The sequence below is a fragment of the Nesoenas mayeri genome (assembly GCF_963082525.1).
Source record: "Nesoenas mayeri genome assembly, chromosome: 3".
Classification (NCBI taxonomy): Eukaryota; Metazoa; Chordata; class Aves; order Columbiformes; family Columbidae; genus Nesoenas; species Nesoenas mayeri.
Window position 1 is genome coordinate 70,395,446 of NC_137544.1, and position 143,431 is coordinate 70,538,876.

A 143,431-nucleotide genomic window follows, 5' to 3' on the forward strand; every position below is an offset into this window, starting at 1 on the left:
CATGTGAGGTATGATACATAACATCACTGCCTGCCAGATATTTATTCTTCTTTCTCGTCACCATGCACAGAATAAATTATGGGCTAAAACATGGTGATGTGAGGTAAGGACAAAAGCAATTGCTCAACCCACCATAGCTCAAGGCTTGCAGGAGACTCTGCCATCCACCACATCAGGGCACGCCAGTGGTGGCCACATGCCCCCAGCTCCCCTCTTCGCTCCCAAGTGCAGGGGGCTAAACTGGCAAGATCAGAGCCCTTCTAGGTGGAGTGGTACTGTGGGACAGCCCACAGGGATGCTGCACCTTGTCCTGCTGCTGGGGTGTCAGGAAGGACCATGAAATAATGAAACATTAAGACTAACACAAAGTTCTTGTGACACCTAGTTTGTACTGCTGTGCACAATTTTGGTCACCTCTACTCTGAAAAGAGTAAATGAAATTGGAGAAGCACTAAGTAAGGTTACCGAGGGGATCAAGTCACCGGAGACGTTATTCTACACAAGAAGAACAGAAAACCAAGTCTGAATGTGTGCAATTGCTCTCCAAAGTTGAACAATTAAGATGCAGCAGAAAAAAAAAAAATATTACCTCTGAACTACAGCTCTTATTTCACTGTAAGGTCATTGGCTTCCAACCCCACCCAAGGCAGCTGTGCTCGAGTTTTTCAAACCAAGCCTAAAACTTGTGACTTGGTTTTTGGCTGGAGGAGAGCACAGAAGACTGCTTGAAAGGAATGCTTGGAAGCAACAGTGAGACTGGGAGAAGAGAGCTGCAGATGCAGGGCTGGTCAGGGAGGATGCAAAGGGGCATCTCAGGGGTTGTATAATGAAGATCCAGCAATGGCTAGAAATACCTGAATATCAAAGGTAGCAGCAAAAGATCAAGCTCTAACTGTGCCTGACACAAACAGCATAGGCAGCCCTGAATATCATACCTCTTCAAAGGCTTTTTTTTTTTTGAGAGAGAGATAACCGAAATTTACAATTCATCTGGGATTTATTTTAATTTTATGTTATTTTGTAAGGAAGTGCTCCACATTTCATCTGATCATTTGCAAATGGAAGGAAAAGGTTGGATGTGTTTAGGAATCCCCCAATACATGTTTTACAAATAACCCTGCGACTCACCCTTGTGCCTCTGCTTCGGGTGAGTCACCAGCACACATAAAAGACAAGGAAGGAAGTACTGGGGTTAATGAAACACAGTCTGCTGCAGGCTTAATTCTAATGCTAACAATTCAAGAAAACAGAAGATAAAGTATTCCTTCCAAACAAAAAACTCAACATTTGTCCAGAGCATGCCAAAATCAAAACAGGAATAGTCTATTCCTCACAGCATTGCAAAGGAAGAAAAATACAGAATTTATAGAATAAGCACTGCGCATAGGAAAAGTTCTGGATTTTCTATAGTGTACAGTGGGAACTGTACACATTGATAATAGAAGCAATCCTGCGTATGGTTACTGTATCGATGCCTGTCCATACAAACAAGCCATGGCTTACCTGGTGGCCTTACAGATTCTCTCAACACCCAGCAGGAATTTACTGGTGAGAGCCCAGCAGAATGGACATTCCCTGGGTGCTGCTGCCGACGTTGCTGTTTGAGCTGCCTTCTCAGTTGAGTGGACTCCGTTTCAGGGATGTGTTTTTTCTAGTTTGCCTGGGTCTTCTCACGTGGTAATGGAGGCCAGGATGGGAAACACAGCAGCTGAAAAGAGGAGACCCTGCAGAGGCAAAGGCAGCAAAGCCTGACCACCTAACGAGCAGGTCCTGCCTTTTGTGACACATCCTCTAACTACAGTATGCAGCAATCATTACATGTACCCTTTACTCTGTACTTCTTCTCAGCCAACTTCTTTAGCCATAAGGTCTCAGATTATTCCAGCAGCATAAAGAATGCCCTTTCCAAACAGACCTCCCCTGGGAATGCATACAACTGTAAGGATGCCAAGTGCTGCTGATACAAATATGGAACCACTGATAAAACTGGTACACCATGAGTCCAAAGCTGCCACATCTGTGCAACAACCTTAGTGCTGTTTTGGATTTTGCCAGAAAATGGGTGAACTGCAGGCCTGGCCATCAACCACCTGATGCAACCTCCTCTCCACAAGTAATCAAAGACATCAGCTGTCAGTCATAAAGACCATGGCACAACCTCCAGGGGAGGCCTTGGTGAGCCCTCATCAGGGTGAAAACCCCCTCAGGGGTCTTCTGTCAGCACCGCAGACTGAGGTCACACTGGGCCCACCCTGGGGCAGAGGGCCAGGGGTGACCCCTGTAAGGACACAGCAGTACCAGCTACCTCACTATCGGCTCCATGTTGCACCACTACTGTGGGTGTAGCTATGGGCACTGCGTCATGACAGTGGTGGACAGCTTGTGCCAGCTGAATGGGGGTGAACAGGGGACTGTATGGAAACTTCCTTATATGCTCATGTGACTGGAGCTTATTTGGGATATACCAGAAAGCTGAAGAACAGAAAAACCTGAGATGTAGACCACTCAGGTGATGTATATACATTTTAAAAGGCTAACACTGGGTGGACGAGAATCCCACCCTTACCTGGTACATCAGACATTGGCCTGCAAAGTTACAAACAAGAGGTGGTGGAGCCAAATCTTGCTCTCAAAGACATTGCCACTGGGGCTGAGGGATTCTGGCTGGTCTCTCCCCAGACGCACAGCAAAGGAGCCACTCTGCTGGGACAGCTGGACCCTGCTCCTGGAATGGAGCACTGCGCTACCTAAAACTATTGTTACATGGTGTGTTCCTTCCTCAAAATCCCCAAACATGGTTGTGCTGGCAGAGCTCCTCTGTGCAAAAGAAGCCTGAGCTTAACATTCCCTACACAGTCAGAACAGGATTTTATGCAGCAGGAATAAGTTCAACAGTCTGGGGTATCTCTTTCAAAATAAATCTACAGATCTTATCTTCAAACAATATCTTGTGTGTATACAGATAGACAGTCAACCAATCAATCAAATCAATGTGCCTATCTATCTCAATCAGCATCCCCCATCCTTTACCCTCTGCTCAAATGATCAAGTATTCATTTGCAGTCAGGTCAATAAAGGGCAGTCTCTACTCTAAGTCTGCATTAGGCTCACATCTCCGGATCTGCCACCATAATTGTGCTGCTACCACTTCTGGCCAATTGTGATTTTTTTTTCACACATATTCTATCAGAAAGCATTGCTGCTACAGTCACCTAGGAATGAGGCTCTTGCAGCAGAAAGACAGAAATTCAGCTGCTTAAGGAGTCATGCACAAAGAAATTTCCTCAGAAAGCATATTTCTTAGCTCATATGTTGCATAACTGGAAAACCTGAAATTCATATAATCTTCAGAAATAAAGAAAAACATGCCCTTTCCTAAATGTTGAGTGACTTCAGAGCCAATTAGAAAACTAACTTTCTATAGTGCAAGTTGCTTCTTTTTCTAAACCCCTGAACCAAGGAGCTTTGCATCCAGTATCTGTTTCATCTGCTGGCCTGCCCAAAGGTCTTTATTGCCTGTTAAAGATCTGCAGCTTGTTGAAATTATACTGCATTCTCTTGGCATACAGTCAAATAGTAAAACTGTGCATAACAACCTTTTCCTTCTTAACGAGAAATCTTGTAAGCAATAGAAAAACAAATTAAATCTTTACAAGTACCACATAAATAAAGCTAAAAATCTGTACTTCCTGTAGCAAATGTTGTAAGCTGTTTACTCTGAAAAACAATTGATAGCATTCACTCTTCGAATATTTCACTAGGGTAATGTTATGGAAAAAGCTGCAGCAGTGGAAACTGTTTCAAGGCATTTCTGCAATGTGCATCAGTCTTGTTTAAGCGTTAACACACCCTACAGATGAACACAGCAAACCCAGCAGTGAATTTCTCTGCCCGTTCTGCTTTGGGCCTGCCTATAGGAAGGGTACTGGATAACACAGCAGCTTCTGTTCTGTGGACAAAATTTGTAGTGGGATGAAATCACTAAGCCTTTACACAACCATCAATTGCTGTGTTCGTTCACCCTTAACTATGATCAAGCCTCCACATCATGGTAGGTGATGTTATTTGGACCTGATGGTTGTACACTCATTACACCCCATTTCTCAGGAAATCTGAGGCTTGGAGCCAGCCTGAGCAAGCCTTCCCCTACAGAGGTGGCTGTAACACTGGTGGGGTGGGAGGTGTTTCATCCTGGTCTTCCTCTCTCACACCAGCTTCAGCTCAGATATGGTCAGGCTGTTTCCTGGCTTGAGGAAGGAGTGATGCCAGCTGTGGACGTGGGAATGGGAGCAAGGCCACCTGAGGAGGTCTGTACAGGTAGCAACATCACAGTTACAGAGAGGGAGACCAAGGGAGGATATGTTTATGAAGACTGAGGTTCACCAAGTAATTTTAATAATATGGAAACAGAATACATCTAGAAGAAACAACTGACCAGTTACTATCAGAGACATGGTACAGCTCACTGTCTAATGTCCTTCCAGGAAGATAGCATAGACTCTTCAAAGTTGATAGACCAGTATTGACTTATACCTGCTGAAAGACTGGCACTTTTGTTTCATCTCTGGAGCAGCTCGGATTCAGCCATCAAAAACTTTACAATACAAAGCCTGCATGTCCTTTTCCAGAGTGGTGTTGATATTTTTGGTATTTCACACTGATACAATGATATCTGATTGAAGGTTTCTCATCTAGTTCTATCAGTATTATAAATGTTCTGCAAGAGGACAAAGTTCATCATTTTTGCCTCAAAAATATAAAAGCAGATGTAAATACATAGCAAAGAAGGGATCCACCCTGAAGTCTGTTTCACTAACATGTGCTAAAAATATTTGGGTAGCTCTTGTTGCAGTCCTGTGGAGTTAAATCCGTATATGCTATTGACTTTGATGTAATAAATTTAGTATTATCCACCGTTATGTTTTATGATAGTTTCATACCCTGATTGACATAAACCACTATAAAACCTCATATCTGAACTCAGATGAAAAGAGCACTAGCTCGGACAAATGTCTTTTATTCAGCTCTTTCAGAAATGCCTGGAATTTCTACTGCAAGCCTTCCTGGGACTTTCTGCAGTTAGCCGGTCATCCACTGGGCAGCCTACAGATTTACCAAGGTTGCTGCAGACCTTATGAGAGCTGGAAGAAAACTCATTTTCCATAGCTCAGGCCACTTTTTTTTTCCTGCGGAACCCTACATTCCATGGGTTTTTCACTGTCTGAATTTGATATATGTGAAATCCAAGCTTTTAAGTGTGTTCCCCATGAGAGATTTATTTCTTTTGCTACCATAAATACCTTAAAGCGGGCATCATGGTAGGAAAAACACTGGAAGAGGATAAGTGTTAGAATAGATGGCAACAGTATCATAATTTCCCAAAGACTGAGACACTAAGAGAAGTCTACACAAATTAGTCATTTGTTTAGAAAGGAGTGTTTATGGGAACAAAGTGCTATTATTTTTTCTGGAAACTGAAAATCCCAAACCTTAGTTACAACCAGCTACCCCTGGCTTCAAGGCTCCATGATGTGTGACACTCCTCCTTACATCTGAAAAGCTCTCTGTGTAGGGAGAGCAGACATGGTATTTCTGACCATACTAATAATTTTGATGTTTTCTGACAACGTCAAGAGTCACAGGAGGAGTTTCCTGTGACAACAAGCAGCAAGTTCTCCATATCATAAGCCTAGCACACAGAGTCATTTAGATCACAACTGGATCTTGACCCCCCTCTCCTACATACCAGTAGGACTGGGGTTCAGCACTGGGATTCTGCAGTGACATTTTGTTTGACTAGTGCCTCACAATCTCTATGGTCATTTATAAAACCTACTACCTGCCTATCAGTGATGACTGCAAGTGTTGGTGAGATTCGGCAGCAAGAAACTGCTAAATGTAAAATGACAGTGCAAGGCAGTGTCTTGTTTCCTCTGCAACATCTACAACTAAGCTGATGCTGCCCTTCGGGACAGGGACCTCACTTGCCTTGCTGTGGCAATTTTGTGTGCAAAGCTCAGTGTGCGCATTTCTGCATGGTCCAAGAGCAGCAGCAGACCTTCCATCTCCCTCCTCCTCCAGCCCTTAGTCACCTTGGTCCCCTCCCCACCTTGGACAAAGGCAAACACACAATCTGGGAAAGATCTTCTTGCCAGACTAGTGCTACCCACCATGTCCACAAACACCCTTATCTCACTGACCACATCAGCAAAGCTGTGAGGGAAAGCCCAGCTATAGCAAGGTTTACCTGAACTTGGCAAATGCTACATGACTGCTACCTCAACTAGCCCTCAACACACTATGCCCTTTCCAAACACTGTACCCTGCCAGCTTACAGACAGAGGTGCGGGCATTCCAGGCTCTCCTGTGCCTGGCCCTGCCAGCATGGAGAGAAGAGCCATGTGCAGGGGGAACAAAGTGGCCCAGGGCTTGGACTTGGTCATGATCCAGCCCCTCTCTGCAGGCAGGCAAGGGCGCTGAAGCTGGAGAAGAGCAGTTCTGCCTAAAACACACTTATTTGCGGGCAGCAGTGACATGAAGAGCGGGCCAGACACATAATGTCATCCTTTTTATCATCCATAAATCTCCTGTTTTCCATGCTCCCAGCCAACTCTATGACACGGTGGATCAAACTTTGCTAGAGAAGGAATAGGAGCCTACTTGTTATTTCGTATTAAATAACCTGTGAGTCTGCCACAAGGGATATCAAACATTGTTTATCCAAATCTATAAATCTTGTGAGACTTAACACAGGGATTAGGATGTACCTTTGGTGCAGCTCCATTACATATGTTTTAAGAGAAAAAGGTTTGCCCTGAAGGGACAGCACTTGCAAGTTTTGAGAAAGCAGTGTCATGGAACATCTCCTTTCCTTCATATAAATAGGGTCACTAAAAACTTGAGCATTTAGTCTTGCTGAAATCGTCAGACAAGCAAATACCCATTGTGTCTAGATAAGAAAGATGGGGATTGATGTGCCAGCCTTGAATTTTAGGGCCAGTTTCATGTATATGTAGCAGTGTATAGCAGATCAAAATAAAATTATTCAGAAGATATGAAGGAGGGAAATGCTAAAATGTGTCCACATGCAAGCACCTTTGCCTGTCCCAGAGGAAAACATAGGGTGAAGGGAGCTCAGGCTGAGAAGTACAGTTGGAAGCACAGCTGTGTTTCCATCAGGAAGGACTGGCCAGGTTCTGTGCCTTCTGAAGGCTACAGCATTTTTGACATGAAAAAGCACAGAGGAATCAAGTACCTCATAATCCTGTATTGGAAAGAAATGGTGCTAAAAGGAGTTTGAAAGGACACCAGTGGGATGTGACAGTCAGGTCTATAGCCAGTAACTACCACTAGATTTCTGTGCATGGTAGAGCTCATAAAAGTATTAAATAAAGCAAACCACTAAATTTTTCTCCAAACTTGTAGGTGCTTACAATCACATCATCACTCAGATGCCGTGTACACCAGTGCACGCCATTATGTACTTCCAATACTGACAGTGTGGACTTCATATAATTGCCACATCTCTAATTTGGCAGAGAACTGTCAATAGAACAGTCTTGGGGCGCTCATTGTAAAGATGAGCTCAATGGTTAACGCATAAACATCATTCTATGTAAGAATCTCCCAGAGTCCTCAAATCACCACATATTTAAATATGGCCAGTTTGCTCAGCCAACAACAAAATCCCAAGAAACTTTATGGGCGTTGTGGGACCTGAAGAGATAATGAATTCCTGGGAAAGGAGGCACGGCTTTTTATTTTGTGATGTTGAATGTACACCTATACTTGGAGAAAATAAAAAGAAATACCAATTGCATTTAACTTAAGACAGGAGTTACTAGTAGGTCACAGTTTTGGCCCAGCAGGACACAGAGTGCAATATTTATGAGGATGGTTTGAAGGAAACATTCGTTCATATTAATATGAGAAGAAACCGTGCTTTAAACACCTTTTGAGACCTAGTCATTTCTGAGCCAGCAGAGTGTCTAAAAGAAAAATGACATAGTGCAATGCAGGACTTGCAACTGGAAAAAACCCACTGTGGGGACTCGCTGTCGGTGCTCGCAACCCCACCTCTTTTCCTGTGGTACCTTGTACTTGCGACTTTTGCACATTTACTGAGAGTTTGCTAAAAACTGTTGGGAAGTCCAGGAGGCAGTTGTGGGTGTGAGAGTGATGTGGCGTTGATGTACATCAAGTGTCCTGCAGCCCTTTCCAGACCTGATCCCTGCTGCTGGTCCTGTGGGACAGGGCCCACCCCACTACTTCCATGCCTGCACACCCCAGCTAAAGAAGAAGTTCAGTTTTATTGGTCTTATTCACAATGTACATGGACTCAGTCATGGAGGAAGGTGCCACACGAAGTACCTAAGCCTGAAAGCGCACTTTTATGTTTAAGAAGTGTTGAACAATTGCTCATACTTACAAAACTTATTTCATGGCAGTTCTGCCTCCTGAACACTGAAATTAGGCTTCTCTTTGAAAAATAACATAACATGGATGACTGAATCTACAATGGGAAATGTGTACCAGCCTTTCTTCCTCTGTAGCAAGGATGGAACAGGAGCCACCTGTGTTGCATGACAAGACAAACCCCATCTCCCCGCTACAGGGAAAACACAGAGGACCAAACCTGGGCATTCTGTGATCCACCAGCATCCTCACGCCTGATGTCTCCTGCCAGCACACAGTCCTCAATGGGTCCCTGCTCAGCTCCTCCTCAGAGACCCATGGGCCTTGCTACTGACAGGTAAAATTTGCTGTACATGCCTTACATCTTGCATTAGGTAATTCAACCCACCGATTTAGTCACCTACATCCCAGACTACCCAGTTCTAAGAAAAATCTGGAGTCTGCTGTGATCATGGCTACCAGCATGCATAGTTTTAAAGGAGGCTATTTTGTAGAGGAAGAGCTACACCACCGTGCCACCATGAGCGGGCAATTAATCCCTTCAGAACTCAGGAACCACAATTCAAAGACACTGTCTTTTCTGGAAATGGAGCAGGAGATGCCCATCCTTGTGTCTGACAGACACCACCATCTTAATCCAGAGGAAACACAGCATCAAAGCAAAGGATGCGCACAAGCATGTCATGTATGCAGAAGCCTGCACTGAGTAACTATTTAGACTGTTATTGTTGATATCTCTTAAACAGTGCATCTGGCCAATTCTCACAGCCTGCGAGGATTGGAGTTCTGTTGTTTCTTACTTAGGATATTTACATGAACAGCAAACTTACTGGCTTGTGGCCTTTTTCAGAAGTATAGATTATTAGTATTTGTTTATATCAAGGGAGTGCCTAGAAATTCTAGGCACAGACCAAAGCTCAGCTTGGTAAGGTGTTATCCAAACAAATAACAATTCTCCCCTCCTCTTCAAGACCAAGATCAAAGCAAAAGAAAAGAAATAACAGGTACATATGGAGCATAAGGAAACAACTTCAATGTATGACCAAAGTTGACTTTAAGAATTGCTGGGTTTGACTGATTAAAGACGGTGAATATAATTTCAAATGAAAAAAAACATCAGAGTTAAACATAAGAATTGTTGTGCTGGGTCAGAACAGGCTGCTGAGCTGCTCCTCAGTCCCCTCCTCACCAGCAGGTACAATCTCATTGCTTTTCAAGGTCTGGACATCTGTGTGGCAATGGCTGTTCATGCAAGAGTCACAACACATTCCCATCTATCTTTTCTGGCTACTGCTCCATGTTTAGAAAAAGTATGCTGTGACTTAGACACCATCCCCAGAGGCAGCTCCCAATCCCAGCACTTGGGAATTGCTCCCAGCCTGACTGGCTGCAACAGAGTGTGACCAGTGTATTTTATATAAGCTGCAATCACACTCAAGAGACCATGGCATACAACATGCTTGGAGGAATGTAGTCCTGCTACTTAATTACATAGCTGCTCTGCCAAAAAAATAGTTTGCCTTTTTTCCTTCCATCCTTCCTTCCTTACTGGCCAAGCTGTGCTCAGTGAAACATTTTGTACCCATCTTTTGGCTCATTCCCTTTAATCAGAGAATTTAAATATTGTAGAGAAAATGCAATTCCTATAACACTGCTTCACTTCCATGGAGATACTCATCCATAAGGGCTGCAGGTTTGTGATTCTGTCTGTGTTCACATCAGCTGCTCTTTCAGAGGAAGAATCCAACTTTTGTTCTTAGTTTTCCATTACTATTGCTTCCCCTCCCAATGGGTTTCAAAAGTTAATAGAGCTTCTTCAAAATGATGATATTGTTCCCTTTTCTTGAATACCAGGAAAATCTGATACTCACAGTAATAGTTTATTTGAAAAGTCTTTCCACTCACCTACAGCTATGACTAATACGTAAACATATTGTAATATCATCAGTCCGAGACATCTGAGGCTGAATTCTTCTTTCTGTGATATTTTGGAATGGAACTGCAGCTGATGAGGTTCAACAAAGACATTTATACAAAGTGAGGAGTGTCGGAAGTGAGGGTAACAGCACTTACAGGTGCAAAATGCTGCTTACCTGGGCACTCTCTCAGCAGATGCAGGTGGATGGCTCCAGGGATGCAGATGCTCACAAACAGAGATCTCTCACATCCTGCAAGTCTGAAAAAAAAAAAGGAGGGGTCCCTTGCCTTCCTCTCAGGTGTTTTGTCCGTAGCTGTTCATTTCCTTTCTTTCCTTGTAAGTGCCTGAAATGACACATTTAATCTGGAGTCAGAACGAATGTTTCTTGCCAGACTGAGTGGAATTAGTTAGATTCTGCTTCACTGGGTGAGAAATAAAACTGCTTCCTTTTTATACTACTTCAATCCAAAGCTGAATAATTTTTTCCCTTCATCTGGCTATTTAAACAAAAAGTCTTGACATAGCCTTATGAAGAACAAAAAACCCCACAACCAACAGCTCAAGTGCAAGAGGAGAGGAAGGAGATGGGCACAAACCTCTTGATTCTCCTGTCTTTGCAGAGGTGACAAGAGTGGACATAGTCTGTCCTTATCCCCATATCTATTGTGAGTGCTGTTGTTCCAATGCTGCTTGCCTCGGGCAAGACAGGCTTCTCATCTTTAATGACAAAACTTTGCATGGTATCTGTCACTTTATGGGTGGCTGGGATGAGACAATAACACGTAAGACTTTCTTCATGGAAAGGGCTGTCAGGCATTGAAACAGGCTGCCCAGGGAAGTGGTTGAGGCACCATCCTTGGAGGGGTTTAAAAGGTGCATAGTGATTCTTAGTGAGGTGGACTTAGCAGTGCTAGGTTAATAATTGGACTCAACGACCTTAAAGGTCTTTTCTAACCAAAACAATTCCATGATTCTTAGATAAAGTCTTTTCAGATGTGTCAGAGATCAAACCAGCCTACTGACTAAAATAAGGAGGATCTCAGTAGTAGTTTTTAAATTTCTTATGTCTCAGTAGCTGACCTGCATAATTTCCATACCTTAGAGTCTGGCATTTAACACCATCAATAGAGTTGGTTCCCCCTTACAGGCAAAAGTCAGCCATCTCAAACTAAAACGATGTTTGCCTGATGTAGTGGTGAGGGAGATACATCTCACACAAATACATAGCACCATTTTTTGCTGCTCATCAGGGATATGTGTCTCAGTTCCCTCATGAGCTCCTGTGCCTTCCTGCCTAAGACAAGTTTTCATCAAATAAGATAAATAAACAAGCTGCGCACACAAACACACTAAAGAAAAACCACCACATCAAGACAAAACCCTGGATGATGCAAGTTGGACTGTAGTCACTGGTGTAGCACCCAAAGGAAATTAAAAGAAAAAAGACAGTCCAAGAGAGAGTTTAAGCCACTGAAACTGGAAATACCATTACCTTTTCTGGACTGTTTTCAAGCAAATCTGGGCTAGGTGGAAGTATTTTTCAGTTGGCTACATCACAGTTGCTGCACTGGGACATGCAGGGATGTCAAGATAAATGACCTGTCTGCACTGTAGTAGCCTTCAGGGACTGTTTTGAGGCTCGTGTGTTTGGCTATTGGCCTCTGTACATTCCCCAGAACACTGTTGAGCCTCGGGAAAAAAAGGGTACTCATAAAAGAGAAGAGCAGCATGTGGGTGTGAGATCCCCAAAGAGTATCCTGTCCTGCTGGCCTGGACTTGCTGCCTGGTAGATCTGGGGTGTTGTTCAGGGCACTGGTTTAGATCTACCTAGTTTTGCACCAAGGCTGCTACAAAGACTTCCTGGGAAACGGCATCATCTTTGCAATCTGCAGAATTACTGGGGAGAAGTTTCCACATCTTGGTTTGTGGGTCTCCAGGCACAGAAGAATCCTATATTTTCTTTGAGGCATTTGGAAAGAGGCTGGCACTAGTGTATTAAGGTCAGTTCAGCATACACATTCATTTCTTGGTTCTGGGCTAGTTCCAGACTGCTTCCACTGAAAAACAGCTTTTCTAACAGCCAGTATCCCTGCAGGCTGCCTGTTTGAATGCCTGTAGATGCTGTCTTTTCATCCTTCTGACCCTAGTCTTGTCTCCTCTGGAGGCCACCATGTGCCGAGGATGTGAGCATTGGATACTACCATGAGGAAATGGCATTCCCTGAACTAAGAAGTTCTATATGAGCAGTGGTGCCTAGAGTTGTTTAACACTGGCAGTCATTGCTCTGTGGTTCAAGTCCTAGTGTCCCCTCCAGCTTTGCCTCCCAGCAGCCTTGAAGACTGCCTTAAATTTCTGGAAGGGATTTTGGATGTGACAATTCAATTAACACGCTACTGAGACAAATTTTGGTAGAAGGTGAAATCTCATGTTAAATTCTGTAAAGAACAAGAGTTTGCTAGCAGTGCCTTAAAATACCTGAACACGCTGTGTATCACAGGGCTGCTGTGAGCATCAGTTCCGAGTTTCTTTGAATTATGCACAAGGCACATCTTCAGCTCTAACACCTCCTGACAATTCTCTCTGCAAAATCCAGATTTTGTTTTGTCTAGTTTTCACCTCCTGAGTGGAATAGACAAGGTTCATGTCTGCAGGATGTGTCCATGGGCTGTCCAGCCACCTTGGTGTGAAAGTAGAATAACCTCCATCACCACAAGCAGGAGAAAACTCACCTGTCTCCTCATGGCAACTCTGTCCTCTGTTCCCATTGGGTTGTGGGTGCTCTGCCCTGGTCCAGATACCCTGGTAAGCTTTCCCCCGAGGGCAAAACAGCTGCTTCCTCTCCTGTGCTGCACATCTGGAAGCTCCACTACAACTGCCCCAGCCAGCAATATGACCTCTTCCAGGATGATCATGAACGACACAGACATACAGACGTCTCATAAAGGGCAACAGCAATTTCCACGGCAGTAACCAGTCTTCTCTCTCTACAGCAAATACCCCCCGAAAAGCTTGACCCAGGGTCTGAGTGCTTGGGTGTTTGGTAGGGGATGTGTAGTTGCTACTGAAGGGCAAGACGGGTAATGGCCTGGATGACTGTGGCTAGAGGGGCAAATGGGTTGACTGAGGTAATCCCCACTAATTATAGGGGTCTCTGTAATTAGGAGGTTAGTGCTCTCCCAGAAGCCCAGAAAAGGAGCTGGTTTCCTGCAGGGGTCAGCAAGGAATTTTCCCCACCATCACTCGCTGTGCGGCACTGGGGGGATGTCTTGGCAGACAGGCACCTACCCTCAGCCTTCAGCCTCCTGGCCTGGTGGCCAGCAGGAAAGCACAACAAATAATCAGTGCCAGGTTCCAGCCCTCAAGGAGAACATCACAAATTCGTGACCAGTGGGGAAGCAAGCCACTGGAAACCTTTGTCTTAGACCAAAAACCATGGCCGTGCCATTACAGAACATTATCTGGACTGTTCCAGCAGTAACTACCCCAGAATTCTGCTGTGGCTGCCCACACAGACCAGAATTGCTTGGCTTGTGGTACATCAGTACTTGAGTCCTCTTTGCAACCTCCTCTCCTTCTCTTCCCCTGGCCCTGCAGCAAGCAGCATTTGAGGAAAGTGCAGCTGAAGCAGGAGACAACATTTGCCCCACAGCTGCAGAAGCAAGTGACAGGCTCAGGCAACAAAGGAAGATGTCTGAAGTGAAAGGTCTTGTTCATGGCTCTTCACCTTATCCTAGTCCTTACCAAGACCTGGTTTTGGAGTGGGAGATGACAGTGAGCGGGATGGGATGAGTTGTCTTTTGGATTTACTAGCCAGGTATAGAGCTATAAGAATGGGCAGATACACTTGATTATTCAGAAATTATATAAGTAGATATAAATATATACATATGTCCTTAACTATATATATATGACTGTATATAGAAAAGATTTCTATACGTGGCAAACCCATCAGAGAGCAGTCCTTATTCTTAAAACATTTGCTGCCTCCCATGGGATACAGTTAAAGGACAAGCAGGCTAAGACCTTGGCTCAGATCACATTATCTATAAAGAAGATGAACATTATTTTTCCAGCCTGTAGGTTGAGGTGACTGGCTGGGTTTTCCTCCTTCAGTGGAAGAATACTGAAATATTCAGAGGTCCCACGTGAAGCATAAATATGCCAATTCCATTAACTTCCTTAATCATTACCACAGCACCAACCTGAAAACACATTTGTCCAGAGGTGATTTTTTCCCTGATGGGATAAACAGAAATATCTGTAAGAAGCATCGTGACTCTGCCTCCTCCTGCAGAAGAGCCGCTCAAGGGCCCAGCGAGGACAGGACTCTTACATGTCCTCAAAAGAGCCCAGGGACAATAGCAAAGTGCTCTCTGCAGTGGCCAAGAGCCTGAACCCAGCCAAAACCTGCCAGCTGTTCCAGTTTACTTTCAGTGAGCACAAACCTGCCAGAGGTAAAAATGGAGAAACATCTTGGGAGTTGTTGCTTAGAGTTCAGGTCTTCCCTTCCCCAGACCTTCAGTTCCTTCAGGTCACACCAACAGAGCTTTTGCCTTTTTCTGCAAGTGACCATCAGGCTATACAGATAGGAAATGACTGACAGCTTTCTGAATTAAAATGACAGACAAAGACTTTGAACTATGCCTCTAAACACCGTGGTTTCAGTGCAATGACCTCAGTTCTTCTTATTAAATTATCTGTCCACTGCAGCTAATCGACCAATAGCATTCACGTCATTTCGCGTTTTCTCTGTGAGAAAGGGAAGAGTTTTGTGTTGATAACAGTGAAACACAACAAACCCACATTCTGTCTTAAGTAATTCAAGATTATACAGCCCTGAGTGACAGTGAAATTTTTAAGCTGCTTGACATTATGGTCCAAATCTTCAACCACAACTCTGTTAAAAGGTGGGAACAGAACTCCTCTCAGAAAATATCATCAATGCACTATTTGCAGATACCAGATAGAAATATGAAAACACTGTGGGACTGATGCAGAAAAAAACAAGCTGAAATAAGTTGCTGATAATCAATGGACACACTGTGAGATATTATCGGAAAAGACCCGACAAAAGGGCTTAGCAAATGTTGCAATAAAGGTGGAGGGATGTAGAGAACACACTTCAGGACTAGCAGACACATGATAAAAGCGCATGTTGAATACAATTACATCGCAGAGTGGGCACTGGTTGAAGAGCCAGCACTTTAAAAAGTGAAACAGGCTCCAAGGGGAGACAAGTAGAACAGGTTAATAACAAGATTTCAGAATGTCCGTATCAGGATTTCTTTGTGTTCATGCTGATGTTTCTGAATTCCCATTTCATGACCAAAGACAGGCGTGAACTATAAGTCAGCAAATGCCGTAAGTCAAAAAATATGTCTCATTCCAACACTTTGGCAGTAACCTGCAAACAAGTTTGTTGTGTAAATCACATACATACATTCATGTACAAATATTTAATTTAAAGTTCATTTTTTACCCTCCAATAGGGATTACATGTAAGCACTTTTAAACTACTGTAATAAAATATTTTCCTAGAAACACCTTCATGAGTCCAATGCCTGACTGAACTTTTAGCCAGTCTTGAGCCAACCAAATCAAAATATTTATTGGCCAAACATTAATGACATGATGTTGTTAAAGGTCATTTCAGACAAAGTGGGCACTGTTCACTATATTGCAAAGAGAAAGCCTTGGAAGTCCAGTTGTTTGTGGGAGGGTTCATACCACTACATCACTCTGCCTCTGGAGAGGACATGGTCTGTTCAACAGTGCCACGTTTTCAGCACTAGAGCTGAGAAATGTCTTAGGCTTTTTTAAGACTCATGTTATGAAGGAACAGAAATAGATTTTTTTGGCAAGTGTTCTCTCCAAAATGTGCAGATAATTCCTATACAGTAAAAATGAATGATAAAACTGCACTATACCAAGAGGAAAACTTATAAAACAGACCTTGCTGAGAGGAGCCAAGGTAAACATGTCTAACACTCTTCAGAAACCTGCCCTGCTTCATCTCCTGTTGCCCAAACTGCAGGGTGGTGTTGGGCTTGGCAGAAGCCTGAATGCTTATGCTGACAACCTGGTGATCCCAAGAGGCTGCCCTCCTCCAGATGCACTTGGTAGCCAGCACCATTGCCCTTCTCTGACATGGCCAGATGCTGCCCCCATCACACAGCTTTGCCTGTACAGGACCATATTTATACACCTACAGGCTCATACTCTTTGTTTATTTCTATAATCTCTAGTGCAATTTCTCTGGCCAATTTTTTCCCTTGCCTATTGTCTTTCCAGGTCATCGTACCTCTTCAAACAAAAAAATTATCCTCAACCTCGTCCTCCTTCCAACACCTCCAGTGAGTCTCCATCTTCCCTCTGCTTCCTTCACAGACCTCACATCTGGTCTCTCTGTGACTGTATGAGCCCAAACATCTGCCCAGCTCTTAGATACTCTACTGAGACACTTCATTATGTATGATCCCAGGCTTTGTCCAGCCTCTGGCAAGCTTATATCTTCCTGTTCCTTCTACTGGATGGCACATGCCAAGGTGCATCTGCTTTCATGAAGCAGGTGAAACTGCAAGTTTCTCACCACTTTCTCCTGCAACCAGAACTAGTTTCTCTCACAATCCTTGTTTATCCTAAGGGTCCAAAGCAGAGCTTTTTGTGCAGTGTAACAAGTAAGACGAAGACTGTGAGGTCTGAAGTCCCATTGCCAGATGTTTCCACTGTTGTAAAGAGGATGGAGGACACAGGGCTTGTTGCACAGCTGCAGCTCTGCTGAGACCTGACCCACCTGCTGCTGCACTTTGTCTTTGCGGTCATTGCTGAGCTAATCTGAACCATCTGGCTGCTGCCATCTTCTAACAGCCACACATTTTCTGCATATTTTCTTGTCATTGCTAGTGCTTTGTTCTGGTGTCTTTTAGAAAACATCTGCCCTGAGGATTCCCCCCTTTATAACCTCTTTAAAATATGTCACCATCTGCTCACTCTTAAAATCTCTTCCTTGATCCCATTACTAGTGACTGGCCCCTCAATGACCTCCCATTTTGTAGCAAGGTGCTTGAGCAGGAACATTCATTCCTTTGCTTCACATCATACAGTACTCTGTTTCCTGTTTTGATCCAATTGTTTATTCAGTGTATAGCAGAGAAATGCCTCTGCTTTAGGAAACGCCTCTTCTCTTGGCTGTCAAAGGCTCTCTGCTTCTTGGCATTTGTACAGTGTCAGAAAGCAGCCCCCCGCCCCATATTTCCCTGCAGCAGCCCAGCTACAGGCATACGGTCTTTGGGTTCTGGCTAATAAATCATTTTCTCCACTACCCCAAAGCCCATCTGCATCAAAAACCCAGACACAGAATCTTTACTGCCTGTTTTTCCCCTTTGTCACCTTGTTTCTTTAACTCCTTCTCTGCTGGGTACATACCACACTCTTTTGCTGCTCGCCATGTGCTGCCTCCATTTGCTTTACCGCTTTTCAGCCTCATTTGGCTCTATCAGTCAAAGTCAAAAGTGTTTCTTTTCAGCACCAGCAGGATCCACAAGAAGTTCCTTTTCATCTTCCCCTATTGCCTTCTTCAGTCTGCACTTCCAGCTTTCCTCTGCTCTCTAAAACCCTCATGACACTCTTGCCTTGAGATTCCTTTCTCCTACTGCATGATACATCTCCAAATAAACCTCTATTTCTGCAGTGCCTCTGCAACTGATGACACAATATTTTTTACTGTCTTAGCTCTCCCTTTCTTCATGTCTTCCCATTCAGATGTTCCATGAATCAAAATGTCACGTCATGTTTCTTTACATATAGAAGAAACATAACAGCATTATAAGCTACTATTACAATAGTGGCCTTCATTTTTTAAAACTTCACCAGGTACTCCCCAGTTAACTTTATGGTCCTCATCTTTACTTGAACGCTACTATGCATTTCTCCCTTGCACCAGTTTGTCAGTGTTTTTCACATCTTTCTGCAAATAGTGTCTCATTTGGTCATGCTTCTTAGCTCCTCTCTCCCTTCTTGTTACCTTAATCTCATTATTGTGACTATTTTGCAGCTTTTTGGACTCAAAGACGGCTCCTCGAAGGGGTTGCACGCCCCCACCATGTTGCTCTGGACAGAGGTTGGCTCTGGCAGCTGCGGGCACACGGCCCCTTTGGCATCACCCAGCAGAGCCGGGGGCTGGTTTGCGGCAGAAAAGGTGTCTTTCTGTGCCTGGGAGCTCCACCCCAGCAAGCCAGCTGGCCCTGGTTTAGAAAAGCGTTGCACTGTGATAGAGACAAAGTTTAGCATCCTAGAGACCCAGAGAAAGTTACTTCTGTTACTGGATGTTAATTTTGTTTGTTGGAATGCAACATTACCTGTGGGACTGTGAGGATCTGAAATCAGAATCTTTGAGATGCAAAGAAGAAATTGTTTTCGGTTTTGTTTGGGTTTTTTTTTTTCTTTCCTGTTTTGTTTTGGTTTTTTCCGTTTGCTTTTAATTTATTAAAATACTTGCGAATCTTCCTGGAGATTCACCAGGAATAATTCCAGAGGGACTAATAATCATCATTTTTTCTGGATCAAATTAAATATAACATCCACTGCCCTCATCACTAACATATGTTAAACAGAGCTAAATATATCATCTTACTGTAAATTGCATATCATTTGGCTTCTTGTGTTTTTCTTCTGTGGGCACGGATATCTGTTTTCTGCTCTGAATTTGTCATCAATATACCAGAAGTCATCCAGAGAGAGCAATTAACTGCTTGTATAAAATAATCTATCAAAAAATGTTACCAAAGAATGTCAGCAGGTGGGTCCCATGGACATTACAGAGAGTTACAACCATTTCTAAAATGGGGAAAATGCTGCAATTCCTGCCACCGTTCACTGCACAACTTGGCTTCTGAAAATGCTGGCAAACAGAAATCTGGCATTGCCAAATTTTCAGTTGTATCAGGAGTTGCTGATACTGAACTTTTAAGTGAAGTCCCCACTCCTGAAAGCATCTGGATTAGATGAAAATCTCAACTTTCATTTCTTATAAAAACACTATCTTTCTAACCCACTTGTTTAGAAAAGCCTGGCAAAACATGGGTGTCATCTCATCTAGTTTTACCCTCTGTAACTTAGACACCTAGTACCAGTAGATTATCTGCTCTAATCTACAGATGATGAAAGAGGCTGGTACCTCCACAGATTAACCTGCTCCCTCTACCCAGTGCTGACTTGAGCTGAGTCTGTATGGAGCTCACGGAAGTAGAAAAGATGGGGCTGCTCTTCCTCCCTGGCACCTGCACTTGTCCTTCTTTGATCCCCCAGCAACGTGATTCAGCCCACAGTAACTTGATTTCAGCTGAAAACCAGCCGTGGAAACAAGAAGTTTTGGCCAACAAAGATCAGCCCAAAGAGTGTAAAGTGGAGTGGTCTCAGGTGCCAGCTCCTGGGGCATCTTAGCTGCAGCCCTGCTGTGACAGCCATTTACCTCAACACTGAGGAGAGTGACAAATCCAGGCGACTGTGTGGCCCCACCAGAACCCCAGCATTACCCTTCCAACAGCTGATCCCTGGCCAGGTCTTGGCCTGAACTCCAAGCTGATGCTGGATGCTGCCTAAGCCACAAAAAGCATCAGCTGCACAGGCAGAAAACTGTGAACAAAGAAAAAGTATGGAGCTATGAAGGCAGTAGAGCCAGACAGGTCTCACTGGTGCCAGATGATACCAAAGAGGGCAAGGACCACCGATTGTGACTTAGGAGATTTCATTCAATATCAGGAAAAAACTTTTCCTCGGGAGGCACTGTAGCACTGGAGCAGGTCCTAGGTATGGGATGTGCTTCCATGCCTTGGGCGTTTCCCCAGGACTCATCTGTCTGTCAAAAGTGTGGCTGAACCAGGTGACCTTCAGAAGCACCTTCCTACCTGAGTCTGGAGACTTTGTGATATCCTCACCCAAAGGGAAATGAATTTCCCTTGAGTGGTTATACCAGCCCTCACTAGAGAGGACTCATGGCACGCAAACTCTTAAGGTGCTACCAGAAGTCAGCAGAGAGCCTCTCTTCTGAGAGGCATGAATTGTGACCTATGTGCTCACACATTCTCCATTTTGGTTTTTAATACGCATCTTTTATCTTCACTTTCTTACAACAGTTGTGAAACAAGTGAAAATGCTTTAAAAGCCCCATTCAAAAAATGGTGGTGGCTTTTCTGTTTTCAAGAATCTGTAAAGTAAGTCCAACAACATCTCTCAGTCCATCTGTCTTTCCCTCTTTTCCATCCTTTTGTTAGTATCTCCACTGGTTTTGCACCCTCCTCCTCCCCTCCCCTCCCCTCCCCTCCTCTTAGATGAGTCCAATATCCAACATGTTCTCCCTTTGCATCACTGATGATGGTGCTTACACCTCCTCAAACAGGGAAATCCCTGTGCTCATGAACTGAATGTAGTTCTTCCACCAAAGCTGTAACTTTAGACTGGAGTCAGGCAGATTCAACACATCACCTAAATAGTAGCCATGTGTTTCTGCACCAGGAGGTGCTGGTCCATTATGATCCTAGTATGAATGGCACTCACACTCTATGAGGTACCATTTAAAATTCCATTTATTACAGTTAACAGTAGAAGAATATACTAGTATAGATAGCCTTATGTCCCTTTTAGATGCTGAGAGACTCAAGCAGTGCATCCTTGAACAGGACTCCATCTCACGTACTGCATGCCGTATGCAGTCCCCATCCACAGGAGAGACTCTCCACTTTCAGTAATTTGAGCTATTATAGACTTTTCTTACAAGGAAATAGCTCTGTAATGGTTTGTACAATGGTCTTCTGGCCAGGGTCACGCCACCATGTCAAGCAGAGTGCCATAAGCAAGTGAGAGAGAAGAAAAACATGAACTAGCAGTCTGGCTAAAATGAGTCCTCATGAGCACTAAAATGAGGCTCAAAAACTATAAGCCAAATGGCAACAACAGTTGCATAGATAGGATTAGAACTGTTCATATCACTGCCAAAAACTTTTATATGCCCAGAAGGCCTGTTAAAAATTGGGGAAGTTTGATGTTGGCTAGAAATATTGTGTTAATAGAGGGAAATGCAAGTTCTGGAAAAGAAAATTATTGCATGCTACACAAATGTAATAAAAAGCTGTTTGAAAGACATACAGTAGTGTATCACGGGTAGAGCAGAAGTGGCTTTGAAAGAAGCAATGGTTAAGAAAACCTAGCACTTGCTTTCAATTTCTAAGGCAGATTCAAAATTTAAAAACAGCAGAAAAGCTGGAAAACAAGCACGTCTTCCTATGTAAAAGGTAGCTAGACATGGAAGTTCCTGAAATATGTTACTTGAGGACTGGAAAATGCCATAGGAAGAAGAGGAAGAATGGAGTCATTTCACACTTCGAAGCCAAAAGTCTACCTACAAGGGGAAGGCTTCTCCAGATATCCAAAAATCTATCCCACCACCTATGCTGGTGTGCATTGTGGGGAACACTAGATTTCTGCTACACATAAACCCTAGGATGCTCAAAAAACTGTGTTTAAAGAAAAAATATGGAACAAAAGAAAATGTGCAGGATGTACTGGAACATACACTGTGTTTGCACCAGTGCAAACTTCAGCCTTAATAAACTAGATATTTTTCACAAACCTGAAACTAAGGTTGTAAATACTGAGCTCCAACACCCCTTCCTTAGCAGGAATAGCAGGGTCTTGATGGGACATCTTGACTTTGAAGGACAACTATGCTGCTGAGCAAGTTCTCCTGGCACCCAGCTGCTGGACCTTAACTTAAAATGTCTGGCACAATGTTCGGCCTCACTACCCTGCATGGCCAGGCTTTTCTTTGTGGAAGAAGGTTATGAATCAAAGTGACAAAAGGAGTTTTACTCTCCCAGGTCTGATCACAGCTCATAGCTATATTCTTTACAACAAGGCTAACCACATGCACTGAACGAAGTGGAGAATGGCACAGGGCAGATGCACCCCGAGGCAGCAGGGGCCAGGCAGTGCCCCCACATGGGGCTTTTGGTGGGGCATGAGGAAGAGGACAAGACACTGCTGGACAACAAGCAAAGTGAAGTATGCTTTGAAGGGTGTCTTTGTAATGTTTTTTACATTACTTTGCTGGCTGGACGGCAGCATGAAGCATCTGTTTTCAGCTACAGAACTGCTCATGGAAAAGAAAATACTCTGGCGGCTGCAGAGGCTCCCTTCCCCCGCCTTGAGGCCTCCCCCCAAACCGCACCAGCACTGGATTACAGGCTCCATTACTCAGGGCGTTTTGCCTATGATCCCTGGCAATAGATTTACATGTGGAGTCCAATTATGTCCTCAAATTTATGATTACAATGGAGTGATTTAGACTGCAAACAGAAGAGCTAATGGGTCACAAGACTTGTCTTTCTGTGTTTCAGTTTGTTTCTCTGGTGGTTTTTTTCTTCTTTCACTTTTGGGGAGTTGAGGTTTGGGTTTTTGTTGGGGTTTTTTTGGTTTGGTTTGGTTTTTGTCAGATATGCTACTTCCTCATAGCTTGACCGCACAAGGCAAGCAGGAAGAGGCAAGCCAATAGGAAGTAGTGACTCGCCTTGCCTTGTGCATTTAATTGTTTTTAATTTATGAGCTGTAGGCAGACAGTGGCTGCAGCACATTAAAGTTCATTTAGGAAATAACACAAAGGGTTTTCCCTCCACTGCCTGAAAATTTTGCATCCTCAATAAAAAGAGTGAGAGAGTGCAGCGCAGCATCAGCACTGGCATAGCACCTGCACACAACTGGCAAACCTGAGGCTCCATTGTTGCTCAGGGCTTTTGCTGCATGAAGGCAGCTCAGGGAAAGTACAAGAGCTCCAATGAAATCAGAAAAGCTGATGACAATGGATGTTTGCTCTGGAGATGTGCACTCCCTCTCACCCTGTGCAACACCATCTCTGTAGCCACTTATCTTCTCTGAACTAGTGAGAAACCTCAAAGGAAAAGAACAAAGTCAAAAGAAACAGGATCTTGGAAGAGAAGAGCTGCTGCTATGAATAAAGTACGCCAGATGGGAAAATCACTGCACAGAAATGCAGTGTGAATCACTGCAATGGGAATTATGGCTCTTCTGGTGTACCTGGACCTCAGCAGGCAGACATAGTTGCAGACACTGTGTGTCAGAAGCCTGGCATATATTGTTACTATTACTAAATATTTCATCTCTGCTCATTTGGAACATCTGGTTCTAAAAAATCTCAGGAAGAAGACTGAGTATCTCTCTGAACCACACTACTGATAATGGTGAAAAGGCAGATAAAACCTTTAATCCTGTTCATGACATGAGGAATTCACCACCAATATCTTTCCACCCCAAATATGCTTGGCATAGGATGCTGCAGGTGTAAAAGTCTACTTGTGTTCAAGGGACAACTTTGGAAGTTCATGAACCAGAAATAACATCAAGAGCTACTACATACAAAGGCACTCCCTTCTGGCTCGGACACAAGTCGCTGGAGGATGGGGAAGCATTGCTTTGCTGTTGCTGCAATCTCATATCATTGCCTGTCTTCAGGCCTTGCAATGGTAGGACACAGCTTCCTGAGTTGGGTGAACCTCTGTCCTGACCCACTTGGTTGCTCTTATGTTCCTGTAGGTGTATTTTATAGCAAGTCAATTATTGATAGATCATTCCCACACGTCCTCTATAATCTTCTTTCCATGAAAGAGCATCTCAGGCCTACTACACAGTAGTTTGTGCTGATGTAGCTATTAAATGTTTTAATGAGTCTGACTGGAGACAAAGATTCTGATTGGACAGTGAGATTGTATACACAGGCACCCAGTGCTGTAATACTGTAGTTTGGCTTTTCTTAAACCATTCTTTTTATTTTCAACAGAATAAAAGAAATCAGAATAAGCCACTCCTAACCCCCGGTAGCCTACACCTACACTGTCCTATCTAGCCACACCAGCTAAAATACACAGTATTAATTAATCCCTGGTATTTTGCATGTAAAACAGAACTTTCTTGTAGCTCATTGGGGATGCTTTGCTCAGCACTATGAAAATGCTGCTACTGTAGACAGAAATTACTTTCCGAGAGAATATGTAAAGGTGATGCAATGCTAGGGTCTAGCATGTCACCCTGCATGCCACCGGGGTGACAGCAAGACCTTTTCTGGTTGTGAAGGAAGTGAAATACCGCAGCATTGAAACTCAGCACTCGTGCCTCAGATTCAAGCCTTCGAGGAGGTGGAGAGACATCTTTTCCCTGGAAAGGCTGCTTGAAGTAATAAGATGCCTTCGAGGCATCCAGGCCCTGTGTGGGATGAGCACTTTGTTCCATTGCATTAAGAAGAGCAAACTTAAATTTGGACTGCTTTGGAATACAAGTATAAATAGGAATTACACACAACACATACTTCACACCTTGCAGTGACAGAATGTGCTCTAAGTTGTTCTTTCCATTTGTCTGTCCCTGCTTCCAACAAAATGATTCAACCTTGCACACCATTCAGAACTTTAACCTTACGGGGATTATTTTATATCCACATGCTTGCAGACCTGAGAAAGTCTTTTGGTCATAAGGCCATACTCAATGTTTAAAGCAAAATCATATGGAAAATACATTGGGAATCTTGAACTTTTGAAAAGACAATATTTAGAGCAGCTGGCTTCTGTTAAAGGAGAGTGTAGAAGCTGGTAAAGACTCATATTCCAAATGAAGCTCCAAACTGAAGACAACCCATTTTATAATCCCAGTTTGATGTTAACCAGCCTTCTAACACTACAAGCAATACATACCAAGGTCAAGGCAACCAGCTTTCCTGGGTCAATCCATTCAGTCCACCCTTGCACTCAAGAAAGGAGAGCATTAAAAGCCTCCTGGGCTGATCCCAAAGAGCAGGGCAGTGCCAGTCCACACCATTAAAAGAGAAAAACTGGAGCAGCAGCAGGGTTTTTGTTGGCACCGCTTTGTGTATCTCACTCCTCAGCATTTGCTGCTGTGGAGCAAGTGCACAGACACTGCGAGGGAGCTGCCATGCGAGCCCACACCAAACACCACCAAGGGCCGGAGCTTTCGCCCATCGGCAGCGTGCCTCCATCCGCGCCCCTGTCACCTGCAGCTGGGACAGCTGGCTTCCCCTTTCCAGGACCGCAGCTCCGGTTTGGCAGGGGCAGGAGCCAGCGGATGCTGAGCCCCATCCCAGCCCTGGGTGTAGGGATTGGGGAGCAGCGCCCTGGGGTCCCCTCTCTGCAGGCTGGGTGTCCGGGAGCTGCACAGTCCCCATCCAGCGGCTCCCGCCAGCACCGCTGTTTTCTCTCTGGGCTGCTCTTGGCTTCCTCCTGTGCAGCTGTGCTCTCCACATCAGAAGGGACTTTTCAGAGAAAAGTGAAATTAGCAAAAATTAAGATAATTGAATGCATTTTGTTTTACCAGAGAGACTGTTTGTGGTTAGCAAATAGATGTGAAATGTTATAAAATATTTTCTAACAGTACCCTATAGAGATGACTTGTCTGTAAAACATGATATAAAACTGGCAGGCAACCACCACATTGACTTCATAAAACATAACATTAACTGACACCAAAAAGCAACTTAGTTAAGAAGCAGAAAAGTTTACAGCCTCAGTTATTTGAAAAACACAGAGGTAGCCCAGCTATTACGATGAAAGGGATCATTAGGGTAATTTCCACTATTTGGTTCACTGCTATTAAATGTGATGCCATGAATACATTGGGTTGGAATTTCTTTGACTCCATGATTCTTCTGACTACTCCTGCTCAAAAAAACAGTAAAGAACTAACTGCCATTTTAAAACCATACAATGTTTTGCAACACTCATTTAGAAATATTTCCAGCTGAGCCAATCAGGGCTTCGGAGTTTATAGAGCATATATCTTGCCAGTGCATAATGGTATGTACATTCTTGACATACTCCTTGGCTCAAACTGGATAACTAGAGGTGCTGCCTGGGTCTAACCCAAGCCCTGGAAGCCTGTTAACCCTTTCTGTCTTTTAACTGCAATTTTGCAAGAACATCTGTGCACAGAAAAGGTGAAAACGACAGTAGGGTGCTAACCTAGAAGATAGTTATTCATTCACACTTGCATTTTTTTACTGATTTAGTCCACAGAACCCAGCTGGTACTACACAGGTGTGAGACAAATGCAGAGCCTGGGAATGGTCTCCACTGTGCTGAGCACCTGCATCAGATGAATGAAAAGAAAGGGAAAACAGCTGAAGATATTCTTAGCCATTTTTTAACTACTGTGGACTTCTGGACAATAGCTCTTAAGAGGCAGCCCTGAAGTATCTCTCAACATAAACAGCAAATACATTATTGTTTGCTCTAGTCCTGGCTTAACCCTTTGTGCCATGGGACCCAGCAAAGCATCACAGTCACTGCTGTTCTGTCTGTCATGAGCAGCTTTCTGGAAAATCACAAGGTGTTCAACTGGCTGGTGAGGTGGGATCAATGTGAAATCACAGAGAGCTGAACATCGCTGCTTGGGCTGCAAGCAAGCCCTCGTGATGCCACTGCTGTTATTATTTTACTTGCAATACCACAGTCCCAACTCTTTAGTCTTTGGGTTGGGAATTTAGAGTACCAGATTGTCTTGATACGACTGTCGGCAAAAGGCTCAGTGTAACCTTACCGGAGGTGGTGCATGATCCCAAAGCCTTGCTGAAAAGGCCTGTCCCATAACTGGATGGGTCCTGACCCTGTTCCTCTCTGTTCTCCTTGCTGTCTGAAGTGTCTCTCTTTCATCACATCTCCTCTAACAGCACAGTCATTTGTTCACTTTCAAATGCACAGCTCCCCCGGGGCAGTCAGCAGTTCCCCCTTTCTCTTTCTAAAATCAAGCACAGCACACGCTGGGGTGCCAGGGATGCTTCCAGCTGCCTCTTCATCGGACAGACACCAGACTTGAAAGGCACCTCATGTGCAACAACAACCACAGGTACCATAAACTTTTTTCCCAGAACCTAGACAGCCACAAAGAGAATTGTGGGTGGTTTTGTTGGTGGTGTGTGTTTTAAGAGCATCTAGTACCATGGATTACAGTAAATAATTAAGTCTCCTGAGTGGTAAAATAATACAAAGAAATTAATTAGGAAAACAAAGTACTTGTATGGGGTAAATGTATAAGAGCAACTGATTCAGCCATCCTCCTTAAATTCTGAAGTGATGTGCCATTGTTCTAAAAAGAGAAGATTCTGAATGCCAACAGGCAAAGATTTAATATGCTTTTCCCCTTAGGCTAAACTAAAGTAAAATTGGCTGCACTTTTCTGGAGTTAACAGCAAACAGGTCACATTTATCATCCTGCCACTTATGTTCGAGAACTAGGAATTTAACTGCTCCTAAATAAGCTGGTTTGGCCCTCCTGAAACTGGAGATGGGTGGTGGTTTATATGCAACCTTATCTGCTGGAAATGACTAATATTAGAATAACATGGGACTGCAATCTCGACGTTCTGGAAAGCTGGCGAGATCCTAGCCTCAAATTCTGCTTAGATGCTGCTGGTAATTTCAGCAGTGTTTGGTTTATTGCTATGATTTATGTATATAGGTCCCAGATAAGTTACCCAAGAAGGAAAAAGTAATTGACAAATTCTCCACTAGCCTTCTGAGTTGTTTTTTCCCCTCTCAGGATCAAAATTTCCTTAAAAAAAAGACTATTATTCTCTCCCCACAACTATAAATTCCTCAGCCAGCTCCTCTGTTACCATGCAGTCTGCTGGGCACATTCCAGAATTATTTCTGAAGTTTTCTCAGACTTCCATATAAGTCAAAAAATTCCACAGTCCTGCTCTGTGCCAGCATGACAGACGACCCTTACTGCTTGGCATCAACTTTTGAAACACCCAGTTCCGCTGATGCTGAGCGGTCAGTTACACTGACCGGTAAATTAAGGACACGAAATCTGCATAAGACTTTGGGCAAGAGCTGCCACGATAATCACACCCATGTCTGCAGGAGCTGCAGTAGCAAACCAGTCTGCCCCAGAAACCACGGGGACAGGGAGCATCCAGCCATGCCCACACTCTGTAGCATGGATCACCTCCAGAGAACATGATGTTGTGAAGTAGTTATAAAAAGTGGGGGCTGAACCCAAATATCTGTGCAAAAATGCATGAATGGTACAAAACAAAATAACATTCGTCCACTGAAAGCAAATAAATCACTCCCAGCTGTGAAATCAAGAGTGACTGAAAGTGCTACGTGAAAATAGATGCAGTGTCCTCAGCATGGTGGTGTTCATGACGAGGTCTTCCTGGTGTCCCAGCCATGGTGTGGATCCCAGCCCTGTTATGGGCTGGAGGTGCAAGGCAAATGTCTGCTCAGGGCTTGTGCATCCCTCTTCCCTGCTAAAAGAGAGAATTAGCCAACAATAACAGTGTTTGTTTTGTTGCCATCTCAGTAGACACTCTAATAGAGCTAATAGGAAAAAGAAACCTCACCAGAGAAGGGAAAGGTCAGAAGGCTAATAAAATAAATGCAGCTATTGTGCTTTCACTTGGCAATTCATAAGGGAGTGTGATGTTCTTTACTTCTTCTTTTTTTTTCAGTAGTAAAAGAGTTCACTGATTAATCCAAAAATGACATTTCAGTTTTCATACATTTGTTACTGACAACCACATCATTATAGAGTCAGGAATTTTAAATACTTAGGTCTACACTTGCTAGATTCCTCTCTCATATAATTTATTTGTTTTTGAGTTTTTCTTCCAAACAGCTCTAGCTATCAAAAAGCAGTAGTGCCATCCATGAGAAAATGTTGGTCAAAAAGGTAATTTTATGCCAAGAGCCCTGTTTTGTCCTTGAAGAGCAAATCTGGCCAGTTACTGCTCTTTTTCAGTGTTGCCCAGCTAGGTAATTCATGGTTGTTTTATCTTCAAGTTTGTGAGTGTTCCTCTGTTTATAATCAAGCACCTGCTGAAGTGTTCGGCTGATCTGGGGCTTTGAGTTGACAAAACACAGTTTGATGGATGGTTTACTTCTGAGCATGCTCCTTTCCACCACTGTATCGGCACCACGGCACTGCTGGATTCAGGGCCCCCATTCCTGTGTGTCTGAGACTACACGTATACACATAAATGTATACCCCATGTATGTGAGAGTCACCAGGTACACATGGGGCTGAAATTTGGTCCTCTTACCAGTACCCGGGCAGGCCGTCCTCATATTCAGTGGAGAGAGACAGCCACGGCTCCGAAGCAAGGCAGCTGTTGTAAAGCGTGCGAACATAGGCTGTGGTGCTGGAAATAGCTGATCACCAGCACGACAAAAGCTGAGGGAGAAAGTAGCCTGAAAGGCTGCAAAATAAGTTGCACAGCCACACTTAAGAAAGCTGGTTTGTTCCCAGAAACCAAGGCAGAAGGTCAATTGCTGCGATGAAGTTCTCTCAGATCTGCAGGGGGATGGATCCCATCTTTCACACCAGTCAGCACAGCTGAAACAGCAGCATCTGCAATTTCCCCAAATGGCCAAACAAAATATCCAGTTTTAATCTATCAAACACACAGGAAGGCTTCGTCCTAACTTGTACAGCAGGCTGATGCAAGTAAACACCCAGCCCTGTGCCCTGCGGAGGAAGGAGGGCAGTGTTTTGGTGGGATGTCCTTCCCTTCCCAGCATACTAGAGAAGAAATACTAGAGAGGAAACTCACCACAGTAGAGATGAAAAAGAATCTGTCATGTTAGCCATCCCTCTGCAGCACTGGAGCTTTTTCCTAGGCAGTGTTTGTTGTTTTAAAGGGTCCAATTTTGTCCTTTTCACATCAACCTTTTCTAAAGTTTTACCACAACCACAAAAAAATAGTTTTGTACTCTATCTAGTATATGTGTTTTGTAGGTAGTAATACATCCTTTCTCAACTTCTCTTAACTATACTTCATTTCTTTAAAAAAACACAGCCTGAGATTGTCCACAGAGTTAGTGGGATGTTGTGGTAGGTAAGCAGGGGATGAAGCATCACTGGCAGGTGCTTTGACTCTCTGCACCCAGCGCTGGTGAAGGCAAGACAAGGAGATCTGTAAGCTACCAGGTTGATGACCACACATGAAAAGTGATGTTGGAAAATGTGGGTAGGCTCATAGATCAGCTACAAGAAAAACCTCCCCTTTGGTTGGTGTCCATGACCATGAAATCGGTGACAGACTATATAGGATATGCATCTTGGCAGCTCAGTTAAATAAAGCACAGCATGGGAACATGAAACTGGCCTGTGAACATCTTAATAAAGCTTTCACTCTGCAGAAAAACCCAGTGCTTTCCACATATAACCTATCTTCTTGGCAACTTGAGTATTCAGCCTACATTAGTACCACAGGTCCTTAGTTTTCCTATGACAGTTTCCTACCCAAATCTTTTATTCTACTGGAAAAAAAAAAAAAAATATATGACATCAGTGTGATTCAGATGGGGATTAGTTATTGCTGTCTCTAAAACAAAGATAATCTTTCCTTTTCGAGGCTTTATTGTATCATAGGGGATTAGGTGGCCTTGGACAACCTAGTTGTTCCATACACTTCAGTGCAGACACTCAGACTAGCCACAGAAATCCTACTAATCTAATGAATCACACAAATTAATAACAGTGAGACCAGGATTTGATCGAAGCCCTCAGCTTTTGGAGGGAAAGAGAAATCAAGTTCTCATCAGGGAGAAAGACAGGAAGGGTAAAGCAAATTATATGGGGAATTAAGAAAGGAAAGGAAAAGATATTAAGTTTACTGGCTTTAAAACACAAAGAGACACTGTGATCATCCATTTAATATAAATTCCTGCATAAGCCAGGCAATTACGTGATTGATTACCTCCCAGCAAACACATGGTTAGTTCCCCTACAACTATAATCACAAGTGTCTTCAGAATAAGAACATTTGCTTGCATCCCAATATTGCAGTTTTTCACTAGCATCAACTATCCACCTTTTGGGAAAACATTCTTACACCCCTATTCCAGACACGGTATGTGAATTCTTGTCCAAAAATACCACAGACATGGCCAATACAGTCACTAGGGGACCTCAAAAGAATAGAGGATGTCCCAGACCTCTTTATTAGAGAACACATATTGCTATTCAAACTTCTTCGAAGTCAACATCCCTCAGAGGAAGAACTGTCTCAGACTTTTCTACGAGCTCTCATTACCAACAGCGATATTTATGGCTGTGCCTTAGGGGGAACAAGCAGACAGCCCAGGCCGTCCCACGCACATCCAGCAGTCCCTGGGCCCTACTTACAGCATTCTTTTAATGCTAATTTCATCTCAGACCAAGAGTTCAGGCAATGACCTTCTAAACATCACCACAGCCCCAGCAGTAATTGTTTGGGCAGAATTTTATGCCAAGTTAAATTTCTTAACCTTAGGCTGCTCAATGGCACTGAAAGAACAGCACCCAGCCCATGCGCTCGTCACTGCTCTAACCCAGCGTTACTGATCAGACATTCACAGCCCATCGTCATGTTGGATGGGACCCCAAGGGCTCTTTCGGTTCCCAGTGCAAAAATACAAAACACTTCTCAAGATATTAAAGCTTTCAGCAAATGCATACAAATCCGATGTGTTTTCAGAAAGCAGCAGGAGCAGCAGTGTGTTTCTGGTCTCCATTGCTCGTGTTCCTTCTGAAGGATATCAATATCCCATCTGTTAAGGAAATTGAAGTGAAATTCCCCAGAGGACTTGTGAAGAATTGAAGTTTTGCATGCTGGGGATGCAGCACAAAACCAGCAGTCAGGACCTTATGGAATCCTGCAGCTTCAGAGAAGTGTTGAGACTTGCCTGATAAAGAGATCACTGAAACGCAGCTGACTTCTTACTCCATGACACTCCTGGCTATTAATACCATATGTGAACAATTTAACATAAATTGGAGATAAATGTACTTGTTCAGAATTTAGATCTCTACATACTTAACATCCCAAAGTCACCTGAACTGCTTCCTGAACTCATTTTTTATCAAAAGTTTCACTGGCTTCAGGAAATTTTCACCTGAATCTGGGCCAGTTTAAGTTTTTAACTGCAGTGTCTTGCTTGGATTACTTCTAAACCAAAGTAAGTTTATTAATCATTCATTGTAAATGGGATCCACACAAAGCTTGCAACTGAAAACCAAGTTCAGAGAATAAAGGTGGCATGCTAAATTAGAAGAAAAATATTCATCTGGCTCTCAGCTAAGAAAAACATTTTTCAAAGGAAAGATAACATATAAATCAATCATTTAAATGCAGAAAATATATTTCAGGGCAATTTTCTCATTGCTTTCTATGTAATGCCATTTTCCAGAAAGTACCACATGATTATTTGCCAGCTGTATCAAGCACCACTTCCATTCTATACTGTGTTGCGGTACTTCATCCTACTAGGAAGGATGAAATACACAGAACACAAGAAAATTTACAGACAATTTTGGTTATATTTTGGGCCACCTTGAATGATGGATGAAGCACAGCATTGTGAAACGCCTACACATCCTAACAAACCGAAGCATCCCTCTGGTTAATGGAATAGTGGAATTTTATTTTTATTTGGTCCCACTAAAAAGCACAATCCCAGTTAAAGGCATATAAGAAAGAACAGAAAATAGTCCCCAGAAAGGTTACAGGAAAGCAGTAGGTCTCCTTCCATTCCTGTCAGAGGAATGCAAGGCTGGACTCCAGGAAAAATGAAACAAAAGCAGATCACTTCAGCATGGCAGCTCTTGCATTTTCCAGGTATTTGAGCAATAGTTTACCAAGAACAATAGTAGGGAGTTCCTGGGGAAAAACATGAAAATGCCTTTTTGTTCAAAAACTCATTTAAATTTGCATGGCATCATCTGCACAGTTTTAGAGAGCACAAGGAGAAGCCAGAGGTTACCATTGTCTGTTCCCTTCTCTCTTCTGCCACATAGCAAAGGAAGTGACATTAAATGGCTTATGCTGTTCCTATGGAAATAAATACCATCTCCTGCTAGAAGGGCTCACCCTTGCCTAGGTAGGTCCTGTGTTAACAGAGAGCTCTCTTCTGGATTCATCCAGCTGCCTGCTCCACCTGACTCATGGTGATCTGGAACATGCGACAGCTGTCAATCAGGACAGGTGGATGTTTGAATCTGGACTGTCAATACATCAGACAATAAACCCAAAAAGCAGTTACAAACTCTTCTGGGAGCATTTTCTTTGTTGAGAAGGAGCAAATACCTCTAGGAGAGCAGAGGTTCTGCACAAATGGTAATGCTGTTTAGTTTAACATCAATTTGAGAGTGAAGGATATTGTGGCAATAGGATATTGTTTGATCTAACTGCGGTCTATCTGATTTGACATATTTTTTTAAAGGTTTAATGTTAGCAAGCCTGGGCCATTCTGGCTAATCCTTGGATGTGAGCTGAGAACTTGACAGATGAGGCCAACAGAGATGACAGCTTGTTTGGGGCGGATGGTGGTGATACTAACTCCTGTGAGCAGCTTTTAATCTTCACCAAAAATTACTGTAACAGGTGACCAAATAACTGGCTTTCTACAAAACCAGCATTTTTTTGGTTTTGTTGTTTTCCAGTTACATCCTTTATCTCTGATTCCTTGGGGTTTTGTGTGTGTTGGTTTGGTTTTGGTTTGGTTTTTTCCTCCAGAAAATGTCTACAAGTTTCTCACCATTGTCAAGAATACCATACATATCAGTACAAGAGACAGAAAACAGGCTCTTTCTGCCTCTTCTGCTGCATTTGATTTTCTGGTCAAGGTGAGGGATAAAAACTGATAATTTCTCCAAGAGAATCTGAGGTCGTGTTGCTTTAAAAAAGAACGCAATTATCCCAGTTACCATTCTATCATCTCTTTTTTGTTTTTCCCTGGAAAAACTAACATCAAATACTGATGCTGTGACTTTCCAATAATAGTCTCCTTTTGATTTGCAGTTTTACCAGTAGTTCTTCCTTTCCCCCTTGTTTTTCATATTGCTGATTTCTACTTGGTGTTATATTTAATTCTACGCTATATTTAGTTTTGTGCTCAAGTTCCTATAACCCAAATGTCACTGCCAAGTACCACCAAGGCAGTCATTCTGTCTTGAGATGAACAAATTCATTGTAAATTACTTCAAAAAAAACCCAAACAACCACTTCACAGCCCAAATATCTGTAGATGATGAAGACTAAATTTGATCATGACGAAAATCAGTAAATCAGAGTTCTTGTTTAGCTGCCATTACATGTTCTTTGACTCAGTTAACAAATTTATTTCATTCCTGTTGCCCTTTCAGACCAATAGAAAATGATTTCCTGGAGCTGGAAAATGCTTTGTGCACGACTGGGAGAAGCAAACAACTTCTTTACTGAATACGGGGTGTTGACTGATTCAGAATGTCTTGTCAGTTTATCCAAAGTCACCAAGTGCTTGGAGACAGAAATAGGTTGTGGAGCTCAATTAGTGGAACGAGACCATGACGAGGGCAGACAGCTCCCCTTGAGCAGTCAGAATACTGACTGTACCATTTTTTGGAACTCCAGTCTCCCTTTTAGGTGAGAATCTCAGGCACTGGGCTGGAGGGGCCACCTCTGCCTGACTACCCCAGCTAACCAGCATTTCAGAATTCATCACCTCCAAAATGCTGCTGGTGGGGCAGGCAGGGTACTCCAGTGCGAGATACACGCTCAGGTCGGCTTCAGCAGAGGAAGAATTCAGTGCTGCTCTCCTGCATTTTGAAGGAGTGTCCGAACTGCCCACCCAGAGCGCGGAGGCAAAGCTGCAGCACCTGCCTCCTCCCTCCTTGCGCTGCTGTTGTCCCACCCATTTTCATTCATCCAGAAATAAATCAAGGGAGGTAAGACACAAGGTCTCATTTCCTTAGGAGTTGGGGGGGGGGGGGGGAATGTTTTTCCTGAATTTCAGTTGAGAGGCTAACAGGAAGCCTTCATTTTTTATGGCATCCACATTGCAGGACTAGCATTTCACCTCTATGGTACATCCAGGTAACTGCACGAGCATTTCCAGCCCAAGCAACAGGTTTTTAAGGCCAAGACTTTATAGTGGTGAAGCGATATGAGAACCACACACTTGGACTAACCTGGCAACTTGGACTAACCTGGCAACGCTTCCACATAAAAAGGTCTAATGGTGGATGCCTCCTGTCCTTCCAACAGAGGCCCAGCTTGCACTCTGCTGTGAGGGGGAAGTTCCTCTCCAGTGCTCAGTCGTAGTGGGGAACCAAAGCATGGAAATCATATGAGCAGAGATTACACAGCCTCTCCAGTCTGGCAGCCAGATGTTGGATTGCAGGAGTGAGCATAACCAGATGATTTTTCTGCCATTTTTTCTCCAAACACCTAGAAGAGTTCAACAGAACAACACACACAGAAATAAACTCATGATCACATTTGCATATTTAAACACATAGACATATTAGTCCCTTCAAAATGGTAATCCCTAAGAATCCAGCATGACTAGGATTTTCAGCTGTCAGGTCCAGTTCACACTCTGCAAGAAGCTGCGAGTAGCAGCTGGACTAGGACTTCTCCATGTCACTGCCTGGATGCCAGGACCAGCCCAGGGGTGCAGCCCACAAAATGCCTCTGCAGGTGGCTCCTGGGTGCAGCACATGGGGACAGGTTTTCAGCTGGCCATGGACAGCTCTGCTCTTTTCTACCCATGCAAAGCTGCCCTGCAGTGAGCTCTTTGGGATTTGGAGTAACAAGTACATCGGGAAAATCACTGCACTGCTGTGAGACACTGGCTGCTGATGCAAAGGGCTCAGGCAAAGGAAAGAGGACTTTGGTGGGATATTCCTACATCCAGCATGAGCTAGCTCCTCAAATACTTCTCTGAGGTTGCAGAAACACACTAATTTCTAATGAAGCTGACATCAGAGCTCACTGGAGAGACACATGGGCAAGTCAGCCCAGAATCAATAGATGCAGATGTTACTTTCAAGGACCAGTTTCAGGGTTGAACCCTGAGCACCAACCCACACCTGTATCCGTCCCACAGTGTCTATGCCAGACAGCTACATCTGGAACAAAAACATTTTGTTCCATTTAATATCCTGTGCTTTCTCCTGTATGAAACATGGGTTCGACACTCACACACACAATGTGTGTTGCGCGGTCCCACACCAGCTGGAGAGAATGCATTTATGACAGCAATGAATATCAGCAGATGGACAACAACCACCACTTAACTGCTGCAACTTACGTTTAAGATGAAACAAAATCCAGGAACAACTCCAATTCTCAGCTAGATAATACAGAAAAACAGCGGTTCTGTCTCTGAACTGCGTTTAACTGACCTGGATTTCATGAAGGCAAGGGAAAAATCCCCACTGGAGCTTTTGACCCTCAGACAGGCTAATTCCAGTTGATTATTCCCATTTTATTTAGTTATGCAAACAAGCACCAAGCCCTACACATAAGCCTCATAAATAATGTTCCTCCATCCCGAAAAAATTCAGGTGAAGGTTTTAGTTTTGTGATCTTTATTCTGTCATGAGAAAAATAAACAAGTAGAAATTCATGAGCATTTCTTCCCTGTAAATAACAGTGTAATTAAACCCAAGGTATTTTGAAATGGCCTGAAATCTTAAGTATCGGGGTGGGGGGGGAGCCCAGATGGAAGGGTAAACTGATTCTGACACAAGTTTCTCTCAGCATCTTGACAAATTAACTTAAACACTCAAAGGACCCACAAGTTGAGCTCTTCTGCTGGCAGGCTGGCCAGGTTTGTGCACATCTTTTATGGGAGGGAGAAGTCGAAGACAGTCCGATGATGCATTCTTTGACAGGCTGCATCTCCCCTCCTCCCTACAGCCTCTTACTCAACACAGTTCTTCTGGAGGGCCAAGAGTGGCTGGAAATATCCCAACGAAGCATTTAGTCTGAAGACAGATACAGAGATACACAGAGAAGGAGAGCTTTCTGAAACACTACCTTGCTGAGCCCAAAAGGCTTTGTTTGAAACAACTCTCTCTGAATGACCTTTGGAGAAGCCTGAGGCTTGAAGCCCGTGACAGCTGCCCTGACAGACAAGAATATCAGACTCCCCCAGCAGCTGTAGGGCCTGGGGAGCTTCTGGATTCCTGGAAATACTGACAAGTTTTCAATTCTGGCCAGTTTTGACCACTGCCAAATTTTAAAATTCCTGTAAGAATTCTGGCATTACCTTCAAATCATGACAACTAAATTAACAGATGTGCTTTCCCCTTACCTCCATGTCTGCAGACCTCAGAGGTGCCAGTGACTTCACACAATAACAGCGTGAAAACTTTTAATCCTCTCTTTAAAAATAAGGAAAAACTGAAATTCGTATACAGTAGCTTCCTGCTATTGCTTGTGTCACAAAACTCATGGAAAAAAATAGTTGAATTACCGCGCTACTTGCTTCTAGATCTGACTTTAGAGCTACAGCTCTGTTGCCAGTAGCATGAAGAAAAAGCCTTTAGGATGCAAGCATTATGGAGCAGCTGGTGGGTAGGAACCCAGCTACAAGGAACTAAAGAACTGCAGAGCTCACTCTGAAGGAGGTGGCTCTCAATAATGGACCTCAGTAGAAGTAGGGAGAAGCCAGGGAATTAGACACTTGGTTCCTCCTCAGACAAAAAGGTGGCAGAAACAAGAAAGGACTAGGGAATTGTAATCCAGCTGAAGATAGACCCAGGCTTTTCAATGTCCAGAAGAAGTCAGATTCTGCAAGCTCACTACCTGTCTGCAAATACATAATGCAGTAACCAGCAACTTTTGCAAGTTTCCCCAGAGTTTTGGAGAAATGAACACCTTCAGAAAACTGTCATTTCTTCTGCAACTTTATGTGCGATAGGAGACCTCAACTAGGGGACTGCCAGTCACTTCACATAGCCCTAGTGCTCAAACTTGCCAAATGCTGCAGTGTGGAGAGTTCTCTGTGTTCCAGGGATTTGCCATCAACCCAGAGGGACATATTGTCAGTGAGCTGCTTCAGTAATGTCACAAGACTACACCACCAGCTCTGGCATGTCCAGGCAGCAGGTTTGCTGACTTGCCTCTGTGCTAAGTTGTCCATCCACCTCTTCAACTGAGAAAATCCAGTGAAAAGCTGGAGCTTCTCCGGAACAGCAACAGCCCCTGGAGGCAGCACGATTGTAACTGCAAAGCTCCGTGCCTCAGGTAATCGGCTGTGCGTTCTAAGCTTTGGCTTAACTATAGCAACGTAACAGACATCACTCCCTGTGGTTAAATAGCTGGTCTCTGCGCTTGAAAGACGGTGCAAGATGTCATGGACATTGTATGTTCCCTACAGAGACATAGTTGCAGTCTGATGAGGCAGCCAGGTGGGAAACCCAGAAGCATCTTCATTTTAATTAGGAGTACCTTCCTCTAGCCTCTGTCTGCCCGGCTTTAGTTATAGCAACACCTACATTTGCCTGTATGTATTGTATATATGTATGTATAAATCGTTTTCTCTGCAGCAGCACTGCCTCCTCCCCGCATACTGACAGGTGGCTTCAGCAGCAGGGCTGACCCCATCATTTAGAAAGCGGGAAGCAACCGCCCAAGCAGTTCCCCCTCCCGCGCAGTCGGAGCACACAAACCACTTCTGGACCTGCGCCTTGGGAACGGGAGCGGGAAGCGCTTCGGAGCGCACAGCGCGGCGGATCCACACCCCCACCTAGTGGGTCTCCGGCACAGGAGGCTGCAGTCACACACCCCCAAAAACCCCCAGGGACCCCCAGAGCCGCCTCGCCTTCTGAAGGAAAGGGGGAAAAACAGCTATGGTGAAATCTGAGCGCGTTGCTTTTAATCATTAAGCAGAAAGCTAGCGGTATTTTATCCTCTCGGCATCAGACAGGACTGCAAACACAGCTCTCTTGCTTCACGCTAGTGTAACGATTAACTTCGGCAAGGTCAATGCAACAGGCATGTAAAATGTTAGCAGAAAGGCATAGCAGCATTTTAAACCTATTTTGTTGCACTAGAGAGAACTAAATTCTTGAACGCAAAACAAAGACAACTAAGTCTTCTGTCAATAAAGAAGTTTTAATATGTCTAGAAGAGCCTGCCAGCTCACAAGCCAAGTCTCTGACAGTATTTTCTGGAGACAGTTTGAGGTCTATTACTTTAAAAAAAAAAAATACATGCTCTAGATAAATATGAAATAAATAATTGTGAGGTGAAAAGCAGAAGCTGGAGGAAAACAAAACAAAACATCTTTTATCTATTTCCATTTCTGCCTGCTCAGTAAAGCCATCTACAGACCCCTTCTGTTCCAAGAAAAGGACAAAGGTGCCACCCTCCGGGCTTGCTGGGAGCAGCCACCACAGAGGGACAGTGGAGAGGCTGCAAGAGCTCGGTTGGGCTGGCCTTGCATTACTTTTATCTTTTGTAGTACAGAATGAGACACATGCTTTGCAACTCATACCAGCCTTCAGCTGTCTTTTACAGGTCAGCAAAAAACCACAAAGGAGCGCTTGCATTTCACAGAAGCGTGTTGCCCTTTCAGACCTGATTGCATCTGTTTCTGAAATGAAGTTCAGCCAGTGAAATCTGTTCAGTCTTCAAAGCAAAGCCTCTAAGAGCAGAAGTTTTGCCACCCATAAGTATTTTTAATGGGATCACCCCGATGTACTTTTTTCTTCCAACTGGTAACACATAATGATTTCCAAGAGCATTTGGGTTAGGTATGGCACTTTTTTCCCCTCTTGAAAATAATTCCAAGCGCTTGTTTTAACATTGTGGCCTACACACAAATTATCTGTGTATACACACATGACACCTACATAAACAACACAGTTAAGCAAGGACTGACAAAAGCTTAGCTCAGGGTGACTGTCAGGATGCAACTCTTCTGCAACTCTTCTGATTTGTCCCAGCTCAAAGTATATGGAAATCAGCACTGAAGTTAGAAAACTCATTGTCCCGGTCATGCAGATCAAGTCTGCAAGTAATTCCATGCTCATTGGTAATAGATATCCTGCACAGTTCAGGCTGGAGGCGACTTTACACACACAACTACTGGTTTTACCGTTAGGGTCAGGAAGCTCCAGGTAGAACAAATGTCAGTAGCTCAGTTTTTGAGTAAAAGGTCGTAGACTTGTCCATTCAGACAGGGCACGTGAATTGGCTGTCATTATTTACCTTCCTGTTTCTCAATTCATGTGGGAGACACACACCTGCCTGCCTTCAGAGCAACTCCTGCGATGCAAAACACTAGTTCTGAATAGCAACAAGCAGTTCCAATTTTAACAGAGATTAGTTAAGAGGTTTATGCATTTTCACTGACAGCTTTGCTAGCAGATCTGCTAAATGACACGCAGGCACTTCAGTTCCTAGTACCACCAGAATCACTAGAACTTTTTCCAGATTTCATGGAAGTTTGGAGTTTGAAAAGTTTAACCAGCGGCACCACACAATTCGCCTTTGTTTGTCCTTTATAACTGCCCACCAGAACAAGCATTAAATTGCTTTCATTGCTTCAGTGTTCCTACTGTTTGCCTTCAACATTTAGTAAATTTCCATCTTCCTATTCCACAAACATTCCTCTTTGTATACAGCTTTGGACTTCCTACATTCAGACTTAAGGGCAAGATACAAGACACAAGGTCAAGCTCACCAGCTGACTGTAAATAGATGAACAGAGCTGCTTCTTAACCTGGTGCACAGCAGAAACCAAGCCCTACCAGCATGTGTTGGGTCTCACACTACCAGCCTTAAAGCCTCAGCAACAGTCAGTGCTGCTTGAGGAGCTTCCCATGATTTACCTTCCCACTGCCTGGAGTTAACTCAGGCTTACTCCAGAGCTTACACACGCCCTTCCAGATCACCAGCATATGGCACATTTACCTCTCTGTCCTCCAGGAGTACACAGCACCAAGAAGATGCCCAACACAAGCGCTATGGCACTCACCACCAAAGCCCTGCCTCAGCATTCACTCACTGAGGAGAAACACTCCACTAAGGTTTTTTGTTCTCTGCTATATGGTATTCCACCACATCATATAGACTCGTATAAGGGAAGAAAAAAGAAAAAAAGACTCCACTGTTTCCTTCATCTCCAGGTAAACATCTCCATGGTAAACACAACCTCCATGGTAAACACAACACGCCTCCTCTGTGCTTCTTTCCACATCTTAAAAAAATTTACTTTACCCCCACTCAATCCACCTTGTCTGCAGGATTTCAGTAAACTGAAGTCTGACAACTAAAACCTACACATGGCCTTAAATCCACATACCAATCCAACTTGCTTAAATTAAGTTTTAAATCTATAGTTAGCTACAAGATCTACAAGTTACAGTGCTTTTCATTTCTCTCCCTAATAATTACCAACAATATTAATCAACCCTGTAACTAATATTAAATCCTTAAAAAGGATTTGCCTCAATAGTCTTGCAACAGGAATATTGTGGGCTACACAATGTATTTTGCATTTAATTAAGCATTCTGAAGTGCTTAAAATGAAAGATTCAAGGACAGAGGCTGGAAACATTAAGTTAGGAAGATGTGCTTCAAAATAAACTGACCACCCCAGTTAATTGCTGCAAAGATTTTTGTATTGAATTGCCACAAGCTTGTATCGTGAAAAAAATCCACGTTGCTAGTATTTACTCATGGAAACCCAGGCTTCCTCCCTAAGAGGAAAAACTGAGCATTGTTAGTGACAGAGTCTTCATTCACCAGCTCTCCAAACTTATGTATGATTTTGCAGACAGCAGGAATACAGGTCTGACTTCTTTTTTATTATTTGAAGTCAAAAACTGTCAGACTGATTACCAAGAGACTTTTCTTCATTACTGCTCTCATGCCCTCAGAGGTAAATCGAGGATATGAGGGATGACAATATGTTTTAAACAAGATGATGAAGCAATCCAGACTTCCTCAGAAGCTCAAGTTGCACAGCTGAGAACTGGGCCTAGAGAAAATATATTCCACCGTAGAAAAAAAAATCCCACACTTTACAGGTGAAATCAGCCATGTTTGCACAACTCACTTGAATTTGCAACAAAGATCTTCCACCAGTCACAGCTTTGGTTAGCTACTGAAAACTGTTCCTATGGTGATGGTATCTTCTCCCCCTGCATCTGCTAATGAAAGGCCTGCCTTTCTTTCTTTATAAACACTTCTCCCTTTAATCTTGCTTGCTACTTCAAAACAGAAGCATAGCAGTATGGTAATGTAAGCCTATTCCTTGTTTCCCTGAGAATCCATCCTGAACTTGTAGGGCTATACCAAAAAAGCTCAAAGAAAGCTGATACACAAGGTACTATGAATGTCCAGTAGCATCCAGTCTGAAATACTTGCAACAAAATTGGTAAAAAAAAAACCAAAACCAAAACACACCAGCTATTTTTTGTATTTTTCAAGACCTTTTGGGCATGCTCCTTTACACCAGACAGTACTTCATTCCCACCTCAAGCATTAACATGTTACAGCTGCTTCAGGAACACAGCTATGCAGAGACAAGTTACACCTGAAATATGTACCTAATCAATCTCTTGAGTTAAAGGATGTTTTAGGATACGCTTGAGCAGCTAGTATGAACTGAGAATCACATGCTGTCATTCAGTCCCTGTAAGAAAAATTTAGGCTGACCCAGTATTGTAATCTCTTGTCCAAGGTAACACTTAACAGCCTCAGTGCAACAAATGAAGATCTCGCTTAAGAGACCCAGGAAGGGGCAGGGATGAGTGCAGACAGCCAAGCCAGGCAGGCACAGCAAGGCCAATTTCTCTTTCTCAATCTGTAAGAAAGTTCCATACCCATAACACAACAAATTACAAAAGGCATTTCTCTTCTCCAGTCATGTTCATATCAAGTAAGTGAGTGGACCAGCTATCACTAAAAATGAGTCTTTCGTAGACAGTTATAGAAGATTCTTCTTTTATTTGTTTATAGCAACATGAAGTACATGTTTCCACTTAGGTATTTCAGTGCAACAAGGAAATCCATTACCTCATTAAGCTTCAGCAAAGTGATCTATATGCAATGGAAAAGATTATTTAAAGTATTTTCCTTAGATGCACAACAGTGTAAAGCTTCAAAAATCTAAGTAAATACATCTCACTGAATTAAACAAGCAAACACTTTGCTTGATTATGAAATGCTTTTGTTGGACGAACTCGGTGTGCACGAAAGCAATTCATTTGTAAGCCACAGGCACTACTACAAGAGTGGAATCAGAGTACAAGTGGTGACATTTCAGTAGTCTGTGCAAGAATTCCACTCTACTTTTTGCAAGCTGTATATCTTGAAGATACATTCTCCCAGTTGATCACATTCCAGATGGCTTTCAAATAATCAGGTCGAACATTTTTATACTGAAGATAATAAGCGTGTTCCCATACATCGATTCCTAGCAAAGGAATAAGGCCTGTAAAAGAAACCAGAGGATAAATTTTGTAAATTTATCATGCTTTCCATGTAAAAAGTCTTATATTGCATCCTGAAGTTGTACCCAATTTCTGACCCTTTATCTGCAGGAAGACAAAGAGCTCTCCAGCACAGAGGTGCCTATTGCAACATTTCACAGAACTGTTTGCTCTCCACATACACATATATTGTATACATTGAAAGAGCTGATCGAGATAAACACCTATGAATACTCTAGAACTGCCCTGAAGACATAACTGAAACCAGATAAACTTCTGAAAGGTTTACATCTTTTGCACAGTTATGAAAGCATTTTCATCAGAAGTTACACCATGAGGGAGTAGCTTGCCATGCCAGTTTGCTTCAATATATTTTAATCACAAGTTCTTAATTAAGTATGTAATTATTTTCCTTGCTTTCGTGCTAAAATACCCTTCTCACTAAATTTTTAGTGGGGATTTTTCATGGGGGTGGGTGATATTTACCCACATTATGCTGTATGTTCCTATACCTTTTTTTTTTCCTTACTGAAAAGCAATACATAAAAATCCTTGCCCTTCCCTGTGAATTCTACAGAACACGTTTTTAAGATATCTGAAATAGAATTTGGACAAACAGCCACTGCAGGCAGGACTGTCATTGGCCATGAGCTTCTCCTTCTCTGGAGGGTGTCCAGCATGCCACCGTCACTGCCATGTCTCTCTAAGCATGTAAAAATGTCCTCAAAAGTGATAAGGCCAGCATTACGCTGTTTGCATAATTTATCCCCATCCGAGGCTTATTTAATTGAAACTCACTGCTCCTTATCAATATTAAGGAAGCAGATTATGAGCCTTCCATTTTAAACCCAGCCTACCCAGTCACCCTTGTTACTATGTTCACCTTTCCCCCTCCTGCTGTCTGACCTACACTGACAGTTCTGTGAGTAGTGTCTCTGCTACAGAAAACAGCCTAAAGGCAGGAAGTTTAATCTTTCTCAACATAGGCAAGTTACTCCAGTTACTCAAAAATAATCCAAAGGAGCCTAAACTAAAACTATTGTCTGAGAGAGAGTGCTTTCAACAATATGCCCCATCTAGTTCCCCTTTGCCTAGACAGACCTTAAGCCCTACTGCTCTTTGTCTACCGTTTCTAAGTCCTGATTTACAAATGCTGCTTTAAAAATTGCAACTGTTTTTCACTCCTGCTAGTAGTGACATTCAGTATTCCAGCCCTATTTATCCAGCAACAACTTCTCAGCGTTTGTCCACAAAGCCCTCTTCAGATTTCATATACTTTTCTAAGACATCTATAAAGACAGAAGTGGAGGGGAACAAAAGAAATGGGACCTGTTGTTCCTTGCAAAGGGTCTTGATTTGCACAAGCTGCTATTTGTAGGCGTCCCTGCTCCTTGTTATAGCCAAGCCACCCCCAGCCTGATCCTTGAACACCAACTGATACGGCTGTCAGCTTCTCCTTGAAGTTTGCAAAGGAACCAAAGTCACGTTTGATGGCTTCCATCAATTCTCCTTTAAAAAAACAGACAGAAAATCACAGAAGGTCAGATACTGAACATGTTTCAATTTCCAGATATCACCTGGAAATAGAAGGAAAGAGAAGCAGAAGCATTTGGGCTCTGAGAGAAGGAAATGTCTAGACAAACAGAGTAGTTGCATTGTTCTGTCCCAGCCTGCTTAAGTGGACAAGCAAGAAATCAGTGCAATGGTCAAACATGCTGTTCTCAAAGCCACAGTCAGGGGCATCTTCAGGGCGTCTTTGTACTTCCGTGGCAGAGTCAAAAGTCACAAGCAGATGTCACCTATGACCACTGCAGTACAAAGTACCTCAAAGCCACCAATTTACAGACAGGCATATGAACGTCATTCAGAAACCCTCAAGTTTATCACAACAGCTTTTGTGGGATCTGTATGATAGAGCCTTTACCTTTAATTGCAGGTCACTTGTAGGAAACCACTACGCTATCCTCCCAAAGGGGATTTCTTCCTTTAGGCTTTAACTGCTAAACTATCCCTATTTAAAATTAGAGGATAAACCCAGTCACTACATTGGGTGGTCTGCAGCACATTTCTTCCTTTTCTGTGAAGCAAGTACATATATGACAACTTCATCAGTATAGCTTTGAAAAACTATTTTCTCATATTAAGATGGAAAGGACAACATGCAGCAACAGCCAAGTATTTTGCAGTATAGACAATTAGATTTAGAAATTAAAAATACTTAGCACAGGGCTAGCTTTTCATGTTCTTGGCTTGTACCTGAAAAACACTGAAGTCCTCAGACCTGGAATAACTGTCACATATAGACAAGCAAATTACCTCTGAAAAATAAAGATCCTTTACTCTCTGAAAAAAAGAAATTATCATCAGTTTTACTAGTTAGTTAAAACTGACACAATAAAGTAACAAGCACTAACCTTTAGGCTCTCCTCCTCCATTAGGAGAAAGGTTTGTCCAGAAGATGGTGTGATTGATATGACCCCCACCATTGAACCTCAGGGCAGGCTGAAGTGATACCTGAGCTGTAACATCACCTAAGGATGCACAAGATAAAAATACGCAGATAAATAAAAACATAATAATCACCACAGTAGTTACTAAGTTGCTATTAAGCCTCCATCGATCTCCAAAATCTTTCAAGTCTTACTAGTCTATAACACGTCTATGGAAAAGGTTTGTGACTGTTAATCATATTTTAATCACTGACATAAACTACATTAAAGATTTCTTCATCGTTGACTTTTTTTATCCTGTAATTATATGTGATCTGGCAATACTGCACTTATCAGGCAACTCAGACCACACATATAAGATCTACTACCATTCTAGAGCAGAATAAAGCAAATAGTAGAGACAGAACACTTTAAGCACTCAGCATTTGTAAACTGCTCCATGTTAAGACTACAAGACAAGAACACTGTTCATCCATGAGCTAACAAAAGTGCACACTCATTTTCAAATGAGCTGACAACTTAAGTCAACTCTACTCAGAATAGCTTTTATTTGAGCTTTCTAAGCAGATATAGATAGGTGAGGAAGATGTTAAAGATGATCTGAAGAAAAAACTTTACTTTCTATTGCTGAACAAAAACCATTGACAAGGATCTGTTATCCAGAAGAGATATTAGTGATTAGATATGCTATATAACCCAACAATGAAATGCAGTGTAGAAAAGATTTTTTTATTATGCTCAGTTTTTTAATATGGAATAAGAATGACAATACTGAGAGACTGAGGTGGTCATTCAGACATTCCCCTTTCATGAAGCCCAGCCTTAGAAGTTTTTCTATTGAGGGTCAAAATACTACACACAATATACTGGTATACCAGTTCAGAAAATAAAGGCCAAACCAAAACACACACACAGAAATATCACAAGCAAATATTTGCCTGCTTTGACATGCGTGGCCATCAGCAATACATTACCCATTTGCAAAATAATGCCTGCAAAACCCATAAGGAAAGCTTAAATTCTACCTCTAGACAGACCATTTCCAACAGCTAGCAATGAGACACTACCAAAGTACAGTATTTTTGAAAAATACCTCGAAGCATCTCCAATACTGCAGATGTTTCTGCTAACCAGAAATTCTGCTGAAACCTTGCTCATTCAACAGCATTAGTAACATCAGCAGCAGATAGACTGATTTCTAACAGTTCAGGTTCCCTCAGGTCCTTCCTGGACCTACTGCTGGCAGCCAACCTTGAGTAACCGATTCTTAACCAAATCTCATTAGTCCATTAATTTAGACTGCAGAAATTAATTTTAGGTTTATTTAGGCACTTGAAAATCTCTACACTTTCATAGGTAACATTCTCTATTCAAGCACACTGGCTCAGAAACTGACAATTCTCATTTTCATGCAAACCCAGGCAGTTAAATTACAGTGTGTAGTCACCTGGAAACCACACAGAGATCAGTCTATAAAGTAATCACTTATTAGAGATAAAATGATGATCCTCAGAAAGATCATAATGATAGGAAAAAAAACCTCAGAAAATGTTCTACCTTCCTCACACACATTATATCACATACTTTCATCAGTCCCACTGAAAAACTGAAAGATTTGAAAAAAGCATTTCATGTGTTTCTGTGTAGCACTCTTAGAACAACTATAAAGTTTTCACAATAGTCAGCATATCTCAAGATTCAATCTGAGATCTTAAAAAAAATTCCATGATGGTTTGACATACATTTTTGTGTCTCACACTGGCATGCAACCTACGACCTCTTAATCTGACCCAATGAAAACAGTCAAATTCAGATCTCTTCACTGGGTGTCGTATACATTACCTGCACATCTGTCTTACCTCCATTTGTTGGTGACTAAGATTATTTTGCAAGATTCAGCAGAGCATTTGATGTAAAAACCATCAAGGTGCACAAATTTTACTTCGTGTAAATTTGTTACTAGCCTTTCATTAAAAAATATTTGTACAGTAAAATGACTGCAGTTTCCTATTGATTCAGTCTTTGGTTCAAGTTACTATTGTAAATATGGACTAAAGCCACAACAATGAACTGTCTTCTAGTTTTACAGCACTACGAAGAACAGAAATCATGCTTTTTAGTTACACCTAGCTTCCAATTATCAGCACCACTGAAGCTGACAATGAAAGCTTATTCCTAATACCACTTCTCTTTATTAAAAAGAAAAAAAAAAGCTTCAATTAGGTAACCCAAAAAAGCCAAAACTTCTAAAATAAACTATTTCCCCTAGAATGAAGGACTATCCATTTTTTTCCTTCTATATCATCTACATCAACTAGCTTCTGCCTCATGTGTTCACTGTGTATATACAAACCTTTTGCCAGCGCCTCTTTGTATTTCTCCTCTGTAACATTCAGGTTGTTCACGTAGGTGGCATGATGTTTGCTGTGGTGCAGCTGCATGATCTCTGCACTAATATGAGGTTCCAGAGCACCATAGTCATATGGCAGGTCAGGAAGAGTGTGCTTTTGCCTGGAGACCAAGCAGCCCAATGGTGCTATCAACTTGGTGCTGCTTCTAGAAGAGAAAACACAAGAGAAAGCAGTCTTATTCAGTACTTGGGCTTTACCACTGAAGCAGACTATAAGCACAACTGTTACAATCAGCTGCTTTGAGTATATGGAGTGGTATCTTAAGGTCAAGAAGTCAAACTACCATTTTTCAGGAGCTCAAAGCAAGCACACTCTTGCTTAATTGCAAAGATGAATTCACATAAAGGTCACAGATGCAGGGCTGTGCAATGTAAAGCTGCCACTTCTCAAACTGAGCCCCCCAAGCCCCTGCAAAGTGTCACCCGCCTTCCCAGACACAGCAAAGATGGGTGCAGGAACGGAGAGCCAGCAGCAGCGTGCTGACATTCAAAGCTTCACCTCATCTTTATCGATTAAAAACAGAGGCCAAGATGTCCCTGAAGTGCCTTCTCCTTACTATCCACAAGGTCCCCGTACCAGAAAATACACAGGCTGAAAACCCCACGCAGGTTGTGGTCACCCTTGCCCGCTTCAACACCTCGCACTTGTCATGAAACATAAGAGCAGAACCGCTGGGCCAGGAGAAAACCCAGCTCTTGAGGCCCTTGTCCATTTCGCTTGTGACCTTGGCATAAAGCAGAGACAAACCAAGAGCGAAACCCTGGGGGCCGTGCCGATCGGCCGGGTGCGGTGGCCCTGGCCAGCAGAGCTCTGTCAGCGCCCTGCCAGGTACCGAGCCCTGCGGAGCAGCCGGCAGCGCCGCGACCTCCCTCCTCCCGAAATGGCGGGGCGCCGCTGAAGGGCGACCCCACCGCCGCCTCCCCTCCCGATCCGCCGCCGCGGACGAGGGCGGCCCGGCCGCCGCCTCACGCTGCTCAGCTCTGCCCACCATTACACTCCCCCCCCGGCACTCCGCGGTGCGCCCTCACCTTCCCGCCGAGACGAAGCGGCACAACATGGCGGCTCCCTCGCTTCACCGACGGCGCAACAGGGTTTGCGCCCGCCCTGCAGCCCGGGCTGTCGGCGCGGAGGGCGGCGCCGAGGGCGGGCAGCGCAGGGGGCTGAGCTTCCCCGAGTCGCAGGTGATACACTGCTGCAGTCACCGTATTTCTTCACATTAAGAAAATTACATTAAAAAAAAATAAGAAGTATGTATCACAATATTATAAACAGAACCACTATATCGAGCCGTTATGTTAAAACTCAGCGCTGCGAGCCTAGGTGAGGAGGCCCTGAGGAGCCTCTGCCAGGCAGAAAAATGTCTGCCGGGAGCTTCTGCCTGCGGGCAGTGGAGAGGAGCTGGCAGCACAAACCAGCCATGCTAAGCTCTGAAAATTCAATGTGGATACCTTAACCCCATCAGATAAAATAAAAAATGAGTACAAATAAGTTCAAAGACCCATTAAAAACTGGTTCTCCAGAAAGGGCAGTGAGAACTCCTCCCTCAGGAGGCACACTGCAGGTAAGACAAACAGCAAGTAAAATTAGAATTGTATGGAAAACGTCTCTGCTACCACAAAATCTTTTTTGGCTTTGTCTTTTTGAATAAAACATATATATTCGAAGATCTTACAGAACTCAAGTTTACCAGACCATAAAAAACACCCAAAAAATTAAGTGGGGGTTAGGTCTGAACAACCTTGTTGAAATCAAATAAAATACCTTGTCTTGGAAATTCCTAGGAAACCCATCTGGAGAGACTCACACTGGGAATGTGGGGATCTCAGCCTACACAGCAGCATGTGTCCATGCCCCTGCTTCTCGACAGACCCTGGAAAACCACGTTAATGTAGTTTCACCCATCAGCCAGTGCTACTCTCTGCAATCTGAGCAGTGAAAATAACTGCTTCATCAATAAACACAATAAAAGGTGAATTGTCCAAAAATCAACGGGAGCTTTGGAAACAGTATTTCCACCTGAAAACATATACAGCAAGATTCTGGCAGCACCTGCTTTTAAAGAGGAATATGCAGTATTTATTGTTGATCAACAAAATGTCATCTGCTAAAATGAACTAACTACATTCAGGATTACTAAATGTCATAATATAGGCATTGACAGCAAGGCAAGAACACAAATATAACAGGTTTTAGCATTTCTGTATGTATTATTATACTGCAATACACTAATGATTTGCAGGAAGTGTTCCATGAAAGCATATAAATTATATGATGCATTTTGTTATTAACTGGTGCAATTGCTGGGTTGCTTTCATTTTGGGGGAGGGGGGAAAAAAAAAATCATCAAATAAAATACCCCAGCCTGCTTATTTAGAAGATACCCTCCCTCTAAGCAAGGAATGTGAAGGGGAATTGCTTACCTTGCCTTACAATTAGTTTTCTCCAACAAGTGAAGCTAACTTCTAGACTGAGGGTAAAAAGTGTATTTCTAAGGTTTTTTTTAGCACTTTAGCTAAGCTTTTTTACTACTTAAAAATTAAGCACCACAAACTCTTAAGAAAATTAAAACCATCCTTATAGGAGTATTTAAGACATGTGAGTTCTATAATAACTGCCAAATTTAAGTAGCATGCTGTCACCTGTAAACTATGCATTTTTTTAACCTTAGCACAATTAAGAGCAATTACTGTAACTCCAAATATTTATTTGCACCCTTCTAATTCCTTATACTAGGTAAAAAGATGTCTACCATTTTCTTGGCATGAATTGCTTTCATGTTTCAGACTGATTTGAACCACAACCACATATTTCACAAGGATTTTTACCATCTATATTACTAGATAAAGCCAATGTTATAGTCTGTTACTAGCATTTTAAGCTTAAGATATTATTTCTACCATGTACAGTATCTAGGATGTACATATACACATGCTATGGATAATCAAACAATATGACACTAAGACCAAGTATAAATCACCAGCAACTACAGAGCTACAGCACCATCAGGGATTTTTGTAAGCTAGAAATGACTTTGTGTGCCAGATGCTGGTACTTTTTTATATACATATTTGCCACTTCCCTCTCACACATTCAGCTGTTAACTACTGTTTCTCTGGCCACAAGGGCTCATGTTCAAAAAACAACCAGGTAGCACAAACGGAATTTAGGCTTCCAGTGGCAACTACTTAGTGGTTTTAATACATTTAAGTGAAAGCAGTGAAATTAAAACAGCAGCAGTACATGCACTAGCATGTCTCCAACACAGATGACAGCACTTAGTAGTGTTTTATTTACATCCATTTGTCTTGGACTACTGCAGATGCTAATGGTACCACGGAAACCCTTCTACGATCTAGGAATTTAACTGTAAATTCAAAACAAATTCAAGTATGTCCTAGAACTCTGGAGAAATACTGCTTTCAAAACAACAAGAGTCTGTTTCCACACTGAATTCCAAGCTGTAAATTACTATTGTTTTTAATGGCTACAAATGAGATTTTACTACTCATCTGGCAATTATAAGATTCACAGGTAAGAAAAATGTTCAAACCAGATTTAAGTCTACCTGAAAAATATATTGCTAAGTACTTTTATCTTCCCTTTGAACAGTGCTTAAAAGTCAGAGCTTTTTCACTTCCTTCACTAAACCAGTAGATAAAATAACAACCAGAAATTCAGGTTCTGAGAAATCTGTAACTCATTGCTACTGAACAATAAAAGTATGCGCTTAAAGGTTTTTTTTCATTCTCTGCACCTGTTAAGAAGTCAGTTCCCTCAGGGTGGCCTTTAAAAACCAACAGGAGATATATCTGGTTTAAGAGGCTGAATTACTAACTCCTTCTGTAATTTAATTTATATATTTACCTGTGGGATAATTCTAGCTTTTCGGAGTTTGTAAAAGCCAGGTTCCAACTCTAAGGTTTAGTTTTATTAACTTTCTCATTTTTTTCCCCCCCTTTCTCTGTTATCTGCCAGTCAGGAAAAACCTGTAGAATAAGCACTGTCAGGTTAGCCTGAAATTAGTATGACAGTACACACCTGTAACTTCAGGTATTTGGCAAAAGCTGTATAGGATTGAGACAGGAAGAAATTAAGCTAAAAAAAGCAAGTACAGTAAATACACTTTGTACAAATAAAACCGTGTAAGCCAATGCAGAACAATGAGGAAATAACATTATTAAAAGTTTTTATTTAGGTTTGGTCAGTACAGGTAAGATAATATTGGAGTCACAGAGCAATATGCATGAACAGGATACAACAGTTCTTAAAAACTGAGTAACTATGCACACAATTCATAAACATTCGGTCACCTAAGGAGAAAATGCACAGATGTGTGGTGGGAAAAACTGTAATTAACACTGAAACTACTAGAGGACTCCTTCAGTAAGTCCATCTTTTAGTGATAAAACTACTGTACTGGGCAAACTTGGCAGTCATAAACCCACAGCTATTATGACAAGTCTCAAAGGTGGTGTAAGTTCAACAGTATGAGTAAGAATGCTCTTACACAGCACAGGTTCTAGATATACACAGATTTGTACAGACATCATTTATGTTATACTTTATGGAAGTAACTTCCATTTCAACTTCACATTAACTCATATAAAAATAACTTGAGCTACACAAACGTCCTTTTAGCAACATTCAACATAATTAACTGTTAAAATTTCCAAAGTGGCAGAGGTATTGAAGCAAAAAGAAACCCACAAAAAGGCAAAATTGTGACAAGTATGCACTAATTTAAACGGCTTCTGGACAGTATCCTCTCCCAATTTAAATGACACTGTATAAAAATGTTGCAGAAAAACGTTACAAAACTGAACCCTGCACATTTACACTGGAGTCCAAACCATTCTGGACATGACGAGAACCCGCAGTTCTGTTACCTTTCATGCTCACTGTTTTCTCCTCTTGAGGATCATGATTGGAGTCTGTGTCATTTGAGTGGTGAGTGAGAGAGTTTTCACTGCCAGTGGGAGAGTCTACACTTTCATACCCAGTACTGAGCTGGTTTATGTAGCTACCACTTCCTCTACCAGTTCTATCTTCAGAGTGGTTGGACAGCTTATTACCATTCCCTGGAGAAGCCGGGAAGTCATCTTCAGTGCTGCTACCCTCCCTATAAAATCCAGGCCCAGACGTCCGCTGGTGGGAGGAGCTCCCATTGCTTGGTCCGTTTGCCAGGCGGCTGCAGTCCTTCCCCACCGCCTCGCCCTGCTCTGTGGGCTCGGGAGCTGCTGGAGTCCTGCTGGTGCTGGGGTTGGCGGCCTGGGACTGCTGCTGCTGGTACTGCGCCAGCTGCTGACGAGTCTCCTTCAGCTGCTGCTGGAGAACTAGAATGGTACTCTGCATGCCCTCTACCTCCTCATCAAGCTGGATGATGAAGTCATTCAATTCTATATAAAGAAAACACATTTGTTGCAAATACTTAATAGCCAGTATATAGCTTGAATCTCAGACAAAAAAAACTAAAACCCTGTAACTCAACATTTTACAATTAAATGCTTCAACAATTTTTCAGCCATCAGGTAATGCATAGCTTTGACACTCTGCCTCTGAAGGAGGAAATGCTTAACTATCATCATTTTATACTGCTACTCAGAATATATGACAAGAAATTAATTTCCAGTGGAGGGTATTTGGAAAACAGTTCAATTTCAGCAATTAGTATTTTGCAAGTAGAACCACCTGTATCTACTTTTACTCAAGTATAAAACCTTAGAAGTACTCTGAAGGTGACCATGAACCACATCTGTATCTAATAGATCTGAATAACTGCAAAAGCCTATTCAGCAATCAAAAAAAAGAATTTAGTCACATTTCAATGAAGTTTCAGCTCTTCCTGTTTTTAATCCTTTAAATCTTGCATAACAGGACACTGCAAGACTTTCTTACTCACAAAACTGTTAACTAATTCCACAGCGTGTTTTCATACTTACACATTAAGAAAAAGGATTTTACAATTAGGCCTGTGTTTTGGAGCAAAACAAATCTGACCTGCAATCAGTAAGAGAAACACTGACTCCCTTAGTCTTTGATTAAACTGCACCACTGATATGACAGAGGAGTTAAAATGCAAACTGCTTGTTATTTTAAAAATTCATAAAATTAAAGTGTTCTTGCTGCTATGGGAAAAAAAAATCATTAGGAAAACTGCTGCTGCAGGATTATCATTGTCTTTGTTCATATAGGGAAGAAGCAATAGGGGTTAAGGAACGCATCTTGGTTCTGGAGCCTGCATTCAAAAGCAGAAATCTTTAAAGACTGTCCACCTTTGCTTCAGTTATGAACTTGGTAAATTTAGATGAAGCGCATTATCTAAACAGTAGTTAAGAAGCAAAAGGGTAACTATTCCAACAAAAAGTAATTACAGAAAGGATAATTTGCCTTAAGAACTCTAGTTATTGTATGTTACTTTATACTATTACTTTCTCAAAAATATGATCCTATGGGGATGGGGAGGGAGAAATCTATCCTTAATACAGGATTACCAGCTTAGATTAATGCCAAATCAAGTCTATGCTATCCTACAAACTTCAGTTGCAAAACAAAAATATCCAGTTTTATGTGATACCTAAAAAGCTTGCGTCCTAAGACTTGTTGTAATAACCAGATAACTTACTGTAACATTACACTAAAAAAGCAGTGATTCTATGCAGAACTCTCACCTGAAGATTTTTTTAACTTTGCATTTGCCCCTCCATTTAAATAATGCAAGAGATCAGAGCTTATACGTTATTTCAATTTAGGTTTACAATACTGTAAAATTTAGACTGAACACAATCAGATATTTTAGTTCACCTGAGTTACCCAAGGTTAAAAAATATATATTTTTTTTCTTGGGCAGTTAACCTGTTGATTTTTAAAAAATAATGTCAAAATTAATCAGAGCTAACAAGCAGCATTCTATTCTCAGTGCATGCTTAGCTTCATGCAACATTAACAGCTTTCATCTTACCACTTCACCAAGTGTGTGCAGTCTAAACATTCCCTGTTAAATAGCAAGACCTATAGTACGAAACCTGGCAATTTCAAATTCAAACACTGCATTACTGGAGCTGCAAATCCCTCCAGTCCCCCAAAGTTAAGTTTGTGTTTGTTATTTATAATTTAAGACTACCAATGAAGACTTAATTTTCATATTTTACTTTATATTCCCCTTTCATTCTGGCAAAGATGGTTTTACAGTGTGTATCATCAGGAAATTAAACTGGCAGAAGTGCAAGGCAACTCCATTTTCTTAAAAAAATCCCTTACCATCCTGACTGCTTTTAAGTTCCTCACTATATTTCTTCTGTAAAGCCAACTCTGCCTCAAGCTGTGCAATACGTCCTTGGGACAGCTGCCTTCCAAGCTCTTGATTCTCCTGGATAAGCATTCGACACTTCGCCATTAACTTTTTGCCTGTTTGGCTGTAAAGGAAAGAGCCATCTATCACAAAATGAATACAAAACCTTCAGTAATCTTCCTCAATCACAATTACAGACAAAAAGGAGATGCAATTTCTGCATGTCACAATTCAAGGAACATTATGTCTCAACATAATTGTCATAGCAGAAAGTCTCCCTATAGTTACCACGTGCTGTTCCAATGCCAGTTGATCTTCTGTCGCTGTCCCATAAAGTGGAAGGCAAGTTTTATTACTGCAAATATGAATAAGCATATTGTTCTTTTTTTGATACCAACATCTGGATTATCAGTATGCACAATCTTGTATGTGCTAATTCTCAATTGAGTTAAATATTTGATTAAAGATGTGCCTATAATTTAAAAGATCAAGTACTGCATGAAAATTACATGTGTAAACTGAATTATAAATAAAAACCTCCTTCATTCATTTTACTAGTAAAACTTAACTATTACATTTGGGTGAACAGAAGAAGCTTGCTTGGGGAAACTCTAAATACCACATTCATTTTTCACTGTGACATCCATTTTTCTTTAAGAGGCTCAGACATTCTTTTGAATGCTGTTCAGTCAGTATAATTTAAAAAATTCAATGTCTATTTTTCAACCTAATTTATATATCTGACCGTAATGTACACAGTCTGTTTAATGATTTCTATGGTCAGCTTCCCCTAAGCACATCTTGCATGGTGAGCAGAAAGTAAAACATAGTTAAAAGTTGGCAGGAAATTAAGGAAGGAGTATATTATTAATCTACTTCCTTTAAAATGACAGATTTCAGCTCATGAGTAATGATTATTAGGATATCCAGTTTCTGAAAGAAACAGGAAACAGGCAGGAAAGTAGTATTTTAACTGACAAGATTTTCTTTACTAAATGGGTAACATCACACATCTTTAATCTTCACGATAAAAATTGCACTGTAAAGCATTATAGGAAGTAGTATGCAAATTAATATATAGGCAATACAGCTGACTCCATATTAAAGTCCTTTAAGACTTTTGGTCTGCCAAAGTCAGTATAGTAACCACAAACAGTTCTCCTTTTAATATGCCCAGCAACATAATGAAGCTGTCATCTTTTCTACAGAAGTGTAAGCTCTGCCAGGAAAAACAACAATGAAAACCAAACCAAACCAAACCAACAAAAAAAAAAAAAAAGCCACCAAAAATGAACAAAAAAACCCCACCAAACTTGAACAGGTTTATTGCAAATTCAATGGCAGGACTTTATTACTTTTCAAGACCAAGAAGGTCACTTAATTTTTTGTTTGTTTTTAAACAAGTGATGAAGACTGAAAGAGATTTTGAGGATTAAAAAAGAAACCAGAAACTTCTGCTACAATTCACAGCCACAGTTCTCTCCTGAAACCAAAATAGTAATTTCCTTATCAGCTACCTTTTAAGCATTCAATCCTCAGTCAACTTTTAAGTTCTGCCAACTCTGCCCCACTTAACATTTTTCCGACTGACTCTCCCAAACTTTTCAGATGGGCTGCTCCAGAAGGAATCTGGCTGCGTAAGGTCCTGGATGCCTGCAACTCTGCTAAAGCAGCAGCCTTTTTTCGTTCTTGCCGTGATGTCCAATGCCAGGTCCTTGAAGTTTAAATTGTGCTGACCTAATACAGTCCAAGTCGCACACTTAAGATGCAAGTTTCCTTAGAGATGTTCATTCTGGGTAAAGCAGGACCGCTTTGGAGATAATCAATGTGACAATACCCCAAAAGTTATTAGGCAGACATGCAATGATTTTTAGCAATTCGCAAATTCCTGTTACCATCACTAAAAGTTGAAGAAGTTCACAGTTTAAGTCATTTAATGCTTTTCTCTTCACAAAATGTCAACTGTAGAATTAGCATGTACCAGTTACCTTGGAACTGGGACAATTTTCGAGTCCCATTAATTTCTTCATGTTAATTCCTGCCAAAATGTAAAGTATTTATTACCTGTATAGAAATTTGCATAGTTACCTATAATGCTATTTCTTACCATGAAATTTTTTCCAGATGTTCTGAACTAGTACGGCACCATGTAACTTCCCCTTGCAATTTACAAAAAAGACAACACATGCAAGAATATAAAATCCAGTAACTATTAAAATAACTCTTATTAGCTGAAAAACTAGGTTTGCATTCTTTTCACAAATCCTCTTGAACATACATGCAACAAAACCTGTAAGAATATAAGCGGTTAAATTTCAGAAGACTAGTATTGGTTGTACTAGGCTTACTGCAAATGACATTTCCACTAATTTTTAATCCAAGTGTATACTCTAATGACAACTGAAATGGCTTAATATAGCCATTCCTTTGACTAAATATACCCTTTTATTTCTCCATCCAGACATCAGCAATGATTATGCTGTACACCTTCATCTGTGGTTAAGGCCCAGAACTAACACTGCTTAGGGTTTCAATTAACATGTTACCCTAAGAGCGTCAGTTGGAGATGTGACTAAGAACAGCATCTCTTTCAAAAACTAGGTCTGATGCCATGAAATAAGAGTAATTGCATATCAGGATGGACAATTAAAGTAATTAAAAGGGGGAGGCAGGGACTGGGGACAGACAGGATGTGCAAGGAGAATGGAAAAATCTTACAAATACTTTACATGAGTCATCATTTATCTTTCCAGAAATAAAGATCAATAAAATTGTAACCCAGTAAATGAAGACAGCCTCAATTATTTACCTGAAAATAACTGTAATTTTCTGTATTCCAGCTACTGCATATATGAATTATGCACATTCGCATCACTGACTTAAATTTGTATGATGCATATTAGGGTATGTTGTAGCTACAGAAATAACAAAATTTTCTTTTGATACTTTTGCTTGAAAGAAAGTGGTAAGTTACTTGTCTCTCCTCAGTTGTACACATACATTTAGAGACCAAATACTTAAAAGAACCAACCTGTATCTAAAAGTATAAAATAACCTTCTGAACTCAAAGTTAAACAAGCAATCTCCACAACATGCCTCTGTCCGAACATTAGAGTCAGCTTTACAAATGGCTTGGCAACATGTTAATAATTTATTAATTCAAATCTTACCTCTGTTTTGATGCTAGATTATTAAAATCTTAAGATACTGCTATAGTAAAATCATTCCAGACGTATCGCTTTTTAAAAAGTAACCTTTTTCTTTAGGTTTTTCTTTTGCTGTTAAGTCATTACTCATGCAGACAAAATAAATCTGCATAAGTACACTACTCTGTGATCCCACATGAATCATCTGAAGCATGAACAGTTACGATACTTCTGAGTTAAAAATATGTAATGCCATCTTATCAGTTCATAAAAACAGTTAGACATCCAGCTGTCACAGAAGATGATGTATTCTTTTTTTAACTTAAATTTGAACTTTTTAGGATCAAATTGAGTCACAAAATGTTGCCCAACTGTTTTGAAAACCAAAACCTCAGATTACTGAATAGAACTCAATTCACTAAGGAAAAAAACAAACACACAAATGCTATACCAAATCTGCATTTCACTTTACACACCTCAGACATGCCACTCCCACCTGTCCCAGATGGCTACTCTTACAAGTAACTTGGGACAACAGAACAGAGGCATCAATAGAGTAGCAAAGGCTCCTTCACTAGTTCCACCAAGGAAAATGCATGCATTTACGTTTTTTTTTTTTGTTTGTTAAAATACTGACTTTGTTTTCAGAGAACGAGACAATGCATAAATAACAACCTGTTCAATTCTCGTTCATCCCAGGAGTTTCACAATACAACAGTATCACCAGTAGTGTTCCTTGAACTATATATTACAACTATTTCAAGGCACATTTTATATAGAAGTGCAATACAAAAAAAACAGGTGTACAAAGGAATAAAAACACCCCATCAACACTGAAGACAGTTGCCATTGTGTGCCTTCGGTATTGAGCATTTGAGATCAGTTCTTAGTATAGAAGGATCAAAATATTCTCATTGCTGCATGAAAACATGCAATGAAATACTTATCACAACCAGTTTTTGTTATACATGCTAGTTGTGATCAAATATATATATAGCTGTCGCACAGTCCTAATTTTGAGGCGTCCGTGGTATTACCAATCATCCAGAAAACAGTTCATTATTTAGCAACATTGACTTAAGGCTCCATCAAGTGCTAGAGAGCCCAAAGGCTAAACAGTCAAATGTGTACGCTACCACTGTTGTGATAGCAAATAGCACTCTCATGGCTATTCAAAACTGGTTAGCAAGTAAACTCGTTAACGCAAAATTCACCTCATCGACTTCTGACCCAGCAGTTCAGTGAACAAGCAGGAAGTCCACAGTCTTATTGGCAAAACTGACTTACAGTGTCTCTAAGTCACTAGGCTCAAGGTTAAGAGCGAAGCATATTCCACTTCTACATTTTACAGGAATTTTACATGTTCAATTCATGATTTTTAATCTCTAGGTTCTCTCTCCTCCAAACTGTCTGTAGACACAGTGTGCCACAGACTTAAGACTTCTGTTTCTCCCTGTATTTTCTTCAAATAGAACAATTTTGCAAATGTCTACATGTTCTAGAAAAATTTTTTCGAAGATGGCCATTTCTTCAGAATAGTCCGACGCCGTCAGGCCTCTGAAGCAAAGGGGGAGAAAAAAGCTGAAACACAAGGTTCATCTGGTAAGTTTTACATTAAGCATTACAAGCTGGACAGTATAAGAATGTGGCTTTTGCCTCAAAACGTCTGAGTCTTGGTGTGGAAACGAGTACTTGGCTGTCCCACCATAGCATTCTCGTAGTGGGACTGTCAGGGAAGTCTTGACTGGGGAGTATTTGTTTTGTTTACCTATCAGGCGTAAATTTCCAGGCACTCAGTTCATTTTGGGCTTGTTCCAGTTTGTCTTTAGTCTGTTCCAGTTCACCTTTCATTTTTAGGAAAAACAAGTTGATGGCTGGATCCACCATTGTTGATCGCAGTTGGGCAACACTAGGCTGTTGGACTTGCTTGAGGTACTGAATCTGATTCTGCATAAAATAATAAAAAGGACTGTTACTCATAAAACATTAAATAAAATTTTGAAGTTATTTAGAGACAAATAAAACTAGTTATTGTAAAGATAACGTCAAGGAAGCTTGCCTTCTTTCAATGCTGTAACCTGAAAATGGCAGGATAAAAATAACTTTTGCCCACCTGAATCCTATCAATGTGCATGTTCACCCAACTCCCCATCCCACCACCTGCCAAGTTTAAACTTTAAAAGTTTGGTTTGGTTTTTTTTTTTTTTCCCCCTCCTTCTCTCTCTGCTTCAAAGCGTTTTCTACATGCCAGTTTACATTTCTCAAACCAATGACTGGAGCATTTGAATGCTCCCTTTCTATTATATCTGCCTGCACTCTTTTGGGGGGTGAAGTGGAAGTATATACAAAGAGTTATCTGCTTAAAACAGATAGCTAATTTCCATGTAAATTCAGTGAAAGTTATTATGGAATACTACAGCTATTATTGATGAGTAGTATTTTTCTATAGACACACAGTTAATCTGTAATGAGGTCTTTACACAACAATAGTAAAGAGAAATTACAAACATTCTACTTACATTAAAAATAAGTAGTGACCCAGTCACTTCTCGGTTCAGGATATCATACATTTTAAGTTATATTTTGTCAAGTAGAAACAATTCTTGGATTTTATTTCAAATAAGTGATTTTAAAGGTATTGAAATAACTGAAATATTTCCATTGACTCCACATTAATTTGATATTATTAAAATAAAAAATGAAATAACCACAATACTTTGAATTTTAAACAGACAACCTTTTATCTGTCCAGAAAGAAATATAACAGGAATGAAGCATAAAAATATTTTCAACAATTAAACCACTCAAGGGCCCACCTACAAATACTACTTGGAAACAGTAAGTACAAATTAAGATTATCCTAACATTTCTGAGATGCCATTTTATCCCTTTGCCTCACTGACTGTACACAACATTGCTCACTGAATAAAGATCTACGTAATTTATTGATGTATCTTTTCTACCCCCTTAAGTTTCTGATGCTTGCACTACCAGAAGTATTTCAGCAGCCTGTCAATTCTTTGTGAGGGGTGGCACTGGTAGAGGGTGAAACAGCTAGTTTAACAGATGCCTGTACACACAGAGATCCTCCAGCTGGCAACTTGTATTCCAAGAATATAATTATGCTACAGCAACATGGTTCCCAACCTATTTTTAGACAGGCATCATTGAGGGGAAAAAAAAGACCATGTTCCTTGTCTTCCCCAGGCCCAGCTCCCTCCCTTTTCTACTGCCAGCCTAGGAACTGTAATAGATTCCTTGCATCAGCAGAGAGAATTGATGCCACCTGCTCCTCATTCATGCCAGACATGCACCAAAACACTCAAGAGGACCCGGCTGATTCTGCCTAAAGTCCTTTATTTAACAGTCTAATTTGGATCGCTCTAGCTCATGCTCCTAGGCCAAGCAGAGCACCCACACAGGCTTCACATAACACCTCAATTGTCACCCCTAAAACAGTAGTACAGAAAGAATTTACTAAAGCTGAACAACCCTTGCTCATTCTCTCCACAATCTTAAAGACCATCAATCCCTCCAGTTTCCCCAAGTCCAATTTCTCCAGAATTCTCACCTCTCAGGCATTTCTGCCACCCAGACCTAGCAACCTTCCCCCCAACATGACTCACTCCCAAAGTGAGCCCAGACCTCTTAACCCTTCTGCCTGCCTACTTATTCCATTCTTCCTGCTTGGCCAGTCCAACCCTCCCATTCTTGCCACTTCTAACCACTCCCTTGTACACAACTCTTCCCACTGGCATTCCAGGTGGTAAGGGGTGTGGGATCTAAAGAGTTTTTCTGCAGTTAGGACCAACTTCTTCAGACTAGAGCTGAATATACAGGAACAGTCATTTCAAATGCCAGACCTCAGGACATGTGCTCTTAACACCCAAGATGCCTACTGGCTGTCTGTATTTCCAAACCACACAGCACACACTAGCTGTTATTTTTCAAAACCCATCAAATGGACAAATAGGGATGAATTTTCACAGGCAGAATAAAAACCTTGCAGCTTTCTCTCTGCTCTAACCCAAGGCAGAATACTGAAAGTAGTCTGTTTAAAGGACATCAGGTTGTGAGGGGTTTGGGTGGACTTTTTTTTTGGTTAAGACAGACAATAACATTTTCAACCCTTCCGCTTCTCCCATATTTTTAGAAACAGTCAAATCCTTTAAGCTGAAGTTGTCCAAAGATATCTAGAAAGAACAGATCCTCTGATATGAAGAATTTAACAAAACATAACACAGCTGCTTAACAGAAAATGTAGACAAACTAAGTACAGTTATCTATTTTTCTTAAAAGGAAGAGTAGGAGGGAAGAAACTGCATACCTCGTTTCCCTGAAAATAAGACCTACCCCAAAAATAAGCCCTAACACGATTTTTCAGGATGCTCAAAATATAAGCCCTACTCCAAAAAATAAGCCCTAGTTACAGTTCATTAAAAAAGTAAATTTAAATAGCGTCCAGGCAGCTATACATGTTAAAAAGCAATAAGTTTTGGAGTAAAAATTCATATAAGACCGTGTCTTATTTTCAGGGAAACAGAAAGAAAGAAACAGAGAAAACACAAAAGAGCTGTAACCTAAACCACAAGTAGGTTATTAAGAGTAGTGACTATCTAGGTACTATAGTCCAGCTACATCGACAGGAAGCTTCCACTCACTGTTATCTGTTCCATGGAAAACCTACTGGAGTAGCAAGTATTCCCAATGCCTGTCTGCTTACTGGCCTACAGTAGCCATGTGCAGCAGCTTAGGAGAGGGTCAAGATCTTTCCTGAAGTAGCAATATCCTCATCACCACCTCTGCCAGAAATAATGCTTTTATGCAGAAACAGCAGCTGATATGTTACCCACACTTCCCCAAAAGCAGCAACCTCTTTATGGTGTTGATACTGCTAGGACTGGGAAGGCAGCTCAAGTCTGATGCTGACAATAGGACACACAGGGTACTAAACATCTAAATTTCAACACAGCCCTTTAGTTAGCCACCCTGAACTATGCAGAGTAAGTTTGCAACACCAATCAGGCTCCTAGCTCAAAAGAAATCCATATATTCTGCTGCTAGACTCTGCACCGAGCAAGAGAAAAAACAGAGCTTTGCACTCTACTACTATCTTGTTCAAAAAGAGTACTGAATGAGAATCTGGACAATGATTCTGCTACTCTGACATGCACACCTACACCTTCAAGACAGTGTCTGGTGACTTTTATAGGCTAAAGTACATTTTGTTGTGGTTTATATCTTTAGAGTACAAATTAAAATAGCAACTAAGACAAAGTCTGTCACACCTTACTTTAAAACACAGCTAGTATATTTTAACTACTGAGGTGTTTTACACATCAGTAATTGGAGATGTCCTTGCTAATGTCCTTAACAACCATCTGAACACAGTATGGTATTTTTAAGCTTTTATTAATTTCAATTTGAACATGACAAGTTTGCAAGTAGAATCACATTGAGTGATAAAATGTTGCCCAACAGTTTTGAAAATCAAAACCTTAGATTACTAAATAGAACTCAATTCACTAAGGAAAGAAAACACACAGATGTCAAACCAAATCTGCATTTAGCTTTACACACCTCAGACATGCCACTCCCAAATGTCCCAGATTGCTACTCTTACAAGTAACTTGGGACAACAGAACAGTATAAAACTTCCCAAAAATAGATTAAGAGTAATTATTCTTGTTCATATTATTCATATTATATGGTAAATATTCATCTTTAGTTTTCAAGAAAATTGACACCATAGATGCTCAGTCTAATTTAGATGTGACAGGGAATATTAAAGGCTTACATATAAATAACTACCAGTGGTATATTTTACATGTAAATATGATTATAAAAAATGGTTAACTATGCCAAAAATACAAGTTACTTAGAGATGTCAAATAACTTATTATATGGTGAATAGTTTTTTGTTCATTTGTGAAATTATTTAGCAACCTGCAGCTTCGCTTTGTGTCTCATCCAACATGACTTATTTTGCTACTGTTAGTTTACTTGACAAAAAATACTGTCTAATACTACAAAAACAAGTCCTCCAGAGCTTCTTGCAACTTTGTGCATTTAAACTCAAAATCACTTTAAGGTACCAGTATCTTCATTACAGCTTTTACCCCCTTCTTCAAGGATGCCCCTTCCTACCCTCCATGCACTATGGAGCAGACAACATACTTGATGTCATTCATTTATCAATACCTGGAAAAAAATAAGCACTACTTGAGTGTGTGGGTTTTTTTCTTTTTCTGGGTTGTTCTACTCCCCCCTCCCCTTTTTTTTTTTTTTTAGGTCCACAGACATTAAAGGCTTTCAGGAAGTTCTTCTAAATAGATGTTCCAGAACACCTTTTTATCACAGCCATAAACATCTAACAAAGTGCAGCAAAAAAATCCTGTAGTCTTTATAAGCTTATCAAAATTCATTGTTTTAAATATCTGAAATTTGTGTCTAACTCATTCTTTTAGAAATAAGGAGGAAGAAAGGTGAAAACAGTACACACAAATTTGGTTTGGTGAAGGTGTTTTTAATTTATTTTTGAGCTATATGCTCAGAAGTTCAAAAGCAAAAAAAACCCCAAACAACTCCTATTACTGCTGTTCTTCATAGCAGAATTTATCAATAAAACTAACAAGAAAAGTAGGATCAATACAGTAATTTATTACTAGGGAAGTGTTGCAGTACAGTACCAGAACAGATCTTCATTAGCATCCTGAGCTGCATTAGGAGGAGTGCTGCCAACAGGCTGAGGGAGGTGATCCTTCCTCTCCACTCAGCACTGGTGAGACAACTGGAGTACTGGGTCCAGTTCTGGGCTCCTCCAGTAAAAGAGACACATGCATATAATAGGGTGGAGCAAACAAAAGGCCATGAAGATGATTAAGTGGCTGTAGCATCAGAGAGACAAGCAGAGGCTGAATGCAAGGGCTGTTCAGCCTGGAGAAGGCTCAGGAGGATCTTATCAATGTGCATAAATACCTGATGGGGGGAAAACAGAAGGCAGAGCCAGGCTCTTCTCAGTATGCCCACTGAAAGCACAAAAGGCAAGGGGCACAAATGGAAACACAGGAAATCCCACTTCAACATATGAAAATGTTTCTGGTTTTGTTTTTCTGTGACTGTGTTTGAACACTGGCACAGGTCCCCCAGAAAGGTTTTGGAGTCTCCATTCCATAGGAGATGCTCAAAATCCAACTGTGCAGAGTCCTTAGTAATACAGTCCAACTGACCCTGCTCTGAGCAGACAGGTTGGACTAGAAAAATGGCAAGTCTCTTCCAATCTCAGTGATTCTGCAATTCATTTTTTGCCACTGCAAAGTAAGCTTTTTTCTCCCTCTTCACACTATTGTTTACTATAAAATAAACTTAGTCTTAAGATAAGTTAAAATAATATGTACCAAGTGTCACACCATTATTCCTGACAGCTCTGAAAATCTACAGAAGAAAGGAAAGGTAGGCTAAAAGAAAAATATCAGAAGAAAGCTACAATAGTAATTATTAGTGTTGCACATATTTTATATTTTTCAAAAGCTCTCAGAAGTATATTACCAAAATTAGCAAGAAGCAGCTTTTTACAATCTTCTCTCAGAAACTGACAAATTAAAGCAGCAGGTGAAAATTATGTTAAGAAACTAATTCGAAAAAGATCGAAAGTCCAAAAGTGATAGAAGATAGTTTCAAGAAACCAAAACTAAACAGAAGAAAACAGTGACAGAAAATCCACTGAAATAAATGAGAAACAGAAATAGCAAGAAAAAAGATATTACTTACAAAGAACACTAGAAACCCTGAGAAGATCTGCCACATTTCAAAATTATTTTCTCTGAAAAAGTCAGTAGCTCTTTCCCCTACCTAGCCAAACAGATGCAGAAGTTTACAAATACCTTGCTATCCAAATCAAGCATAAATATTAGCCTAAAAATCTAAATGAAACCCAGTAAACTCAATGTTATCCTCACATTTCAATTTGTTCCTGCATCCAATGATAGTGTCAGAAGTAACACTTTTGGTAAATATGCACAGTTAAAAAATGCATGGCTCATGTAAGAATTAGCTTGGTTCTGAAGCTAAAGTCCTTCCAAGCACAACTGCTGCTGAAAATCACCTGAAATAACTAGCATTTAAAAAGCAAACTTTAAAAAGTGATCTCTACTGATTCAGTGAAATTTTAAGTGCCCTGTCATTTATTCAAGCACAGAAAATGTGATGCTATAGATATACAGAAAATATAGCACATGAGTACTGGCTCAAAAGCTGATATCCCTGTAACAGTCTGAAAACACTTATCCTCTTTAAATACTTACAGTACACTCTTGCATCTCCTGTTCCTTAGTTGCCAGCCTCATCACCAGAATATTTTCTCTTCGGGCAGACTCTTGCTGTTGCTGTTTCAACTTCTCTTCAGATTCCCTCAATCCCGTCACATCATTGGCTAATACAAGCAATGACATACAAAATGCACATTTTATAGTATCCTCTCATGAACAGTTTTTGAAGACAGCTGTAAGACTCTAAAAACCAAACTCAAAACCAGCAAGTGTCATAACCAAGCTTGACTATAATAAGCATAAAAAAGGAAAAAAAAAAAAAAAAAATCAAAATAGCATTAACTATTAGAAAAGCTTGGCAACAACTGATGTTAAATACATCTTAAGATTTACTGAACTTTTGAAAATGTTTCTGTGTTTATATAGGAAATAACTTAAATTGCTTGCTTAACCAACTATTACAACTTGCACTCTGAAACTTGGAACTGTTCTTTTATCTGTAAGAAATGTTGAGACCAGGGTGAGGGAAGGGGGAAGTCTACCCTCTGATAAAGCAAACCACAGTCTGTAAAACAGGGCCATTTGTGGTCAATCTTCAAACTGGCCTCAACACCCCATGAGTAAACAGTTAAGACATTCTAGAACTTCAGAAAGAGCAGTTCAGTCACAACTAGAACTCTTCTGATTCATGATCATTTATGAAAGTTTATATCCGAAATGAGAGAAGGCAGCACAGCACATTTCCAAATTACTCAAGTGGGAAGACCTGATATAAACAGCAAATATTCACTCTGCTCCTTATCACATATAAAAGGATGGAAAATCGGAAAAATTAAGATTTTTATTTTTTCTAACTACTTGAGAATAATCGGCTGTAAATGTAAACTTAGAACACCACAAATTGCTTCACAACAGTTATTTAGAAATAGTTCTTCGCAGATGATTCCATAATAGTGATTACCACAGCCTGTATTAGAGTTTCCAAAATTGAAAAACTGAGAATTTTGAAACAACTTATTTATGTCAGGACAGTTTGAGACTAAAATGAAATCAAATGCTTCCATTTTGCTATATTTTAGTCTCTCCAAAACATTATGGGGTGGCAGAAGAAGGATGTAACAACAGAAAAAAGAGAGAACATATCTGTTTGGATGACATAAAAACACCCTTCAAACTCAGTGATACTAAGTCTTTAGACTGAAAAGGTGAGCAGAAAACAGGAAAGAGCTCATCTCTAGCTTCAAACACAATTTTTAAAAACCACTTAAAATTCAGTCACTTCCAGAACATAGCCAGCTTTCCCCATTTGAGAGTAGGATGTTTGCCCCATATTCTCTTTTGAAAGACTGAAGTACAGACTAAGTTTTAAAGATCACGTAAGACTGACAAACAATTAGTTAATTTGCCTGATCAGATCAAACATGACTTGGGGACTCATTCTAGACCTTTACCTCTACAAACTATTTCCCCTCCCACGTGGTTTACAATCCTGTTAGACTACTCAAGGCACAAACATTCATGGAGAATTTTGCTAGAGGATAACGTTTCCTTTTTAATAAAAAAAAATAATGAAAAAACACCTATTTCTGTATTTTTCCCCTAGCAGTCTGGGTAAAGATGGTCTTACAGTTGTAAAAACAGATTTTTACATGCTGTGTGAGACCTGAAAAACAAACAGCTGAAAAAGCTTGAAAAGGCTGAAAACTTACACTAGAATAAACAGGGATTTTTTTTTCTGAAAAACAATTGACATACAGATTACCTCTTATTTCTAATGTCTGTAATGTCTGTGCTTTCTAAAACTATTAGTTGAACATTCTGCTTTATACAAACATTCAGGTAACTCATACCATTTTGAAACTTGACCAACTTACAATTAAGGTCTGTGTACTTGCCCTCCAGAGCTTGCACATATGCTTCATACTGTTTCCACCTATTGCAGAGACAAAGAGGAAAAAAAAAAAATTCTGAAGCTCAGTTTATTAAGTCAAGGCATCTCATCCCTAGACTTTGAGAATACATTCATACCACAATCAGAAAATATCAACAGAGAATTATGCAACTGCATAAAAGGCAATTCCAGTTTTTTAAAAAAGTGTCTTTTGATCATAGAAAGTTAAATACACTTTGAATCTCAAAAGGGTAAAAAGGTAGCTGCATGTTACAACACTTAAAATTGACATCTTAAAACTTACTGTAATATTGTGGGCAAACACTGCAACCAAACACTTATTTACTTAGTTATTTGTCTAAGTACCTAAGATACATCTCATTCTCAAAGCAAGAAAATTTAAACAAAATTCTGTAACAGAAAACATAATATGAAGTCAACATCAAGCCTGTTACCAAGTGAACAAGACAAGCACAAGTGTATTACAATACACTACAATTCAGCCTACATTAAGTAGTTACACCAGCTCATTTAAAACAAGACCATACTCTGATTATTTTCATGAACCAGAAGCCAAACAGTTTAATAACTCTTTGAAAGCATGTTATTTAAGCAACTAATCCAGAGTAAGAACACATAACACTTAAGAACAGCATTGCATTTGATATAAACCATCAAGTCAGTAGCAAAGTCTGCAGTAAAGCTTAACTTTACATGCCTTACCAACAAAGTTCACAAGATAGTGTTTTGGGATTTTTTTGCTAGTTTTTTTTTTTTTTTTTTTTTTAAGAAGTACCTCTCTTCTAATTATGCATCATCCTCATGATAGTACAATTCCACATTATGAAACAATTAAATCTAATAGTTTACCACTACAGAAAAGGAAGGTTTCTGTTCCACTCTCCCAACCACTCTTTCTCCCTGACACCTATTTTATATGCCAGACTTGTAACTCTTAACTCCCCAGCCCATCTAAAATCAAAACTACAAAATCTAACTCTAGACCATTTGCTAAATTCAAACAGGTCATTAAAAACAGAAGTTTCACTATTCAACCTCTGAAAGTTCTATGCTAGCTCAGATTTCAAACCTCCGAAAATTAAACTGAAACAGCTGAATACCAAATGCAGAAAGAACCTAATTTTTACATGAAACAATTACATGAAATGAAAGAGTTGCTCTTCAAATACAGCTACAGGATTACTTGACTTTCTAAGTTACATCTCACAGCCTGAAAACAATAATTCTGTCAAAATCCTGACACCCTCCCCCCTCCTCCATTAGGAGCTATACAAAGAGTAAGTGAAATGAAGACCTGCAACACAAGCTAAGTAGACATGACAGACCATCACTGAACAAAACCAAACCAAAGAAACACCACACACAACACATAGTCTGTGGTCACTAAAAATGTTAAGAAAGAATATCTCTAAGTCACCTCTCAACAAATGCTAGTAGTTAAGCAAGAACTGAATTCCTGGAAAATAAACCCCAGAATGCACTAGGCCACGTCACAGATTTTTCAAGTCACATGCCTGCCAGCTCTGCTAGAAACATGACTCTTCATACATGTTTTGTCAAAAACCTCATCATGACTGTTACAGTTCATCTTCAAGCAAGTTTACAACATTGTACAGAATAAACCTGTGATCATCACACAGTGTCAGAGAGAATTCTTCAATAATCAAGCCTTCAGCATTAAAACTTGAACTTTTTCTACCACAGTAGCTTTACTTTCACACACATGCACTATCTCAATTTGCTATAACTATAGAAGATTTCAGAAGCAATTTTCTCTCTAGGAATTGAGATGGTTTTCATCTCACTTCAGTCAAACCAGAAAGCTAGCAATCACAGAGACAAAAATTCAAACCAGGATTATTTCATGTGATTGAAAAAAAAAACCCACCAACAAAAACACCACCATAAATATATTAAACCAGACAAATAGACTAAAAGCATCAAAACAAATGAAATAATTAAAGTTTAAAAACATTCACATTAATGAAGTAGACCATCTTGTAACTTCAGCTCAGGAAAATTATCAACTATATTAGTAGGCCCCTACAGAAAGTGGACTGATTTGTTTTCAAGCTTGCAGTTGTGATACATCTGATACGTATATATTTTTGTAGCGTTCTCAGTAATCCTGAGGACTAATATGTCAAAATATTTACCAAATATATCAACAAGACAGTTTTTCAAGAACATTCATTAAACCAAGTTAAAGAAATAGATTTATATATACATACACATACATAGACTACTTCTAAGTATTTTTAAAAGTCTTGTGATGGCTTTGATAATTTAGTTTTCACTTAAGTGTCTGTGATTTAAGACTTTAAACACCTTTAGTAATGTCCAAGTTCTTAAGCGTCCTCTTGCAGTAACTTTTCTTGTTCAGTGCCTTTAATAATCTAGTTTCCTAAATACTGTCTTTCCAGCTTGTTTCACTCCAATTGTTTTCCCCTTGTTTACAGTAGTAGCACAGATCATTAACAGAAGGAACTGAAGTGGAATTCTGATCTTTCAAAGCCCAAGTTACAAAGCTGTACCTTCTGAAGTCACACAAAAGAAAAAAGAAAACAAGGAACTATGACAGAATATTTTTTAAAGTGAAGATGCTGAAGTTCATTTACAATACGTTTAGCGGTCCAACTCTGAACATTGTTAACTCTTATCTGTTTACTTCTTTTTCTCTATTATGTCTACACTGGTACAGAAGATCACATGATACTAAAATCACACAAGACAGGTGTAAAACTGTATTTCTAGGTCTCAAATGACCACATGAACGGTGTTTGAGTCTGGAATACCATTCTCTAAACGAACAACTCTCACAGAAAGTCCAGTTTTACCTGAACAATACAAGGGCAGTATTTCCAAATGCACAACTTTGGTCTCATATTGTACAACTGAATCTCCACATACAACACTTTTGCTTCTGTAGTTTTGTAAATAATATGGACTCCCAGCTGCCAACATGCAAAGCTGAGGTAAGCCTGCATTCCCATTACATGAATCTCACATGCTGTTTTCACACTGAACTTGAAAGAGGTGACAAGGACAGCAGTTTGTGGAATGCTGTAATGATGTCTTTGCTCAGTGATGTTGAAACTACACAGCAGAAGCTGAGGCTCATCTAGCAGTGGATATACCATCACCTAGAAATCCCAGCTACTAAGCACAACTCCAGTACAGTCCAAAGGTTCAGAGCTACAAGTCAACAACAAAGAGAGCAAGTATGATTCAAAACCTTCATCAGGTCCTACTGCTACCAAGAAATGGTTAGAAAAAAGTCAGCTCACAGATTTAATAATATGTCACAGAGTAGGTCTTTATTTGAGATCCAGCTGGAAACTTTAATGCAAATTGTATTGAGAAATATCATAATTCTCTGCACAAAAATATACAACTTTCCCATAAGACACCAGAACTCATTAAAGACCTCTCAAATTGTGGAAGCTTCCATATAAACAATATTCTAAAAATTACATACTTCAAGTATTTTCCAGCTAGCTAACATTAAAGGTTCTTCAGGGAAAATACTTTTGCCCCTAAATACATCCCAAAGTTCAGTAAAAGAAACATGCTCCAAAAAATCTGTAGTTGATAAAAACAAATACTTTTCTCCCCCCCAAAATTATGTCAGAATTAAAATTTGACGATGGTTACTAGCACATCATCTACTACACTGGGAAAGCATTTCCCTCTGGGACATTTCTTTGCCTTACTTGAAGATGATAGATTCCTTCTACCAGGTTTCATCTACACAAAATACCTGCATTAAACTTTAACAGACATTGGTAAGAATCAACACTTTGTGACGCAAAAATCCAGTTTTCAGTTAAACTATTTAAGAATTTGAACGTACTCACAAAAGCTTATTTAAATAAACCAGTGATTCATGGGAACGTGCTGGCCAGACCTGAAGTCTGAGGCCCTTCTTCCCAAGATCCAAGAAAGGGAAAGTTCGCCTCTTCACACACATAGTCTAAGAGATACATCAGTTCAAGCAAACCTGAGAGCTGCTTTGACCTCCATGCCCCATATTGCCCCTTCTGAGACAGCTGTAGAGGATGTGGGCAGCTCATCAGTCAACTCAAGTGAGGAAAAAGACAAAAGCTAAAAGCCACCTTTTTTTCTCCTATCAGTTTGGTTTCACTTAATATCAGCTTCTTGAACTGGTTAGTAGTTCACACTGGTAACCTAATGACTGAATAGTGACAATCTGAAGAGCTTTGCTAAAGTGCTACTTGGAAAGGCTCTAAAGAACAGAGACAGAATCGCACAGAGAACTACAAAGATAGCCCTGAAATTAATTTACATTCAAAGGGTCTCTTAGAGCCTCACAATTACAGGAAGGTAACTGAGCACCATTATGTAGGTTAGTTAATTCATTATCTAAAAATATTAAGCAGACTTTAAGACTCCACTGATTCAAAATATCTCCATACATACCACTATTTTTCCTGGAGCACCCCTTTTTTATGCTGAGTTTTGGAGTCCACTTTTTCTGACAACAAATGATAAGCACTTCGGAGGTTGGGCACACACAACATTGCACCTTAGTCATTCCAAAAGTGACTGGCTATATGTCCTCGTTGATTGAAGTTCTGTAAAAGCCCTGTATTTCCTCAGAACTGCTTCTATAAACCATGATGCTTCAGTGTTTTACAGACTACTAGGCTAAAGCATCAGGACAACACCAATCAGATTTTTAGCTGTGATCTATAGACTGCTTTGTTAGTGTGTTCTTGGCTCTACTTTCTTCACAGAAACTCCCACACAGTGCAGCTAAGTAGTTACTACATTAAAGAGGGGAAGAAAAGATAAAGGAGATGAGTCCGCAGCAACAAGTAATGAGACAAGCAGAAATTCCGAGAAGGCCAGACTGAAAGGCTGCTTGCTGATCCTGCTCACTTTTAGCTAACAGAAGTAAAAATAAGCAAACCTAAATTATGTACTTTGTTGAAAAGAACAGTGGAGTTGGGATTCATTGAACAGGAACTGACAAAAAGAAAAAAAAATAGTATTTTCTACATATCTGTTTTATCTGCAGTTATACAGCAACAATGATGTGCTTTTTTTGTTTTCACACTATCAATCAAAAAGCAAGTAGCACAGAATCTACATTCGATACTTTGACAGGACTTTCATAGCTGGAAATAAGGGCATGGCTTTACAGACTTAGGAGTTTGCTATCCCCAGGGATAATACTGAGTATGGAAACTTTTATAAAAAGGTTCACAAGGCCTAAACCACTTGACATCAAAGAAACATTTTTTCCTACTATTCAAATACATTTTCCTTTACTACTCAAAAGGCTAGCCAGAAACCAGTTTTAAACACATAGAACCAGGCTATTTTCACTCCCCTGGAGAGAACTGTCACTCCAGAAATAGATGGCAGGATAGTTTTCCAAGAAGAGGAAGTAACTGATCATAGCCTTTAAGTGTTGCACTTGTATTTTGAAGTTTCTACACAGTTCAGACTTTGTTCTATGAAACAGCAATATTTAACTTGACATCTTAATAATGCTAATAACTCACAGGGTACAAAAAGCCAAGAGCTAAAGTTTACCAAAATGCATGCACAAACTACTCTAGCAGATAAACAGATGATCACAGATGCCTGGTTTAGTTAGCTCCTTGTTCACATATCAGGAAAGTTAGGTGTACAGAGACAAAGGGCTTGGGTCTGTTTCTTTAAGCAGGTGATCTGTGTGACAGCGTTGCCTACTTTTTTTTCATGGTGATACTTCACTTTTTAAAAGGTGAAAAAAAAAAAATAGTCAGGCTCTTCTTTATGCAAGTTCTAGGTGATTAAAAATTCATTTTAACATTTTGCTGTTAATATCAGAATATGCTGAGAAGATAACTGTGCATACCAAGAAAACCTAAAACTCATCGTAGGAGTAAGGAGTTGACACTTTTCTGATGTTTAAAAATAACCTGCTATCTAGCAAGGAATGTAAGCAACCACATCTTCTAAAGTTAGAAACGAGAAAAACAATTCCTATTCATGTATTACAAAACATTGTTCAGGATTTTGTCTCTAGAAATAGTGTTTCCACTCCAAACCACACAGAAAAATACTTGAGATAGGATGAGAACCTTACAAAAGAGATGTGTCATATAACAGATAAAATAGTTTTTCAGAACAAGAATGCTAGAAAAGGAATGGAAGAGGGAGGTCACACATCTTCCATTACACATTCACTAAAATTTTAAGACTAAAACTGTTTTTTTACTTTACCTTAGGATGAGCTCATCTCTAGGTAAAACCTTAAAATCTGCTTCACTAAGGCGAACCTACAGAGCAAAAGAAAAATCACAACTTACCAAGCTGTCATGATTACCTGGGAGGGGCAAGGGGTCACAAGTATTTTTAAACATACCTTCTTTGGGAGTGGTTCTTCATTCGTCATTGTGAACTCTGAAAGAGAAAAAAGGGAGTTCTAGTTAGTGTAGTTACTGGTGTACATGAAATGCTGAACAAGTTAAAAGCTTGTACTTCTAGACTTTTTTTTAATTTGCAATATTAGACTACTGAAATACTGGTTCCACGCAACGCAAAGCCAGAGTACAAAACACTATGACAAGTTTGCTGCTGTAATCCACATACAAAGTCAACAGATGCATTTTTTTCTAAAAGTTAACCAAAACTTTTAGATGTCTAAAAAGCCTATCAGTAATCAATTCTTCCTGTTTACCTAAGCAACACCTCAAAACTTTGTCCATATTTGTTTAGATCAAACAGACATTTTGTATGTGCCTGTATCTATTTAATGTATTTTATTATGCAGAAGATAATCAGAGTCTCAGGAACACAATTTACACTACTACTTCAGTATCTCTTTGGAATAAAAGTAAATAATTTGTGAACGTTACCACTAGTGTTTGTGTTACGCCAAAATAACACATGCTTTCATGTACTTATTCTCTTACTTTTAAGATTCTGATAAACAGGAAGTATTATGAAGTTATTTTAAAACCCTTGTGAATATTTTTAGGAAAAGATGTCAAATAAATGGCTTAGATACACCATCAAATTCAATTCCTTCTGTGTGTATGTAGCATAACAGGATTGCACTGTGCCAGGTTAAATATTCACACTTCCTTGAGTTACAGGACCTGCTTCCTTACCTCAGAAGTATAGTACATAGTATTTTCTACAACTATGATTATATATTAAAAAAATTGAGTCTGCAAAGATTACAAGCACACAAGTAACAATGAACGCAAGGCTTGCTAGAGGCATGCATCTTCACAACATGCTTTTCAGCAGAAAAGCAGCATATAATATTAAGATTCAACAAGGTTGTAAAGCTGCTGCGATGCACATATGCCAGGGAAAGGATGTGTCAGCTCCTTAGTTGAGAACACTTGGCTTCACAAAAACAATGTTCTTAAGCAGTTAAAAAGTATTTTCTCAAAAAACTTTTATAGACTACCTTAGGTATTTTCATGACAACACACAAACTAATTACTTTTCCAAATCTTAAACAAATCCTGAAATTGTTTGTCAACGGGACAAATACACACCAAATGAAGTAAAGCCTCTTCAAACTACAGTAACCATTGGCAAATATGCAGCATCTACCAAATAAGGCCCTGGTTAAAAAGAACAACCAAAACAAACAAACACCCCACAACACACCCAAAACACTAAACACAGCAACACAAACCTGCTCCAAATAAAGAAACAAAAAGCCCACACTAAGTATGGTGCACTGATGAGACAACTTCCAAGCTTTTCATAAAACAAAAACTGACATTAGAAGCCAGGGAAAGGTTTCCAAAAACATTCAGCAGAAGCACATTTGACAAATGGCAGCTTCCTGTTCCTAGTCTTGGTAACACAGAGGCTGTTAAAGTGCTACCCTAGCCTAAGAGGTCCCTCCATCCCCATCACCCTCCTTCTCTCTCACCAGAAGTTACTCAAGCATTTTGCTTTAACTTCTGGATGCAGCTCCTTATTTGAGATTGTTTTACCAGAAACATACCTTAAAAGTATTCAAGCATAAGAGGCTATTAAGACAAACTGCTGGTCCCCAACTTGGTCATCCAAAAATCATACAGAATAACTTGAGATCACAGGGATGCTTGCAATCCCTGTATTTAGGCCACCTACCTCTCCTACTAAAAATTTTCCTAAAGGTTTTTATAATCTTTTAACTCCTCCAGTGTTTGGAATTAGTTTTGAATATCTCCACAAGATGTAAGTCCTTGAGACAGACAGAAACATGCTTTTCAGATATCCCACAGAACTACATCTAACACTGATTAAATTGTGCACAGATGATACCAAGTCATGATTTGTGTGTTCCTCAGAAAAGTACCAGAAGCATACAAATACCAAAAGGTGAGTTTCCCCAAAGACCTGGCTTGTGAACTCTCCAGCAGCATACAACCATTAATACCTGATCACTGCCATAATCATAACTGAATCAAAGGCTAACATTCCATCTAAGTATAGGTACTCAATCTCACATCTCTAGACCTCATGCAAGGTTCCTGCATCCAGTTCTCTACAGCAGCACCAGACCCAGCTACTCTAACCTCTTTGTCCAGCACACCACCATTTACAAAGCCATCTCCTGCTTTCAAAAGAGCACAAAAGTGCTGAAGACTGAAGTTACAGGCCACCACTTTACAGAAACTACCATCTTACTGCCACCTACCATCACTTGTAATGATAAAAATGTACACTAAAGAAAAAACACTATACACACTAGCTAAAAATATTCTACATGTTATTTTGGAGAAACAAGGTTGATCATATCTACAAATTAACACTGGTGCTCTTTCTGTATCTGTGAATTTCACCTCACTACTCCCATGCAGCAGCATTTTTGGCACCTGCAGTAACTTATCCAAAGCTTAGAAATTATTGCTGTGCCATTTTGCTCAGTGTTTTTCAGAAACATAAGAGCATCAGCCTGACTACATCAGCTTTCACAGTTATTTGCTTTAGCTTTCTGTTCATTAACAGATTAATTTGTATGCTACAAACAAGTGAAATGTTCATTCTTTGAATTTAATACAGTAACTTTTCAAACACTGTACAGCAAGAGGTGCTTCTCATCCCTTGGCTCTACTCTAAAGGAGGAAATGATCTCTTTCCTATGCAGATCAGAAATATTTTGCAAGAGCATGACAAAGTGTTATTTCCTACCGTAAAAAGAATCAACGAAAAACAACATTCCTGTATAACTGACTGGAATTAACACGATTATATTTAGTGATTTCTATGATGAACAGCTTAACTGTACTATCCTAACTAAGCACTTTCACGATTTTGGGGAAACAACGGCTGCTACATGCTGCTCCTTCTGCATATCTGCTCCTAGCAACAGGGAGTATAAAACTGTATTCCACACTTGAAGTAACCCTGTAATGGGCACTGCAGGAATTTTTCAGCAATCTCATCAAGCTTTATGCTTTTATGGCAATTAAAACATGAAGAGAACTGAAACGAGGAAAGTGCACTTTAACTCTGGGAACTCCCACCAGTCTGTACACCCTTCAGTACCATGTTTATAAAGCGCATGATTTAAGAAGCAAAGACAAACAGAAAACTTCGTAAGTATAAAAAAAAAAAAAAAAAAAAAAAGGAGCTTCGGAAGAACACTGTGACTGGGCAGACTCCGCACTGGCCTCAGCAGCCGCGGTGTGCGGACGGGTTCCGCGCCCCCTCTCCCGCCCGCGGCCCCGCCCCCTGCGCGGAGCCCCCGCGGGCCGGGCGCAGCTGCATTGGCCAGACCAGCTGCAGGCACCTGACAGACCCCGCCGCCACCGCCTGCCGAGCCCGGGCACTGCCCGCCCCACCGGGCCGCCCTCACTCGTCCGCAAGAAGGGATGAGAGAAAGGCGTCTCCCCCAGCCGGGGGGGGCGGCGGCTGCCCTGCCCGGGCGCGGCGGTTGCCGGAGGCTGGGGGAGGATCCCCGCCGAGCAGCCGGGCCGGGCTCGCGGCCTCGCACAAAATGGCTCTGCGAGTGCTTCCGCTCCTCCCCCCGCTCGAGGAGAGGGAAGGGAGCAGCCGCTGCCGCGGTTTGGCGCGCCGGCACCCCACGGTGCCCGATACCTCCCGCGGACCCCGCTCCCTCCAGCGCGGGGGCAGACGGCGGTGCCGGAGGAAGGGGGGCGCTTGGCGGCGGGGAGGAGCGCTAGCGCGGCCACTCACCTCCCGCCCGCGGTGCGGAGGCCTCGCTCTCCCAGCACACTAGTTGCCTGGGCCGCACCCGTCACATCGAGGGCGAAACTCCGCCACCGCTCACGCCTGCTGCTACTACTGCCGCCGCCTCTGCGCCCGCAACCGGCTTCACGGGCACCGCCGCTCCGGAGCTGGGGCCGCGTCCCCCGCCCGGGCTCCCTCACACGCCGCTCCCGCCCGCTCTTTATTTGCGGATTCTCTGCGCTACAAAATGGCGCCCAAGGAGGAAATGAGCGCCCGGCCGCCCCGCCCACCCCCCACGTTAGGGGCGGGGGATGCGCGCGCAGCCAGCGTGGGGTGGCGGGAGCCGCCGCAGTTGCGTCGGCCGTCTGGGTCCTGGGTCGGTTGTGGGTCTGGCTCTGGGGAGGCTGCTCCGCACCTGCCGGGGCCGGTGTTGGGGCCGTCCTGCCTCGCCGGTGCGGCGGATTCCTGGGCTGATTTGAACGTTGTTTTGAAGTCCGTTAGCTCTACAGGCGGAGGGGAGCGACGGGGAAGCGCGCGGCGGGCAGCGAGCCGCGGGGCATCCTGGGGCGGGCGGAAGGATACGGGCGCTGCGCCCTCACCTGCCGGCGGGAGGCGCCGCCGCGGCCCTGAGGGGCGGGGGCAGCAGGCCCGCACCCCTGGGCTGTGCCTCACTGTGGGTTAGCGCCTCACGGCCTCGCCACCGGAGCGGGCTGGCGGGGAGCGGCGGTGGGGTGCCCGAGAGGCCGCCTGGGAAAGCTGCTTGGAGCTGTCGGGGAAGGCTGTCAGAAGAGCTGACATCTCTAGAAGGGAAAAACGCGCATAGCCGTTAATAACGAGACGGGCGCCGGGCGCCCAGCCTGACCTCGTGGGCTTCCTTTCGTTCTCCAAGGCTGGGGAATGGTTGTTTTCACTCGTTTGAACTGAGTTCAGCGGTAATCGATGCAAGTCGGTGTACTCAATGGAAAATTAAAGAAAAGGGAGTTAAATTTCTGTTGCTTCCAAATAAATTAAACTTCATTTTCAGCATATAGGAAAAATAAAGCATACGGTTTGGTTTTAATTGCAGTCTAGCACCAAGCTGCTACTTCAGAATTGAACTTACTTTTCTCGTTTATTATTGTGATTTCTCAAGCAACGCTGTTAGGACAAGTAAATACATTCTCTTCTTGCCAGCGAACTCGTTAAGCTTCTGTAGGCTAAATCAGTCTCATCCGGGCTGCACAGGTGTAACTGGTTGTCACTCAGTGTGCTGCTGTTGAAGATGGTCCAGAAATGTGCTTTCTGTAGAAAATGATACTGAAAAGTCAGCAAAAAGACTCTTTAACAGTGTCTTGAAACTTCTATTACAGCGCACCGGACACTGGGAGGATTGCTCCTCTAATCAAGTGTACATGTGATTTGCACGTCTTGGTATTTATTACTTATACCTATTGCATATTCATTTATCTCGACCGCTTAGTTAATGCATTAAACATAAAATATTTACATAACCTTGCCCTTTGCCAGCAGTCCATCTTCGGTATTTGAGAGTCTTCATCAGGGGTCGTAGTGATCCCTGGTGGCCTTTGCAGCTCCCGCTGTCGGCTTCTTGACCTGTTTTCTTGAACAAGCATATTGTAATTTTGTGCTGCTACTCAGCAAAAGTCATGTAGCTCTTTCTTCACTGAGTGGAACATTCTGCTTTCCCAGCTTGCAAGCCGAGGACATCCCACTTTGCCTCATGTCCAGTCTCTGTAGAGCTATTGTTTCTCTGTCAAGTTTCTGTTATGTTAGGCCTAGTCTTGCTACGTTAGGCCTAGGGGTTTCTAAAAGATTTTTGTTCCTCTTACCAGTATTTGCTACAGAATAGATTCCAAGATACATGTCCCCCAATCTGTGTGTGTGTGTATAATATATAAACACAGATTTTTTCAGAGAGAACTTGAAATATTTTGAAGACCAAGACATGCTAGAAGTGATTTGACGTGGTTACCCAAAAAAGGGTGAGGATCATGTAATTGGTGACCATGATGTAACTGGTGACCATGAGAACAGAGTTCTTGAATTAATTCCTTTGAACTCTTATTTTTAAACTGAAAAAGAAATTGCATAACTACTGTCCTGGGTTTCCTGCTCCTGCCTCTGGTTTACTCCAAAAATACCTTGCAGGTATTTGTTTTAAGCATTCAAGATGCTAATTAACAGATGAAGCCACGACATATGGTAGCATTGATGAGGCACTGAAATACCACAATAGTCCTTAATATGAACGTTAATATAGCAAATTGACTTGATTTCCTCATGCATAAACATTACAATACTAAAAGTACCTTAAGCCAGGTAGGACAAAGAATGCAAACTTTTTCCATATAAAAGGGATGCAGAGCTGTACTTAAGGCTGTTTCTGTTCTGTGTAATTCTATTTTCAATGTAAATTTCCAAACATTTTCAGTATATCAGTGGCGATTTAAACACATGACCTCCCAATATTTGCCTCGAGTTTGGCCATTCTTTATTATGTTCAGAAACCAGGCCTTCCTTGTGTCTTTTTAGTAACACAGTAAAAGTCTGACGCAAATAACAGCATGAGGTACAGGACCTTGAACCTTTCACCAGTGTCTGCTGTTTGTGACCATACAGAAAATATGTCTGCTATTTTTTTTTTATTTTTTTATTTTTTTTTTTACCCTGTGTGAGCACTTAGTTATTTAAAATTTATCTTTACAAGTGCAGATTCCACTTGTGGGAAATGTGCTATCTGACCAAGAGGCAGACAGACAGAGACATGTAGAGGGAAGCAGAATCGGTCTGCAGGGCTTTGTGTCCTGGCCTGCCTTCCTGCTGTCCCTTCAAATTAACACCTGTGCTATCAGGCTACCTTATCAATCTTTGCTTGAGAAAATAAAAGCAGCAAATTGTTAACTGGTCCTTTTGTGCTTTTAGGAAGAGGTCATTTAACTGAAGTAGTCTTTAATTCTGTGTGCACATCAGCTAACGCAGTGAGAACTAACCTGGAATTTTTTGATGCTACTGGAATAAATGAGTTGACACCTGCATTGGTTTGTGTTTACAGCGCGATAACGGGAGTAAAGTTGCTTTTTGAACAATAGGTGCTTGCAAAATCTTCAGCAGCACTGTTTGCCCTCAGGTTGAGAGGACATGTAACAATCTGTCCAAGCACCAGTGAAAAAATAAGAGTAATATGTTTGTTCAGCTATAACAATAAGATGAAATAGGAGCCAGATTATGAATGTATAGGCAGGACAGCTTGCCGTAACTAACGTAAGAAAACGTTTAAGGTGAAAATAACCACTGCCCTTTCATTAAGTATGTATATTGTGTTTTTATCTCTGTTGAAGAGGCCTTGTGAATTGTATGGTAAAGTTGTCGCAGACTCTCTCTTATCTGTGTTTGGCTTTGATGCAGAAGTAGATGGAAGAAAGTGGGCGAATGTCTGGACAGGAGGGACATTTGGCATTGGGGTGTCCCCCCACTCCCCTGCATGCCCTTGGCCTGGCACGTCTTGCACTCCCAGGGCCTGCACAGGGATATTGAGGGAAACGGTTCTCATTTTTTGCTTCAGGTTCCTTGAATGACGGCGTGTCATTCATTCACCTAATCATCCATTAACTGAAAGGTGTGTGACTGTTCAGGCCTGCCCAGTTCTGGGTTTCCTTGCCACCCTGGTTTGGGACAGAAGCCAGTGAGAACCACGCGAGCGCCAAGACGCCCCTAAACTTAGAAGGGTGCTGTCTGTCCCCCTTTTTTGGCTCATTTTTCTGCTGGCAGCCTAAATTTGAGTTCTAGGAGCTCTCCCTCTCTGAGAGAAGTTTTCTGAATACTAGGCTGAAGGCTTAATCCTTTCTTTATATCCCTGATAAGACTTTTTAAGAGTCTTACCGGAATTATTACATGCTTTTCTTCCATTGTTAAAGCAATGTTCCACTTAAATTTGAGAAAAAACTTCTTCTCAGTCAGGGTGACAGAGCACTGGAACAGGCTGCCCAGGGGGGTTGTGGAGTCTCCTTCTCTGGAGACATTCAAGACCACCTGGACATGTTCCTGTGCAACCTCACTTAGGCGTTCCTGCTCCAGCAGGGGGATTGGACTAGATGATCTTTTGAGGTCCCTTCCAATCCAGAACATACTGTGATACTGTGATACTGTGAAGAGGTAATCAGTCTTCTTCAGAAAGCTCTTACAAGTACTCCTCTTTTAATTACCAGTATTTTTTTTTTATGGTTATATGTATCCACAAGACTTCATGAGAGCAGGTAAAATCATCAGTATGATGATATACAGCTCCACAGAACCAACTGGACTTGCCACTCATGGCTCCAAGATGGCAACACTTGGTGATGCTACCGCACACCTGTGAATCGGTGTGTGCAACAGGGTGGTCAGGAATTTTGTTACTGTTGGAGGCTGAACACAGCGGTGAGTGAATTCCAGCACCTCTCCTGAATGATAATCAGTCAAGATAAAAAATACAGCCAAATGGTGCCTTGGGTTGAATTCAGTTTGTGGATGCTTGATAAATACAGCAAGCTTGCATTTGAAGTACTAGTAGGCATATTGTTGCTAAGGATATAAAACCAGGTATTTACTGTATCCATTTTTTAAGCCATAGAAAGGCCATGATGGTTTTAATAATGCAAAGGTTTTTCTGAGAGGAAGACAGCATTTTTTACTAAACACTGATAAGATTATGAGCTTTCTCTGGCAAAAAAAAAACAGATTCAAGGAAAGCACAGATTGCTTGTTACACAGCCAAGGACATTTTTTGCCTATCAGTAACTTGATTTCCAAGGACTGAGTCAATCAGGTTGCGGTTTGAGGTTGAGGAATTTTAGAAAATATAAATCTCATCTGCACTGGGAAAACAGTTTGTTGTTTGAGGCATACCTTAGGTGCCAAACCTACCCAGAGACAACTGAGTGTCAGGCCACTGTAAGAGAACGTGGAAAAAGAATGAGTTGTCTTTCTAGACCTGAGAAACAGCCTTAAGGTACTAAAGGTGCTTAGCCTGAGTGCCCTGCATATCCTTACACGATGCCACTGTATGTGCAGCAAGGGAAGTATTTCCTCAGCTCCTTCCCAAGTGAAGAGGGCTCTGGTTTTAATGAAATTATGCTTCTTGTTGAGCTGACTTGTTTTGGCAGTTGATTTAATTTTTTTAAGGAGAAAAAAAGGATGCCTTTGCTGTCCCTTTGTCAAGCTGCTTTTTTTTTCTTAGATCAACCAAAAAACAATTCCTATTCCCTATGAGGAATAATAGTAATTGCAAACACAGATGAAGGACAGAAAAGCTGTATCTAAAGGGTGAATGCCTCTTAAATGGTTTTAGATGAGAACTATGACCCCAAAAGTGTCAAGGATTATGAACTGTCTTACATAATTACGGGGCAAGGTTTGTCTTTGAAGATGCTGGTTTTCATGTACTCTGCTGCAAAAGTAGTCAAGTGTGTTCCATGCTGCCTGCAAAGGATGAAAAAATGAAATAAGGAAAAGCAGAAAACTCTCATTGCTATAGTAACAGAAGCCCCAAATATTGGCCAATTATTTGACATTGAACTTAAGTATCATATCCTACAGCAAAGGGCTAGTTCCATAACATATGGAGATGGATCAGTTCTGCTTCAAACTTGCATCTTGATCATGGCAACACATAGGCATTTGCTTATTTAACTGCTGTGTTCCCACACAGCTGCAGATGAACTGAACACTGATGAGGACGTGAATAATGTCATATTTTCACAAGTGACGAGAGGAGCACACCACTTTCTTCTGGTTTTATGATAGGGGATGATGCAAGAGAACATCAGCAGGGAAGGAGAGGAGCCACATCTCCTTCCATAAGAAATCCCACATGCATTTTTTTCTGCAATAAAGCAGATCCTAGCACCATTCTTTAGGTATAAGATTTTAAAGACTAGAGAATTTCCTGTTACAGGAAAGTTTTTAAATTATCTTTTTTGTTTGTTTTTTTTTAATAATAGAATGATCTCTTATCAAGATTTACAAATTTAAAGTAATTGTTCTTTGCATTTTTTTTCTTGTAAAAGGCGCAGCTTAGTTTTTATCAAACTCACATCCCCAACAGAAGTAGTATTTTTTTGTAAATATTCACTGACTGAGTGTCAGATTTATGGTAAAAAGCAAGGCTTTCATATTTTGGTAACAACACTGATCTCTGTAAAGGTTAAATTTAGAAAACATTTTGTTAGCAGAAGAGTAAATTAGTGAACACTGAAATGCTCTACATTTTAGCCTATTTCTAGTAAAACTGAGCCACCATTACCAAAAGAAAATGCAAATCTTTGCACTTTTGAGTATTTCACATACAGCACAAGTCCATTTCATTGTGTTCAGAGAAAGGTAATAAGCAAACTTTGCGCAACATAGCTTTACTCTTTTACTGATAGCAAGTAAGCTCTCTGTTCTGAATTGATGACCTCATTTTTACCGATTTACTTAATTTCACAGAGCTTAGATTTCTAAGAAGTGGTAAAATGTACCAGCATTGGGCAGTAGTTTACTATTGAATATTATGCTGCTCATTAACTACACTGAATTTAAAAACACAGCTGCCTAATCATGTTCAGTTGTTTCTTTTTTTTTTTTTCCTACATTTAAATAACTTAGCTTTCATCTGTACCATACATGTTTCATATTTGCCTTTGTGCAATTGCTACATTATTTTGTTTCTCTACATGTCCCTTTATGCATTTGGATCTCAATTCTGGAGACCATCCAAGCAGAGTTAAATAGGGTACCGCAAGCCTGAGAAAGATTCAAACTCTTTCCATCTGCTGATGGATTAAAGGTGAAGTGCAGAAGGGAAGGGGCTGAAGCCTCAGTTCATGTTCTGTTAAGTATTTATAGTGATATTTGTAAAGTTTTAAATACAAGGGAATCCTGTCTGTAAGCCTTACTTCAGGTGTATTGTCGTTTTTGGACTTTGCATGCCTGATAACATTTAGTGTTAATCTGAGCTCATCTTACATTGTTGATTTTGTGTTTGCATTGATGACCTTATGTTGTAATCAGTCAAATATTACGTCAAGAATGACATATTGGTATATGGTACATTTCATAAACTAGGTTACTTGGTGCTGCCCTGGTACATCTATATTACTTATTCTCTACTGAATTTTGGAAAGGTGCAGAGGCTACATTCAGTTGTATAGGGTTGTTCAGGAACTGTACAATGATTTTCTAAAATGCTCTGTATTGCTTGTGTGGTAGATCTACTAATTACTTACTGATGAGTCTTATGAAAAGACACCAAACATGTTTTTCCCATCCAGATTTAATCTGCTGTCTTTGTTAGTGTTATCAGCTGCCCTGAGTGTACAGCATCATTAAAGAAAAGCTGTAGCACATGCCCGTTGCCTTTAACGCATCCTTAGGAGACTGGTGGATCGATCCACCTAAGCATTTGGCTGCCCATGTAGTTTTCCAGAGATTTCCTTTCCTGAAGATATCTGAGGGGATTCTTGTCTTGACAAAAGCTGGAAACCTAAAATGACTGAAGAAACCTTATTACACATGGTTCCCTCCTTTTGCCTTATCCTTCAGCCAGACTGAAATATCTAAAAGGAGAAATCTATTTTGAGTGTTGGAGTTACTCTGACCAGCATGGTTTAACAGAGTTATTGCTGAAATCCAAGGTAGCAGTCTTGCTTTCCATAGCTGAAGTGGGTTTATTTTGTTTTTTTCCTATCTAGGGATGTTGTAGCTTTTTACATTGTAAAGCAAGAACAGTGACTGATAGGAGCCAGAGGAATTCAACTCAGATATTGCATTGCTCCTATTACTCAGTGTTGCCACACAGAGGGTTCAGATGCATTTTATGTGTGCAGATTTAATACCACAAAGTTCAGATTAGCCAACATGCAGAATGAGATCACAGGTGTATTAGTGCATCCCGTCACACACATTTGTCATCACATACTATGTGCTTTTCTAGGACTTTGTATCTTTCTTTCCCCCTCCCTGAAATCCTGCTGAATTTTACTACATGGATTAAAAAAAAAAATAAATCTCCCAACTCTGCTGATACTGTAGATAAGGTAGGAGCAGCAGCGCATTTTCTAACATCATCTTGGTCTTCAGTTGCAGCTTCAGCGTGGTGCTTTGGCAGGCATGTCCATTAGGCTGAGTATCAGTTCTGCAAACAAGTCGGCACAGGACTTAGCACAGGAAGGAATGAGGACCGAGGATCTGGGCTGTGAGGCAGATTAGTGTTTTCAGCACTTTTTTTTTTTTAATTACTGTTACTTTCTTTGACTTAGGCTATTGGTTCCTCCCTTTATTCTGTCCCTTGTTCCTTCAAATATCTTCATATTTTTGCATCCCAGCCCGCATTTCTAGGCTTCCTAGCCGCATTTCCCCACAGAGAAACATTTGTCTACCCGCCCTGCTAAGGGTTTGGGACATCCCTGCTGCCACCTCCTCCCCTGCTCCCAGCACCGGGTCCCTGTCGGCCACCCCGGCTTTCCCCTCGCAGCACCCACCTCCCCGGGGGCAGCTCGGGAGCAGCACCCTGCTTTAAATGACTGTTGTGGTTTGTTTATTGTGGTTTGTTTTTTGTTTGGTTGTTTTTTTCTGTTCACATAGATCTTATAAAATTCTACCATGTAATAAACAAACTGCCTATAAGCAACAATATAATGGTAGGGCATTTCATCCGCATCTTTCATTTTACGGAGAAGCAAACCCGAGTACCGGCAGGAGCTGTCCCGAGGCGGACGCGCAGCCCCCGGTGCAGCAGCGGGCGGGCAGGCGGAGGCGCTGCCGCTGTTCCCTCACCGCCCCGGGAGGGAGCGGAGGGGCCGCCCTCACGCCACCGACACCCGGGGGACGGGTGGGCCCGGCCGCGAATCAGCTCCGTCGCCCGGCCCCGGTGCCGGCAGCGGCCCGCCCCGCGGCGGCAGGCGAGGGGCGGGGCCGGCAACACGCGAGGGGCTGCCCCGCTGCGGCTCCGCTCTCGCTCCGGACGTGGCCGCCGCGCTGACCGCCGCTCCTCTGAGCGCCACTGCTCCCACGGCCGCCGCTCTCACCGCTGCTGCTCCCACCGCCGCTGCCGCCGCTGCCGCCGCCATGAGCGCGGACCCCGTCGTCTTCGTCTCTGCCGCCAGGACCGCCGTCGGTGAGGGGCGGGGCGGCAGGTTCCCCCCGGGGCCGGGCCGGGCGGCGAGTGCTCCTCCGCCCTTGCCAGGTGTCCCCCGGGCCGGTGCTGAGCTCTCTCCCTCTGTTTCCGCCCAGGCTCCTTCAACGGCGGCCTGTCGGCGCTGCCGGCACACGAGCTGGGGGCGGCCGCCATCCGGGAGGTGCTGCGGCGGGCCGGGCTGCGCCCCGAGGAGGTGTCGGAGGTGATCCTGGGGCATGTCCTCACCGCAGGTACGGGCGCTGCCTCCCCACGGACACATCCCCCAGCGGCCCCACTGGAACAGCCCAGGTTTCACGTTTCAGAGCGTTATTCCTTGCCGTTGGGAACGTGGTTCCTTAACAAAGGCTGGAGCGGCATCCTGGGCGCTGCTCCGTACTCATTGCCGGGGTTCTGGAAAGGATGTGCTGGGGGGAGAGCTTGTTTAACAGTTTTTTGATGTTTATTTGGTTAGTTGGTTGGTTTCTATCTTGAAACTAGCCAACAGCGTACTTGTGAAAGTCAGTTTCTTTTCTTTGTTGCAGCATCCCTTCTCTCCTTGCCTTGTTCATGTCTCATAAATTTAACCTCATAAATAGGTAACTCTGAGATTTTAACAGTGAGGCCTGTATTTGCATTTATCTGCATGATCTGTGATGTGCTTGCTTGGCGACAAATATTCTGATTTCATGAAAATGTGCCTGTTAGGGAATTGTTTGTTTTGAACGGTCCTCTCCTTTTACCAGGGTAAAGTTTAATCAGCAGAGTCATAGGGCAGGTTTGTGTTCTCAAGATGAAGACATAAAGGATGTTTGTTTGGTTTTTTTTCCTTACTTAAAGCTGATTCAGATTCTTGTATATTTTTAGCTCACTGAATGATGTGCTCCCCTTATCCATTTCTTTGTGCACAAGGAGCTGGCATCACTTTGGCCGGGGGAGATGCAGATAAAGAATGTTTTCTTTGAAAATAGTGCTCTTATTATTTCCAGCAGGATTACAACAAAGAATAGAAGCTTTCAGGACTGTCCTTGCATAATTGTGCTTTTACTTTCCATAGGAACTTTTAGGGAAAGTTGTCCATTCGTGATGTGCAGGAGATGTCAAAAATAAACCCTTCAGCGAGTAGCAATTGAAAGGAGCTTTCATCTTACAAACGTGCAACAAGCTAATGCTAATTTGAAGTTGGTGTTTTATCTGATCTGCCATCAAAAGTAGAGTGGCAGATATAGAACTACCAGTAGCAAGTCCCTGATCTTGCAGATATTTCATTGATCATCATAAATGAGAGCGGTCACTGAGCTGTTTACAGCTGGGAGCTCCTCTACCTACCAGCTGAACATGGGAGCGAGACCTAAACTTTTGGTGAAATCAGGGTACCTGTTGTGAAAAGCGACGAGGCCAACATTTGTTTCTTAAAAACAGACGAAAGAAAAATAGATCCTGTTCCTGCAGGTGCTGGCCAGAACCCCGTCCGGCAGGCGAGTGTTGCTGCAGGGATCCCTTACTCTGTGCCTGCTTGGAGCTGCCAGATGATCTGCGGGTCGGGCTTGAAGGCCGTGTGCCTGGCTGCTCAGTCCATCCTGACAGGAGACTCCAGCATCGTGGTCGCAGGAGGCATGGAAAGTATGAGCAAGGTAAAGCAAATGATTGCACTCACATCGCGCTGGCTTACTGGGAGCAAACAGCATTAAGTTATGTGGAAACCCTGTGTTTCTAGGCTAACGCTCTGGAGGCAGGTTGAAAGACCAGCTTCAGTTTCTGCACTTGAGAATGAATTTGCGCATGCAACAATTGACTTTGGTAGTTCTACTGAAAAGGTGCCATGCAAACACAAACTACATTTAAAATTCCATTTTAATTTCCATCTAGCCCTGTCATGTTGAATGATTTGCTTGTGACAGCTGGCAATAGACAGTTTTTTTGTGTTGCAAGAAGCCCAAAGAAGGAATAACTGGAAATGTTGTTCACCAAGCACTTTGAGCTTGGAAAGGAAGCGAAGTACTTTCACTCCAAGGTGCTCAGTCCAAGGCTGTATTGAGGAATGGTGTTGTGATGGTGATCTGATGCCTAAGAAGGGGGAGGTGTCTTATGCTGGGGCTCGCTAGCTTCCTGTGCTGGGAGTGATGCTGACGTTTGCTGGCAGTGAAGTGCGACTGGGAACCACCTAGAGCAGCCTGGTAGGACGGGGGACCTGTGGCCATATGGCCCCAGAGACAATTGACTTCATCTATGGAGAGAAAACACTTGCTGCTTGGTGATCTGCTGCTTGGGAAATGCACAGGCCAGCTGGGAGACACCAGGGGGTAGAGATGGAGCAGACTGCCGAGGGGACTGCCGGGATTTGGGGTATCTACCTGCAGGCACAAGGCAGGGTTCTGTCTCTTCAGCTGTCTGGCTGTATTGTGCACCAGAGATACGAAACTTCTCACTCTTTTCAAAATACCTTCTTGCAGGCTCCTCATGTCATTCACATGCGAGCTGGGGTAAAAATGGGAGAGGCTTCTTTGCAAGACACTATAATCCTTGATGGCCTTATAGATGCTTTTTATCAGTATCATATGGGTATAACAGGTAAGTGGTGACAGTCCAGAAAATGAAATGGCTAACTGGAAAGGGGAAGAATTCACAGACAGGAAATTTCAAAATAAAGTGTTTCATGCTGTTCTTAAGTTGTAGTCGTGAAAAAGAAAGAAATCCATAATATTGAAATGCATTTAAGGCATTTTCTGTTTTGTCTGTAAAAGTACCTTTTTTTTTTTTTCTGTCTGAGCTAATAAATTATTCTCTCCGTAAAAGTACATTTTTTGGACGTCCTGGCTTGTGCCTCTTGGCGTCTTATCCCATTGCATGTCTTTTGCATTTGAGCAATTTAGTTAAACATCAGGAAAAATAAACAAAATAATCCCTGTATGTTACTGGAGCATTCAGCAGCACAGATTTACGTGGGGGGCAGAATTACGTAAAGTGTACTGTGGATACGCATGGTTCTGCACCTCCAGGTTATTGCACCCTGGATGGGATAGTCAGCCAACCGCTTTTTCAGTCCCTGCTTACAAAACAGAGTAACTTCAGAACTGTTCCCTCCTCTGTCTGAAGTGTTATAGCTGTAGAGAGATGTAAGCATAATAAGCCAGAGAAGCAGTAAACTCGAAAAGCTTGATTGCATTTGTATTTAACTTGATATGCCGTCTGGGAGGAGATCCTGCTAGGAATTTTCATGCTCAGGAGAAAACAGAGAATCATGAGCAAACAGAATGAGGAAATCAGAATGAAAACTGATAAGCTTAGATGCTTGCGACAGAAAATGTTAATGACTATGTGCTTACAATTTTACAACTTGGAATTTTAGCATTTCCTGATGGCAATTTACATTTTGTTCCTATTTCAGCTGAAAATGTGGCCAATCAGTGGCAAGTCAGCAGAGGGGAACAAGACCAACTCGCAGTACAGTCCCAAAACAGGGCAGAGGCAGCCCAGAAAGCAGGCTATTTTACAAAAGAAATTGTTCCTGTTCTTGTACCTTCTAAAAAAGGTAGGTGTGAATGGATAATGAGAGCCGATTTTGATGAAAAATCTGTTCTTTGCTATGACTGGTGGATGATTTCTCAGTTATACAGCCTTTTCAGTAAGCTGTTCTGTAAGCATATAGCTGTTACTTGTTAGTTACCTAATATATGTAACCTGACATAGTTATGTTCTCTTTAGGTATGTTGGGGATATATTATGGTGTTTGATCCAAAGGTCTGTTTCTAGAGCAGGGGAATTCACCCAGCTCCTTGTGAGGTGGATGCAACAACTGAATTTTCCAAACAGAAATCAATAAATCATTTGTATGGAATAGACTTTGTAGGAAAAGTCCTGGCATTAGGCCGGTTACAAACTAATGATGAGCTTTCCTCTTACCAGTTTAGATAATAATATTTAATGACACTTGAAGAACAAGATTGCCTTTATACAAGTAGATAGTATTTTAGTTGTTAGTGTTTGTGTCAGAAAATCCAGCTGTTGTCCTCTGAGAAGCAGCTGGAGGGGGGTTTAATAATTTGCACAGAGTTGGAAGCTGTCTCCAACAGAGTGGCTCGTTGGTTAGAAGGAATGTGGCGTCTATCCCCAGTCAGCCTGTTGTTTGTGCCAGATTTCTGTTTGAGTCAAGTGCATGCAAATAGACCCACCTGTGAATATAACGCTTTGTTTTTCAGGTCCTATAGAAGTTAAAACAGATGAACACCCTCGACATGGGAGCAACTTGGAAACAGTGGCGAAGTTAAAGCCCTGTTTCCTGACAGACGGAACTGGGACAGTAACAGCAGCTAATGCCTCAGGTTGGTCTCAGGTTGGTCTGTCTGGCTAAAAACAAAATGTAGAAGAACAGCAGCTGCTTGCGGCTCACGGCAGAGTCTCTGCGAGGAGTTAGGCTGCCGGGTGGTTATTGCTGAATGTAGTTTGCAGGAAATGGCAACGTGTTTGACAACATAGGTAGAACTCAAATATAACTGTGGTGGAGGATTTCTTTACAGATGAATTGCCTTTTGTTTGCTTGCTTTCTATGAAGCAATACAAGTGTTTGGACAGTAACAGTGGTTTCTAATACCGTGGGTCTGGCCAAAGGAACACTTAGCAATTTGAGTTTGAAATTTCTACTCCTGTGGGACTAACTTTCCTGCTGTAGGCAGCCTTGAAACTTCTTCCTTGGTCCTTGCACTGTGTCTTCCAAAGCCTGCCCAATAACGCTGATGTGCTCCTTTTGCAGACTGTGCCTCAACTCTTCCGCCTGCTGCTTTCTGAATAGAAATCAGAAATGTGTCGCATTTACAGCAGTATAGATGTTACCCATTTTAAGTGTTGGTGCCAGAGGTCAGACTTGGCTGATCAGAAAAAAAATACTGAGCTAATCCAAGAAAAGATCTGTGATTTTTTTGTTTTGTCTAGATTGAACTTTACAAGCTGGAAAAGGTAAAAGTAAAAGCCATAAAACCCAACAGATACATACAAGTTGTTTGTCATTACACAGGTATAAATGATGGAGCTGCAGCTGTAATTCTAATGAAGAAATCGGAAGCTGCTAGGAGAGGTCTTATGCCTTTGGCTCGGATTGTATCTTGGGCTCAGACAGGTGTAGATCCATCCGTAATGGGAGTAGCGCCCATTTCAGCAATAAGGAAAGCTGTAAGTAGTTATCTATGTATCTTATTTAAAAACCCTTGTAATTGTTTTTCATTTTCTGGCCATGTTTTTTCTATATTCTAAGAAAAACTTACTAGAAAAAATAAACTTAAGTTAAAACAACACTTAAAGTAGTGGAGAGTATATAAGATTAACATTTCTAGTGCTACCAGGCTAGTGCCTATTCATTGGGAAAATAATTAAATGCATAGGCATATGAATGGAGTTCAGAACATAAACTGGTTGGGTTTGGATGCGTATACTAACCTAATTTGGGGATGATTTGGTCCTGATATTATATGGTTCTGCTGCTGTGTCTGGCCAGGTTAATTTTCACATCGCTGTCTGATTGTATTTGCAATAGTATAGCACTGAGAGAAGGGCCAGTGGGTGCATCTGCATTAGCCAGTGTGATGGTCCCCTTAATGTTTTAGTTTGCCCTGCAAAAAGAGAGGAATGTGCCAGCTGGATCCCTTTCAGGTGAAACTAAACAAGGTGCATTCCAGAACCACATCTAATGTGCTCAGACCATTATTGCATCCACTGATGTGCTGTGTTCGGTCCACAGGATGAGATTCTCATCTGAAGTGCCCTGAGTGAGCAGCCCCTATGGTACCATGCAGCTTGTTAGTACAGACTCAGCCCTGGGCAACCCCAGCTGAGGATGTGCTAAAATTGAGCTATGAAACTGAGCATAAAAAGTTCTTGTACAGCTGATAAGGATAGTTTTGCTTTAGTATTCTTTCTTAGGTTTATTTATACTGTGAAAAGGCCTTATTTTGTTCATCTCTGCAATGTTGTAGCAACGTAGAAGCCTAACATCAACTCACCCGAGCTCTGTGGCTTTTAACGGGAAAATCAGAACTGTAACGCTGAAGCTTTTTCTTACTAGATCTCAAACCGTTCTTTTAAAAGAAGAATGCTATAAATGTATAGCAAATATATTTTTAATTGTAGAACAGACAAGCTGTGTTTAACAGTACCTGTAATCTTATAGGTACTCTGAAAAAGGGCATGTGACTTAATGTAAGCTTTGTAATGTATATTGTCAAACACTTCAGTCTCCATATATTATCAGTTTCTCTCCAGAATTTTTAGTAGCACTTTATAGTGTTATAATGACAAAGCCATGCATTTTAGCGTTGCAACAACATAGTAGATCTTTAAAAGATAAGACTTCTCCCAGAAGCTGAATGGTTTCATAGAATCATAGAATTGTTTAGGTTAGAAAAGACCTTTAAGATCATAAGAGTCCGACCATTAACCTAATGCTGCTAAATCCACCACTAAACCATGTCTCTAAGCACCACACCTATGCATCTTTTAAACCCTTCCAGGGATGGTGACTCCACCACTTGCTGGGCAGCCTGTTCCAATGCCTGACAATTCTTTTGGTGAAGAAATTTTTCTCAGTATCCAATCTAAACCTCCCTGGTGCAACTTGAGGCTATTTCCTCTCATCCTGTTGCTTGCTACTTGGGAGAAGAGGCCAACACCCTCCTTGCTACTGTCTCTATGGTATCTGGTAGAAAGAGGCCCTCCTCTCTGACTACATAGTCTTTCTTGGAGATGCCCCAGCCTCGCTGGCTGGTTGTGAAACATTATTGCTGTTAGAAACAGAGTGAGCGCAAGTAAAAATGTAGATATGTGAAACATGCCTAAGCCTGTACCCAAGTAGGCAATCACACCATGAGTTTCTCAAGTGAAAATATTAGCCAAGTCATCTAAAATAGCCCCTCTGTGAAAAGCTTCAAGAGGCAACTTTCAACTTAAAGGAAGGAGAGGCTGGAGAAAGAACACTTGACACCCACCACTAATGATCATTTTACTATTTCCTGTGTAAAAACCTGTATTAAGCAGAGAATCTCTAACAGTCAGACTTAGGTCCTGAAAATCTGCTTTTAATTTGTTAAAACCTACTTTTGAAAACATTGCTTGTTCTGTTACCTGCACCACATACAGTTTGAGTCCTACAATTGCATCACCACCACTACATGTATAAAATTAGTCAAGATTTTTTAAGAGCAACCAGCATGTTATAGCACATTGTATTGACTTCTGCTGATGCTGAAATTTTGTGTGTTGTCTTTACCCTGGCTATTAAAAAAAAGAGTTTCCTTTGATTTTTTAGCAGTGGCTTACTATCAGCCAATTTAAGTGTTATGAAAAGCTTTCTCCAGTGCTGAGAAAAACTTGTATGGTAGTAAAGCCTGTTTGTTTTCTCAGATTGACAAAGCCAGCTGGACTCTGGAACAAGTTGACCTGTTTGAAATTAATGAAGCCTTTGCATCACTATCTATTGCAATAGCAAAGGAACTGAAAGTAAATCCAGAAAAGGTAATGAATATATTTCAGGGTTTTTCATTCTGTATAACTGTATTGTATCCCAAAGAGGCAGTCTTCCTGCCATAACCTTGCCAATAAGCAGAAAGGATGGGAACCACAGTAGGTGTTTCCTTACACTACTCAGCTGCAGCCTTGCTCTGCTAGCAGGCACACTGGTTCCTAGATGAACAGGCTGCAGCTTTATTGCAGTGGATTTGTACGCAAATACAGAGAACTGCTTGAGCAACCTCAGTTGTCACCTTTCAGAAGAAATACTAACAGCTGTTGCATGCATGCTCAATTTCTCCTTGAAATGGTGGCCACAGTTCTGGTCTTATTCACAATCAGGGACTATATCCAGTGAGGTCGTTCACATTGAACCTCAGCTTAGCTAGTTCAATGGTTCCTTAACTTGACCTTCTTATTTATTGGCTTTTTTTTTTTTTAGATTAACATCCAAGGTGGAGCTATTGCTCTTGGCCACCCTCTTGGTGCCTCTGGTTGCCGCATCCTTGTTACTCTTCTACATGCACTGGAACGAACAGGTGGAAAACGAGGTGTTGCTGCTCTCTGTATAGGAGGAGGAATGGGAATAGCCATGTGTGTTGAGAGATGAATGTGAATGAATGAATGACTAGTGCTAACTAGCTTTGGAACAGTTTACTAATAAACTTCTATTAATGGAGCTTGTTTTGGTTTGCTTAAAATTAAATAAGCTTACTTTATGGCCTCTTGCCCCTCATTCATCGCCCTGACAAGATGAGCAGCTACTGCACTCTCCTTATTTACTGCTCAACACGAGGATCAACCTCATTTTCAAAAATTAATCTACAAGAAAATTGCAGCAGCATTCAATCACTTGTTTTATTAACATTTTAGTTATGAGAGTGGGAGGTGTAAGTTAAACAAACATAAATAAAACCTAAGTTATTCTTCAAGTGCTCCAGAGTGAACTGCGTCCTCGTAGCACCCTCTCTCTTCTTTAGTTTCAGGGTGCAGTTTAATAAGATCATCAATTCGAAGAATAGTAATTGCAGCTTCTGTTGCAAACTTCAGGCTCTTAGTTTTGACCATGGTTGGTTCAAAGACACCAGCTTGCTTGTTATCACGTGGTTTTCCATTGATCAAGTCAAGACCAATCCTGAAAAGAATAAACAGTCAGATGGAGAGGTAGAAAAAGCAGAAATACAGTTGGGAGCATGCCGCTTAACTACTACTAAGGCCCAGTGCCACACGTATAGGACTGCAGGACACAAAGTCAGTGATAACCTACATCCTTTTACATGCAAATCACCGTTTAGTAAACTGGCATTATATTTTTCATCTAAGTCACCCACCCACTTAATTCTGAGCAGCCTTCCTACAAAGAGATACTTGCCATTTCAGATTTTTGCGATCTGGGTTAACTTGGGCCTCATTGTGGAATGCTCTCAACTTCGCAACAAGATCTGTTGCATCTTGAGCGGCATTTACTGCCAACGTATTTGGAATTATTAAGAGAGATCTTGCAAATTCTGCTATTGCAAGTTGTTCACGTGATCCCTAGAGAGAGGAAAAAGTTTTTAAACCAATTGCTGCGACAAAAGAAAAAAATGCAACCATGACCAAGACTGTCAATAGTAGGGAGGGGTTTTCACATGCAAAACCTATTTTTAGGCCAAAGAACCATATAGTCAAATTATCAGAGAAAGAGTAACTAATATTCTCCATTTTAAAGAAGCATCTTACATTCTTTAAGATGATTACATTTTCATGAGCCACAGAACCAGCTTCTACTGTAAAATAAATGCTTTAAAATTCACATTATCCAAGTCTAACACATATACACTGTTCTTCATGTGAAACTCACCATGCTGGTTGCATAATTTTCAAGATATATTGAAAGTGCTGCCTCTACAGCACCACCACCTGGGACAACAGACTTGGATTCCAAGACCCTTTTAACAACACAGAGTGCATCATGTATAGATCGTTCCATTTCATCACACATGAAGTCATTAGCTCCTCGTAAGATAATTGATGCTGAAGTACGAGCCTTTGTACTAGGGGAAAAAAGGAATCAGAAGTCGGTGTTGCTGAACAGAATACAAATTAAAACTATTATTGCAAAACTTTTTCTTCTACAGCCAAGTTCAGTTGAGTCAGATTCTTTCAGTATCAAAAGAAAATCTTAACATTGTTATGCACACTTGCAGTGTATGTACACTGGACCTATTAAGTGAATATTCAAGTTCTAATAAGCAAGAAACTAGTTTGAGTTAAGTCTTTTAGAGAAAGCTACCTGACAAAAGTGTGACAGATGTTTTCCCATCAAATTAGTGGAAAATGTAATTGGATACTAAGAAAGTTCTGTTTTGTATAGGCATCAAGTGAGCTCATGACTGCCAGCATTTACAGTACAAGCAGTCACGTAACAGCCACACAAGTGCCACGGTCAGAATATTTAATTCACACACAAACGAGACTACAGAAGCTGAACACCAAGAAGGGATACTGAAGCAGTGCAAAAGCCAATATCCAAGGTTTGTTCTTGTCAAACAAACTGATACTAGAGTCTTCATGTACCAGACAGGAGTGACATACTAAAAATTTGAAGGGAAAATACTACGTGTGTACAGTTAAACATTGCTCCTCTTACCCATTAAAAAAAAAAAAAATCTAAAAAAATACCATTTTGACAATGTGGTCCATTTCATGCTGCCAACCAAGTAACTGATTCAATGAAACCAGCACAAGTAAACCCTGTCTTCCACTACAAATCATAAGATTTAGCTTGCACCTCCTTATTCAGATGAAATTACTCAGATGGTACCCATCTCCCTTTCCTGTCTGTAAGGGAAGCCAGTATGACTATTACTGCTAAAAGCCAGGTAGAGGAACATGATATGAATGCTCTTAAAATGTCTCTAACAATTTAATATAATTTTATTGTAAATTTTAGAAAATGTTGTTAATAAGCAAAACCTTAATTAAAGTCTACCTAGCAATCTGATTGTCTTATACATTATGGTTGATAAAACAGGTGTCCAGTCCCAGCAAACGATATTCAAGACTTCCACTTCTAATTCTCGGTGGACTTGCATACTCTTCCCATGCATGTAACTACTCATACCACTGAGACAGCATGGAAATAAAAAAAATGGGATTTTACCTCCAACTTAGCAGAAAGTGTACAGAAAAGAGTATTTTAAAAATGATCCTTACTTCTTGATTAAAATGAGCTCATCATCGCAGATTCTCTCTTGAACCACCTCTTCTGCCTGTCCCAGCATTAATGCTTCAAAACTCTCCTCACCTTCAAGGTTTGCAAGGGTTGAACATATGGTTGCTTAAACAAACAAAAAAGTGCAATTAGCATTCCATTCCAGCACACTCTTTGCCAACTTCCCAGAACAGCCATAAAGAAAAACAGAAATTGGTAACAGAAATAAAAGCAGTATAAACAGATTTTTCTTAAATTCAACAGCACTTCTAATTCTCAGGTAACAATTCAATACTCCAGTGTTTATAATCAATACTACTCTTTTTTTTTGCTCAGCTTTTACAAGGCTTACTTTTCCACAGCTAGTACAACTTCCTGACCTTTACCACATGACAACGTTTTCATGCAAATTTAAGAACTGACAGATAAAATCTGTATAGGACCAGAACTATTTTCACTATGTGTTTAATGATTTAGGAATGCTTTGTTTCACTTGAACTACCTAAACAAAGTACTTAACAGAACCCCCCAGAGGCTTATCAAGGTGTGCTCGATAAAGACTTCTAAATAAATGCAGATTCTGGCTCCTGTTTCTACAAGAAGACAGTCTTCCCAGTGCAAGGCAAAATTTCTTTTCCCCTCTGTAAATCCTCAGCAGTCAACTCTTAGAGTACTCTCCTATTGTGACAAAATGGTCACTTAAAAGCAACAGTCAAGCTAAAACCTAACAAGAATGGCTCAGCTCTACTTATCCTCTCCTTGCATGGCTTGCAGGGTAAGAAGCAGTGTTTTGAAAATCGTTACTAATACTCTAACAACATCTTTTACTTAAAAATCAAAACAGACAGAGAGACATACCTCCAGATGCCTTAGCAATTCGCTTAAGGTCCTTTTTCACAACTCTTCGTACTGCCATAGCACCAGCATCAACAAAGTATTTCAGACACATATCATCAATGCCTCCAGTGGTAAGAATAACATTGGCACCAGTGGCCAAAATCTTCTGGATCCTTTCTTTGGTAATATCTGATTCTCTGTAAGGATAAAGCCAAAGTTACAAAAATGTATTTTAAAGTCTTCAGTCACGTTCTAACATCCCATGTCTCAAAATCTTCATGCAGAGCTCCACTGCACAAGCATACCTGGATTCCTCAAAACTGGTCCTAATACTAGTTCTGCCTCCAGAAGTGAAGGCTTTTACAATTAATATTTACATTGAGAAACGTAAACATTTACAACATTTCTACCTCTTGTGCTCAGCCAAAAATACATCAAGCCACCTCAACTGAAGAGACCAAAACAAGCCTGTGAAACCCCCCTGTCTCAGTTACTCAAAGCTTCCACACACCTCTGCCTTATCTGGTCCAGCTTCTCAGGGTCTGAGATAACAATCTGAACACCAAGCTTCATTTTCGCTTTCTGCAGGCTGAAGTCAAGGCATGCAATCTTTGCATTGACTATTCTTTTCGTCATACCTGACAAGAGAGAACAAGAAAAAGAATTTTGTCAAATGTAGTTAACAGTAAATCAAGTTAGCAGCAGAGACTAAAACTAATGTTATTTTCACATTTCAGATTTGTATTCAGTTTGCTTCTCTGCCTCCAGTTCTGCCCCAGTACAGAAAAATGCTTAGCAAGGACTTTCAAATATGACTTTTTCTAAAAAAATCTCTACTATAACCTCTGTTACCTTTTTACAAACCCCATCCTCAAAATGTGAAGGACCGTGAAAAGCTGACCTATCAGTGTTGCGTTCTTTAGGTTAGCTTATCAACACAGCTCTGCTAAACGTAATAGTTTCCTACCAACATGGTAAGGGAGGTGCTTATGTTCCAGAAGATCAGTTTTACCATGCAGATGCTGGGTTATGGTAACTACAGTAACTTACCAACACTTTGTGGATCACTACTAGCTGGCAGACCCTATCCTAGAAACTATGGTGAAGTGGTAAGATTTTTTACATTCTTGTTTAAAATTGTTCCAAACTGAAAACCTACACGATCTGCAACTAACACAGTCAGTAAGAAAATCTATGCAGAAAGACTAAGAGGACTGAGTTCACACAAAAGTTTTATGAAACACTGCATGTTCTTACCCTGTGAGCCCACCACGCAGTTCAGAGCGTAACCATTCACAAGTATGCTCTCTTTTTGGCTGCGGCCATGTGCCTTCAAAACGTTAACCGAGTTGATTGGATACCGAGCCTGACCCTTCTGGTCTGTGTATTTAACTGCCAGTGCAGCATCCACCACCATGTTAGCAAAGAAATCACCATCACTACAATGCTGTTAAGGTTAAAACTGGAAAAGAAAACTAGTACTATGCTTAAGAAAAAAAGAAGTCACTGACAGTGCCCAAACTAACAGTCAAAAACTGTTTCCAAAAAAGAGCTCCAGAAAGTTATGGAAATGCTAGCTTTTTGCACCATTCCCTTACAGGAATGAGTTAATTCTGGTAAGAAAATTTGACAGGCTAGTGTGATGCCTGCATTTTACGCACCTTTTGTTCCTTAACAGAAATACTCTTCTTATGGGCAGTCTCCAGTCCCTTGGTAGCACAAAGGCTAAAAATGCAGGTTTTTCTATGACTATGAAGCAACCTTCTTTCCTGTAATTTCACTCCCCTGGTACTTGACTTCTGTAATGCACTCTTCCATTCCCACAATGCCTTATCTAGTCTCACTAAGGAAACATTGCACTGTTAAAGCTCTTGTTTTGTGCCTAACCAAGTTTAAATAAATACTAGTATCTGTGAAAAGATTTTCACATCCTGTGAAAAGATTTTCACATCTCTGTTATAAAGATGACAGCTTGAATACTATATCCCATTCATAAGAACTGCTGCAAAGGGAACTAGGCTAGCTACTCAGTTCTCCAGCTAACCACTCTCACTTAAATAACTTGATAAAGGTAAAGGATACATTCCTATAATTTTAGAGGACATCGATGTTTTAGCAGCATTAATTAGGCACTCTCTGCCCAATTCATCTGTGTTAATAATAAGATTTTCATTGATGTAGCGAACTGCTTCCCTGTAGAAGAGAGAAAAATACTGGTAAAGAATTCCACATGCACAAAGAAAAAAATCCTGCAGGATTATGAGCCCGTTCAAACGTTATCTCAAAGAAGAGAGGGATGAGATCAATTCATCTTCTAGACAAAGTGACATTTTTATGTGAGACTACAGAAATTCTAAATAAATAAATAAACAATAAATTAAGAAGAAAATAATTAAGAAGAAAGCCCAGAATACATGCCAAAAACAAAACGACATAAACACTGCACAAGAAGTCTGTATTAACACACTCACTAATACAGAAAGAAACAAAAAGCATGCAGTTATTGTACCTTAAAAAATGCAACTTCAACTGTATTAGTTTCTTACTTGCAAGCAAGTCGGTATCCACCAATGATGGAGGTAGGATGAATTTTCTGTTTCACTAGCTCATCTGCATTTTTTAGAAGTTCTGCAGCAATAATTACCTATTTGAAATACAAACAATAAATATATATATTCCACACAAGCAAAATAACTACTTGTTGCTACTAAGTGGAAAGTAGAATCACAAATATTTGTTCAATGGCTATTCAGTGGAAAAGTACTTCCACGCTGGAATTATTAATAGTTTCTGACATCAGGTAAAAGCCACCTCATTTGGTCCCCCATCCCCCAAGGTATCAAAAGTCTCAAGCAAGTTTTCAACATGCAACATCCTTATTAGTCCTAACACTTCAGTTTCTCGTGGTTGTTAAAAATTAAGAACTTCAGAATCTATCTTCAAAACCTCAAGAAATGAAAAAACAAATATCGAAACTGAAGTAAGCAAATTCTATTCCAGAGCACCAGCTGCATATGGAAAGTACTATCTCTAAAAAACCCTCAAGTCTAATTCCTTTATTCTGTAACCTACTTTAAAAAAACATTTATATTCAGCCAACTGCAAGGTTTTTCATTCTGTACAGCTGATCCACATTGCATCAAGATTTGTAACAGATAAATCAAAAGCAGCAATATGATAATGGAACACTAACTTTTGGTGTATCTGCCTGTAAAACTTTCTACATACCACTGAGGTTGTTCCATCACCAACTTCTTTGTCTTGCAAGTCTGCCAGCTCACAAAGAACTTTTGCTGCAGGATGTTCCACTTCTAGCAGTTTCAAAATGGTTGCGCCATCGTTGGTAATGGTCACATCCTAATTTTCAGAAATCAAACATTAACATGAGGTATATTTCTATTATGTTCTTACCGCTGTGTTTCATACTGTTAATGCTAGTGAAAGTCAATTACTTTTTGTGAATTCCCATAAAATAACTATACTAAGTGTTCAGAGCTTCTTTTTAACCGAGTCCCACTCTTATAACAGAAATGTTACCAGAGAAGAATCTGCACTTCCTGTTTATCAGAAAAGTTTTTATGTTACAGAAACTCAAACATTTTGCACATAACAAATTGGTAGTAGTGAAATGACTACCCTCTAATACTGTATATTACACAACAACCTCTAAAATGGCAAAATTTTCTCATTTACTTGAAATGCTTTAAAATATGAACTACTGCTTTTAAATTGGTATAGGATTATTTCAATCCCTTTTTGTTATTTCAGCAGGATATACAAGTCAACACCATCACACGGCCTAACTTTAATGGTGATACTCATGCCTGTGAACTTGACCAACACTTGTAATAGGTGAGAAGAACTTACATGCAGAAAGCAGAGAACTGTGCCACATAAACTACAGTACTGAATTAAACTAAAATGATGTAGCGTACATTACCTGATGCTCAATTTTACCACATTTCTCCTCCTACCCTCTCTCAGAACCATGGAAAAGAACAGGTATGTGTATGTTAGACCTTTGAAACGCACCAAGTGGAAGAGCTTATACATAAGAATACAAGTCCTCCTGACACTTCTTAAAATAAGTTTACTTACCCCAATATCATCCACCAACATCTTATCCAGACCAACTGGCCCAAGAGAACTCTTCACAATGTTGGCAATAGCAGATGCAGCAGTAACTGAATAAACAAAACAGAAAAAAAATTTTATCTTTCCAACTTCAAGACAATCCAGGTTTACAAGAAAATGTGCCAAGAACCTGCAATTCAGAAATGTCAGCTAAAGTAACCTAATTTGGCTAAGCTAGTAATGGCTTGTTTAAAGAATGTTCTGCCAACTTCATATAGGAAAAAGATACAAACAACCTTTTCCTTCAGACCGTGGCAAAAATTCTCTATCCCACAAGCATAGCCACTTTATCTGGAAATTGAAAAAGTGGTAGTTTAATGGGAGTAGTGGCAAGCCAGACCTTCACTTTGAACTTCAAACAATATAATCCATTTTGTTTTGAAGGAATAATGGCAGGTTTCTGAAATAAATAACTGTTGCATCACCGAAGTCGCCGTTATAAACTATCTCAGCCATAGACTGAGGTAACTAACTGTTCTGCCTAAAGCATCACCAGAACTGCATGCCTCTCACGATCATCAGAAACAGGTCTTAAGCTTCTTCCTTTGTGTTTCACCTACTCAGAAATTAACAGTCTACAAATTTGCAGCTTTCCCCCAAAATTTAATATAAAAGCCGGCAGAATGTGCAACATTTTCGAGAACTAGTTAAAAGATGCTCATCTTGAGGACGGTCCCCACTTTCCAAAGCAGGTTATTTTCCTCTGCTGGGAAGCAACACGCTTCCGTAGCCGCCCCGGCCTCACCAAGGCCCGTCTGCAGGCCTTGTCGGTTAATGCCCTACGAGCTCGGGGTGGGACCCAGCCGGTCCCTGGTCAGCAGCCCCCCCGCTCCCGGTGTGAGCTCCCATAGAAACACAGCCCACGGGAGCGGCGCGGGCCCACAAGAGCCTCCCGTCTCCCCGTGGAGGCCGCGGAGCACAAACCGTGCCTCCCGCCCGCCCTCCCGCCGGCAGCGGCCCTCCCAAGGGCCCGGGACTGAGAGCGGCCGGCGGCAGGCAGGGGCCGCTCCCGGGTAAGCACATGGCGGCGGCAACGGCCACGCCATGTTGCCTCCTTCCCGCCCCTCCCCCCGCCACTCATCAGTGCCGTGCCGGCAGCGCGCGGCCGTTACCGTTCTGCGTGCGGATCGTGTCGCCACTGGTCCGATCGCCGAAGACAGCCAAGGGCCCGTCCATCGCCGCCATCTTCCCGCCCAGCCGTGGCGCCACACTCACACACCCGGCAGCGCGCCGATCCGCGGAATGGCCACGGCGCCGCTAGGAATGCTGGGTACCCCTCTCCCCCTTCGGGAGAGGGTGGAGGGACAGTGGCCAGCCTCGCGTGCGCGATGGGCGGGGCCACAGCCTGCCTATCCAATCCCGGGGCGCGGCACGGCCCAGGCTGAAGCCGCGATTGGTGCGTGCGGTTGAACAAAGGCGCCACGCCGCGGGGGGGGCGGGAGGACTTCCAGGAGGTTCTAGAAGCTCTGCTGTCTCCGGCGCATGCGGGCTGGCTCTTTTGCCTGTCAGGGGCGCGGCTCGGGGCTGGTGGGGTGGGAGCCGCCAATGGGTTCCCTTTGGCGAGGTCTTAGAGCGTCGTACAGAGTGTGTGCACGCCCTGGGTCCCTGCAGGCGGTGTGGCGTTGGGCAGAGCTCGGGGTAACTGTGGCGGTGGGGAAGCTGGGTGGCGGCTGCCCCGCGGCAGGCAGTACCGCACGCCTGCCGGCGTCACTCGTAGCGATACAGCCGCAGTCTGCAGCCAGGAAGAAACACTTCTGTTTTTACTAAGAGTATGTAGCTCTTGTAGTGGCTCTGGTCTGTGTCCCGTGGCTTCGATAAGCGCTGGGAGGACGGGAGCCCGCCTCCCCGCTTGCTGGGCTCAGCTGCCTCTTAGGCCCAGTTCCAGGAGCTGCAGCCCTGGCACGCCCTTTTACTGATGGAGGAAAAAAAAGAGGTTCCCTGGGTCGGCGAAGAGTTACTGCCTGACAGACTATCCGCTTTTCCCAAGGAGCTTGCGCAGGGGCGCACTTATCCAGCGGAACGGTACCTGGCCGCTGCTACACCGAGCGGGCAAGAGAAATCAGTGCTTCCGTATGGCAGCACCCACTGCGGGGCGGAAGCGCTTCCGAGGACGGCCCTTTCCGCCGGAAGCCGGCCTCACCGAGATGGCGGCGCCCGGGTACCGCTGAGCGGAGGTGACTGCAGCCCGAGGCCGCGGCGGGCACCGGCTCCCCATGGCGCTGAGCAGCCGCCTGCTGGCGGCCGGCCGGCTCCGAGCACGTGGAGCGGGTAAGCGCAGCCCCTCCGCGGCTCGCCCTGCCCGTGCTCCCGGAGAAGGGCCGCTCGCTGGGTGACCCGGCAGCCGGGTGCCTTGGCGCGGCTGCTCTGCCGTGCGCGGGCCCGGTCTGTGCCGGTCTCCTGCTTGGAACGGGTGTTCGGGCTGCTGCGGGACGGGGGCGCCGCTAGTGCGTTTCGGCCGGGGCGGGCGATCTGCAAGGGGAGGCCCTGACAGTTACTCTGGGGAGGGGTTCCTGCTGCCTCTCCGGACCAAAAAGTTGCGTGGCAGATTGAGTTTGCAAGCATGCCTACGCATCCTGTTTGTTAATTAGCGAGAGGATTTTTACCTTGTTATTTGGTGGTACTGCCATTGGTTCTTTGTGTATTTCACTTTCAGTATTTTGTAAAGCCTTAGTCCTATAGATCTTTTAGTCATGGATCAATTTATATTTTATGAGTGGGTTTTGAGCCGCTGTTAATATACTTTTCATTTTTAGCCTACAGCTCACCTCATAAATCGGAGAAACAGGTTGAACTCTAGTAATCCATCTATATACTGGTTTTTTTTAAAAAAAAAAAAAGCTAATTTTGTCCTGCTAACTTTTACAAGGTGCATCATTCTGTGTTGTATTTATTCTACTGTCTGCAGTATACTTTTTAACTCTGGGATTTTTATTTCTGCTTTACCTCAAGGTATTAATTTTGCATCAACTACAGCCAGTCTCAAAGCTGAGACTGAAGTGGACACAAGTGAAAATGAGATTGTTGCCCCAGAGTTCACTAACAGGAATCCTCGAAACCTGGAGCAGTTGGCCCTGGCTAGGAAGGAGCGTGGCTGGAAAACAACATGGCCAAAGCGTGAGTTCTGGCATAGGTGAGTCAGAAAGTCACCAGCAGAAATTACAACTCTAAAAGAAAAACAAACCAAAACCCCAGCAGGTGGAAATGCTACAAAATGTGCTTTTGGGATTGCTGAATGAGTTGCCTCTCTTAGTTGTTCTTAATCAACAGGTATTGTCCATGTTCAGAGAACAGCAGGCTAGTATCGCATGGTAGTTGGCATATGTGTTGAAGATCTTGCCATGCAATGTAGCAGTAATATCGCTTAAGCAACTGCTGCTTAACTTAGGATTCTTCTAGTTGTGTGCTGACCATGCATCATTGTTTTATGTGGGACACCTTAATAGTCTGAGTTTTTGTTCTTAGAAAATGCTGATTGCTTGTCGTCTGGAAAATAAGTTCATTTTCAGTTGGGGATTCAAAATCGTTATTTTGTTCTTGAGGAGAGAACCATGTCCAGTTTGTTCACACCTGGAAATCTGATATTGCCTCAGTGCAATAGAAGGTAGTTGCTCTTAGTACCCTGTGGTTATGTGTTACGGCTTAGGAAGTCCTGCTTGACCGCTTGCTCATCCTGACAAGTTGTTACCCGCTGTGTAAGCAGAAGCCTTTAAGAGACTGCATAGCAAACCTAGAGCTACATATCTGCTGGAGCAGTTCCCCTGATTGAGCCTTTTAGCACCTGTACCAGGCTGCGCTGGTGTACAGTGCTTGGCTTGGAGTGAGTGCAGGCATGAGACAGCATAGGACTGTCACCCACGTAACTTCCAAAAAGTTACTGTTGGAATTTCAGCACATTGGACTGGCAAAATGAGCCCTATTTTTATGTTCTGATAAACAAAAACCTAGATAAGATAATAAAAGCAATGTTAAGACATCATTATCGTAGTAACAGCTCAGTACTTTGTTTTATTTACAGTGAGTCATTTATGTATTTAAGGATTTGAATGTGTTCTCTCTTTAGATCTGGAAAAGACATCACATCCCATGTTATTTCTTTCCTTCGCTCAGATTACGGCTTGAGCGGACGCAGCATTATGTAGAAGCCTTCGTTGAGCGCTGTAATGGGGACATTGTGGTATCTGCCTCTACCCGAGAGTGGGCCATAAAGAGACACCTGTATAGCCCCAAGGGAGTAGCAGCGTGCCAAAACCTCGGCCGTGTAATGGCGCAGCGCTGCTTGGAAGCAGGAATCAATTTTGTGAACTTTAAAGCTGTTATCCCCTGGGAGTATCGTTGTGACTCGGCAAGTACCCATCTCCTGACACTCATTTGGTCTTTTTTTTTCCTTTTTAAACATTCTTTTTTTCCACCATTAGTTTTCTTACGTGGCTTGACAGTCCCTTCTTGCAATGCTCAGAAGGGTAACTTTGACTAGCTTCAGTTGCTGGCATTATGCTTTAGTGAGGCTGTTAACCTCTGCCCCTCCACATAAACATGTCCCCACTGATATTTTGGTGCTGTGGCTTTTCTTTGTACTTACTTGTGTCTCTCTGTCTTTCATAAAAGATTCAGGCATTTGAAAAGGCTGTGCAGGAGGGTGGTGTCGTTCTGCGTGAACCACGAAGAATCTATAAGTAGGTGGAGACTGTTGGGAAAACTTTCCAAAGAACAACGAATGCTTCTTCAGGTGTGTGTAGAGGCACAGTGAAAGTCCAGCGCTGGAAAAACTTGAAATGTGCCATCTTATAATAAAATGTTCTTAAAGGTGTGGAAGTGTGTCACATTCTTGATTTTGAAATCTTCAATGCCTTTATTTTAATGCTAGAATAAACTGTTACAGTTCAACCTGACAGACTAACAGAATTCACTTCAGAATTCAATAATTTTAAAGTATATTTTCTCTTTTTTTGTATTTGATTTTGTATTTGTTCTAAATGAACACCTTGAAATGCTGGATCCAGCAAAATGCAGTCATTTATGTGAATGTTCAGAACTGTAATAAACTTATGTGCTAAACTTAGTAAAAATATTAAATTTCCCTGATTCATCCTTGCAGCTTTCTTGCAGCCCTAGGCTTTGTTGTCTTATCCCTCGCAGGTGCAGGGATGAGCAGCCGTTTCCCCGCGCCTGCCCGCCGCCTGTGCGCACAGGGGTGCTGGCAGCTTCCCAGCCGCCGCTTCCGCCGGCTCCTGCCCTTTTTTTAGAGGTGGGGAAGAGCCGCCCCCGCCGCATGGCCGGGAACGCAGGCGCGCCGGGCCGGGGGCAGCGCGGAGGCCGGCGATGGAGGTGGGGGCTGCGGGATTCGAGCGGCACCTGCCGCTTCTGCGGGGCCGCATCCACCGTGCCGCCTTCCTGGGTGAGCCGCGGGGGGCGGCCCGTCGGCCGCTACTGGCGCCCTGAGCCTCGGCTGCCGTCCCGGCGCCTGCCCGCGCTGAGGGGCGGCAGGCCGGGCGCGGGGCCAGGCCGTGGCGCCGCGGGTACTGGGGTGCGTGTCAGCCGGCAGCGGCGCTGGCGTGTGCCAGAGCAGCGCAGGCTGAGGCGCCGGGTTTTGGAGCGGGCAGCAGTGGTCGGGATGGGAGCCCGCTCCGAGGTGCTGGCCTCGGTTCGGTGGGGCTCAGGGAGCAGTTAGCAGGAGGACACTGCACAGAGCGAGGCAGCCACCCCAGAGTGCGTGCGTACATGAAGGTTTGCTCTCCTCATCCTGCCCCAGGGGTGAAGGAGCAGGAGACCTCACTTCCACAGCAGGCAGTTGCCTTTTCTCTTGAGCTCATACCCCTGGGTCTGAAACAGGTTAGGGTGAAGAGAGGTGCCTCAAAGACCCTCCTCCCGATGCTGGGGAAGTGCATGCTTCATATTTCAGATTTTTTTGTGTGTTCTTTCCATCCCAACAGCCTTTGATATGGAGTTTACTGGCTTGCATTCAAGTTGCCCAGAAAATAACGAGCCCAGGTAAAGCTGTTGGACTTGAAATATGAGGGAGACTTGCTGCTCTAGCTGTGTGAGAACAACCTGTGCGCTGCAAACCGTGTTTCTACTCCCCCCAATCCTGGTTTTGTTCATAGCCTGTTTGATTCCCCCGTGGAGCGGTACCTGAAGGCCAGGCAGAGCGTTCAGCGCTTCACAGTTACTCAGCTCGGTAAGTGCTGTTCTGACACAGAAAATAATCTCCCGAGGTCTTAGTGGTAACTGGCTTTTTGCCAGCTGGCGAGCCCTGCAGGTAGCTCAGCTCTTAACTCACTCGTTCCAGAGACATTTGTTTGCCGTGCTAGTTTGCTTGTTTGGTTTTTTTCCCTCTCTGCTGTTTAATACTCTCAACTATTTTAAATAATTAGAAGTCAGGTTGACTAGCTACTTTTTACTGGTCTAAAGTTGATGTTTAAAGATTTCAGGTACAAATACAGGGCTTTTAAAACAGAGGATGCAAGCAAGAAGTAGGTGACAGCAGCTCCTATTCAAGGGTGTGTCATTTAATACAGTGTATGAGTAAGGGGATTATCAGAGGAAAATGAAGGCTAGTATTTCTTATATTCCTAAAATAAAAAAAAAAAACCACAGGGAAGGGTCTATGGTGGTGAAGGGCTACACTTAATAACCGGGTAGAGGTCAAGAAACAGCTCCAAAATATTGTTCAAAGCCATAGACTATGTAAAATCTTAATGTGCTTTTTAGGGATTAATTAAGAAAAAAACAAACAAACAAAAAAACCCCAAGTAGTAAAAACGATGTTTCAGTCCTCTGTGGTGCCAAGCTCCTTCCACATGCTTCTGTAGTTTAGTTGGACCTACGGATCTGTGTACACATAGCGGGAGATTTTTGTCACCCACTCACCTCTTCTCACCCATGGCTCACTCTGTTTCCTATTTAATCAAACTTAAGTCGTTTTCCCACTTAGCACTAAAAGCTTGTCCCTGTTCAGCTCTCAGAGAGCTAGGGAGCAGCCTGGTGGTGGCGGTTCCTCTTAGGATTTGCACTGTGGCATCAGTGAATGGCAAACATGTACTCCGTCAGGGGATCCCCGCATCCCTGACCTAATTTTCACAGTGTCCATAGACATCCAGCTAAACATTGCCATGTCAACAGAAGTTTCTCTCTCTTGCAGGGCTGGCAATATTCTCAAATGAAAATTCAAACAAGTAAGTAAAAGAAAAAGGCAGTTTTCTGTTATAATGAAGACAGTGCAGTTGAGATTTTATGCAGAATTCTCTTGGGAGGAGTTATTTCCTGTAACTGTCTTCTAGAATTTTTTTTCTTTTAATTGTAGGTATGTGGTGCATTCATACAACTTTTATCTCTTTCCCGCAACATTGGGAGTTATGGATGTTGAATTCACCCTCTCTGCATCTAGCATTCAGTTCCTGTCTCATTATGGCTTTGACTATAATAAGGTATGTAATCTCTCTGCCAGAAATCTAGAACAAAGGAAGTCTGTGCAATTACAGGAGAAATTAGGATTAATATCCCTAAATGCTCCATTTCTGGGGTAAGTACCATCTTGCCAAAGTATGAATGCTTCATGTGGTTCATTATCAAGAGAGTAAGTGGTGGTTTTTCTGAACTGCCGTAGGGTCAATAACCACATCTTTGTCAACCTAAGACAGATTTCCTCACCTCTGAAAAAGAAAACCTCTCTCTGGTGAGATGAGGAGGTACTAAAAAGACCCCAGGGGGAGTCTTCACTAGCCGTGAAGGTGGAGAAGTCTCAGTTTACCTGCATCTTGCACATCACCGCATTTCCTGTAACATTCAGACTATGTCATCACATAAGAGCACTGTTCAGCAATTTTGGACAGGAAGCATCACGATAGCTTAACATTTTAAGTATCTCATTAAAGAAAACGTAAAAGCAGAGCAAAAAAAGATCTTAGAGGTGGTAAAAATCCTTTTCTTTCCTCCATACATAAACACATCTTCCTTTATGTAAGAATGCATCTTGGATTACCTGCAGTTTGTATTTCCAAAGAGGATATTCTGAGAATGAGGAACATCAGTGTCTTTTAAGTATATACCAGTTTTGGACATACCTAACCTGTTTTTCTCTAACTTGCTGCAAGAAAGTCCAGGAGAGAGTAACCAACCTGGTGTATTTTTTTTTTCCCCTGCTCAGTTCCTCAAAGATGGAATCCCATACGTGAATGAGGAACAGGAGAAGATCTTTAGCCAGCATCTCTTATCGGGTAGCTGGAAAGTCAGCAGGTGGGCACTATTCAGATCCTCAGTACTGACTGTGTTGACAGCTCACCTGCACTCAGATCACATTTTGTAGAAATATTAAAGCCTATTGGTGTGAATGCCTCGCTGCCAGATGTTCCAGCATGCTGTGGTCTGAAGGAAGGCTGAGATCACAGGACACAATCTGGAGAGCTGTGTGAATGTTGGAAAGTGATGCTTTTGCATTCCTGCAGCAAGGCACAAGGCTCCCTCTGTAAAGAGCTTTTTCACACTGCCTCTTTCTCCCCAATACTGCTGTAGTGGCCTAGACAGGGATGTGCTGAAGAAGGCTATTGATGAAGTGACCTGTTGGATAGCTGCAGCAGAGGAAGATGATACTATGGTTCTGCATGATCTGAGTGGTAAGAAACAGGGTGCCTCCCTTTGGCACCTGTGGGCTCTGAGGGGCTTCATCACTCCTCCTGAACCTCTGGGGCGGCTACTGTCCTTTGCTGCCTGTTCTGTTAAACTGCTTTGTTGAGAGTGAAAGCATGTGTGCCCATCCTGCCTTCACAACTCTTTGCCCCAGTCCACGCCTTAGTTCCTGTGAGGCATTCATCTCTGGACTCGACTTTTCTCCTCCTGTTATGGTGATGGGTCTTTCTCTGGTGGAAGTGAATGTCTAGATGTTTGGGGCATGCTTTGTGGTAACCAGCTTCCATTTTGTGCTGCTTCAGAGCAGCAACTGGAGAATTTGTATTTGCTCTGGGTCAGGACAACTTTTGACTTGTTTTAAATCCTGGGGGAATCTGATTTTTGTTTTCTTCACCTTGGAGAAGGGAAAGGTGGATCCCCTTTCCAAGTTTGTTCCTTCTCATGGGGAGCAACAAGGAGCCCCATGGAGACACATGCCAGTGAGTACAAACAGGCTGCTTATCACCTCTGGTAGCTTTTGGGAGCACAGTAGCAGAGCTGAGGAATTTCTGTGCTGGTTTGGAGGAGTTGAGGGACAGGGAATTTTAGCAGAGAATAGTTTGTACGTTTGCTCACAGAGACCAAATCTTAATCCTTTAGGTGAGGGAGTAAAATACAAAAAAGGTTAAGAAGGACAGAAAGTAATAAAGGCTTTGTCTGTTGTTGCTTTTTTTGCAGTGTGTGAAATACAGGCGGTGGGGGGTGCGCAATGTTTTGTATCTGCTCTGCCAGCTGTAGTAGATATATTCCTGATACTGCAGTAGGGTCTGGCAATTGTGAGCACATGTGACAAGAAAGACATCTATTTAAGTAAGCGATATGAGTGATTTGGGTGTCCTTTTGTGTACTGTTCAGAAGAGGGTTGGGTTAGTTCTTTATCAGCTGTGGGTGAAAGTATGCTGGTACCTTTCATCTGTGCTTGGCTTCTGAGTGTGTTGCTCTGAAACTTTCCAAAACCACACAGTCTTTTTCAGAGTAGTAGCCTTCCTCCTTATTTTCAGATAGCTTTTTCCTTTCCTCTGTGTCCCCACAAAAGCTTATTTGCCTGTAATTCTCACTGTGGCCTTTTTTTTTTTTTTTTTTTTTTTTGAGGAGGAGGAGGAAGGGGGTGGGTTTGGTGGGGTTTTTTGTTTGTGTGGGTTTTTTGTTTGTTTGTTTGTTTTTCTATTATCATGTATGGTAATGTACCAAGGTCTTATATTCATGAGTATTTTCTGTATAGTGGGGAAGAAACATCTGATCAGTCCTTTTATCTAGAAGAATGCATTTTCCTAAACAGGCTTGTCTGCACCTGTGAAGTTTTCACTAGTGTTTTGGTTTTTTTTTTGTCTCAGGCTATCAGATGTTTGAAGTTCAGCTGGTTTTGAGACAGGCTCTCCAAAATGTTTGGACACAGCCTCTTGGAGACAAGAAGGTGAGATAGTAGTGTGGACTTACTGAAAAGGGAGCTTCTGTCTAGGCAGATAGAACTGTCATTCTTGCAGGGACTCTGAAATGTTGCTTATACATTTAATGATAGGGTCCTGGAGGAAGAGAAGAAAATTACAAAGGAGTGTTCTGGGAAGTGTTGATTGTGGCATCCCAATAAAAGGGATCCAGAAAACTGAGTAACTTTGTTTTCTGTTTGTCCTGTAGCCACAAAATACTTTGAGGTGGAAGTGCTTGTCCTCAGGGCACTTCTGGAGGGACCCTTTCTGTGTCTCTAGACGTTGTGAGATCTCTCCTTCAATACCTCCACAAGAATGTACAATTAGCCTCTTTCTGTGTTTTTTCCTTTGCTGACTTTTGCCATGTAGTTGCTTTGAAGACTTTTAATCTGTTATGTAGCTTGCTGTTTTGCTATTTGCTATTTTACATTTGATGCAGCATTTTGTGAATTATACCTATGGTTGTGGACTTCTCAAAACATGCATCAGAAAACATACCAGTCAGTTGCTTAGAGGTAGATTACAGAAGTTTTGGGGTTTGTTTGTTTGTGTTTTAGTTGTTGTTGTTTGGTTGGGTTTTCGTTGTTGTTTGGTTGGTTTTAATTAGTACTATTTTAGTCTGATAACCAGTGTCATCAGAGTGACAGATTTACCCAGACTTCTCACCTGATGCATAGACTTTGGGGACACTGTGTGATTGCTGTTTGATTCTGCTTTTCAGTACTATGAACTTACCATATTGGTGTCAAATTGAATGGTGTTCATTGTGCTTCAAAAAAAACTGTGGTAGGAACCATCCCCTTATCCAGAGAAGCATTAATAAGACACCCTTAGAGCAGGTCTCTTTTGTTACTGGAGCACTGATCTCCAAATGGAAGAGAAGTGAGACAGTTCTGAGGACCCAGGGGATGTGCTGTTTCTGCATTCTTCATAGCCTAGAAGGTGAACTTGTCCTCAGCATTACTGAACCCCAGTAAGCAATGTACATACAAGTAGCATGGGAGGCTGAGATACTCAGTGACTCTTCTTTTTAGGTAATGGTGAAAAAAGTGAGTTTCCAGCATCGCCGGCTTCTGGAGAACTCTCCTTATGACTGCTGCCAGAAGGAGCTCATTCTCCTGTCTGCCCGGGGCTTCACCAACCTCTTCCAGACACTTGTTAAAGCCAAGAAGGTAAAATGCCTCATCCCTACTCTCGTTTTCCCTTTCTTATGTTCTATATACAGATTATTGAATGAATTTTGGCTTCAGGACACTATGGGTGATGTGCAGGCAAAGGCTATCCTTCCCCTTGTGAGTGAGCCTATAAATCTGATCACTGGAGGATTTTACCAGTGTTCAGCTGAGCTGAGAATCCACTTAGCTCCTTAGGTCCACTCAAATTAGAATGCTGCTGAGAAAATATGCTCCCTAGAGAGTCCGCAAGTCTGATTTCCTGAAAGCAGTAGTGTTCTCCTATGAGCTTTGCAGCCTGAATGACTTTTAGGTGAACATGTGTGGATGCTGTCTGCAGGAGGAAAGCATTACAGCTGTTGAGCATGTCTGAAATTGGTTTTCTCTGAGCTTTCTACAAAATTATGCTCCAATGGGCTGTTATGTTTATATTCTTCCCTTAGCCCCTGGTGGGACACAACATGCTTATGGACCTTATGCATCTTCATGACAAGTTCTACAAGCCCCTTCCAGGTAATGCTGTAGTTTTCTGTCCCCAGGCTGCTCCCTTTGCAACAGGGATGGGACAGAAAGCACAGTGGTCATTTGCTGCCCCAGCCACCCACAGTGCTCAGCAAGCAGCTGTGCTAGATGCCTCTTCTAAGCTTTAACTGCTGGAGAGGCATATTGTTCCTCTGACTTCACCTTTTTCTTATTCATTTGAAATACCCTTGGCTTTTCCTCAGTTTTACAGTGTTTTTATTCACATGTGTTTTGCTTTCAGAAAGCTATGAAGAGTTTAAAAGGAATATTCACATTCTGTTTCCTGTCCTAATAGACACCAAGACTGTAACAAAATCTGTCTGGAAGGTGAGATGCAAAGGTCTTTTTACTTGGAGTTAAAGCTTGTCTTTCACCCAAAGGAGAGGATATCTTTCCTCGGTGGTCTGTGGTTACAGAACTGTGAACAGTTCTCAGTGTTGCCCTGAGACATTCTGCTTTTTAGACCTCATCTAATGAATCAGCAGGACCACTAACTGAGCTCACTTACCACGAGGTCTGTCTTGGTTGGTTTTCAAACATGTTCTTCTTTTATAGAAATATCCGTTTCCTCGAGTATCTAATCTTTTGGAGGTGTATGAGGTTCTGTGCAGGTAAGTGGTGGGCTATAAAGTCTTCAGCAATCCTTTTGTTTTCTTGGGAGATATTTCAAAGTCAATAATTTCATATGTTCATAACTTCCCTCCTCCCACATGTTTTTTTCAGCTGCTTTCTTGTTTTTCTAAATTTAAGAGCAACATATTTGCTTATCTTTTATATAAAGTAATAATGCAGTAAATTATTTGTTCTAAGTCAATTCTAATAGTGTACCACCATTACTTCGGTCAGAGGTTTGGCTTGTAGACAGCCTTACGCACAACTTTAGTGTTGTATGTTGCTTATGTCATGTTATGAAATGGATGAGTTTCAGTTCTCAGTGGAAAATACACCCTAATTTCAAATGCCAGCTCCCAAGAAAGAGCTGCACTGAGCCCAAAGCAGTAACTAAATACAATGTTCAAATGGAGCACATGAGTAGATATCGTGTCTGGTGAGCTTAGCTGTGATATAGTAGAAGAGTTTTCTTTTTTTTTTTTTTTTTTAATCTTTTTTTACACTTATTTTGTGGATAAATTGTTTTCACATCAATTTTGCTAAGAAAAGGAAGATTTTGCAACTTTCCCCTTACCCCCTACTCCCAAGGAGGAGATGTGAAATTAGTGCTTATAGAAACAGTACTGGGATTCTGGTTATTTTTGTTTATCAGTTTCAGACTGCAGATTCTCATGAGCTTTCATGCTTTCTTGTTCTTTTATTTCAGTCATTCCATGGGTATCTTTATTAATCTGTCTTCCCAAGTTCCTCATTCAAATAGAAACATCTAGTCAACCCCTTTCCTTGGAGTTTTCCATGGATTTTTAGTTCTGTTCACATGTTTTGCATGCATTTAGAGCAGACTTGCTGCTTAGAATGTTTGATCGGGGGAGGAGACTGAGAAGATATTTAGGAGTTAGTTTTCAGGAAGAAAACTGGTCGATATTATTGAGCTAAGTATCTTAGCCTTTTCACAGAATTCTACCAAAAGTCCTTTTAAAGTCTTCAGTAGCTTTTTCTGAAATGAAGCCGCTGGTCACTAGAGAACAGTAACTTTAATGTAATGAGGCAAGACAAAAATCTTACACATTGACTTGTCTTCAGCAGCAATCTAAATCCAACAGATCCAGCATCCCCAGTGATCACTCTTGCAAGTGACTGCTCAAGATATGGTATGTTCTTCGGTAAATCTTCAAAGTCAGGTAGCTAAAAGGGGGTTTGTTTTACTTTACGGCTGTGCACATGCAAAGCATGAGTGAGGTCCAGTGGGTCTGCTAAATTTGCACCAAGCTGCCAATGCACTTTTTTGTCTGGACCCAAAGCCTGGGTTCCCAAAATGTCACGTGTCCTGCATGTCCCCAGTAGCTGCTGAGGGTAGTACAGGGCAGGTTTGCATCACACTAGCACAGATGGCGTTCATGCTAAGTTGGGTTGAACTGAGCCCAACTTGGGCCTGCAAGGAGTCGGTAGCCCTTGGAAGGGGCAGGGGAGGTGGGAAACAGTGATCCTAGAATAGAAAACAGCAGGAGTTGGTGGCTCATGTGCAGAGTTAGCGGTGCTGTGTGTGCAGGGGGCTGTGTTCAGTACATGGGGTGATCCTGGCTGCGAGGCAGATGTTTTCTGGCTTCTCTCAGCAGTGTTGTGTCCTGCAGCGCAGGGCCTCCTGCATTTGGAAATGGTTCCTGGTTCCCGTGCCATCAATAACGTATACAACACAATTTGGTTTAGATCTTCATGGGAGTTAATATTTTGTAATGTACATCTCGCTAAGCTTTTTGGTGGTTCATGTAACTGCAGCCTTTTTGTTGGTTTTGTTTTAAAATCCATGGTAGAAGCGTTGACTTTCTATGGGGTGTAAAGGTTTCAGGGCGAGGAAGGAAACGGAGCTGAGCGTGGGGGCGAAAACCCCAAAACAGAACAGTAGTTCTTATGAATGTTTGGATTCTGCAGTGGAGCGGTTTCCACAGTGTACTAAAGGTGTTTACTTCTTTTCTAAATTTATTTTGTCGGACACTTACAGCTGAGAAGAAGTCTCCTCATGAGGCAGGCTATGATGCATTTCTCTGTGGTTCAGGTAAAATGCTTCTGAAACACTTCTCTAAACTTTGTGTAGGGACTTGGTAATTCCTTTCCTGCTCTGTAGCTCTCTTTGATGCTAAGAAATATTTGTTTATATACAGTCTGTTGCTATTAGTAACCTAGCTCCACTTTAGAGAGTTTTTGCTTTCCATTTGTTTAGTTCTATTTCTTTAGCTTTGTTCTAATGCCACCTCATTGTTCCTTCTAGTTCTTCTGAAGTCAGCTCATTTGCTACTGTGCAGATCCACAGAGTGAGTGATATTTAAATGTTTACTGAAAATTGCATTACATGAATGGGTCCTACGGAAAACAGTTGTCAGTTCGCTCTGGCTGACTCTTTGTTTTGCGGGCTTGGCCTTCCGTTTGGATAAGAGAAAGTGTTACTGGAAATGTCACTGTTCTAATTAGATTTTTATTTTATAAATCTGAAAGTAGTAGCTTTATGTCAAAGCTGACATTTAAAAAATGAATTCAGGGGCCATGCAATGGCTCAGAGGTTGGGAAATGGCTTTGTGACTCCTTTATCCTCAAACAAGCTCTCTCAAGTTCAGTTCACTTGGGTAAGGGTCAAATCATTTTCCACTAGTTTCCATTTTTGAATTCTGTGTGATTCAGTGCCTTCAGTTAAGTTGCTAAGAGGCAACTGTTCAAATCCCTTCCCTTTGCTTGCAGCTTTTTAACTTCTGTAGAACATACCAAGATCTGAAATACCTATTTTGTCCCTAGTGAAAGAGCTTCTTCGGGAGCTCTGTGCTCCAGAGACACTGTGCAGCAGTGCAGCGCTGGAGAAACAACACTTTGTTCCATTTTGTTTTCTGATGTAGTGATGCAGTGGAGGCTGATCCTTCTTTCTCTCAGTATCTCACCGTGTTAGCTGAGTATCTGAACAAAGTGAATTTCATCCGAGGAAGTGTTTCAAGCATTGTGCGTATGAATTGCAGGTCTGTGACCAGTTGGTGGGGTGCGTAGGTCAGTCGCCTACTTGATGGCTTCATTAGAGGAGAAAAATCCACCAGTGTCTGGGCCCACCTTGGCAGAAGTTGCCATCATATAAATGACACAACTGATGTTTCAAAATGGCAAATGAGTTGAATTTCTGCTTTGTGAAATGTTTTCATATTGTTATCCTGTAAGATGGCATTAGTCAGTTTACATTGCCCTAATTCTCTCTGCTCTGTTAGAGAGCTTGCTGTTTCTCTGGTGGTTTCTCCATGGTAATCGTGACAGTTTGCTTTTATGACTCATGTTCAGAAGAATCTTGGGCCAAAAGAAAAAGAATTTTACATCAACAGCTGTGTTGTACAACCTGTCTTATGTGTCATGTTTTGCGTATTTTCTGATTATATTAGTAGTGCATCTGTAGTATTTCTGAACTCAGATCTATGTCTCCGTATTGCACATTTTCCAGAATTTTTCTGGAGAAGATGCTTCGTGCCAGCATCTCCCTCTTCTGGTTGTCCATGTCCAAGGCTGGCCAGGGCTGAATGAAAGGCAGATCTACCAAGAGTTTAATGCTTTTTGTCGCTTTGATGTCAGACGGCTTTCAAAGAACCAGTTCCTTCTGCTGTCCAATAAATTTAAGGAGTAAGTCTTAATTTCCCGCCCCTTGATCCTCTTTAAGTCTGCTATGACCACTCTTAGATAAAGAGATTCCTGTACTGAGCTGTGGGATGCTGTAGGCAGCCTGCAAGCCGTGGCTCCTGACATCTGCTTTCATTACAGCATCAGGCGTGTTCTGAGAGATTATAAGGATCACCCTCACCTGCGGGTTTCCGTCTATCGCCACTGGAAGCACTCTCCGAGCGTGAATTGCCTGCTGCAGTGAGTTACGGGTTCCTTCCGAGGGGGCCTGGTCCTGTCCCAGCAGCAATCTGGTGCTCTTTGCCAGGTTCTTCTGCCAGCCCTTCAGGAGAACAAGGGGTTCAGAAGCAGGTTCACTCGCCAACTGCTGAGTGGCGACCTGTGAGCTTTCAGCCCTGGGCAACTGGACTTTAATCTTGATACTGATTAACCAGAGAACGTTACCCCATGGATAGCACAAAACTACGGATGTGCTATCATAACAGGCAGGGGCTTATCTTAATGAGCTGTAGTGCTAGCTCTAATAAGCTTGAGGAGTGAGAGGCAGAGTCTTTCACATGTGGGATGGATGTGTGTTTTCTCCAGCAGAGTCAAAAGCTCTGGAGAGAATTCCAGATTCAAAGTGCATCCCTCTGGTGAGATTGTGACAGCAATGCTCTTGCAGGGTGAATTTCTGGCCTGACGCGGTTTGGAATCAAATCTCAGAGCTTAGTGAGAACAAAATTGAGCCCTAAATATAAGAAGTCTAACAGCATTTTATTTTTCTTGCCCTTTAGAGTCTCTGGTATTGTGGTGCTGTGGTCTGTCTTGGCCTTTGTACTCGGAGGAGCTCCTTGCTCTTAGTTCTGAAGGATTGTCTTACGGATGAGATGTCAGGAACACAGTTTTTATTTTTTGTGTTTCTCTATTTTGTTTAATTTCATTCAATAAACTATGAGGAAAAAAAAAATCTATGAATAGTATTTTCAATTGTTTTATTGCAAATGTGTGTTTAAAGAGGATGTGTTGGTTTCCATTTTGTGCTATTTTGTAATCTGTTAAAAGCACAGTCCTCTCCTGAAGAGGGAGAGAGGGTTCTTCTGATGCCTAATTTACTTTGATCCTTTGTTGGTTCTTCACGGTTATTCATAAACCCAGTTATATCCCAGTGCTTGTGCTGCTGTGTAAAACACATTTGTGTTGAAGTTTGGGAATTTATGAAATGAATGGGGCTATTTTTAGTTTCAGTTGTAAAGCAGAGGAAATGTCGTAGTTTACAAAATGAAAATGGGCAGAGTTGATGCAGAAACTACTCTTGGGCCACATGAAGAATTCTGGTGAATAGTAAAGAATTTGTAGTGCTGTTAGTGTTGTGCAGAAGAGCTGAGGACAGATACAGATAAGTGGAATTTATCAGCTTCCAATTTGTAGAATATACACAGGTCAGGTGAGTTGGCACACATTTTTATTTGTTTCTAGCGCACAGCACATGAGCAGTCCTTTATCCAAAACTATCACGAGAAAGGCTTTGTTGATGTGTTTCTCTGCTATAGCTGGATTATTTGTCAGTCCAGGAACTGTGGTCTTTATTAATTTCATTCTCTTCTTAAAAACGACCTGCCGATTCATGGTTTCCATATAATGGTCCCTAGATTTTGTCAGTCAGAATTGGATGGGGCCCATGATCATTCAATACATAGAATCTGCCTTTTAATCGACTGTAAAATCATAGAATGGTAGAATGGGCATAGCTGCAGGGGACGAGCAGCAGCAGGAGGACATGGCGGTGTGCCTGGAGGTCACATGCGCTCTGCTGCCAACAGCTCGTGCTTTGCTGCTCTTCAGGAGAGATGGGCAGCGTCCCTTCAGATGTGGTTCTTGAGATCGGCACAGCTTGTGGTTTACAGCTCTTACTTCATGAGCCACCTCCTAGCCAGACAAATAACTGACTTCTTGTGCCTTTTTTTTTTTTTTTTATAACCCTTCAGTGACAGGGTTCTCTGTCACAGTGTTTCTTCAAACACCAGTGTAAGTATCTCCCTATTTATTCTGTAATGGTGGGGTTTTTTTGTCATTTGGCATCATTAGACACCCCCCTTGTGTCAAGGAGAGCACAGGCTCTGTGTGTTATGTAGATTTGGGAAAGCTTTCACTGAGTGTTACACATAGGAGCATGCATTTTCCCATAAAAAGCACTCTTCTTGGTTTATGATCTGGGAAATGTTATACCCTTGTTCTCTGGGGTCCGGACTCAGCTAGCTGCTTAGACATGGGGAAATGCAGCATGCACTTTGAAGGAACAAACAAATTGTTTGTTCTGTGTTAAATTTTTCTCCTTTCCTCCCGTGTTTTTGTCCAAGTGGCACACAGACAAATAATGAATTAGTTCCCTGCAGTACTCTTCTCTCTCTCCTGTTTCACCATCTAGAGAAACACACTTGCCTGTGGAAGAAAGCAGAGATCCTTTCACCCCTTTCTGAGGAATTGCCCGTGGGTCTGACCGTGCCTTCTCCCTCTCCAAGGGACAGATGTACCTCATGGAGCAACATAGTGTAGTGAATCTAGAGACTACATTAGAGATGGGATAACTTATAAATAGTAGTTTCCATAGATCTACTAGATATTTCTACTATAAATCAGTTAAGTCTATATGTAGAGTAAATGCATGAAGAAGAAATGAGAGCAGGTTGAGTATATTCTGATCTCTTTCCTAGGGGAGAATTTACAGAAACAAGTTGCGTGTCTGTAATAACCCAGGGTCACTGCTCAGAGCCTTTTAAAGACATCAATGAGATGTACTAGCAGTCAGTTCCCATGAAATGGGTTAGCTGGGGGCTATTCTAACAAATCAGCAACTTTTAGCTATGGGAATAGATTTACAAGTTTTCCTGAGTGGCTGAAGATCAAGACAAAATCTCCCTGAACATGCCAATCTGGCCATTCTGACCTCAGCTATTGCTTTTGCTCCAGACTAGGGAACTGTTATTAATTGAAGTTGAAAGTATCAAAAGTAGTTCAGGTTATGCCTGTTCCTGTCTGGCTCCTGCAAGGAGTAGGGCATACTTTTGATTCTTGTGGAGCCAATTTGAAGTGGTGCAGCCTGCCTCATTACTCTGGCTCTGAAGAGGTGCCTGACAAAGTTGCTGAGTGGCCCCGAGGGCTGGCAGCTCAGAAAGTCAAAGCCATCTTCCTAAGACAGTGATGAAACCACAGCCAAGTCCTAGCAGCAGTTATAGTACATCTGCTTCTCAGCGCTATGAGAAACTTGTACTTTAGCTGTAAGGATTGAAAGGATAATTCCAACCCCCAATGAAAGAAGATCTTAGAATTCAAGTTGTGAAGGTGTGCAGTAAAAGTATAGCCCTGCAAATGGAGCATTGCAGATCAAGATGTCAAGAACAATTAGATTTTTGATATATTGGGTTTTGGTTTTTGTTTTTCACATGTTAAAGATTAAATTTGTCTTTTTAAGGTAACATCTCTACTCTGGTGGGAAGCCTGTCAGAGCACCTCCTGTTGCTGAACACCCAGAGTGCAAGTCTTGCTGTGGAGGAGCTCAGCATTGTCTCAGATGCCCAGTCCCCTCTGTAAGGCAGGTGTGTTAAGGAGATACAGACCAGCAATGCTGGGTAGAGCACAAATCTCTCTATCTCTTGGTTTGCTGGAGGTGCCCTAAAGCACCGAATTAGAGCTGCGCTGGAGGTGTGGCATGTCTCCTGGTGGGGATGGCTGACAGCTGAGATGTCTGGCTTGCAGAACCACCACAGGGGCCAGCCCAAACTGGTGGTGGTGAGCCACCCATATCAGAACACATAAGCACTGCCTGTTTTGTTATAAAGGCTGTGGCTGAGCAGCAGGGAGGGAGGAAAGCCCTCTCCAAGCCCTACCTGTGCTCCCAGAGACATGGAGCTCATGGGGCAGAAGATGGCTGAGGGTGGCTGTGGGGCACAGGCTGGGGCAGGCAGAAGGGGGAGGCTCAGCAAGGATGGAGACTGAAATGAGAACATGTGCAGGCGGAGGTGATGGAAAAGGAAGATTTTCTTCCGGATGTCCCCAAGGAGCTGTGAGTTTGTTGCAAGGCAGAAGGCCAGGAAAAGTGGAGAAGAGTCATGCTGCCAGGATGCATGGGAGACAAGAGAGGCTTTATGCCCAGTGTCTCACCCAGCTCATCTCTGCTTTCTCTTGCTGCCTTGTTCAAGTTTGTGGTTTTAACCAGTTTCACCAAAACCAGTACTTTAATTATTGTGTGAGCACCTTTGGACTCAGCTTGAGGCAAAAAACATGGGGCAATCCCAGCTCTGAGGGGTACCTGGGCTGGGGTTGTTCACTTTTAACAGAGACACTGCAGCCACAAGTGCTCCTGCCTGACATTCAGCCTCATGCCCTGTAGCTTGGGTGGGGGAACAGGACCCGGATCCTTGGCGTGAGAGGATTCTAATATGCCTTTCGGTATCCTAACACACAGGCAAGTAGTTGAATCTTCTTGCAACTTCTCCCCAGCCAGGTAAGCATATAGAGATGAACAGACATCTTAGCAAAGGCAGTATGAATATGGGGCTACTGTGCCCCCTTCTCCCTGTGTAGGACAGCCAAGGACACCATCTAGTCACAGGAGTGATTGACACTGGTTCTCCTGTTTGTGGAGCAAGTGTGCTCACCCACAGACCTCTACACGACCTTCTGCAGCCAAGCTTTAAAAGAAAATGGCAATCAGGAAATCAGTTGGCAAAGAACTTAATACCAATGCTGTAAGGTAGGCTTGCTTTTAAAATACCTGTGCGATGGAAATCTGCAAGAGGTAATGGTTACAATACAGGAGAAACACATGACGTCCTAGCAGAAACACATCCAGTTGAAAAAAAAGCACTATTTAAAACATGAAAATGTGTTACTCAACACCACCTAGGCACACACAAGTTGAGGAAATCCTAAAGTAGTTCTAAGTCTGGACCTGGTCCAACTCACTGACACCCCTGGAGTTCACCTGGGTTTCCAAACAGTGGAAGAATAATCAGTAATCCTTATTCTGTATTTTGAAGTAATACAAAACTATTTGACTTGTCCCATAAAACCTGGCACTAGAGATTGGCATGTTCTGAGTTTGCTCTGAAAGACGCTGCTAGAAATTTCTGCTTTGTGTCCAGCTTTTGGTTACCAAAGGTCACTCTGTCTATGATTTCCCATTGTTTAACAAGCTGCTTGCTTACAAGTGCAGCCAGCATAACCAAAACAGGCAGTTGTTCACTTACCCACCAGAACTCATCTGTCCTCTGCATGTAACACATACAACAGACTTTGCCATTTCGACATAAATTTAAGGATTTGCAAACCCACAGGCTCCCACAGCTGCCTGCAGTGCTCAAAACTTGCCCTCTCCCCTGGGATGTGGGACTGAAGCAGCCTGATGTAATTGTTCCATAGGGCCGTTGGGTCATGGGAACCGATGCCACAGGAGACGTGCTGGGCTCCTGGACCTCCCCTGCGGTCCGGCAGCCTCCAGCAGCTGGCTGGCCTCCAGGGGATGGGCTGGGGCTGGCTGCTCAGCAAGGGGTGTCTGGGGGTTGTCTGCAGTCAGGGACATCCCAGTGGAGGGGGGATGCTCTTTTTCACAGCTTGCATGGATGAATACCCTATGTGTACCGTAACTTAGCACAAGCAAAGAGCATGGTGATGGGGGGCAGAAATGCAACCAGGCCTCTTCCTGATCCCATAGGCACCTGTCACCATCTTTAGACTCCCAAATACTTCGATAGTGTGGCAGACACCTCTGACTCCACACCTGCTTGCTACTGAACAGAAATGTAGGGTAGTGATGTAGAAGTCTGTGTTCCACAGTGCTTGCCAGCCTGACAGGCACAGGAAAGATGACGGTTGCCATCATGGTGACAATGATGGCAAGTTCAAGCCTCCTCTGGGGGCCCTGCTGGGGAGAGTTGTTTTGGACAGTGATGAACAAGATCAAACTGGAAAGAACAACAAGAGGGGTAAAAATAAGGTAATTAACGACAGAAGTAAAGATAATTATTGCATTGCTGTTCCTAGAACCCTTGGCAAGCAGAGCCTTTGAGTCCCTCATGTGGTGAAATCCCCCATTCCACTGAGCAGGCAGGACAGGTGCTGAAGAAGAGCATATGTGCGGGATGAGAGGGGCTCAGGCTGACTGTGCCGGTGATGTGTGGGGGACAGGACCCTCAGGCACTGTGCTGCACTGGCAGTTATCAAAAAGAAGGGACCAGCATTGTTCCCAGTGGAGAAAACAATGCCCAGCACCAAGCTCAGATAGCTGAGAAGCCCCTCTGAAACTGCAGGTGACTGCAAGTCCATTAGTATTGGCATGGAAGTCACTTCAGCGATGGCCATATTTAGGACACGCACAGTAATTTTGCTCTTCTTCATCCTGAAGCACAGAAACCAGGTGGTGACACTATTCCCACTTATCCCCAAAGTGGCAATGAAAAGCACTCACCTGACAAAAACTGCCTTCAGAAATAACACGCTGTCTTCTCAGCCCTTGGATTCGGTCTCATTTGGTTTTGCTGGGTCTGTAATGAGGGATAACACAGTGTTTAACTCTGTTATGGCATCACTTGAATCAAGAGCTGTTTTCTCTGTCAGCAAGCGGGAGATGTTCTGCCATCAGTTTGCATTACTGAAGCTGACTGAACAATATCGTCATATTATTAAATAGTTTAAAAGTTCATAGGTATTATAATTCAGAGAGATTGCAAACAATTTAATTTGTCATGAGTCCAGTGTATTAGGAACAGTATAGTCTCTGAATGCTACTTTTAATAAACAAATTACTTTTACAAATTACTTTGGGTTTATCAAACACCCTAGAGTTAAAGCTGATACACGTTTTGTACTGCATATTCTACTCCAGCTGTTTTACTGAGTGATTCCCACTTCCCCGTTACAGCAGGTTTACAAAGATCTCAGCTCAGGCAGGGAAAGCGGAAGGTAAAAATAGCTTCTTGCTGAGACAAAGCTGCCTGTTGGTGAGGGCTTCTGCAAAGGTTAGAAATAAAATTCTGCAAGTTATGCAAACGTCCAAGCGGACAGTGTTGAGCTGACGGCACAGCAGAGATTCTCTTTTAAATAGCACTGCATGCAAAGAAATAACTAGGAAAAAAAAAAATGTGAGCCTACTGATCTTAATTTTGCAGATATTAGGAATCCAGAGCCCCAAAGCAATGAAGGATGCTTCTCTTATGATAAAGACCCAGCAAATGTGGCTATGTTAGCAAATTATCTGCATTAGAATACGCTTCATCAGCTACTAAGTCCTTTTCATGAAAACTAATCTGATAAAATCATAAATACAATGAAAGAAAAAAATGACCACAGCTTGATTAAGTCTTGCTTACGTAACCGAAAAGTTTGTAATTTTTTAGAGCATACTAAGTCATTCATCAAAATTATTTTTTGTCCCTCTGTGTTAAAATGACAATTAATTCATTGTGTCAATAAAGAAATATACATAAGTATATATACATAGCTAACAATATAATTTGATCTTGCGCCTTTTGCTCTCTAGTGTAGTTTGCTCATATTTATATAGACTTGGAAAAAAAGTACAAAGTAAAAGTACCGAGCACAAAGTACCGAGCATCTTTTACCCCATTGATGCTAATAACAGCTGATGATGTTCAGTGCTTTGTGGGACCAGGGCCTACGTTTTCCACGAGTCCTGAACTTCATTGTAATTTGTCTCCCAGGATCTAACCAGGGGTGCAATGCCGATCACTCCAGCTCTGGTGTGCTGAGTTCTGTTGTTCTCTATGTCCAACAGAAAAGGGGAGAGCTTGTTTGTGGTTGTTTTTTATAGCCTTGTGCTCCCTGGGGCTGCGTCTCCTTGCTCTGAGACACGGCCTCAATATGTCTATTGTGAGGAAGGGCTGGGTACTCAGCCCTGTCACCCTGACCTTCCACAGAGAGTGCTGGGTTATCTCCTGTCCACAAAGGCAAAGCACCACCAGATCAGGCTGCTTTTAGAGAGATAACAGGGAATACCCAGGACATCTTAAATAAGAACAAAATCCTACCATCGCTCTTTAAAACCAAGACCATGAAAACTGGGAAAAAAAAATTAAGTTCAGGATGAAATCTTTATTCTAATGCATTTGATCTCTCAGTTTTGAATTAAAATGGCAAAACCCCTTCAGGCTGTTTAAATACTTCTTTGTATACTCCATTAAATAAAAAGAGTCAGAAAAATTTTAGTACTAAATGGCATTGATTTAAAACAGTAAGACAACCAGTATTACAAGTCAAATTACTTCTTCCGTAAGTAAAGTAGGCAAGGAGGCATGTGCCATAAGGAGTCTTATTTTATGTTTGCTGTGCCCACACCTACCATCCCCATGTCTTCCTTGCTGGGGCAGGACATGGGCCTTGTGGCAGCCTCACTTGCTTTTTCAGCTCCCTTGAAGGAGGAACTGTGGGCACGATGGTGTACACTGGAACTGTGGGCACGATGGCGTACACTGGCTATTGAAATTGTTAAAGGCTACTCTGGTCTCCAGGGAATGGTAGGAGATGGCTGCCTTCATTCTCAGGCAACGCTCTTGCTTGCAAGACTTGCTAAACAAAGCAAATGGGATGCTGAAGGTTCCACTGGTCATACAGGAATAGGAAGTCCCAGACATACCAATGAACTAGATTAAAGCTAAATAAGTAGACTTTATTAGTACCACTGCTGCAGACACAGCACTTGAATACAGAATGCCCAAGAGCAGAACGTGCAAAGGAAAATATACTGATTTTTATTTTTTTTCCCTAAACTGAAGTAAGATCATTAATGTGCTGAAGTAAGTGGGAATTCAGGAGTAGATCAGAGCTCTTACTTTCCAAAGCCCAATTTCTCGATATTACATTAAAAAAAAAAAAAAAAATAAATTAAAAAATCCCATATTTAAGCTGACCATACTCTTTCCTAAAAATACTCAGGATTTTCTGCCTGTTCTTCTCCCAGCTTGCCAGGAACTGCAGTCCTGTGACAACCAGATCTGTTTCCAGAGTCCAGATGCACTATCATGCTAGAGGTGATACAATCTTGTCAGCCAGCCCAAGGCACTCTGACACTTTAGGTAATGTTTGACATGAGTAACCATGTAATTTCCTAACTGGAGGAAAAAAAAATGTGCTTCACAGGCAGTTTTCCTCAGTTTTTCAGAACAAAAATATAAATCAGAATTCAAGCAAGTTTCAGGCTTGGGGCCTGTTCCCAGTCAAGCCAAGGGGGGAGCCGTGCTGGAGGTTTTGATGGGAGTTGCTGTGGTAATTAAAATGTTTAAGATCCATGCTTAAAAATAACTACTTTTATATTGAATAATGCCAGCATGATAACTTCTACAGAAAATGGATAGTTGTGCATGTGAAGAATTGAACACGTTCAGTGGCAGCCACCACAGCTGTGGCAAAGGGGACCCCGGCTAATGCAGCTCATGACTTCTTTGCCAAGAAGGTTAGTGATATCCCATGGTCAGTAGATGAGCTGTATGGGAGGAAAAGCAAAAGGCAAAGCCAAAGCAGGTCACCGTGTGTGCTCGAACCAGCTCCAGGGTTGGCATTGTAACTGGAGGGACAGCACAAAGCTTCCAAGCAGGTAACATTTCCTCAATGCTCAGTGCATCTCAAAGGTTAAGATTAAAGAGAAGGTTTTCTGCCTAAATTAGGAAAGCGAAGAAACTTCTGACATTCCCTGTTTCATGTGTATGTCTGTGTCCTGGAAGACCTCTACCAAATAAAGACTTCGTGTAAACAATTGGACAAAAATAAACCGTCTGTCTGAGGTAGAAGGAGCACATTGTAAGCGGGAGTGATTTTGGAATGAGTGTGTAGAGAGACAAGAGGTTTTATTGCTGGTGGTGTGACAGGAGAAAGGCATGAAGCAGGGTATGATGAGACCCGCTGGGTAGAAGTGCAATGATGGGATGTCGCAGGGAGATACTGAAGATGCGTGCTCTCCATACTCGTTTTACTTGTGCTTCAAGGGCTCTGTCTGCACTGAAGTAAAAAGGCATATTTTTTTCCTTAGAGTTTTTCTCCTTTCCATCATTCTTCTCTTTTCATTTTCGCAATCTGTCAAGCCTTGTCTGCACTTTGAGCGGCCACAAGAAGGAAGTGAACATCTCAAGGGAGAGCTGCAGAGCATGTAGGTGGTGAGAGAAAGGGCAGAGCAAAAAAAAAATCAAGAAACGGGCATAAAGAAAGAACAGAGGAAATTAAAAAACAAAAGCTATGAACATTGGAGTGATATGTAGGACACAACAATCATTTTAGCACTGCTTATTCAGCGTGGTCCAAATCAACTCAGGGCTGAAAGTTTGAAACCAATGCAATGGCAGAAATACTATTTTAAGGTTTGTTTGTTTTCAGATCAGTTGTCAAATAGATGATTTGGCAGATCAGGCCTTTGCCTAGCCCCAGGAGGGTATCTCTGGCTTCTACATCTATCAGATTGTAAAGTTATCCAAGAGTAAAAGGGACCAGGGCAGAGGCCCAAAAAGGAAATGCTTCCCTTCTTTTCCCCAGTAGTGTTTCCAAATCCTCATCTGAGAGAAGCAGCTTGGCTTTGACATATGAGAAAGAAATGACCCTAGAAGGGAGGGGCCACCTGTGCCCATTCCAGAAGGATTTTGACTCTTATGCAACGTTTTGTAAGGAAAGAAAGGCTTTTCAAAGCACAAACACATCACTCACCTTGGTGTTACAACAGCCATGTCTGAAAGTGACACAAAGGCCTGATCTGCTTGTGATACAAGGGTGTATTTGAGATATGTGAGGAACAAGTGAAAATATGAGTGTTGCTGCTCTGGAAGATTGTGCTGGTTACTGCAGTCGGGGAGTGCTCTAAGCTGTGAATTAGGGCAGAGAATGTATCTCCTGTTGCATTAACGTAAAGGGCTGTTCTTGGAAGCCAGAAGGTGTAATTAGGCTTACTCAATCACATTTCCACCAGGGAAGTCTGTTTCACCACTGACACATGATGCTTGAAAAGCCTGGCCTTGTTTTGCCTGGCACGACATGCCTTCAGGAAACCCACACCTACAGTTTCATGATCATCATGAGAAAGATTTGCAATTGCAATTATGGGACAGACAGTGCTACTCCCTCAGCCCTTTCTTCACAGCTGATGAAAATGTGAAGACTGAAGCATTTCAGCCTTGATTTAATAAAGTGCCTGAGCACAGGCTCGAATTTTGGTGATGTGATTTAAGTCATGTGCTTACACCATGCTGAATTGAGCTTTCCTTTCAGAGGAGTTAGTGGTTTGTATACCATACAAAGCCCTTGTATTCAGAGGCTCCACCCTGATCCCATCCTCAGGTACACATACCAGCTTGCTTAAGTAGCTGAGAAGATGCAAGAAACCCCTGTAAAACTAGTTAGCTGGGATTGGGAAGCACTCCATAGCCTGGGGCTCATTCCCTTTTGTTGGGCTCACAAATTCTGTACTGTTAACTGCCAAAACAGCATTAGTAGATGCACATGGAGACTATCACAGGTGACAGGAACAGAAAATGCATGTTTACAGGTCCTGGTCAGCATCCTCCTGTTTTGCCTCCTTTGTCACACTGCAGTCATTAAACTGATGGTCGTAATCCATAGGAGACAAGGACTCCAGTGACTTGTCTGCCACATGAGGGATGAACCCCACTGCCTCATCGTTCTGACATGGTGCTGCATTTAGCTCTCAGGGTAACCAGTTGCTGTCTCCACAGCTCTCCTGGAGATCCCCTTTACGCACAGATCATTGCTGGTGTATGGAGGCAGGAGAGCGTAAGTGCCATGACCTCCCTCATCAACACTCTGCAGGGGTATGACTGCTGGTAGACCCTTTAGCACCAGCTTCAGGAATTAATTCATCTGCACGGTCCCTGGCACCACAGCAAGGCATGGCAGGAGCAAGTAGGGCAGCTGTGCACACAAGGGATGATGCCACAGAGGTTCTCTGTGGGTGACGGACCTCTGCACTCTGTCTGCAGGGTCCATGGGCTGCTGCTGGCCTGGAACCGTGGTGACCTGCCAGCCACTGACAGCTTTGAGACCATTTTTGTGCTCTGTCCCTTTTCAGTTCTGCTCCTCCCCTATTAATTCTAGTATGTAATTTATTTGTAAAGGAGGGGTCAGCCTGTCACCCCTCTAGTGCCTGTTTCAGGGCTCTGTCCCTGGAGTCACCTGGCAGCTCTGAAGAATGGCCCTTGATTTCTACCTGGTGTGAAAAGATAGCTCTGGTTCTGGTCTGCAGCTATCACAATGCCTCCAAAACTTTCCCATGAAAGAGATACCATCCATCTAGTTATTTCACTAACCTATTCACCTGCTTTTTTTTTCTTCTGACCAATATGGTTTCTACACAGTCAGCTGTATTCTAGTCTCTTACTGATTCTTCCTTCCCCCATCCGTGTCCCCAAAAAAACAACTAAGCCTTTCTTCACTTGGGAGAGTAGTAAGTTTAATTGTGGCAAGATGTGTGTATGTGTATAAATACTATGCAAATTATATATTATACAGTCATCAGGACTATTGTTACATTCAGCCTGACAAGGAGGCCCTGTCTGGCTCTGTGACTGACACCCTGTTATCTCCTTCCATCAATCCATATTTGGAGGACTATTAAGGAAATAGCTTTGCTGAGAATATATCTCAGATCAGAATCCAGTTTCTTTGTACTACAGCGGAACAGTCCACATGACAACGTAGGCGGAGAAAACTCAGTCTTTTGTGGATATGAAGCATGCCTTGAGTCATGCGTGTAAACTCTGCTCCTAAATGAGAATGCATATTCCCATCAGTGGGAACGTGGGTGCATGTAAACCACAAGGTATTAGGCCAGGAACTGGGAGAAAAAATATAGGACAGTGAGGCAGAGAAACAGGACGGATGAAGCAGAGCTGCCAGCCTTCTCGCTTTTTAACCTAAGTGCCTTGTGAGCAGTTAAAGTGCAGTTAAGTGCTTCCTATCTAGGGCTATGTCCTGTGACTTTTCCGAGACTCTGTTGGCTAGGTGGCTGCTGGTAACCTCAGCATTTCTGTGCTACCCTGGCTCTCCTCTGCACAGCCAGCCCAGCCCCATTCCATCCCATCCCACCCTGGGTGCACAAGCAGACTGCCCACCTGGGCCATGCGCTGGGGCCCGTCCTGCAGCTGGCTACGCTGTGGCCAGCAGCAGCTGTTGCGTGGCCAAGAGCCACACAGAAGTGCTGGTGTGCTGCTCATAGGGCAAGAAAAATCGCGTGTCCTTGACATCAAAAGATAGAGGGAAAGCATGACAAAGAAGAAAAAGTACAGTTCTAGAGAATGTGTTCAGCAGGAAACAGAGGCAGCAATAGTCCCTGGAGCATCTAAATTCTGAAGAAAATATTTTTTATTAACAAAAGACTGAGACTTCAAGTGCTGGAGGTCCCTGTTAAGGGAAGGGAGAATGCAGTGGTGTCTTTAAATTATCCACCTCAGATGAAGAAGGAATCTGATGTTTTCATGCAGGAAGAAGTGGAATTCCTAAAAAATGCAGAACTTCAGTTTCTTTCTCTCCAGCTGCACTTTGGTTGCTTGTTGTTCACAACCTAACCTCATTGTACCTAACTTATTTTGCGTTATCTCAACTCTGCAGAGCAAATCCTGTTATCAAACCAACCTATGAATAGAAGAGGACAATCAATACTGTTTCTGGAAGCAAGAGATGCCACAGCCAATATAGATCTTCATGCTGAAGCTTTGACAAGATGTAGCACCACATCACTATGGGAGCTAGAAATCCTGAACCTGAACTCCTCAAGATCAGCCTTTCTTTATGTGCAGGGGCTGAATTGCTCCCTGGTTTACTGATACTTATTTCCATGACTTGGTGATGACTTACAACAGCTGAGCATCTTGTCCCATTTCTGTCACAGGTACAAAGGAGAAAGCTAGAAAAGGTGGAAACGTAAGAAAAGCCAAGCCACTTGTTTTTACTGTAATAAAATCAAACTCTCTTCTTATTGTGTTAGTGGGGTTGAAGTAGTAGGTGAATTCCATTTATTTTTAATATTTATATTAATATGCTAATTAAGCATCTCACAGATTTGAAGTTATCCTCCGAGTGCTCCCATTTTGCAGAGGAGGAATTTTTATGAGGAAATCTGAGACAAAGTAAACAGAGGCCTCATGAGTTTTACCCTCAGAATCATTGGTTTGTATTGTTACTACATTTATCCTTTTGCATAAAATATAATGTCATTTTTTTAATATATTTTAGGATCCTATATCTACTCCAGCCAATATACACTTGATAGAAGAGACAGACAGTTCAGTGTTTTCATTCAGTGACCTTCTGGCTTTATGTGGTAAACCTACTGCATGAGTTTGTTGTGCACTTGTTTTCAAGTTGGATCACCTTGAAAAGTACAAATTATCTCTGAGTCTATATTTTGTCTTTGAAAAGAGACTAGTATTAGAAGCAGTTTAAAATAACAGAAAAACTTTACTCATGGGAAAATGTTTGGCTACTTGAGATTCTTAATTTTAAAAATTCAACATTTGGGAAAAATCCTAGAGCAGAAAGAAGTATTTTCCTTCTGAAATGATGTTTTGATGCACTGTGCTCTGGTTCATCTCTGTCAGCCAGGCTCCCAAATCGGATGGCAAGAGAAAAGAGGATTGTATTACAAAGTCCTATTCCGTGGTACATTGTGGAAGGTTCAATCCAATAAAGGAGAAATGAGACATGGGAAAACTGGACTACAGTTTCCGTGCAGAACCACAACGTGGTATCCACAATGAAATTTTGATTTTAAAATACTGAATTAATCCATGGAGTTTTAGACGACTTTCACACAGTTCAGATGGAAATTCCTTTTTTAAATCCCAGCATCATACAGCAATACACAGCTCTTTCAGTCATGTCACTACAAAACTCTTTCTGTTTATTGCTTATTATCTAATTACATCTATACAGAGTAATTACATTTGCAAATATGCCGTTGGATAACTTGTATAGGTGTTGCCCTGAGGAGTCACAGACCTATCCTGGCTGAGTCCAAAGAGTGTTCAGAAAAGGCTGTCAACAAGTCCTATGTTGTCTACCTTGATTTTTTGAAGTACAACAGCTTTCATCCTTTTAAATAATTTTCCAATACAAGGCATTCTTAGCACTGTAGCTATTTCTCTTGTGTGTAGTGACAGAGTGCAGAAAGATAGGTGGACCACCAAACTGTGGCTGAAAAATCATGAATGTTCAGTGAATCCAACCAAAGAAACTAAGGTTTCACAGTAACAAACATCAAGGGTCTTACTTAACCATGTATTCCTGCAGTGCAGGGAGCAAATAAAGAATAATGGCTAACTTCTGTGATGGGTTAGAAATGCATGTATATATGTGATACAGAATAAAAATAAAAAGAGGTGTAAGAGAAAGAAGACAGGCAGACTAGTGCAATCAGGAGTAAAGAATATTTCAGGGCGGTCTTTCTTACTATGGCAGGCACTTCACAAACATAGTCTGACCAGCAACTCTGTTTCAAGAAGGATTTGGACATCTGTTGGTTGGAACCTCCAGAAACAACACAGGTTGAGGGACAGAGCACCACGGCACCAGACCCTTCTTTCTTTATCGGTAATACACGATTTCTTAGCCAATATGAGGCAACTGGATAAAACCAGACCATCTTATCTCAACCTAAACAAAGTAAAAGCTAAGTTTACTGACTACTTGGCACTCAAAGTTTTCCTTCCAACCTTTTATCATGGAAAGGTCTGACTCACCACTGTCATGAGCCTCATATTTTCTAATCCTGTAACTTCTGCTTTGCACAGCTAAATGTAAAATGACCTAAACTGTCTATACTGGTTAATCATATATGCCAAGTTATTGCTTTAATTCTCATCCTATTCTCTCCCCAATGGGTTCCTGTATTGTCTTACACGTATAAAATGAAAATGTAGAATGAAAATATTGCTTCCTATATTGTCTTAACACTGCATAGCAGTGGTGGCCCTAATGCTTGGTAGCTGGTGGGGCTGTCAGCAGGCAGGTGACGTGTATTTTCTTTTCTGATGTGTGATGATTCTTGGTTTGGTGCTAGTGTTTGTGCCATCAGTGATCAGCCCAAGAGAGAAATAAGACACAGAATGATTTTAGTAAGGGTAGATTTCTACTGGGGACAAACCCCACCATTGCAGGGTAAGAACTACTACCTGCTACACATTAAGACTAAAGGGTAGGTCTACAGAGAAGTTGAAGAGCCTCTGAAACCCAGGGATAGAGGAGACCTCACATTCAGTGTAGCTGAAGATAGCAGCTGTGTCAATAAGCAATGTTTTTTGAGGGTCTCACTGTGATTTTTCATGAAGAGGGAGACAGGGAACAAAATGTTGGTGAGGCTCTGCAGGAGACTGACTGCTACCAACCAAAGTCTCAGACAAAGCATGACCAAGAGTGGATCAGAGTACAGAAAGCTGTGAGGCTGGTTTGTGAAGAAAGAGAGACGGCTGCTCTGCACTTTATTAAGGCCCCGGTTCCCCCTCTGCATGACATGGTGGGAAACAGACAGAGTGGGAACACATTTCCACTTGCAAAGGATACTTCTTCTAAACCAATAGATACAGAAATGTGTTACAGAAATTCTTTGAGAGGTGAACACATGTTGGTTTTAGTAAAGATACATATACTCTTTTCCTTGCCCAGGAATACCTTTTCCATTTATTTTTATAACTTAAAAAAATATATATTTTTTCTATTTCCCCCCCCCCAAAAAAAAAAAACAGAGGAAGATGGGCAACAGGAAACCTTATTATTTTATATTTGTTTCTCCCAAGCTCAGAGCATCACTAAGAGCTCGTCGCTTCCCGGTACTCTCCCTCTGCTCCCCACCCCTCTCTGATTTGGGTATCATCTCCCTGCAATTTCCCTCTGGCTGATTCCTCACCAGCACCATGACAGGACACAGGGGTACCAGCTCAGATCCAGAAAATCATGTGTGCTGCACCCAGGCTGGTAAACGCAGCCACCTGGTATGGTATGGATGCATCTGTACAGCTTCTGTACCTGAACTGGCCGATTTCCCCTCTGGTTGTGGGGCTGCATGAGTGGAGGCGGCCTGTGGTTGTCCTCCCCTCCAGGATGGCTCACACCTCCCGCTGGTCCTGGGAGCTGAGCTCGGCCCCTCCAGCCACACGGCGTGGCTGCTGCGGGCCTTGGCACACCACCGGAGCTGTGAAAGGAAAAGGAAGGGGCAACTCAAGTCAGGAGCAGGAACATCTCCACGTCCTCCCACACTCACACGACAGTCAGTCCATGAAGTTACATGTGAAAATTCCTCTAACCTGCCGCATGTCTGGGCAATGCAGTAACAGGGCGGACACCTCACTTTGCTTCCAAAGATTTCCAGAGCCCTGCACACCGTTTTTGGGCCCATCTACCCCCCAGCTTTCTATCCACTATTAACTACTCTCTTCTCATCAGCCATTTCAGAGAAGAACCTAAAATGCATTAATCGTCCAAAACCAGCTCTGACAAAGAGTAGAAAAGTAACCTGAAAACAACTTCACCAAACTATTTTAGTGGCATTTGTGGTCTCAACAGTAACCATGAACTGTCCATCTCTCACTAGCTGCCTTATTCTTGCCTCAGATAAGGTTCTTCATAGGGTCTCAGAGCACACTTAGTTTTCAGCCCCCCTGCTACAGGCCCTAAATCCACTTTCACAAACAGGCAGCAGGTCTTATCCACCCAGAAAAAAATATTCTTAATTCACCCCTATCAACTTTAGTTGCCAAAATCTCTCAGTAGGGCTTCAGGAGTAAGCAGTAATCCTTGTTTTTGGAGTCTCCTATTCCATACCATTCTCATAAAAACACAATCTTATGATTACCATTAACTGGATTATAACAACCGAGCAGCCACCAAGGAGTCTTCATCCTAACCCTGATTCTGTACTTAGTCTTAGTCTTTATCTTCTGTTTTCATGAATCTTAACTTGTACCATAACCTCACATTTAACTATGAAGAGAGGATCCCTGCTGGCCTCAAAACTAGCTGGTGACATCTCCTTTCACCTTGCTTTGCAGAACCCAGCAATAAATCCAGGTCTCATGCCTGTTGCCTATAAAACACAACCCACCAGCTACCACCTTTTCAGGGAACTGGGCATATGCTAGGTTGAGGGCTAGTACGAGTGGGATAAAAGATGTCTAGCAAGGTCTGTAGTGAGTTTTGGATTAGGGTTACCTTAACTCTAAGGTTTACCCTAAGCTTAACTGCTACTTGAACAATATTCCAGTACCACCTGTTGAGGAGCAACCATAAGTTATTCTGGCTCTTCTAGTATCTGTTAGTCTTGATGGATCTTAAGAAAGTTAGGTCCTGTGTATTTGTCCCCAGTGTTCCCCAGAGTCCTCTGTTTGCTCTCCATGGCACCACAGAGTGCTCTGGGCTTTGGTCATCTTACAACCCCTCTGTTTTTCAGTGTGCCCCTCAGCCCTCCGTCAGTTTTTTGAGCCCAGCTTCTCCATCCACACACCTCAACCTAAACCCAACTCCTAACCTTTGTTTGAGCTGAATAATTATGGAATTATTTTCAGCTGGAAAATGGTAATGACTGAACAACCAGCAAGAAAAATTGCACTACCTGAGAGTGCTGGCAATGCTCGTGCCTTAGGGGTTTTTGTCATGGCTTGTCTAAATGTAAAATTAGGAGATCTGACTCTCAGGTGCACAAAGACTCTTTATATACTGGCACCTGTATCAACCACATAAATCCCTCTAATTTGGTTTATAAATCCTAGGTTGTTGAGTTTTTTGTTTAATGAATGGATTGTGAGTTCTTTTCAGGTTCCCTTCTGCTTCTGGGAACTGGAGATATAAGAACATGTTATTATTCAAAGGCTCAAAGCAAAATGATAAAAAGGTAACACTGCTAGCTTCATATCTGCAAGATACTTGAAAGTGTTAGAACATTCAATTTACATCAACTTCAAGGCTGCTCTTGCAGTGGATATACATTGACAAGGCTGTCCCACCAGGTTAGTGTATGACAGAAAGTTTTTAGGATAAAGCTTAATTTCTGTCACATCTTGCTGCATTTTCAGTTTAGATTGAAATTAACAGAGTATCTATACTATCTGTCATGTCTTTACTGTCTATACTATTTTCTAGTCCAAGATCTATTGGGCTTCCATGCTTTGTTATCATAGTCCCCTTGTTCAATCTGTGAATAGTTAAACTGATTCAGAAACAGCCACTCCATCTTTTGGCAGCATCTGATGTAAACACTACAAGGGTCAGTGGGCATAGGGTCCCCCTGTGCTGTTCATCTTTCCTGTTATTCCTGAAGTCACTAAAGACAAGCTGTGTCCATGAACTATTCCCCTCAAGACCACATTTAACGCTGCTGCCCAGGCCATGTAGATGGTGACTGATGGTGGCCCAGGGAGCAGCCATGAAGGAAATGCTGTGTACATGTGAGAGAGGTGTCACAAGCCACCCGCACCATGGAGACACAGAGGCCAGGGCATCCCCAGTTTTGGGTTATGCTTGCACAGCAGACTGAGTAGGCTACCAACCCAGGTACCTAGTCAATCTTGAAATGTTAACATGTTCCTAGAATGACCCTTGTCATTACTCATATGCACAGCTGATTTTATGGGAAAAGAAGAGTTTTTTTTGTTTTTCCAAGGTAGCTTGTAATTTGTGGTCCCATAGCTGTTGAACCTAAGGTGGATTACAGCTTAAGCAAATGAAAACCAATTAGAAGTTGTTTTTATTTCACTCTGTTTCTTTCCTAACTTTATTCTGACCCTCCCTTTGGGGTCATTTATTTCTCACATTGGTTAGTAATTTCTCCCATTTGGGGATTTGATAGTTCTAGTGAAACATCTAAAGGAGAAGACCAAGCAAACGGTCTCCTTTTTTGGCTAAGAATGTTTGTTCTGCTAATATCTGAATATAAAAACAACCTAATACTTAGGGCAAAAGCAGGGGACATCCTCATGGGACTTTTCAAAGAGTCTATCTGCTCCTAGGCCTGTTTGAACTTTTCAGGGGAGACTGTTTAAATCTCAAGAACAGATTTTCACTTCATGTGTGTAAGGTTTTTTTTGGTAGAAAAATCTCAATATGTAGTTTTTACCAAGAGGAATCGATGTATGAGACTAGCACAATGATGTGGCTATCTTCTTTGCTCTGTGGTTTCCTTCCTTCCTTCCTTCCTTCCTTCCTTCCTTCCTTCCTTCCTCCCTCCCTCCCTCCCTCCCTCCCTCTCTATCTCTTTCCTTCTATTTCTTTTTCTCACCTTCTATCTTTTTTTCTCTTTCTTTCTCTTCCTCCCTGTTTTTCTTGCTTTCTTTTCTTATATTAAAAAATAAAAGACAAATTTACAAATCGAATTGTATTTTTTTAGATGCCATTTGGTGGTACAGTTCTAAATTGAGATTTTTCCTTCAGATCTTATCAGCCCCAAATAGATTCCCTACTCACTTCACATTTGTTTGTTTAAACTATGTCTCTTGGTATTGTAGCAGCTCAGGACTTTCCATATATTGCCATTCAGTTCCCACAAGAGTTAACTCCCCGGCTCTCAGCTAGATGACTTGCCAGTTACTGAGTGATGCCATTTGAAGCACAGCCTCAGTGGATGAGCCTGGGGCCCTTTGCTTGGCATGCCTCAGACATCTGGAGCAATGGGAGAACTGCACACTTCTTTTTGAGGGAGTCATGGCACTGTTTGCTCCCCCTCTTACCAAAGGCAAATGGTTGGAAAGGTAACCTGCAGCTTCTTCAAGAAGTTCTTCAACAACTTGGGGAAATCTGAACAGGCCATGGATGTATCTGGAAGCAGAGGATTTTTTCCATTCTCATCTCTGAATGCTCTCACTTGGGAATGACCTTGGTAAGTCCAGAACGTTTTCCTCTGTTTTACTCTCCAGAGAGAAATGCTCCGTTTATACAGAGATACGAATCAAGAACTTTTTTGAGTCTTTTCATACTTTGAGTCTTTCTTTCATACTTGAGTCTTTTAATTTTTTTTTTCCTTTCCTATTTGTTTTAACTCTTGAAGCAGATAGCTTCTCCTTTTCTCCTGTGAAGCTTTACTACACTATCCAGCAGCACAGTGTTTGAGCACCTTCCCTCTGCACTTTTTGCAGAACACCGCTTTTGGGAAGCTTGCCACTCACTCTGGTCACTGCATTCATTTGATGCATTCACACTCTTCTCTACCACTTTTTCAGCTATGTTGTTTGTTCCCCCTGACTGTGTTTCTGATGGTGGCGTGGTCAACATGCAGGTGGGATCATCATTAGCATTTTTGTGCAGGTTTAAATGCCAGCAAGCCCTGAGGCTTCCCAGGTTGTTTACTGAATGCTCTTTTTCAGACTGTGATATCCTGTCTTAAGAGGTTGTTGTGAACCCCAAAACACAGGGCTCATGAGAGAAAATGTATGACTGGGGTCAATGGCTCTGTTTAAATAATCATTGCAAAAGTTGCCCCAGTAAAATTTATTTGATTTTCTTAGCTGCTTGAGGATATGGGTGAATTCTCATTATGGCATGTTAATGGACAGGGCTGCTTATGTGGATGAACCAAGTCAGCTGGGCAAGCTTATTGCCACCAGTCAGTCCCTACTAACATCAGTAAATCAGCAAAGGTCCTGAATGTGACTCTGTATCATCACAGGGGCAGCTGGGAAGTTAACAGGGAGGAGAGCATGAAGTATTTGTCTGAAAGTCAGCTGAAGCCAATGCTGCTAATTCTCTGTTATGATATAAAAAGAGACATACAAAAGGATAACTTGTTCTATAACTCGGCAAAATAACAGTTAAAGCCATTATAACAATGGCAAGAAACCCAAACAACTAGTTGTCCTTGTGATGGGTTGGATTTGTAATGTTTGCAGTATATTTGCAGTTGTGCTAAGTGTTCTAAGTGTGTAAACATGGTTAAATTATATTATGCTATGATAAATGACTCTTAAAACTGGTAAAAATTACTGTCTCAAAATAGTAGCATTTCACCTTTCTTCCGCCTCTGTACTTGGAGAGAATAAAATGCTGAGTAACTACATATCATTTTCACTGACTTAAAGACTTTCCTTGAAAAGTGACACTGGTATCAATTTTTTTTTTTTAAGTAAAAATTTATTAGTCAAATTAACTTGAAATACATACATTTAACTTAAATTTGATGTCATTAGCTTCAATGGGAGCTGAATAGACTTGTCTGAGAACAATCTAGGGCTCTAACAAGAGCCACCAATGCCATCTGTGACCAGTAGATCATTAAACTTTGCAATGTGATGGAGGCTTTACTTGTCCAAGAGCTCCTTGAGGGCATCTCTTTAGCTGTGGTTTAGCAGTCATATGCTGAACCCCATAGAGATGAAAGCTCAGGATTCTTGTAGCATGATGAGCTTGGTGATCTTGAACATTGCCAAGAGTAGTTCTAACTGGGTTTCAGCTAGTGTCAGTATATCAAAGCTGATGTTCTTTTTTCTAAGGCTTTCAGATACGACCAGAAATTGAGGGTCCACAGAACAGAAAGAAAAGGGGGAGGGGAGGAGCACACAATGCTCACAGTATATTTTTATACATATTTACAGAAGGAAGAGCTGTGCTATCCAAACTTGAGCTTTCCCCATGGATGAGCCAAACATAACGTTTCATCCCAGTGAAGGCACAGAGAACATCTCAATGCACAGAAACTTTTCAACACAGGAAAGAGTCTGGGAGATATTGACCCCACTTTGGGTAATTATGGTCATCTCCTTCCTGGGTTTTTGTGAAAATGGAATTGTCCTCTGGTGCCTCTGCTTCCAGATCAAAAGAAATCCATTCACTGCGTACATCACACACCTGTCCATTGCTGACATCTCCTTACTGCTTTGTACATTTATTCTGTCCATTGAGTACATTGCTGGCTTTGGATTTGCGTATGGTTTTTACTATTATATAACCACCACACTGTCTATTGTCTTCCTTCTCGGATATAATACTGGTCTCTATCTCCTGACAGCCATCAGTATTGAGAGGTGTCTTTCTATTGTTTACCCCATCTGGTACCGATGCCACCGGTCACAGCACCAATCAGGAATTGTGTGTGCAATTCTGTGGACTCTGTCTTTTCTGATGACAGTAGCCGAATACATAACATGCAAAGATGATTCAACAAAGGAACAATTTGACGATGGCAACCATTGCAAAGCACTGCTCATCTTCACATGGATCCTGACTTTCATGATCTTCATTCCTCTAATGATTCTGTCCAGCCTGATCTTAGTTATCAGGATTCACCGTAACTCCCTGAGACCTCATTCGTCAAAGCTCTACATCATCATTGTGGCCACAGTCATTGTCTTCCTCATCTTTGCCATGCCTATGAGGCTGCTGTATCTTCTGAATTACCACCACTG

The 143,431-nt window shown here is 42.0% G+C and overlaps 7 protein-coding genes across 7 annotated transcripts in view; 4 read left to right on the forward strand and 3 right to left on the reverse strand.

The window, feature by feature from the left end:
• Positions 1–43,107: 43,107 nt before the first annotated feature.
• On the reverse strand, positions 43,108–49,599 carry SOD2 (superoxide dismutase 2). Its single transcript, XM_080342840.1, has 5 exons — positions 49,496–49,599; positions 48,410–48,612; positions 46,021–46,137; positions 44,936–45,115; positions 43,108–43,608 (listed from the first exon to the last, which is right to left on the reverse strand). Exons 1-5 carry the CDS (start codon positions 49,522–49,524, stop codon positions 43,463–43,465), a joined length of 675 nt encoding a protein of 224 aa, XP_080198966.1. The 5' UTR covers positions 49,525–49,599; the 3' UTR covers positions 43,108–43,462.
• A 3,029-nt stretch (positions 49,600–52,628) lies between these two features.
• Positions 52,629–79,594, reverse strand: WTAP (WT1 associated protein). The gene is made up of 8 exons (XM_080341059.1): positions 79,248–79,594; positions 75,460–75,497; positions 75,318–75,373; positions 69,043–69,101; positions 67,205–67,332; positions 60,670–60,848; positions 55,725–55,879; positions 52,629–53,863 (listed from the first exon to the last, which is right to left on the reverse strand). The coding sequence occupies exons 2-8, from the start codon at positions 75,487–75,489 to the stop codon at positions 53,277–53,279; spliced, it is 1,194 nt and encodes a 397-aa protein (XP_080197185.1). The 5' UTR covers positions 75,490–75,497; positions 79,248–79,594; the 3' UTR covers positions 52,629–53,276.
• Positions 79,595–88,325: 8,731 nt separating this feature from the next.
• On the forward strand, positions 88,326–96,475 carry ACAT2 (acetyl-CoA acetyltransferase 2; the record flags this gene model as incomplete). The annotated part of the gene is made up of 9 exons (XM_080342220.1): positions 88,326–88,374; positions 88,491–88,625; positions 89,824–90,005; positions 90,825–90,942; positions 91,760–91,903; positions 92,571–92,693; positions 93,383–93,537; positions 95,761–95,871; positions 96,308–96,475. 9 exons carry the CDS (start codon positions 88,326–88,328, stop codon positions 96,473–96,475), a joined length of 1,185 nt encoding a protein of 394 aa, XP_080198346.1.
• Positions 96,476–96,698: 223 nt separating this feature from the next.
• TCP1 (t-complex 1) lies at positions 96,699–105,341 on the reverse strand. Its single transcript, XM_080342047.1, has 12 exons — positions 105,145–105,341; positions 103,997–104,082; positions 103,127–103,255; positions 102,445–102,542; positions 101,981–102,091; positions 101,156–101,337; positions 100,410–100,536; positions 99,920–100,095; positions 99,064–99,187; positions 97,709–97,901; positions 97,238–97,401; positions 96,699–97,000 (listed from the first exon to the last, which is right to left on the reverse strand). The coding sequence occupies exons 1-12, from the start codon at positions 105,215–105,217 to the stop codon at positions 96,787–96,789; spliced, it is 1,677 nt and encodes a 558-aa protein (XP_080198173.1). The 5' UTR covers positions 105,218–105,341; the 3' UTR covers positions 96,699–96,786.
• Positions 105,342–105,551: 210 nt separating this feature from the next.
• On the forward strand, positions 105,552–109,102 carry MRPL18 (mitochondrial ribosomal protein L18). The gene is made up of 4 exons (XM_080342057.1): positions 105,552–106,300; positions 106,982–107,162; positions 108,140–108,374; positions 108,638–109,102. The coding sequence occupies exons 1-4, from the start codon at positions 106,246–106,248 to the stop codon at positions 108,707–108,709; spliced, it is 543 nt and encodes a 180-aa protein (XP_080198183.1). The 5' UTR covers positions 105,552–106,245; the 3' UTR covers positions 108,710–109,102.
• Positions 109,103–109,318: 216 nt separating this feature from the next.
• PNLDC1 (PARN like ribonuclease domain containing exonuclease 1) lies at positions 109,319–121,004 on the forward strand. Its single transcript, XM_080341718.1, has 19 exons — positions 109,319–109,427; positions 109,963–110,020; positions 110,134–110,207; positions 111,171–111,204; positions 111,333–111,456; positions 112,176–112,264; positions 112,541–112,641; positions 114,028–114,107; positions 115,155–115,292; positions 115,736–115,805; positions 116,056–116,141; positions 116,370–116,425; positions 117,510–117,577; positions 118,426–118,479; positions 118,693–118,735; positions 119,309–119,408; positions 119,893–120,068; positions 120,207–120,305; positions 120,842–121,004. The coding sequence occupies exons 1-19, from the start codon at positions 109,352–109,354 to the stop codon at positions 120,906–120,908; spliced, it is 1,593 nt and encodes a 530-aa protein (XP_080197844.1). The 5' UTR covers positions 109,319–109,351; the 3' UTR covers positions 120,909–121,004.
• Positions 121,005–142,658: 21,654 nt separating this feature from the next.
• MAS1 (MAS1 proto-oncogene, G protein-coupled receptor) overlaps positions 142,659–143,431 on the forward strand; it is a gene marked incomplete at both ends in the record, with an annotated part of 990 nt that continues 217 nt past the window's right edge. Inside the window, one exon of the mRNA XM_080342070.1 lies at positions 142,659–143,431. This exon is cut by the window's right edge and continues 217 nt beyond it. Coding sequence (XP_080198196.1) covers positions 142,659–143,431 — 773 coding nt within the window.

Coding starts and splice junctions, on each gene's coding strand:
- PNLDC1 (XM_080341718.1), top strand. CDS start 109,352: ATGGAGGTGGGGGCTGCGGGATTCGAGCGGCACCTGCCGCTTCTGCGG. Junction 111,457..112,175: donor ATGGCTTTGACTATAATAAG/GTATGTAATCTC, acceptor TCCCCTGCTCAG/TTCCTCAAAGATGGAATCCC. Junction 118,480..118,692: donor TGCATTTCTCTGTGGTTCAG/GTAAAATGCTTC, acceptor TGTTCCTTCTAG/TTCTTCTGAAGTCAGCTCAT.
- WTAP (XM_080341059.1), bottom strand. CDS start 75,489: ATGACGAATGAAGAACCACTCCCAAAGAAG. Junction 69,102..75,317: donor AGAGATGAGCTCATCCTAAG/GTAAAGTAAAAA, acceptor TCTCTGCAATAG/GTGGAAACAGTATGAAGCAT. Junction 60,849..67,204: donor AGGAGATGCAAGAGTGTACT/GTAAGTATTTAA, acceptor TATTTTATGCAG/AATCAGATTCAGTACCTCAA.
- TCP1 (XM_080342047.1), bottom strand. CDS start 105,217: ATGGCGGCGATGGACGGGCCCTTGGCTGTCTTCGGCGATCGGACCAGT. Junction 100,096..100,409: donor CTGGACCAGATAAGGCAGAG/GTGTGTGGAAGC, acceptor TTATCCTTACAG/AGAATCAGATATTACCAAAG. Junction 99,188..99,919: donor AATTGCTAAGGCATCTGGAG/GTATGTCTCTCT, acceptor TGTTTGTTTAAG/CAACCATATGTTCAACCCTT.
- MRPL18 (XM_080342057.1), top strand. CDS start 106,246: ATGGCGCTGAGCAGCCGCCTGCTGGCGGCCGGCCGGCTCCGAGCACGT. Junction 107,163..108,139: donor AAGCGTGAGTTCTGGCATAG/GTGAGTCAGAAA, acceptor TCCTTCGCTCAG/ATTACGGCTTGAGCGGACGC. Junction 108,375..108,637: donor GGGAGTATCGTTGTGACTCG/GCAAGTACCCAT, acceptor CTTTCATAAAAG/ATTCAGGCATTTGAAAAGGC.
- SOD2 (XM_080342840.1), bottom strand. CDS start 49,524: ATGTTGTGCCGCTTCGTCTCGGCGGGAAG. Junction 48,613..49,495: donor CGCTTCGTCTCGGCGGGAAG/GTGAGGGCGCAC, acceptor TTTCTCTTCTAG/AAGCAGCACCAAGTTGATAG. Junction 45,116..46,020: donor TGGAGGAGGAGAGCCTAAAG/GTTAGTGCTTGT, acceptor GTTTTTTTAAAG/GAGAATTGATGGAAGCCATC.